Source organism: Aotus nancymaae, unplaced genomic scaffold, assembly GCF_030222135.1.
Source record: "Aotus nancymaae isolate 86718 unplaced genomic scaffold, 86718_ANA_hifiasm-v0.15.2.pri h1tg000064l_1, whole genome shotgun sequence".
NCBI lineage: Eukaryota > Metazoa > Chordata > Mammalia > Primates > Aotidae > Aotus > Aotus nancymaae.
In genome coordinates this window covers 26,746,324-26,890,502 of record NW_026988479.1, presented here as the reverse complement: position 1 = coordinate 26,890,502, position 144,179 = coordinate 26,746,324, and the positions used below count along the sequence as shown (strand labels likewise).

The 144,179-nt window shown below is 40.8% G+C and overlaps 1 protein-coding gene and 1 pseudogene across 3 annotated transcripts; one reads left to right on the top strand and one right to left on the bottom strand.

The window, feature by feature from the left end:
• The first annotated feature begins 32,081 nt into the window (after window positions 1-32,081).
• GLRA1 (glycine receptor alpha 1) lies at window positions 32,082-142,288 on the top strand. 3 transcript variants are annotated; one of them, XM_012463634.2, is made up of 9 exons: window positions 32,082-32,463; window positions 64,105-64,232; window positions 69,730-69,797; window positions 101,376-101,599; window positions 105,769-105,851; window positions 106,922-107,059; window positions 110,567-110,781; window positions 132,574-132,720; window positions 141,838-142,288. In XM_012463634.2, exons 1-9 carry the CDS (start codon window positions 32,408-32,410, stop codon window positions 142,126-142,128), a joined length of 1,350 nt encoding a protein of 449 aa, XP_012319057.1. In that variant the 5' UTR covers window positions 32,082-32,407; the 3' UTR covers window positions 142,129-142,288. The 3 variants fall into 3 exon arrangements, with proteins under 3 accessions (XP_012319057.1, XP_012318320.1, XP_012319713.1); XM_012462897.2 differs by having other exon boundaries at window positions 141,814-142,288; XM_012464290.2 differs by lacking the exon at window positions 64,105-64,232.
• Window positions 111,380-112,813, bottom strand: LOC105725811 (glutamine synthetase-like; annotated as a pseudogene).
• Window positions 142,289-144,179: the final 1,891 nt, after the last annotated feature.

The window sequence follows — 144,179 nt, the reverse complement described above, 5'->3', positions numbered from 1 at the left end:
AATAATATACCCTGTTGCCTCATTTTTCCAATTGAAATCCACTCATGCTCTCTCATTTTCCATTTCCCTTTCTTTTCCCAAGGCTTTTTTAGCAGCAGAGGAATTTGCTACTGGTGAGAAGCATGTCATTTTCCTTCCCCTTAGATTCAAGGTGAATGCTTTGAGCTATACAAATGCTCATTATACTCATTTATTCATTCAATCAGTTAATAGACATTTGCAGGCACCAACTCACTATCATTCCTATGTCAGGTGTGATGATGTAGCAGCAAACAGGAAAGACACAGTCCCTGCCTTCCTCAGGCTCAGAGTCTAGTGGAGGAGGCAGACTACATAACCAACTGCAATATAGTGTCATACATCCTGGAATGGGGGAGCTACATGACACTGGAAGCACAGATAGGAGATCAGGGAAAGCTTCCCAGGTAAAGGCAGCAGTGCCTCATAGGTATATGTTTGCCAGCTCCATATAATCACATGTGGAGACCAGTCTCAGTACTATCACTCTCCTGCTGGGAGATCTTGAGCTAATGACTTCAACCCTCAGCCTCAGTTTCCCAGTCTATTAAGCAGGGATCATTTGATCTCCCTCTTAAAATTATTTTAAAAATTTAATGAGACAATGAGTAGAAAATGTTGTAGCACATTGTCCAACACATAGTAAGTGCTCAGTAAATGCCAAGTAACTTCCTTAATTATCTTTCATCCAAAAACTACCTCTTACACACTTGAAATTGTATGCAAATATCCCTGCCTGACCTGAGCCAATTTTGCTTGAAAAAAAAGCAAAGAGAAGTATGTTCATACAACACACAACAGATCTAGGACAACACTGAATAGAAATACTTTTCTTCTGATCTGACAGCTTGTCCTTAAGTACAATTGGGTCTTCAAGAAAAATCCTGGGGTTGGGGAAGAATTGATTACAGTGGCCAAGATGGGGAAGTTCCAAAGAAAAAGGTTCTGTGGTCAGGTTGGTTGGTTGGTTGGGGGTAGTGGGGGGTGTGGAGTGGAAAGGGAGGGGTAAGGGGAAAAAAAGAATGAATATAGTGAAAAATAGACAATAATTGCTAGAAGCAGAAAAATATAAAGAATAATCTCTCCTTAATTAAAAATAAAAGAGAGTTCTCCAGATTCTAATAGAAAATGTGAAGAGCTATAGCAGGTATGTATGAGTACACAGTGTCTTTTCCAAAACAAAAATTTGAACTATTGAAGGAACTACAAATGTCATACTTTTATGATGCTTTCATGTTTATGAAGTGGATTCCCATGCTCCACATCCTCACAATGGCCCTAGGAGGAAGGTATTGTTATTAGCTCCATTTTATAGATGGAAAACTGAGGCTTGGAGAGAGGATTTGAATTGTTTAAAGTCACCAGTGACTACATAGAAGTGTCAGGCATCAACCTCAGGCCTCCTGACTCCATGCCTGGTGACATAGACTAGAGGGCAGCAAATTTTTCTGTCAAGGGCCAGATAGGAAATACTTTCGGCTTTGTGGGCCATGCAGTCTCTGTCAAAACTTCCCAATCGGCCCATTGTGGCATGAAAGCAGCCACAGATGAATGTAAACAAATGGGCATGACTATGCTCCAATAAAACTTTATTTATGGACACTGAAATTTGAATTTTGTGTTATTTTCATGTGTCACGAAATATTATTCTTTTGATTTTTTTTTTTTTAACCATTTGAGAGTATCCTTAGTTGGTTGGTTACAAAAACAGGCAGTGGAAAAGGAAGATCCAAGATGGCTGGTTAGGAGCAGCTCAGGATTGCAGCTCCCAGTGAAAGCGTAGAGGGTGAGTGCATGCTGCATTTCCAGACAGATTTTTATTGCCCACAGACCAGGAGATTCCCAGGCAGAGTAGCCCCATGGGCGGCCAGCGTGGCTGTTTTGGCCAGCATGGCTGTTTTGCCGGTACCCCGGCGTGGCAGTTCATGGTGCAGAATAAACGGGACTGGGTCCTCTTTTAGCTGGCCAGTGGAGCTCCAGGAAGGCAGAGTTGTCCATTCATCTGATTAAAAAAAAGGAGGACTGAAACAGGGAGCCAGGCCAGGAGATTCCTGGGCAAAAAAGCACCACAAATCTCAGTGCCGCTGTTTCAACCAGCACAGTGGGTCGCCACACAGGAAATCACACAGATCCCAGTGCCTTCTCAACAGGTGACTGGAACACCTGGGAGAGAGTCGACTGTTCAACTAAAAAAAAAAAGGCTCTGAGGCAGGGAGCCAGGTGATCAGGCTTGGCTGGTCCCACCCCCACAAGAAAAAAAACAGCAATTGGAAATGCTCTGGGTTGAGAGTTTCAGAGCAAGCACAGCTAAACCTGGGACAGTCCAATTGTGTGAGGGAGGGGCATCCACCATTACCGAGGCACTCCACCACTACAGAGGTAGTCCGCCATTGCTGAGGCAGCCTGACGTTGTCAAGGCAACCTGCCATTACAGAGAGAGTACGTCATTACAGAGGTGAGCCACCATTGCTGAGGCAGTTCTAACTACACCCATATAAACAGGACTGCAGGGAAGTTCACATGGCAGCTGGGTGGAGCTGACAGAAGCTCAGCAAAGCCTCTGCAGGCAGACAGTGACTAGGCTGCCTCCTTGCTGGGCAGGGCAGCCCTGAAAAAAAAAGGCAGCAGCACAACAGAAACTCATAAATAAAGCCCTGACTCCCTGGGACAGAAGACCTGGGAAAAAAAGGGGTTTATGAGTTCTGCTGCAGCAGACTTAAACATACCTGCCCAGCAGCTCTGAATGAACAACAGAGCTCACAGCTCAGTACTTCAACTCCTATAAAGGACAGACTGTCTCCTCAAGCAGGTCCCTGACCCCCATATACCCAAAGAGTCACCTCATAAAGGAGAGCTCGGACTGACATTTGGTGGGTATCCTTCTTGGACAAAGATAGCAGAAGAAACTGTTAGTAACCCTTACTGTTCGGCAGTTGCTGCAGGTGATCCCCAGGCAAGCAGGGCCTGGAGTGGACCTCAGCAGCCCTACAGCAGAGGGGCCACATTGTTAGAAGGAAAACTAAGAAACAGAAATAACTTCATCATCAATAAACAGGATGTCCACTCAGAGACCCAATCTGAAAGTCAGCAACTACAAAGATGACAGGTGGATAAATCTACAAAGATGAGAAGAAACGAGCACAAAAAAGATAAAAACACATGAAACCAGAACACCACTCCTCCTACAAGGGATCACAACTCCTCACCAACAAGGGAACAAGGCTGGATGGAGAATGAGTGTAACGAAATGACAGAATCAGGCTTCAGAAGGTGGGTAACAAGGAACTTCTGTGAGCTAAAAGAACATGTTCTAACCCAATGCAAAGAAACTAAGAACCTCTAAAAAAGACTTGATGAAATGCTAACGAGAATGGACAACATAGAGAGGAATATAAGTGAATTGATGGAGCTGAAAAACACAACACGAGAACTTCACAAACCATGCACAAGTTTCAACAGCCGAATTGACCAAGCAGAAGAAAGGATATCAGAGGTCGAAGATTAACTCAATGAAATAAAACAAGAAGGCAAGATTAGAGAAGAAAGAGTAAAAAGGAATAAACAAAGTCTCCAAGAAATATGGGACTATGTGAAAAGACCTAATCTACATTTGATAGATGTACCTGAATGTCACGAAGAGAATGAATCCAAGCTGGAAAATACTCTTCAGGATATTATCCAGGAAAACTTCCCCAACCTAGCAAGGCAGACCAATATTCAAGTCCAGGAAATACAGAGAACACCACAAAGATATTCCTCAAGAAGAACAACCCTAAGGCACATAATTGTCAGATTCACCAGGGTTGAAATGAAGGAAAAAATGCTAAAGGCAGCCAGAGAGAAAGGTCAGGTTACCCACAAAGGGAAGCCCATCAGACTCACAGGAGATCTCTCAGCAGAAACCCCACTAGCCAGAAGAGAGTGGGGGCCAATATTCAACATCCTTAAAGAAAAGAACTTTCAACCCAGAATTTCATATCCAGCCAAACTAAACTTCATAAGTGAAGGAAAAATAAAATCCTTTGTGAACAAGCAAGTACTCAGAGATTTCATCACCACCAGGCCTGCTTTACAAGAGCTCCTGAAAGAAGCACTACACATAGAAAGGAACAACCAGTACCAGCCACTCCAAAAACATACCAAATGGTAAAGAGCATCAACACAATGAAGAATCTGCATCAACTAACGAGCAAAACAGCCAGCTAGCATCAAAATGGCAGGATCAAATTCACACATAACAATATAAATCCTAAATGTAAATGGACTAAATGCCCCAAACAAAACACACAGACTGGCAAATTGGATAAAAAGCCAAAACCCATCTGTGTGCTGTATCCAGGAAACCCATCTCACATGCAAGGATACACAAAGGCTCAAAATAAAGGGATGGAGGAAGATTTACAAAGCAAATGGAGAGCAAAAAAAAGCAGGAGTTGGAATTCTCATCTCTGACAAAATAGACTTTAAAGCAACAAAGATCAAAAGAGACAAAGAAGGACATTACATAATGGTAAAAGGATCAATGCAACAAGAACAGCTAATGATCCTAAATATATATGCACCTAATACAGGAGCACCCAGATACATAAGGCAAGTTCTTAATGACTTACAAAGAGACTCAGACTGCCACACAAAAATAGTGGGAGACTTTAACACCCCATTGTGAATATTAGACAGATCAACTAGACAGAAAATTAACAAGGATATCCAGGACTTGAACTCAGACCTGGACCAAGCAAACCTAATAGACATTTACAGAACTCTCCACCCCAAATCCACAGAATATACATTCTTCTGAGCACCATATCACACCTACTCTAAAATTGACCACATAATTGGAAGTAAATCACTCCTCAGCAAATGCAAAAGAATGGAAATCATAACAAACAGTCTCTCAGACCACAGTGCAATCAAGTTAGAACTCAGAATTCAGAAACTAACTCAGAACTGCACAGCTTCATGGAAACTGAACAACTGGCTCTTGAATGTTGACTTGATAAACAATGAAATGAAGGCAGAAATAAAGATGTTCTTCGAAACCAATGAGAATGAAGACACCACATACCAGAATCTCTGGGACACATATAAATCAGTCTCTAGAGGAAAATATATAGCAATAAGTGCCCACAGGAGAAGCAAGGAGAGATCTAAAATTGACACCCTATCATCAAAATTGAAACTGCTAGAGGAGCAAGATTAAAAAAACTCAAAACCTAGCAGAAGACAAGAAATAACTAAGATCAGAGCAGAACTGGAGGAGATAGAGACATAAAAAACCCTTCAAAAAATCAATAAATCCAGGGGCCAGTTTTTCAAAAAAATCAACAAAATAGACAGACCACTAGCCAGATTAATAAAAAAGAAAAGAGAGAATAACCAAATAGATGCAATAAAAAATGATAAAAGGGATATCACCACAGATTCCACAGAAATTCAAACCATCATCAGAGATTATTACAAACAACTCTATGCATGTAAACCAGGAAACCTGGAAGAAATGGATAAATTCCTGGACACTTGCCTCCTCCCAAGGCTAAACCAGGAAGAAGTCGAAACCCTGAATAGAACAATAACAAGGGCTGAAGTTGAGGCAGCAATTAAGAGCCTACCACCCAAAAAAAGCCCAGGTCCAGATGGGTTCACAGCCGAATTCTTCCAGACATACAAAGAGGAGCTGGTACCATTCCTTCAGAAACTATGCTAAATAATCCAAAAAGAGGGAATCCTTCCCAAATAATTTTATGGAACCAACATCATCCTGATACCAAAACCCGGCAGAGACTCAACAAGAAAACAAAACTACAGGCCAATATCCATGATGGACATAGATGCAAAAATCTTCAGTAAAATACTGGCAAGCCGATTGCAACAGCACATCAAAAAACTTATCCACCATGATCAAGCAGGATTCATCCCAGGAATGCAACGTTGGTTCAACATACGCAAGTCTATAAACGTAATTCACCACATAAACGGAACCAAAGACAAAAACCACATGATTATCTCAATAGATGCAGAGCAGGCCTTTGACAAAATTCAACAGCCCTTTATGATAAAAACCCTCAATAAACTAGGTATTGACAGAACATATCTCAAAATAATAAAAGGTATTTATGACAAACCAACAGCCAATATCATACTGAATGGGCAAAAACTGGAAACATTCCCTTTGAAATCTGGCACTAGACAAGGATGCCCTCTATCACCACTCCTATTCAATATAGTACTGGAAGTTCTAGCCAGAGCAATCAGGCAAGAAAAAGAAATAAAACATATTCAAATAGGAAAGCAGGAAGTCAAATTGTCTCTATTTGCAGACGACAGGATTGTATATCTAGAAGACCCCATCGTCTCAGCCCAAAATCTCCTGAAACTGATAAGCAACTTCAGCAAAGTCTCAGGATACAAAATCAATGTGCAAAAATCACAAGCATTCCTATACAACAGTAACAGACTTAAAGAGAGCCAAATCAAGAATGAACTATCATTCACAATTGCTACAAAGAGAATAAAATACCTAGGAATACAACTAACAAGGAATGTAAAGGACCTCTTCAAGAACTACAAACCACTGCTCAATGAAATAAGAGAGGACACAAACAGATGGAGAAACATTCCATGTTCATGGTTAGGAAGAATCAATATAGTGAAAATGGCCATACTGCCCAAAGTAGTTTACAGAGTCAATGCTATCCCCATCAAGCTACCAATGACCTTCTTCACAGAACTGGAAAAAAACACCTTAAACTTCATATGAAACCAAAAGAGAGCCCACATAGCTAAGTCAACTCTAAGCCAAAAGAATGAAGCGGGAGGCATCACACTACGGGGCTTCAAACTATACTACAAGGCTACAGTAATCAAAACAGCATGGTACTGGTACTAAAACAGAGATATAGACCAATGGAACAGAACAGAGGCCTTGGAGGCAACACAACATATCTACAACCATCCGATCTTTGACAAACATGACAAAAACAAGTAATGGGGAAAGGATTCCCTGTTGAATAAATGCTGTTGGGAAAACTGGCTAGCCATATGCAGAAAGCAGAAACTGGACCACTTCCTGACACCTTACACTAAAATTAACTCCAGATGGATTAAAGCTTAAACATAAGACCTAATATCATAAAAACCCTAGAAGAGAATCTAGGCAAAACCATCCAGGACATAGGCGTAGGCAAGGACTTCATGACCAAAACACCAAAAGCATTGGCAACAAAAGCCAAAATAGGCAAATGGGACCTAATCAAGCTCCACAGCTTCTGCATGGCAAAAGAAACAGTCATTAGAGTGATTCAGCAACCAACAGAATGGGAAAAAATTTTTGCACTTTACCCATCTGACAAAGGGCTGATATCCAGAATTTACAAAGAACTAAAAGAGATTTACAAGAAAAAAACAAACAAGGCCATTCAAAAGTGGGCAAAGGATATGAACAGACACTTTACAAAAGGAGACATACATGAGGCCAACAAACATATGAAAAAATTCTCATCATCACTGGTCATTACAGAAATGCAAATCAAAACTACATTGAGATACCATCTCACGCCAGTTAGAATGGCGATCATTAAAACATCTGGAGACAATAGATGCTGGAGAGGATGTGGAGAAATAGGAACACTTTTACACTGTTGGTGGGAGTGTAAATTAGTTCAACCATTGTGGAAGACAGTGTGGCGATTCCTCAAGGACCTAGAAATAGAAATTCCATTTGACCCAGCAATCCCATTACTGGGTATGTATCCAAAGGATTATAAATCGTTCTACTATAAGGACACATGCACATGAATGTTCATTGCAGCACAGTTTCCAATAGCAAAGAGCTGGAACCAACCCAAATGCCCATCAATGATAGACTGGACAGGGAAAATGTGGCACATATACACCATGGAATATTATGCAGCCATCAAAAACGATGAGTTTGCATCCTTTGTAGGGACGTGGATGAACCTGGAAACCATCATTCTCAGCCAACTGACACAAGAACACAAAATCAAACACCACATGTTCTCACTCATAGGTGGGTGTTGAACAATGAGAACACATGGACACAGGGAGGGGAGCACTACACACTGGGGGTCTGTTGGGGGGAAATAGGGAGGGACAGTGGGGGGTGGGGAGTTGAGGAGAGATAGCATGGGGAGAAATTCCAGATATAGTTGAAGGGGAGGAAGGCAGCAAATCACTCTGCCACACGTGCACCTATGCAACAATCTTACATGTTCCTCACATGTACGCCAAAACCTAAAATGCAATTAAAAAATAAAAAAATAAAGACAGGCAGCAGGCCAGATTTGGCCCCTGGGTGATAGATTGCGAGCTCCTGTTCTAGAATATCTCCAAGATGAATGAGGCAAAGTCCTGCACTCACAGACTTGGAGCAAAGGAGGCACAACCTCTAGAGAATTTATTTCAGTTAAATTTCAATCACTGAAGTACAACTGTCACAATACTTATCACACCTGCAGGAAATTTCTCCTATTATTTAACTTTTTTTCATTGACTCACTTTTTGACTTAAGTAAGGTTCTTGTTACATGTTGTAATACTTTTATAAATTAAAAACTCATATTACTTGCCAAAAACAGAAAAGAAACAAAAAAATAAAAATATAATTAGAGGTGTGCTATTAAATTCTAATTACCTATAATCACCTGCCAAAGTGATTAGGCCTGAGGCCTGCTTTGTCTTCCATCTTTATTGAAAAAAACCTGGCAAAAGGCAAAAAGGTGTTCTAAAATCATACTGACACCAACATGACACCTTTCTCTTGATGTAGTAAGAAATACTACAGAGGAAATAACTTTCTCAGCATGTAATCTAATTCTATTCAATACCAGGACTTTACCTATGTGACACCATCTTCCACACCACGAGGCCCATGAAGCCCACACTCTGGAATCTGCTATAATATAAGCAAAGTGCCACAGATTTGTACAAGCAGGAGAGACACATGTGGATGGAGTGCAAAAAATACTTTAAAGAGAAAGTAGCCTTTCAGAATAAATCCTAGGTATTGAATAATACCTAGGATTTCATTAGATATGGGGTGAATGGGCAATGAGACCAAAATGAAATATGGCTTCTAAATCATGAATGGCCTGGAATATCATGCCATGGACTTTGAATCCAAGTATTCTTGTTTTTTTGATTGTTCTCCAACTCAACAGATGCTCTAGGTTTGTTATATTTTTAGACTCTTCTACATGAGGGAGATAAGAAGATGTAGTCCACGGTCTCCAGAAAAGGCCCATGGGGGAGCCAGACACAGTGGATCACACCTGCAATCCCAGAACTTTGGGATGCCAAAGCAGGCAGATCACCTGAGGTCAGGGGTTTGAGACCAACCTGGCCAACATGATGAAATTCTGTCTCTACTAAAAATACAAAAATTAGCCTGATGTAGTGGCACGCATCTGTAATCTCAGCTATTCAGGAGGCTGAGGCAGGAGAATTACTTGAACCCAGGAGGCGGAGGTTGCAGTGAGCCAAGATTGTGCCATTGCACTCCAGCCTGGGTGACAGAGCAAGACTCCATCTCAAAAAAGAAAAGAAAAGGCCCATGGGGACAATGAGAATTATTAGGACTGGTGACTCTTGACTTTTGTAACACTGAAGACCCATTTTGCATTTACTCTTGTGCATTTCTGCCTTTGAAATATTTCAGTCTACTAAACTGCATGATTTAAGTGTTGATGACTGTCTTGACCAATGAAATGCTCCTCCCTAGTCATCATGAGAGACTGGCGCTGACTACACTTGGTTGCTCTGATGTCAGCCAAAAGTTAAGGAAGAGCCTTGACAGGGGAATTAGTGTTCTAGTTTGGGCAACTGTGTCATGAGAAACTCTGACTTCAAATTAAATACTCTCAATGCCAAACCCTATTGTCCTGCTCTAGCTCCCTACACAAGTATGAATTCAGGTCCTGTTCTCCAGGACCACCGACAATTTTATACTACACAGAACTGGTATGGAAATGGAAACAGAGTAGCCCCGATGGTAATTTTTTAAAAGAAAGAAAGAAGAGGACATCATACCCTCAACTGCTTGCTCTCTCCTTCATTTGGAAACCCATACATAAATACAAAGACTGTTCTTCCTTTATAGACTACAATGTAATCACAGAGAAGCAAATGCAGTTTGTGGGAGCTGCTTCTCACCTGCGGTGTTCCCAGAGTGCCCAACAATTCAATAACCTCACAATTGGTTGGTGGAATAACAGTATAAGGCAATGTGGCTGCAATGCAGCTGTAGAAAATGCCCAGCAGGGCCTCTCCAAGGATCTCCAAGGCAGCAGTACTGGCCCCTGGCAAAATCATCCAGGAAACAAGGCCCATCCTCATACTTCCTCAGTTATAGTCACCCCCAATACACACAGAGCTTTGAGGCTTGCAGAGAGCTCCCAATCTACTGAGCAAGAAGTGAAACAAGATACCTGAGTTCCAGTGAACTAAGTGAGATGATCCCAAAACTCTCACTGCCTAAAATAATGTCTTCTAACCCTGCTCACCTCCTGCCTGAAATTCACAGCTTGCTGCCTGGCATAAGATGTTTTATAAAAAAACAAAAGTGCTCCAAATTCATCATGGTCTTGCCATATTACAGCAAATGATTTCTGAGTATGGGAGCTCCCACACATGGAAGCCAGTGTTCATTTCTAATTCTACTTTGCCTACCTTACCTTCAACCTCCTCACACTGCTCTTCAGCACTTGAAGTTTGATCTTCACTATACCCTCCAGCTTTCTTTTTTTTTTAAATATATTTTATTGCACTTTATGTTCAGGGTACATGTGCAGAACATGCAGGATTGATGCATAGGTACATACATGGCAATGTGGTTTGCTGCCTCCATCCCCATCACCTATTTCTGGCATTTCTCCCTATGTTATCCCTAACCAACTCCTTACCCCCACTGTCCCTCCCCTAGTCCCCTGCAACAGACCCCAGTGTGTGATGCTCCCCTCCCTGTGTCCATGTGTTCTCATTGTTCAACACCTGCCTATGAGTGAGAACATGTGGTGTTTGATTTTCTGTCCTTGTATCAGTTCACTGAGAATGATGGTTTCCAGATTCATCCATGTCCCTACAAGGGACATGAACTCATCATTTTTTATGGCTACATAGTATTCCATGGTGTATATGTGCCACATTTTCCCTGTCCAGTCTATCATTGATGGGCATTGGAGTTGGTTCCAGGTCTTTGCTATTGTAAACAGTGCTGCGATGAACATACGTGTGTGCGTGTCTTTATAATAGAATGATTTATGATCCTTTGGCTACATATCCAGTAATGGGATTGCTGGGTCAAATGGAATTTCTATTTCCAGGCCCTTAAGGAATCGCCACACTATCTTCCACAACGATCAAACTAATTTACACTCCCATCAACAGTGTAAAATGGTTTCTATTTGTCCACATCCTCTCCAGCATCTGTTGTCTCCAGATTTTTAGTGATTGCCATTCTAACTGGCATGAGATGGTATCTCAATGTTGTTTTGATTTGCATTTCTCTAATGACCAGTGATGATGAGCATTTTTTCATGTGTTTGTTGGCCTCTATATGTCTTCTTTTAAAAAGTGTCTGTTCATATCCTTTGTCCACTTTTGAATGGGTTTGTTTGTTTGTTTCTTGTAAATCTGTTTTAGTTCTTTGTAGATTCTGGATATTAGCCCTTTGTCAAATGGGTAGATTGCATAAATCTTTTCCCATTCTGTTGGTTGCTGGTTCATGCTAATGATTGTTTCTTTTGCTGTGCAGAAGCTCTGGAGTTTAATTAGATCCCACTTGTCTATTTTGGCATTTGTTGCCAATGCTTTTGGTGTTTTAATCATGAAGTCCTTGCCTATGCCTATGTCCTGAATGGTTTTGCCTAGGTTTTCTTCTAGGGTTTTTATGGTATTAGGTCTTATGTTTAAGTCTGTAACCCATCTGGAGTTAATTTTAGTGTAAGGTGTCAGGAAGGGGTCCAGTTTCTGCTTTCTGCACATGGCTAGCCAGTTTTCCTAACACCATTTATTCAACAGGGAATCCTTTCCCCATTACTTGTTTTTGTGAGGTTTGTCAAAGATCAGATGGTTGTAGATGTGTGGTGTTGCCTCTGAGGCCTCTGTTCTTTTCCATTGGTCTATATCTCTGTTTTGGTACCAGCACCATACTGTTTTGATTACTGTAGTCTTATAGTATAGTTTGAAGTGAGGTAGCGTGGTGCCTCCTGCTTTGTTCTTTTTGCTTAGAATTGACTTGGCTATGTGGGCTCTCTTTTGGTTACATATGAAGTTTAAGGTGGTTTTTTCCAGTTCTGTGAAGAAGGTCATAGCTAGCTTGAATCTATAAATTACTTTGGGCAGTATGGCCATTTTCACAATATTGGTTCTTCCTAACCATGAATATGGAATGTTTCTCCATCTGTTGTGTCCTCTCTTATTTCGTAGAGCAGTGGTTTGTAGTTTTCCTTGAAGAGACCCTTTACATCCTGTGTTAGTTGTATTCCTAGGTATTTTATTCTCTTTGTAGCAATTGTGAATGGCAGTTTGTTCTTGATTTGGCTCTCTTTAAGTCTGTTATTGGTGTATAGGAATGCTTGTGATTTTTGCACATTGATTTTGTATCCTGAGACTTTGCTGAAGTTGCTTATCAGCTTAAGGAGATTTGGGGCTGAGACAACAGGGTCTTCTAGATATACAATCATGTCATCTGCAAATAGAGACAACTTGACTTCCTCCTTCCCTAATCGCATAACCTTTATTTCTTTTTCTTGCCTGATTGGTCTGGCTAGAACTTTCAATACTATATTGAATAGGAGTGATGAGAGAGGGCATCCTTGTCTAGTGCAAGATTTCAAAGGGAATGTTTCCAGTTTTTGCCCATTCAGTATGATATTGGCTGTGGGTTTGTCATTAATAGCTTTTATTATTTTGAGATATTTGAGATACCTAGTTTATTGAGCGTTTTTAGCAAAAAGTCTGTTGAATTTTGTTAAAGGCCTTCTCTGCATCTATTGAGATAATCATGTGGTTTTTGTCTTTGGTTCTGTTTATGTGGTATATTACGTTTATAGACTTACATATGTTGAACCAGCTTTGCATCTCCACGATGAAGCCTGCTTGATCATGATGGATAAGCTTTTGGATACTCTGTTGCACTCAGTTTGCCAGTATTTTCTTGAAGATTTCTGCATCTATGTTCATCATGGATGTTGACCTGAAGTTTTCTTTTCTTGTTGAGTCTCTGCCAGGTTTTGGCATCAGGATGAGTTTGGTCTCATAAAATGACTTGGGAAGGATTCCCTCGTTTTGGATTGTTTGGAATAGTTTCAGAAGGAATGGTACCAGCTCCTCTTTGTATGTCTGGTGGAATTCAGCTGAGAACTCATCTGGACCTGGGCTTCTTTTTGGTGGTAGGCTCTTAATTGCTGCCTCCACTTCAGACCTTGTTATTGGTCTATTCAGGGTTTTGACTTCTTCCTGGTTTAGGCTTGGGAGGATGCAAGTGTCTAGGAATTTATCCATCTCTTCCAGGTTTACTGGTTTATGTGCATGGAGTTGTTTGTAGTAATCTCTGATGGTAGTTTGTATTTCTGTGGAATCTATGGTGATATCCCCTTTATCGTTTTTTATTGCATCATTTGATTCTTCTCTCTTTTCTTTTTTATTAATCTGGCTAGTGGTCTATTTTGTTGATCTTTTCAAAAAAGTCAGCTCCAGGATTCATTGATTTTTGAAGGGTTTTTTGTGTCTCTATGTCCTTCAGTTCTGCTCTGATCTTAGTTATTTCTCGTCTTCTGCTAGGTTTTGAGTTTTCTTGATCTTGCTCCTCTAGCTCTTTCAATTTTAATGATAGGGTGTCAATTTTTGATCTTTCCATGGGCTAAATGCCCCAATCAAAAGACACAGACTGGCAAATTGGATAAAAAGTCAAAACCCATCAGTGTGCTGTATCCAGGAAACCCATCTCACATGCAAGGATACATATAGGCTCAAAATAGAGGGATGGAAGAAGATTTACCAAGCAAATGGAAAGCAAAAAAAGCAGGAGTTGCAATCCTAGTCTCTGATAAAATAGACTTTAAAGCAACAAAGATCAAAAGAGACAAAGAAGGGCATTACATAATGGTAAAGGATCAATGCAACAAGAAGAGCTAACAATCCTAAATATATAAGCACCCAATACAGGAGCACCCAGATACATAAAGCAAGTTCTTAATGACCTACAAAGAGACTTAGACTCCCACACAATAATAGTGGGAGACTTTAACACTCCACTGTCAATATTAGATGGATCAACAAGACAGAAAATTAACAAGGATATCCAGGACTTGAACTCAGATCTGGACCAAGCAAACCTAATACACATCTACAGAACTCTCCACCCCAAATCCACAGAACATACATTCTTAGCACCACATCGCATCTCCTCTAAAATTGACCACATAATTGGAAGTAAATCACTCCTCAGCAAATGCAAAAACACAGAAATCATAAGAAACAGTCTCTCAGACCACAATGCAATCAAATTAGCACTCAGGGTTAAGAAATTCACTCAGAACCACACAACTTCATGGAAACTGAACAACTGTCTCCTGAATGTTGACTGGATAAACAATTAAATGAAGGCAGAAATAAAGATGTTCTTCAAAACCAACGAGAATGAAGACACAATGTACCAGAATCTCTGGGACACATTTAAAGCACTGTCTATAGGAAAATTTATACCCTCCAGCTTTCTTTCCCACTACTCTCCTCTATACTCTCTGGTGAGACCCAAAGACTGTCTCCCAAAGGAGTACTGCCCCAGCCCCTTTACCCTGGCTAAGCTTACCCTGAAGAACACCCTCCTCTCTATGATCCACCTCCCCCAGAAAGTGTTTTCTGAATTCCAGGCCATGGTGACCATAACCCTCATCTTGCATCCTCCCCCTTGGAAACACAGGAGGCAGCAAATCCGGAGGAAGAGTATGCAATGGCCCCTGCACTGCTCCCTTTATGGAATTCATTTCCCTCTGACCCACACAATCCATGTCACATGTGTCTGTTTCCCAGATGCTGAATTTCTTTCTTTTTTTTTTTTTTTTTCCTTTAAGTTCCATGATGCCTGTGCAGGATGTGCAGGTTTGTTCCATAGATAAACATGTGCTATGGTGGTTTGCTGCACCTCTCAACCCATCACCTAGGTATTAAGCCCAGCATGCATTAGCTATTTTTCCTGATGCTCTCCCTCCCTGCACACCTCCCTCTGCCAACAGTCTCCAGCATGTGCTGTTCCACTCCCTCTGTCCCTATGGTCTCTCATTATTCAGCTCTCACTTATAAGTGAGAATATGCAGTGTTTGGTTTTCTGTTCCTGCATTAGTTTGCTGAGGATAATGGCTTCTAGCTCCATCCATGTCCCTGCAAAGGACATAAACAAATGCTGCATTTCTTATGAGCAGGGATTATGCCACCTTCCCTATTGCACACCCAGCACCTGATCCAGTACCTCCCCCAGCGGTGATACTCAAAGAATGTTGCCTGAATGAATAAATCACAAATTGAATATGCAAGTGAATACAGGCTTGCAAGTCAGATATAACTGGTTTCAAATCCTGACTCTACTATTCCATAGCCTGTGACCTTAGGTAAGTCACTTGAACTCTCCAGGCTTCAGCTTCAACTTCATCATCTGCAACATCTGCAAGAGAGTCAGAATACTCCCTGAGGAGTTGTTGGCAGATTAAATCACATAATGCACACTAAACTCTTAGCACATGCCTGGAGCAAGAAAAGCATTCAGTAGATGGTACCCATAGCTGTGGACCTAGGACTTCAACTGTATGCCAGGCACTGAGACAGGCACTGGGGATTCTGCAGTCATTAAAATACAGGGTTTGCTTTGTATTTTAATTATTGTGTTTATGTAAATCTTATTTTCCCAGTTAATGATAGAAGAATACATTCATTTTGTTAAACAGTTTATATTAATGATATCCTGTGATCTTCATGATAACCCTATAAATTAGGCACATTTAACAGATTAGGAAACTAAGGCCAAAGAGTTAACCAATTTGGCTAAAGTCATACAGTTCACAAGGGACCAAACAGACACTTTAACACATACTACCTGCCTCCGTAGATCCTTTAATCTCAATACCAAGAACTCCTCTTGTCTCTAAGAACCTGTCATTTACCTTCTTCCACCAGGGGTACCACTTTATGTTACCATAAGCATCTATAAAACACAATTGGTTTGTGAGTGATGAGGTAGAATGGATACCTATGGGGAGAGAGATTAGGTGTGTAGAGGTGAACAGTAAAGCAGGATGACTGATTTTCAGATAAACTCTCTTCTCTGCAACTGCCATGGTACCTGGCTTATAGCGTGTTGACCAAATGAATGTCTGGAAAGAAGTACTCGATAAATTATCAGATTGTAGATCCTGAGTAGTCAAAAGAAACTTAATGACTGAAGGAATTGGGAAGCTGAGGCAGGACAAACAATGAAATGGAAGAGGACCAAAGCTGAGCTTCATGTGAGAAAAGCTGGTTCTAATCCACTTTGCTCATTTGTCTCACTGTTGGACAATAGGCAAACCCTAGCCTCAAGTGCCTCATTGCTAAAACAGCTTGCCCTTCCAAGCTTGTTAGAACACTAAGAGACTCCAAGATCACTGAAAGTGCTTTTTAAAAAGTTAAAAAAACAAATTTTGAGGATGATATTTTAAATGTATTTCTTATAGAGCTACAACTCTGACATGGCAAAAAGTACACCACCCCTCTGGGTTGGCCTGAGTGCTAAATATGAAGATAGATACATTAGCTCATTCTATGTGTATGTTGTCATATCTGAGATTGTCTATAACTGCGTTTTGTGAATTTTTAAAGTTTCTTATACAGATAATAAGTCCTTCCCTGTAGCTCTCCTAACAGAAGACAGCATGATTTACCATAAATGGTCCAAGCTTTACAATCAGACACAACTCCCTTGGGATCTCAACTCTAATATTTACTAGTTGGGTGCAGGCAAGTTACTGCCCCTCTGTGTTTCTTCATCTTTAAAGCAGAAATAATGACACTACCTCATTTCTCTTTTCCTAAATGGAGATTATATTAAGTAGACAAAACATATCTTTATTAAGAATTGACTTACTAAGGAACTTATAAAAAGAAAGAATTTATATAAGAGTTTTTGAGTAAATTTTGTTCTATTGACATTAAACCTCAAACCTTGTAGGAAAGAGAATTACTCTGGAAACAACTTGGCTCTCCATCAAGGATTGTGCTGGGGACTTGAGATCTTTCCTTGCCATTCTCTAAATGACCGAAAGACAAGAATGGATTTTCTATTCCCAGGAAACATGTTTTGCTGATGCACTAATAACCCAGCCACTGGAAATTCAGGTCAGGGATTTGGGGGAAAACAGAAGCAACTACTGTCAGCCTTTGGGGAACCCAGTGTTAGACTCAAGCTTTTAAAACAGCTTCTGAAATCTAAAAGAAAACTGCCTTTAATGAGCACTGGCAACCAGGATCCCAGAAGAAATTGGAGAAATGATGTTGTGTTTTTATCTTGCATTGTTGCTTTGGAACATGGTCGGAGGCCTCAAAGGCTCAGCTCTCCAGTCTCACAGTCAGCTGTCAACTTTATGCTCAGAGGCGCAAGCTCTAAGTTCCCTGTGGAACCTGCCTGACCTTTTCTGCCTGAAGCCTAAGATGCTACCAAGAAGGAAGGATTGAGGCAGCCCCAAGGAAGTGCAGGACACAGACAGAAGCTAGGGATCCTTGTAGGAGAGAAGGAGCAGAGGTAGAACCTCAGTAGTCAACAACAACTGAGTAGTAAAATAATAACAATTAGTAGTAATAACAATTGAGTACTTCCTCTGTGCCAGGCACCTTGTTAAGTGTTCCTTGTACATGACTTGACAACATCCCAGTAGTGGCACTACTACCATCATTTTACAGATAAGGAAACTAAAGTTTGGAGATGTTAAGTAACTTTGTCAAGGTCATACATTAGCAAGAAATCCAGAATTTGAATTGCAGAGCCCACATTCTTAGTCACTATACACCACTGCCTATGTGTTTATCAAGTGAGTGAGGATTTACCTCTTGAATACAAGCTTTGCTTCCATGAGCAAGCCAAAGCCAATTATACTGAGGGTCTCTTAAATACTACTGTATAAGTAGAAAGGGACCTGGAAGCTCAATCCATCCTAAGATACTTGAATCTCCTCTGAACTCTTCTTGCCAAGTGATCACTCAATACTTGCTTTCATACCTTTAGTGACACAGACCTTAACTATCTTAGATTTTCCCTTCACCTTTCAACGGATTTGGCTATAGGAATTCCTATATTGAGCTGAAATGACTACCCACTGGTCTTATATCTGCCCTTTGGATAGCACATAACAAATTTAACCCTTCTTCCACATAACAACCCTCTAGGTACTCTGGAAACAGTCATTCTAGTCCCTTGAAATATACCACTTCTACCTTCTCCTACCACCACTCCACCCCAAAAAATTAAGGCATTTATTTACATGTTCATGCTCTGAATAAACAATTATGAAGTGCTCATGGTAAGTATATCTGAGTATCTACCTAGTTATTCTAGGAGACAAAATAAAAATACACACAAATGATTATATTAGAAGATAGAAAATTATAAAACCATAAGGATACCTGAAAGAGTGCTATGCAAGTTCAGAAGAGAGTGGTTTTTTTAGATAGTGATATGTGGAGATGATATAAAAGAGGTGCTGTCTGAGCTGGCTCTTAAAGTATGAGATGTAAATATTTTAGAGACGGAGTATTGCTATATTCCCTAGGCTGGTCTCGAACTCCTGGCCTCAAGCAATCCTCAATCCTCTCACCTCAGACTCTCAAAGTGCTAGGATTATAGGCATGAGTCACCATGCCTGACCAAGCATTAGAAATATTACTGATCATCCTGTATACCAGCGAAACTAGTGACATCAGCTGGTCTGAAGGAGCCCACAAGAAGCTGACTCACCAAAGAATTCAGTTTCCATGTCCTGAGGATTTCATCCCCCTTACCCCAACCAATCAACATCTCCAAGTTTCCAGCTCCTCACTCTCCATAATCCCCTTAAAAAAAACTCCAGCCCAGAACTCTTAGAGGAGATGAACTTGACAGTGTCCTCCTATTTCCTTGCTCAGCATCCTTTGAACCATTAAATACTTTCTCTGCTGTATCCTTGCTATCTCAATGTACTGGTCTGTTACTGCATAGCAGGCATATGAACCTATTTGTCCTATAACAATTCTGTCTGGATTACATATTATAATTTATGAAGCGTTCTTCTAGAATCAAAGGAGGCCACTCTAATTTTTCTGATTAGTTAAATAGCTAATTACTGATAAATCTTCTACTTTTAGTAATAATTAGCTACCACCTATATATGTATATGTGTATATATATGTATACGTATATATACATATACACATATTTCAATTATTTCTTCCACTTGTATGAAGTAGGCTAGTAAGAAAGAAGCTGAAGCTTAATGATATCAGAGAGCTTATCTAAGTTCACCCAGCTAGTGACAGCTCAAGGATTCAAGATCCCATGTATTTTACCTCAGAGTCCATGCTTTTAATCATTACATTTTAAATAGATCTATTCCTCGCCTTGACCCTAATTGCTCATGATTTACTAGAGAATTAGGAATGATGGTATTTTATTTAGGATATATTATAGTCATAGAAGTGATTACTTTTTATATCGTATATTTTGGCATTTGGGTGTCAGAATGGTAACTTCATACACTACATTGAAATGATATTCCTCTTTGTCTAGATTCTAAGCCAGTTTATAAAAATAATATTTTTCTATGAAATGTGAAATAATTTAATTTAAAAATATAAAATCAAAAAAAAAGAAATATTACTCATCATGTTCATTGCAGCCCTGTGTACAATAGCAAAGACCTGGAACCAACCCAAATGCCCATCAATGATAGACTGGACAAAGAAAATGTTGTACATATACACTGTGGAATACTATGCAGCCATAAAAAACGATGAGTTCATGCCCTTTGTAGGGACTTGGATGAATCTGGAAACCATCATTCTCAGCAAACTGACACAGGAACAGAAAGCCAAACACTGCATGTTCTCACTCATAGGTGGGTGTTGAACAATGAGAACACGTGGACTCAGGAGCATCACATACTGGGGGCAGTTGGCAGGTGTAGGGGAGAGACAGCAGGGGGTGGGGAGGAATAACATGGGGAGAAATGCCAGATATAGTATGCACCTAAAGTAAAATGAAAAAACAGAAATATTACTGATCATCTCTTGTTGGAAATAACTGGATAATCACAGGGTTATGAGATGCTGTAGTAATATGAGAGCACTGACATTGGAGTGGATCTGCTATTCTGTTGCTATATCTCCCTGCACCTCATTTTTCTCATTGGTAAAATAAAACTTATAACATCTGCCCTGACTATCCCCGAGTTACCATAAAGATGAAGTGCAAGATGACAATGAAAGGGAATTGCTACCAGGTGTGTAGGGAATTGTTAAACCCTGTTTTGCCAGACTTGAAGATTACCCTGACACTTGCACAACTTGGTGAGAGCTGGGGAATCAGAAGACACAGACTTTGGTGAAAGCCTTCCAATCCAGCACAAGCAGAGGAAGAAGAAAAACAAATGCCAGAGACAAGAAACATGGCCTAAGTGTGAGCCAAGACAACCAAATAACAGCCCCAGTTTCTCGGCACCATTTCATTCAGAATAATCCTATAAGACGTGATCAAAGAAAGGATCAACAGCTCAAACATATTACCAGCTACCTAAGCCTTTACAAGAGAAGGCCCACTGAGAAATTAAGACACTTAGGACATGTCTGAGAGGTTTTCCTGCAGTTAGAGCTTCACTAATTGATATCCAAGCATCAGCAACTATTCCATCTGGCTCATTATTACCACCACCTGAGAAATAAGAGATTGACCTCATGCAGAGTTAAGGACCCAAAGCAGAGAGCTGGGGGAGGTGTATGGTGAGGTTTTTTTTAAGGTCATACAAGACACCCTTTCACCTCTCATCATGCTACAGAGATACACTCTTGGGTTTATACAAGTCACATGACCACATAGGCAACCATCAACAGGCATTTATGAAGCACTGTATGTATCATAGCTCTCTTGGGTGTAAGGGAGCGAGAAATTCAACTACAACTGGCTTAAGCCCAAAATAAATTAATTGGGGCATTAAACCAAAAAGGCCAGAAGAGATTGTGGTTTGAGGCTGACTGGATGCAGGTGCTCAAACAATCAAACAATATTATCTAGCATCTATTAATACTTCTCTCCAACTCCCAATTCTGAATGCCTCAGTATCGGCTTTATCCTCTTTATTTTGTTTACAATGGGTGGGGGTGTGGTTTATGAGTAGTGGGCTCTTCTACTTACATCCTCAAAGCATTAAGCCTTAAAAGAAAAATAAATAAAGTGAGCCTTTTTCCAGAAAGACTCAGAATTAACTGCAATTGGATAGATTCAGGTCACATGTTTATTCCTGAGCAAGTCTCTGTTTAGTGGGTGGAGTATATCCATTGACCAATCCTGTGTCAGGCTCTTCCATGCCTGGATCTTCCGCCAATCCTACCAACAGAGGATGAGGGAGGGGTATTCTTCACGGAAAATCCAGATACTGTTATCAGAAGAATGACAAGTGGATGCTAAGTGAAAAAAAAAAAATCCAGATGTCAATTCTCAAAACTCTTGTGGTGGAAACCCAAAAAGGAAATCCACCATAAGATCATATTTTGTTATCAAGAAAATTATTCTTTAATTGAAAGGGTTTGCCCCATGTTAAATTAATAGAAAACCTAATTAATTATAACTAATGATCTAAAATGTACAATACAGATCATAAGTCTAAAAACAATGATGTTAGGGATTGAAAGTCCAGGCTTGAGATTAAGTCTTAATACCACCTGTTACCTGCTGTAACTGAACAAGACCATCTTCTCTGTGCCTTAAGAATCATTCCTCTATAAATTGGGGACAATAATAGACTCTACTCCATAGAGTTATTGTGATAATTTAATGAGAGAGTGTATCAGAAGCATGAAATACGGTGCAAGTCACTGTGTAAATAAATCTTGTAAAATTTCATTCATTCGTCTAATGATTACTATGTACCAAGAACTACTACAGACACTAGCAATAGATTGGGGAAGAAGAAAGTTTCTATTACTGTGCTGTTTATATTCTAAAATGAAAAAGTAAATACATAAATAAACAGGATAATTGCTGTAAAGAAAATTAAACAGAATGAATAATAGTGATGGGGAAAGTACTTCAGGAAAGAAAATAATAGGTTTTATTGAGGTACCATTTTAACTGAAATCTGAATGACAAGAAGAACCAGCTATGTGAATATCTGTGTCTATAGCTTGGAAACAAGAGTGAACAAAAGTCTGTAGCTTGGTGAGAGACGGGAAGAATGGCAGGAAGTACAGTCAGAGTGGGGAGGTCAGCGCTGAACATATAAGTCCTATGAGTAATTGTATTTCACTCTAAGTACAAAGAGAATTCAATGCAAATATTAACTATGTGAAGAATGAACTATGGGTTGGATGTAAAACTAGAAGTGACAGCTAGAGAAAAAAAATGCTTGATGGAAGAGAAAGAATGGAAAAGCAATAGCTGATCCCTGAAGAAAGCATAAGATGAGATAGGCAAAGAGACCAAAAGTGAGCCAGCTGAGGGAAGCCATGGGTATAGTGTAGAGTAATGGGGACCCTCCAGGGTTTCCTCATTGCCTCTTGGATATGAAGGAGCAGTTTGGATCTGACAAACATTGAGAACAACTATAACAACCATATCAAGAACAAAATCAGATGTTTGAAGGCAATGGGGAGCAACCATAACTTGAAGAGCCAAAGAAAAAAAATACATCACAGTGGATCCTAAATTGGTGCTTTCTTCACTTAGGACATTTTCTGATCTCAGTACACAGCAAAAGGGCAAAACAGAAAGCAGTGGCCTAGATCTCACAGCAGGTTCACTGGGATATAAGGACAGAAAAAATTAATTAAATGCACCTGCAAATTGAGGAGCTAATATCCTCTCCCACTCCAAAAAAAAAAGACCACAAAAAAGTGAGCTCTGCATGTGATTTCTCATAGTGCATTTGCCATATTCTCAGCTGCACATACACGTAATCAGAGGATGAGAAGCTATGCAAACATACCTAATAACCTCCTCTAGGAGGTGGAGCTATTTCCCTCTCCTTAAGTGTGAGCTGGACTTAATGGCTCAATCTCCAAAAGAACAGAATATGGGAAGAGAAAAAATGTAACTTTATAGTAGAGAAACCTGGCAGAGATACTGCCTAAACCAAATCATCAAGATTATTATCAACAGTGATAAGTTATGTTGATGCCATGTGTCCCCAAGATATCATTTCATCGCTGTGATAGTCTTCCAAAAACTCATAACCTCAGTCTGGTCAAAAGAAAATCATAAGACAAAACCAAATTCAAAATTGAGTGGCATTTTATGAAATACCTGACCAGCAGTCTTTAAACTCTTAAGGCTATGAAAAACAAGAAAAGACTGAGAATCTGTCACCATTGTAGGAAACTAAAGAGAAAACAATGACTAAACGCAATGTGGTACCCTGCTTTTGCTCTCAAGATGGCAAGAAAAACAAGAAGAAAAAAAACTGTACCAATATTGATTTTTAATTTTGGCAAATGTACCATATTATGTAAGCTGTTAACATTAGGAGAAATTGGGTGAAGGATATATGGGAACTTTTCTGTACATCTAAAAATAAAACAAAATGAATGACAGTGATGGGAGGGATACTTCAGGGAGGAAGGTCAGAGAAGGCTTCATTATAAGATAAAATAAACATATTTTGAAAAAGCAGCTTCTAAGGGTTGGAAAGCTTGGCAATGATTTTGGCAGTCTCGTAGAGTTGAGGGAACAGAAATTGGAGTTCAGGGCCCACCAAAGAGAAAGGCAGAGAATTGGCTTTCAATTAAGACCCTAATAGGGTATGCCAAAGGAATAAGGTAAATCAGAAAGAGACATCCTCACAAAGCCTGAAACATAACTTAAAATCACCTTAATCCATAATTAAATCAAGGTGATCTGTTCATACTCTATCTGCCAACCCAAAGGAAATTTAATCCTTTCCAAAGATAACATGATCCAGTGCCACTATAATTTTTTACATACAATATAAGGCATTCACTCAAAAAGTACCAAGCATGTCAGTAAACAGATACAAATGAACAAAATCTATGATTAAAAAATCAAGTAAGGCCAGGCATTGTGGGTCATGTCTGTAATCCCAGTACTTTGGGAGGCTGAGGTGAGTGGATCACCTGAGGTCAGGAGTTCAAGACCAGCCTGGCCAACATGATGAAACCCCGTCTCTACTAAAAATACAAAAATTAGCCAGGTATGGTGACATGCACTTGTAGTCCCAGCTACTTGGAAGGCTGAGGCATACACCTGTAGTCCCAGCTACTTGGAAGGCTGAGGCAGGGGAATTGCTTGAACCCAGGAGGCAGAGGTTACAGTGAGCTGAGATCGCACCACTGTACTCCAGCCTGGGTGACAGAGTGAGACTCCATCTCAAAAAGATAAAAAAAATCAAGTAACAGAAACATAACAATAGATTACCCATATTTTAGAATTATCAGACAGGAAATTTAATCAGGATTAATGCTTTCCAGAAAATTGGTAAAAAGATGAGGAATGTCACCAGAGAACAAGAATCTATTTTAAAAAGAAAAGAAAAGAAGAAGCAAGTGGTAATAATAGTATTGGAAATTAAAACAATTGAAATTAATATTTAACTAATTTAACAATTAAAATTAATGTAACAAGTATAAAATCAGGTTAAACACAGCAGAAGAGAAGATGAGGAAAAAGAGTAGAGAAAATCCAGAGTGGTGCAGAGAGGAGAAAAGAGAATAGAAAATGCAGAAAAGGGCATTGACAGCATATGAGACACATGGAAAAAGCCTAACATGTGCAGTTGGGGTTCCAGGTGGAGAGGAGAGAATAAAGAAAAAGCAATAATGAAATGCTGGCTACTGATGAAATACATCAAGGTACAAATTCAAAAAGCTCTATAAGCCCCGAGCAAGACATTTGTAAAGAAAATCAAACCTAGGTACAGCACATAAAACTGGTAAAAACCAAAGACATAAAAATTCTTAAAACTGCCAGGGAAAACAAAGGAATAATTACCTTACAAGGATCAAAAATAAGACCTACTGCTGACTTTTCAAAGATATGATGTCAGCCAGAAAACAATGGAATTACATTATTCAACAGTATACTTCTAAATACCTCTCAAATGAAAGAATAAAGCAGAGTGGATACTAGCAAATATTTTGAACTGAATAATATTTAAATTAAATCTTATCACAACTTGTGAAATACAGCTGAAACAAAGCTAAGGAAAAAAATGTATGAAAATAAGAAAGGTTGAAAATTAATTATCTAAACATCCATCTCAAGTAGCCAGAAAAAGATAACCAAATTAAACCCCCAAAAATGCATAAATTGAGAGAAAAATAAAGGGAATAGAAAACAAGTTTATAACCTAGAAAAGAATTTCTAAGTTGGTTACACAAAGTGATCAATACAATGGCTAATGACCTAGAAAAAGATAATTAATTTAAAAAGGAAAAGTACCATTACCAATAAAACAGAAAAGACTACATCACTGCAAATCCTATAGACTAACAACATAGAAGGATTATGAGAATTTTATACAAACAAATGTAAATTTTAAATAAAATCAACAAATGCCTACAAAAATACAATTTATTAAACCAATACAAGAAAAAAATATAATCAGAATATAGTTCTAAATCTATTAAATAAATTAAACCTTAAAATATAAACCTTCCACTAAAACACTTTCAAATGGCTTCACCAATGAACACTCTCAAACATTAAAAGAAGAAATAACACAACTTTGCATGGATGTTTGTAAAGAATAGAAAAGAAAAAACATTCACAACTTGAGGATGCCACCATAATCTTTATACCAAAGCCTGAAAAAGGCATTTTAAAAGAGGAAACTTACAGGTTGATCCCTCTCAAGAACAAAGATGATTTATTTTATTTAATCATAAGCAAGCAAAATGAAAGTAATCAAAATCAGAATAATATTTATAGATACCATTGGCAGATAATGACTGGGAGAAGACAAAAGGCAGGCTTCTAGAGTGCTGTTAATGGTCTATGTGAGTGTTCATTTTGTAAATAATTTATCAAATTTTACGTATTTATGTGTATTTCAATATTAAAGGGTTTTTAAATATATAGCACAGGAATCTCTTTTATCACCTCCTCCCTTCCAATGACATTGATTATGCTTTTCTTATGCTACCATTTTCCACAGTTCCTAGCACAGAGAAAGTACTTAATAAATATTTATTAAAAACTGAATGAACAAATCTTTAGATATGTAAAACCTCACACAGTGTCAGACACACAACGAGTGTTCAAGATATATGTGGTTTTTTTAAACAGATGAACAAATCTTTGCGTGAATGAGCAAACTCAGTAAAGTGTATCCTATGTCAAGCCTTCTTAATCCCAAAAGTCTCTGTGGACACAGTAGTAGATGAGAGACACAATTAGAAAAACTGACACAATGGCTCATGCTTGTAATCCCAGCACTTTGGGAGGCCGAGGCAGCTGGATCACCTGAGGTCAGGAAGTCGAGATCAGCCTGGCCAACAAGGTGAAATCCCATCTCTCCTGGGCAACAAAAGTGAAACTCCATGAAAGAAAGAGAAGAGAAGAGAAAGGAAGGGAGGGGAGGGGAGGAGAGGGGATGGGAGGGGAGGGCAGAGAAAGAGAAGAGAAAAGAGGGGAGGGGAGGGGAGGGGAGGAGAGGGGAGGGAAGGGAAAGGAAGGGAAGGGAAGGGGGAAAGAAAGAAGAAAGAAAGAAAGAGAGAAAGAGAGAAAGAAAGAGAGAGAAAGAAAAAGAAAGAGAGAGAGAAAGAGAGAGAAGAAGAAAGAAGAAAGAGAAAGAAAGAAACAGAGAGAGAGGGAGGGAGGAAGGAAGGAAAGAAAACTGCCTGAATAAATATGAAATAACAGGTAAGGGCAGATGAGAAAAAAGAGGCAGAGGTAGTTTGAGAGAAAGATGGAAATGAAGCACAGGCAGATCACAAAAAGTCTCTTATGAACAGCAAGCTGTTAGAGCACTAATTAGAAGTATAGACTTGGCTACAAAAGAAAACAGGGGAGTCTCTGGTCTCTGGGCAGGTCAGCTTTGATGTGAAGCATTTCTTCATCACAGATCTTACTTCCTCTTATTTTAGGTCTCACAGAAAAAGGGTAGGAAACCATGACCTGAAAGATAGGAGTCATCCGATCTAGATTTGGTCTTGTTGAGATACCTTAATCCAGTCATTCCCCTTTCCTGGACACTGAGTGGCTAGTAAAATGGGAGGAAAGGTCTCTTAGTATTTTATGCATCTATTCTTTACAACTAAAAATTATTCTGGTGTCACTGAGATTTCCCAAGTAGTTCTGGGATCTGTTTTTTCAAGGATGAAGAACAGATAATTGCTTTGCAAAAAAAAAAGAAGAAGAAGAAGAAGTAACAAGAGCATTCTGGATTAGGATTAAAAACAGCTGGGAGAAAGCCGCTAATTCTTTGAAGAAAAGACTCTTCCACAGTCCCATTTTCAAGCCCTTATTCATCATACTACAACACAATTAGGCAAGCTGCTCAGTTGTTCCAAATATCTATCTCTCTTTGCAAAGTATTATTCAAGCCTGTCAAAGCAGTGCTGAAACATACAGCACTGTCCTCTGTGAATGCCATTATGGACAGAGGCTTGGCATTACATTAATTACATTAGCTGGCTCAGGACAACATAATCTCACCTGATTAACAATATTCCTTACACTCTTTCTTCTGTATTCCTGTCCTCTGCCTGAATCTTTTTGTCCTTTTTTTATTCATTCATTCATCCTTGCAATAAATATTTACTGAGCCACTCCTATGTGCCAGACACTATATTACTTAGTATCTGATACTAATATGTGATATGTATCAGTAACAAAAACAGGTAAAGTCTCTTCCCTCATAGATTTTCCTGACTTTCTTTCTGCATGCCCTTTATCTTAGTTGGAACAAAATTAAAAATAGTTGAGACATCCTTTAGCTATAATTAGGGTACTTGTGTTCTTGTCCCAGCTGTGCTACGAGTCTTAGGGGTAAGTTTATTAATCTCTCTGTATATAATTTTCCTCTTCTGTACTTGAAAGTGTTGAGCAAGATTATCTTAAAGAATTTCTCATACGGACTTTTTCAGTAGCACCTAACTAGTCTTCCTGCTTTCATTTTGCTCCTGCTGTCCCTGAAATTTTATTCTAAACATAGTAGCTAAACTAATCTTGCTAAAATGTTGTCAGCTCTTATTATTCTTCTCCTAAAGACCCTCCAATGGCTTCCTGTCTCACTCAAAATAAAACCCAAAATTCTTACAATGTCTTGGAGGTAGTACCTGGTCTAGTCCCCAGTTACCTCTCTAATCTCTTCTTCTATCACTATTCCTTGCACTTACACTGGTCTCCAAGCTGTTTCTTGTACACTCCAAACATACTCCCTTCTCGGGGCTTTTGCCTTTGCTTTTCCCACTGCCTAGAAAGCTTTCCTTCCCTCCCCAGGGTTCACATGACTCATTCCCTCACTTCCTTAAATTAAATAAATGCCTTTTCAAGAGCCATTCTCTGATCTGATCACCTTACATAAAACAGCACCTCCACACCACTCTCTGTCCTTCCTTTTTCTTTTTAATTCTTATCACTGCCTAACTCATCATTTATTTCCTTGTTTATCTTCTGTCTCCCTCCAATAGAAGATGCATACCATTAGAATAGGGCTCTTGATTTGTTTTGTTCCCTGCTATATCCCCAGTGCCAAGAATAGTACCAGATACAGAGTAAATGCTCAATAAATGGTTGTTGAATGAATAAAAGAATGAATCTTTTCTAGTAATAAAATAAGTCTCATTGTGTGTCAAAATTTACTCATACTTTAGTAGGATTCAGATCTGGCTACTAGGACCTATAAGAGACCAGTCAAGTATTAGAACTACACTGGAGTCAGACTACATGGAAAAGTTACCAATAGAAATGAACCATTCACTGAAGCCAATCCATTCCATTCCTTGAAGATTTTTGTTTCATAGCAGCGTGAGTTAAAATAAGATTAGACTTAAATATTTATTCTATGCAGTTATTTGTAGTGACAAAAGTGGAATTACTACCCTCATTTTACTTAGGCCTAGAGAAGTTTAGTCATTTATCCAACATATCCAGTCTTTCTGAGGCAGAGATAATATAAGGACATAAATCCCTGACCACCAAGCCCACAGTTATTTTCAATAGTGACCTACACAAGAACAGAAAGATCTATACAGGCATAAATAAATCATGCATAGGGTAAAAAGTGTAGATTCACTAACAGGGATTCTTCCCACTGAACTTCTGAAGAAACTGCATGTTCCAAAAGTTTATCTTATATACTGTTTATTTTATATGCTATCAGTATATACTGTATTGTTTATCTTATATACTGTCATATCCCCAATACTTGGCAGGTGCTCATTTCATGTATGCTGATTAAATAAAAGTATCAGACTTATAGTAAACAGAAGTCTATTAACAAACAGGTGCCCCTCCACCAGCCCAGGTAATAATTACTCTCACCTCCTGCACAGGTCACTCACACTCACAAACAGCAACACACACACAGCACCCCTTGAAGGAAAAGAAAAACAAATTTCCACATACTGCATCACACCTGACTATGCAGATATTTCCTAGTCAGATGAGGGACCAGGACAAAATTGCCAGCTTACAGCTTGTTTCAGTACATCTAGGAGCACCACAGTGACAAACATAGATAAAGACCCATTTACAAGATCAAATGTACAAATACACATGTGCACATCAAAATCACTTCAGAACTAGGCAGAATACAAATCATAAATAAATTTATATACAGAGTAACTTACATGCCAGTTTTGCCCAAGCATACTCACAAATGTACACAAATACATATACAAAGATAATATTTACCTCAAGGTATGACTGTGAAAAGTAAATAAGATTATGTGAATTCACAATAGTGCCTGACACATAGAAACCATGATAATAAACGTTAGCTCCTGATTACATATATAAAAATACATATATTATATATTATATTTAAATTTGTATCCAACTCATATTAACATGCACCTTCAAAACAAAATTTCCTTTTCAGTCACTATGCAGAATATCATGGAAATTCTAGATTGTGGGAGACAATAAAAGAACCAGTAGTGTGGGGTGTGCTACTGTAGTGCAGGGGGAGGGGAGGGGAACTCCTGCTGGTAGCAGGCTGGCAAACAAGATTTCTTTGCTTGGGAGAAGACCTAAACTTGGAGGGAGCTGAGTTGATGAGTATTCCTGAGAGAACCAGCCTCCAAACACTCCAAAGGAGTTCCTAACATTATTGGGTAAGAAGGAGGGGTTGTCCTTTCTCAGTAGCCTTGGGAGGGAGAGTCCCCAGAGTCTCAGTGAGTTCAAATCAACCAGAAAATCCTTTAGAGTATTTATCCTACAGTCCCATAGCTTGGAGAAAATCTGATTAACTCCACCTCCCCAGATGGGCTTTAGAGTGAAATGTATAGCTGGTTTCTAAGATTCAAATAAGGTGGGAAAACAGATGAAGGAAAAACATGGAATGTGAATCATAGCACAATCCCTGTGTGTACAACTTGGCTCTGCCATCAATTTGGAGCAAGCCACAGTTTTGTGAGGCTCAGTTTCCCCAGCACATAAAAGGCGAATAAAACTGTCTCCTGTCCAGCTGGAAGAAGGTGTTTTTCTCCTCTCCCAAAAGGATGCCAGCCACAGCACTTCCCACTCAACCCCGGAAACTGCTCAAAGAATTTCTCCCGTATTTCCCTCCTGTGGTGACCCTGGAAGGGGTCTTTATCCATCAGACTTCTTTTTCGATATTCCTCCTTTCTTTCTGGGGCCAAATATTATAACTTTAGAGCTTTTAAAAAAAAAAATCAGACATCTGGTTCAACTCTTCCCTTTTAAAATGATCAATTGAGCCCAGAGCATGTCTGAACTAGGAACTATCTGTTTTACTCATATACAACTGCATTCTTTAAAAATCAAGGCAACCCTTTGAGAGACCTCGAGAGATTAATTCCATAACCCCTCTCACCCCACCGCTTACACGGAAAGAAGCCTAGGGGTGGGAAGCGGATTGCGCAGATCTCGTCCAGCACTCTAAGCGTTAAATTCAACCCAGAGTCTAAAAGGCTATTGGCCTAATACTGGGAGAAGATCTGGTTTTCGTAGCCGCGGGCCAATGAATACCTCGAGTGGGAGGGTTTGAAGATACTAAGGAGTTTTCCCCCCCTTTTTTTTCCTCTCAGCCCCCTCCCATCGGCTATCACCCCTCCCATCCCCCACGCTTCCAGTTTGTTAAATTAATGCAGTAAGAAAGTCTGAAGATCTGAAGGAGTCTTGACCAAGGGAAGATGGGCGAGCTCAGAAAACCGAGATGCATCTGAGGCGTTGGGCTCCTGAGCCCCGCGGGGTAGCCATGGACCCCGGTAGCCCCTGAAACTTGCCCTGGGCTCTCTGACGCCTGCGGCCCCGAGCAATGGGACACCTTTTCTGCAGTGATCATAACTTATTCGGCGGGGACCAGGAAATAGGAATCTCAAGGCCACAGCAGACCAGCCCTGAGGCAGGGGAACGAGATTCCGAGACTGGATTGCGATGCGCCAGGCTGGCACACTCTCCGAGATTTAACTGAAGGCAGCGCCGTCAACCGCTTTCCCCTCGCCCCTAACAGCCTCAGGCCGGCCCAGAGCCATAAGCTCTGTTCTCTTTACCCAAGATGCTCGCCCAATCCAACGGTCCGAGACCAGCGCTCTGATCTCCACAGAAAATTTTTTTTCCTCGCATGGAGCTGGCCGTTTAAACAGAAAAACAGGGGTAAAAAAAGGAAATATACCCACCCCTAAACGTGCCTCCCCAGCGCCGCAGGGAGCCAACAGACACGCTGGAGTTTAACAAACAGCAATACTCTTCGCGCTCCTGAAAAGCAGGGCTGGACGCTCTCCGTGGTGCTGAAACGCTTCGCAACCGCCGCTGTCCGTGGTAGCTGCAGCCGCCGCTGTCCGTGGTCTCTACAGCCCCTCGCTCCAATTTCCCCTGGGGCTCTCCCTCCGCGCCCCTGTTCCCTGCCTCCCCTTAACATCTGGATTATTTTTTTCAATAGCGCTTTCTGGTTTTGTAAGTGCCAATTTGAAACATTTTTGCCCCCATAACTCGTGGACTACAAAGCACAAGGACCTGAAAAATGTACAGCTTCAATACTCTTCGACTCTACCTTTGGGAGACCATTGTATTCTTCAGGTATGCAATTTTCTACTGACCACAGCGCTCTGATGGAAATGGGGGGAAGGAGTACGGAGGCTGCCTCTGTCCGTGGTCCCATCATTTTGGGGAAGAGGGGTGCTGTATTCCGCCGCAAGCGGGTCCTTCCATCCCCCGTCTCCTTTCTCCCCCCTCCCGCCCCCCGCCACCCCCCACCCCGCTGGGTGTCTGGCTTGTGCGTGTAGATCTGAGACAGTCGCTGTTCTAGCAGCTGTTTGCCTGTTTCTTGCGGTTTGTTTGTCCTTCTGCCTGCTACACCCCCCACCATTGGTCCCCAGCCCCACTGCATGTTGGCTTTCACTCGACTGAGGACTTTAAGGGGAAGCTTTAGGAGTTACTCAGTTTAATTAGGACTGCATTCTCCCTAACCGCAGTGCCGAAAACCTCAGCTTTCCCGTCTGGGAGCCAAGTGACAACTAGCGGTGACGGGGAAGGTTGCACTCAAACTCGCTGAACACAGAGCATTTCATTTTCTCTCCTTTTTTGCCGTTGTTTTCTTTTTCTGCTAGGAGGGTGGGGGGGTTACTAAGGCTTAGTACTTGGAAACAATAGTATTATAACCTCAGTTTGTAAAGGCTTGAATTTGGGTACGGAGTGGATCTATTTAGGAACATACTGGGAAACATTTCCCTTTTGAAACTTTGACTGCCTCCTTTCCCCCACTCACCTTTCCAAACTCCGTTAGCTGCAGATGCTGAACTGATGAGAAATTCTTGTTTTTTTTTTTTTTTTAATTTATGCTTATACCTGACTCAACAGCTGAGTTTTCCCATTCACTTCTCTCAGGTTAAAATTTTCTGCCTGAAAGATTGGCATTCTTATGTTAGTAGAAGTGAAAAGTGAAAAATCACCTCTTCAAGAAGCATTGAAATAGATAGTCCTTTTGTAAGTGGGTGAATCATACCATCTTCAGAGATGGTTATGATAAATTCCACTTATATGAATTGAAAAAAATTATTATTCTTCCATGACATGCAAGGATCATTAATTTTCCTCATTTTAGATGCCTGTCTCTCATATTTTACTGTGGCATTGGGTTGACAGTCATTTGAAAACCCCACTCCAAATTGTTTTTTAAAATAAGTGATCACCAAATATCATCCTCTCCCAACATAAAACAGCAAATAATTTTTGTTTTATTACACTTCATAGGAATTGCTGGTTTGACTAATCTGTTGGTTGGTTTATTAAATGAATGACACCTCCCTTCAAATTGTAAGTTTCTATAGTTCAGCCTTTTTTCATGCCTTTCTCTTGAGATGAAGAAAAGGCATGCCCCCTTCTCTGAGATGCCCAATGCTAAAGCTTCTAATCTCCAGTTCAAATAATTATTTTGTAGGCAACAGAGTCCTGACCACAGATCAGAATGCAAATAGTCAGAGTCAGATAGAAGGAAAAAGCACAACAACCCAGGGCCTTGTAAAATGTATCAAAACGTGGGTTATAGGGGAAAGGTCAGGAAGTATTGTATTAGTAATATCAGATCCTTTCTCCCCTGAATATTTAATAGAACTACAAAATGTATGGAGGCTGGGCACTTTGTAACATTTGTATGCAAATTGATTCTCTGTTTGGTTTACAGGAGACAGAACTGAACCAGAGAGATTAAAGAGCAAATTAATAGGACCAAGCACATCTTTCTCCCCACACACACTCTTTTTTTCTTGATGAACAGTATGCAATGCTTGATTTGCCCTCCCAGACACTGTCTTTCACAAAAGGGAGACTCAATCTAAAAGGTCCGCATTGTAGTCATTTTGATAAGGTTGTGAATCCACTGTGTTAATTCTTCAACTAAGCTGGTGGTGGCCTATCAGGAAACATCATTCTACATCTCTTTCCCCTATGTGTGTGAACACACACATGAGCTACGATGGATGTAGGATATAATTCCATGTGTTTATAAGGAAAGAAGAGTTATAACTATGGAGAGTTAGAAAGGTGGTGGTACCACTGCACTTTCAAAATATAGGAATGGCTACTTCATTAGGAGAGTAAATGTTCATTTTTAAAACATAATGCAAATAATGATTGAACTCAGGAAATTCAGCAATTTTTCAATAAGATTAAAAAAGATCACACGGAAGTAAAGTGAGTAGATTATATTTGTTCAATTGGTATTTTCATTTCTAACTCACTCATTTTTAAAATTCTAGGTGAAAATACAGAAGCATTAGAATGTAGGGACTTATTAGAATGTATGTGGGGGTAAATGGAGGCTGGCAGCTCTCTAGCAGGTTCCATGTGAATAACCCCTTCTTCCCCAAGGGACAGGCACTATGTTGGAATGGCCAATCCAATCATCTCAGGCACCCAGATACTCCTTAGAATAAATAATAGCAGCTGCTCACCTTGTTGGGGAAATCGGGGACTAGGAAAGGCTCTCAATAACAGACGTGTGCTGCATCAGCACATAACCAGTGAAATGGCAATAACAACAGCAAAACAAACAAACAAAAGCAACAGTCGAGTGAATGAGGCAGAAATCCCATATGGTACCAACGCAGAGGAGGAACTGAGGCCTCAGAAAGGGAGACCCAGGGTCCTGGAAGACAAAAAGTATTGCGTGTTCATCAACTGTGTCTTTATAAAATCGGGTGATTTGGCTGAAGTTCCTGATCCAATATATTAAAAACCTAGGCTTCTAAAATTCTGTAAGTGGCATTCTGAGAGTCAATAACCTGAATGTTTTCCTTTATTTTCAGTTAAGAATGGGGCCTTATATCCAGACTGGTCAAAAATAGTAGGCAACTTTGTTTTTAATGGTAGAAGCATGTTTCTTTCAAATGTCCTTTCAAGCCAAAGGCAACTTGGCTTTGATCCCCAGAGCCCTAACAGAGGCTTATGGCTTAGACTGGCCCAATGTAACCCCAAAATTCTCTTGCCTTCTGGGCAACTCGAACAGACCCATGTTTCTCAAGCTCTGCACTACTGACATTTTGAACTGGGTAATTCTTTGTTATGGAAGTTGTTCTGGGCATTGCGGGATGTTTAGCAGCATCCCTGGTGCTATTAGCACTCCCTTCCTGAGTCATGACCATCAAAAAATGTCTCCAGACATTGCCAGATAGACATCCTTGGCAGAAGGGAGACAAAATTGTCCAAGGTTTCAAAGCACAGTACAGAGTGACCAAATTTTTAATCAGCTGCTCCAATGTGCTAATTATAATGAAGAGTAAAGTCTAGCTTCCTTGAGAAAATGCCCCTCATGAAATACACAAAGCACCCTGATGAAGTAAAAGGGGGCATAACATGTGCTTGAGAAGGGAATAAAAGCAGGGAGATAAACCAGATCTAACCCCTGGGTGGTTTTCCCAAAAGATGATCAACTTTTCTTTAATGTGCTATCTCCATCTTCCATCCCAGTAGATGCTTCCTTGCACTGGGTTTTGTACTGAATATGCCACTCAACTGCTAACAAAGGTCATCAAAACCTTGAAGGGAAGATGTTTCTATCCACATTAGGATCAAAAGGAAAATGACAAATACATTGTTTCATATCCAGTCCAAAAAAAAAAAAAAAAAAAAAAAAAAACACCTACCCAGTTGAAAGGTAAGTGGGCTTTTCCTTGAAGTGGCCCCTGTGGCTTCTCCATCTCCAAGCTTGTCAAGAAGGGCAGATGACTGTCTTGATCTTTTCCTTCTGGAAGGAGAGTTGTACTCTACCTTGAATCTTACCTGCTGCATTTTGGCACTGCAGAACATGTCTAGGGGTTTCTGAAATGGGTCAAGGGTTTTTCCCCAAGAAATGAAGCCCCTTGGGCAAGTTTGTATTAGCATCAAGTTGTCAATCAGTCTACTACCATTTTGGTCCTAGAAACCTTAAGAAAGAGAAAAGAAAACGTCCTGTTTTTGCTCCTGAAGGACAGGTTGGACAGGGAACCTAGGCGGGTAAATGGAGTTATGAATCAGCACATGACTTCTGCATATTTCCCAAATTCATAATGACCTAAGCAGAGGATATTTAGGAAATTGTTTTCTTTAGATTGCCTTAAGAAAGAGGTTATGACCATGTGGTGCAATGGAAAGAGAAACTGGGCTATGATTTGAGAACTCCTGCCTCTAGCGTCCACTCTGCTTCTATCCCATAGCATGGCCATAACAAACTCTCCTCCTCTACTGGGGACTCAATTTTCTTGCCAATCAACTCAAATGACTGAATCGGACACTTCTACGTTGTCTCCAGCCCCTGATGAGATCTTTGTCAAAGGCAGGGGCCCATACCCTCAAAGGTTCAGGATGAATTGGCTTCGGTGGTGACACTGCCTTCATTTATTCACCAGGAACTTGTTTATCGTGTGCTTATGTGTCCAGTCCAAAACTAAGCACTCTGCAGGGACAGATGCCACAGTCCCTGTCCTTGCAGAAAGGGTGGACACTGCTCCCTTTAAAGGTACATTAATATATTTTTTTCCTTCTTCAGAGGACCTACAGAGCTCCCTTCCAGGCAGCCTATGTATGCATCCTGCAACAACATCACATTTATGTGGGCATCATTAACTTTATTTCCTTCATCAGCTGGCAGAAGCCAGCATGATTTTTAAGATGGATGGCACTATCTCCCTGCCTGGCCATCTTGACACTATTCTGCAGGTTTGCTTTAAACAAAGAGGCTTTGGCCTAAAGGACAGGAGGCCTGGGATCTGGAATTTAGCTAGTGGCATCACCTTGAGAGGGCTCTATGACCTTGCTAGCCCTCAGTTTCCTTAGCTGTAAAATGAAGAGATTTGGCCAAACATGCTCTAAAATCCCTTTGAGCTGTGCCAGTTTAGGATATATTCTCCCGATCTCTTCCATGATAGCACAGCTTTGGTTACAGCTATTACAGTAAAGCCACATCAAGCCACAGTACAGCTATTACAGTATAGTCATATCGAGGTATAGTCAAGCTTAAAGGTCTGAAAGAATTGAGGGCCTTACTAAGCAATTCACTTTTTGAAGAGCTATCCTGACCTGGACACAATTATTGACAGATCCTATAAATATGTCAGTTTCTCCAGGAAATGTTTATTATGATGAGAAAACATGATGCCTGATCACTATACTCACATATCTGAGGAATAGTATGAGAAAGAGACCAAACATTTCTATACGTTTTATCAATGATTCTGTTTGGTTCTTTTTTTGCCTCATAAAGCCTATGATTTTTCAAAAAAGAAATTGTTTACCAGATACCATTCATCATTAACATGTTTTTCCCATCTTTATTAATCAAACGTATATGTAACTGCCAGAAATACTAAGTACCATGGGATGATCAATGTCACCACACTGAGCTGACCTAAGAAAAAACAAAAGTAAAGATATGTGATTCTTTTAGTTAATCCAGAGAGCCTTGTCAGAAGTAAATATGCAATTTGTTAGAGCCTTTGAAATGTTTAAAATGCACTCTGAGTCCTCATTACTATTTCAAGAATCTCCTATGTACCCAGGACCCCATATTGGGAAACATTAGATTTGATTTATTCTATATAGCTCCAAGAGAAGAATCGGAGTAAATTCATAGATTTTTTTAATGCACACATACAAATTCTGACTCAATGAAAGTCAGAACTTTCTGGTGGCTCTTTCAAATGGTACTGTGGGCTGCCTTAATGGTAGTGATGGTACCTGTTAGTGGAAGTGTGCAAGCAGAGACTGGACGTCCACCTCCCAGAAAAGACATAGAAGAAATTCAAGCTTCTTTTACAAATTGAGATTTGTAATTTGCAATTCTATATTCCCTCCTTTCCTGATTCCCAAATTGCCATCGAATCTTTGTAAGCTCTTCAAATCATGACATGAAAACCACTAAGTGGTATCTTTTTCTTCTTAAAAATGGATTGGATAATTAATAAATTGGACAATGAACATACAAACACCATGCAACAATGATTTATTAAAAGGAAATCACCTTGGTTATATAAAAGCCTGGCCTCAGAATAAGCCAGAAAAAACTACCAGAAAATGCACTTGTCCACGGACAAGGCCACAGGCACCAATGGTGTTCACAGGACTGACGGTCTCTCAGCCTTGAACTCCAGCTGTCTCCCTGAACCAACTCCCTGTAAAGCCTAACACACAAAATGAAAACACCATACAGCCAGCCAGCAAATTCATTTGGAAAGCACATTAGAAGGAAACAATGTCCAGAGATGCTGGGGAGGGGGCTAATCCACACAGTGCCTATGGTTTGTAATGCAAGCTCTTATGAGAGGTGCTGGTGCTGAGGCCCCCAAAGCTTTTGAAACTCCTGACAAAGGATCCCTTTGTGATTTTCTGAAGTTGATATTGTCCGAGTCTCCTGAGGCTAATTCAGTGCAATTAGATTACCACTCTCTGCCTTTGAATTGGGCTGTTTTTCAGTGTCCGTTGTTAAATTAGTTTACCGTCTTAACAGGGAGCTGCCAACAATCATTAATCCCAGCCGTGAAATGGGCAGCAGCTCTGGGCAGCATGATCTCCTGCCTCACATTCTGGGCAACTCAGAGGCACAAGGAGAACAAGACCCTGCTCCCTTTCTCACAAGTACATTCTCAACTCTTCTACCTGTTCACCCCCAGAGAATCATACTTTCTTTCAGAGTGTCTTGAGTATCAACAGAAACATGGAATCTTGGGGTAGGAAGGATTCTTAGCTCTAGAATTCAATGGCTGTTAAAGTCAGCTGTGAGGGGCTTGCCAAAAAGACAGATTCCCAAAAATCTGTTAAGAAGATAGATCTTATATTAAGTACTCTTACTGTAAATAACAACGATAATAATAAACAAAAGAGCAAGAGGAAACTTTTGGGGGTGATGGATAGGCTTATGGCATAGATTGTGGTGACAGTTTCATGTGTATATACTTGTCTCTAAACTCATCGACTCCTAAATATGTACAGCTTTTTGTATGTCAATCACACCTCAATAAAGTGGTTTTAAGAATTAAATGAAATAAAATACAGATTCTCAAGATTATGTCAAACTACTGAAACAGAATCTCTCAGAATGAGGACCCAGAAACCCATAATATCAACAGGACTCTAATTCCATGCTTCAAACTTCAGTGTGTAGAATTACCTGAGGATCTCCTAAGATGCAGATTCTGACTCAGGAGGTCTGGGTTAGGCCTGAGTGTCTGCATTTCTAGAGCTCCCAGAAGATTGATGCTGTTGCTTCCTTGACCCAAAGGTTTGCACAGCAAGGCTCTAGATCATTCTGACTGAGAACCCCTGACACAGATCAACCCTTTTATTTTGCAGATGTGGAGGGGATAACTTCCTCAAGTTTATAGAGTGGGTGACAGAGCTCCCAAAGCTATACAGAGTCCCCAAACTTACTCCCCTACATGTCATCTATAGAGATGACACATACACCCTAACTCTGCCACCGCACTTTCTTTCCTTCAATCCTCTCACACTCTGTCCTTTCTCATAAACACACTCACCCCTCAAGAGGGTTCCTCAGGAAGCTATCCCTATCCCCAAATGGTGACCTGGTCTCTGAAGTCCTGGTGCACCAAAAGCTCTCATTCGCAGAGCTGTGAATGCTATGTGATGCTAGATAAAGAGAGGGGGCACCCAGGCAATGGGTTTTAAATCATGGCCCTGGGACACAGCAATGAGAGTATCAGAATTCATAAAGGAGATGAATCAAGATGGTCAGAAGGAGAGGGTATGTGGTTTCTTTCTCCAAAAATGATCTCGCTTACCAGTCTTCCTGTGTACATTGTACTGTCAACCTTGGATAGCTAGAGACTTGCTTAGGACCCTCAGATGTTCAGAGACCACAGCCACATTCTACCACCTGTGCGACCTCAGGGCCATGTTCTTCCTTTTTCTCTATCCCTTTAACCTGTCAGCCTTTCCACAAATTACGTTAGTATTTTATACACCAAATAGTGCAACTGCTATGATCTTCAGGCTTTTGAGAGCTGCGTGTTTATTGCTGTGTGCTCAGTTCTGCAACATTCTCCAGCTCCAGAGGAATGCGGCAAGGCTGCTGCAACACTGGCTGCCAGGCAGATTTGCAGTACTGTCCTATAAAAAGCACTTTACAGGTTATAGCATGTTTTATATCCGTGATCCCATATGAGCTGCCCTATCACCTTAAAAATTAGATACAGGACAATGGTTAGTATCCCTATTTTAGAACTGAGAAAACTGAGACTTAAAGAAAAAAGGTGGTTTGCCTTTTGGTAACAGCAGGTGACCATGCTGTTATTCTCAGAGTAAAACTAGGATTCAAATACAGATCTCCTTGCTCCTCGCTCACCATACTGATATTTAGAGATAGACAGATAGAAATATATTCATGAAGCCCCTTTGAGCTGGTACAGCTATCAGTCTAATAACCCTCCCCCTCCACCGAGGATAACAGGGATGAAAAGAAACCTAGAAAAAAAGAGTTGAGAATTTTTCATCAGGCCTTTGGTTTGACACAGCCTTATTCTTCCTACTCTTGGCCAGATAGGCATTTGTTTCTCTGTTCTTGATCATGTTTAATTTTACAATGTAGGCATACATTATCTTTTTCAGAAATTCTAATACCACACCTAAGCCTGAGATCCCCTTTGATAAAGACCTCTAGGTCCCTTTCAACTGTTATCCTTCTTGATAATTTTTTAATTCACATATATATATATATATAAAACATACATTTCATACACACGTGTATATAACTGTTGAAATATACAATTATTCCATGGAATCGTATTTTCTATATAATTTGAAATTTGTTTTGTTCACATATTAACACGTCTCGAGAAGCCTTACTTGTTGAAGCATACAGTTCTACTTCATTCTTTTAACCACTGCAGAGCATTTTATGTTATGGATGTCTCATTGTTTTCTAGCCATCCCCTATTGGTGAACACTTATACTTTTTCTAACGTTCCCACTGCAATGAGTGCTGCAATAATTACAGTGTACCTACGTCTTTATGAACACGTGGTATTTCTCCAGGTAGATAATAAGAACAAGAAACGGAATTGCTGGGGCACAGAGCAAATCCATCTTACATGTTGATAGATACTGCAAACAGATATTCCTTTCTTCCTGAGCCTTCTCTTCTGCCTTCCCTCATGATGCCCCATCTCAGCCCCAACTTCAACAACTTATTAAAAATAATCGTTAGTATTTACTGAGTATTTATTGAATGCTAGACACTATACTAACAACATCACGTACCCCATCTCATAATTCTAAAAAAAAAAAAAAATACCATTATGTTCTATTACAAAAGTACTATTCTTATCTCCACTTTACAGGTGACAAAACTGATACATAAAGAGGCTATGTAACTTGCCCAAGGTAAGACAACTAGTAAAAGGCAGAGCTAGGATTCAAAATTGGGTGTGACTGTAGAAAACACTCCTTTCACCATTACGCTGCCACTATTACTCTAAGAATGAACTAGGAAGGAGGAAGGAGGAGACTCAACTGGGTGAGAGAGACGAAAGATATGAATTTACCTCTTTAGAAAATCAAGAGCTAATCTCTTGCAGGTGGCTCTGGATAGTTGAAAAGTTATTAACATGCATCTATAAGCAGATAAGAGCTCTCAATCTCTATCCTTGATATAAAAGAGAAATTGCACTAGCTCCCACCCCCATCATAAGGTGTGTGGTTAGAGCTCTGTCAAGGGGTAGAGACGGTCAGCTACCGAGGGTTCTTTCTTCTTTGACCCACCTGCCTTGTAACCAAGATCATTTCATGGAGAAAGTCGTCTGGGATTGTGGGAGAGAATTTCTGAAGGGCAGCATAATCTCTGGCCCAGGAACAGAATTTTTTTAAATCTTGGTCCTTATACTCAGACCAAAGACATTTTTAGTTGTGTTCTCTAACCCCCAGAAACACAGGAAAATCCCGTCTCCCTAATCTTCTGTATGTACTCAACCTCAAGCACTGAAGGTCTCACCTCACGCCCCAGATTTGCCACTCCCAAAGAAGGCCTTCAAAGTAGGTTTCTCATAACATCTCTAGGGCAGAAAACCACATCCAGCCCAGACAAGTCAGGGGGAGCAGAAAGGGCCAGCCCTCCTTAATAGCCATCAGCATCACACCTGACGTGGCTGTGGGAAATCCAGACAATGGGGTCTCAGACACCTGTTTCCAATAGCTCTCTGAGTGACAACAGAGACATTTTCCAATGTGTCCCTACCATCCCTATTGCTACTAGGGAAAAAGAATACAATAGAAATAAAGTCTCTTAATATCAACTCTTAAAATAGACCTGCTGGTTTGTCATTTTGTTTTCCTTTATTTTGTTTTAACGTTATAAATATGCATCTGTTGTAAAATATTAAACAGCATAGGGAGATATGCTTGAAACTAAAATATACATAAATCTTTCTTCCTAGGATAAATCACTTAACAATTTGATATTTGTCCTCCTAAATGATTTTAATAACATAATAATAACAAAAACATGAGTGCTTCCTATGAGCCTGACACCTTTCTAAGAGCTGGATAGAACGTAACCCATGTAACCTTGAGAACAATCCTATAAATCATATACTATTATTCATTTCATTGTACAGATGAGGTTAAATTGTTTCCCTAGGATCACCCAGCTTGGAAGTGTCAGTGAAGGATTGGAATCCAGGAAGTGTAGCTTCAGAGAGCCTTTAGCTACTGTGCTACTGTAGAAGCTGCTTCTGTTTTACAAAAATGGGATTATTCTAAACACCATGCTCTGCAAATTCCCTTTTGTCACTCAGCAATACCTCGTCAGTGTGCATACGGATCTACCTCACTTATTTTTGCAGTTGTGCTGCCCTTCTCTTGAAAATGCCAGGCTTTAATATAATACAAAACTCTTAGCTTGCCACACACAGCCCTCACTGCTATTTCCAACCCCTTTACCTCACACAAACTGAATTCCAATCCAAAATGGATTTCCCATTGTCCATAAGCAGTACGTCCATAAGTCTCACCTTTGTATTTTAGCTCACGCTGCCCTCTATACTCTCCATGAATCTGGAAAATCTCCCCCCTCACTCTGCCTTAAAAGACACATCAACCAGTTCTAGGTTCAGATTCATCTCATTTTGAATCCTGCCTATGTTACTTCCTTCCTGTACGGTCTTGGCAGTTGCTCAATCTTTCTGAGCCTCAAGTTCCTCATCTTAAAGACTGAAGATAACAGCTTCACTGATAGATTCATGAAGTCCCACTTCAAACACATTTTCCTAGCAGAGCACAACCCCTTAACAAATGATGATTTTCTCTCCTCTCTGAGTTGCTGTCCATGCCTTAAGACCCATCTCTAGCATCACTTTCTCCGTGAATTGTTGCTAGATTGCCTCTATGCCTAGCCTCAGCTGGGCACTGACTCTCCTTCCTAAATCCTCCTTGGAAATATAGGCATTATCCTTAGCACTCATTTTGTTTAAAGTGACCTTACATACATTTGGATGCCCTTCTAGCTTTCCTGTTGCATTGTAAGCCCCTCAAAGATTAGAGCTTAATGAATTTCTTGATGCATGTGAAAAGCAAACAAGAAAATGGAAACATCTCCTGGTGCTTTCCAGAGTTTTCAGCTTACTCCACTACCCCCTCATAGATAATGTCATCCCAGGGGTTCATGTATATCAGACACTTAGTGTTTGTTAAATCAAATTGCTTTGTCCCCACATGCCTGCTCCCATCCTCCTACTATTGGCTCTGAAGCCCAGGACCTGAAAGATTCCAACCAACCAACCCTAAAGCACTGCTGTATCACACCATGACCCCTTTCTGCTCCAAGAAATGAGTCACAGTGAGAGTGTGAGCTAGATATGGCAGCGCAGCCCTGGCTCTGTAGCTGTTGCAGTGAGTTGCTTGCTTGGCCTTACCCTTGCTGTCTTACAGGGCATGTCCAAACTCTGGGCCCCTTGAAATGTCTGAGCCATTGCAGACAAGGTTGCTCTTTACCATCACCAAGTCCTGCAGAGAAGCCCCTTACATAAGACAAGGCAAACTTTCTAAAATAATTTTAAATGTGAAGAGAGCTTGGACTTTCCTCAGTTAAAGGTAGTTTCCTCAATGTGACCTAAAACATATAGTAGAAAAAAAAAAAAAAAAAAAAAACCAGTCTTCACAGAATCCAAGTAAAAGATTGCATCATGCTCAGAGAGAGGGTGCTTGAATAAGTTTATTGAATACGCCTTGGAATATAAAAAGCTATACCTACTGAAAAAAGAAAGTGATACGGCCCAGCAAAAGATGTAATGCTCCATGCTGCCTCAAAATCTGACAGCCTACATATTAGAGCAAGATGTTTTTCTCCCTGCAAATACTGCTCTAACTTTGTAACTAGTCTCAGCTTTTCCATGCCCAAAATGAGATTGAACTATGTAAAGACTATGGGTCATTCCAGCTGTCATTGTCTAATTCTTAAATTAAGTTGGCTGATTGAAGACCCAGCAGCTAAAAAACTCTGGCTTGGGAATCAATCATACATATCCTGAAATCCTAGTTATACCACTTGTTCTGTGTATGCCTTGGAGCAAGATTGTTTCTAAAATTGCCAAGCCTCAGTTTTCCTCATCTGTTAAACGGGAATGATAATTATCCCTTCCTGACAGATTACCATAGTATTAAAAGGGAGAGGGCATATAGATAGTTGGCATTGTATATAGCACACAGCAATTGTACAAAACAGGAAAACCACTCTTGCTATAATTAAAGTAGGATAGGTGCAAAGTATTGTACAAACATACGACAGAGCCTGATTAACTCTGTCTGGAGGTGGGAGACCGTATAAATTGAAGACACTTCACGGGACTCAGGACAATTGAACTGGGCCATAAAGAATGACTAATTTACCAGGTAGGCAAAGAATATCAGGAGTGAGGCAAACAAAGGAAAAAGGCTTACAGAACAGTGAAGCTGAATGATGTTGCGCTCAAGGCCACTGGGTAGGCTAGGCATCCACCCTGTTAGGTTGACACAGCCCAGTTCTGCTCTGTCCTATTCTCTCCCAGTGGGCTTTCTGTCACTTAGAAGCCCATTTGAGAGTGGATAATATGTTCAGCATCCAAAAAATATTTATTAATTCCTATGATAAGCAGCAGTTGTTCTAAGTTCTGCAGATAGATACATTGATGAACAGAAGAATCACGGTCCCTGCTCTAACACACCTTAACTTCTAATGGGGGGATACAAACAAATAAACAAACTGAGAAACTATAGAATTGCAAGACCTAGTAAGTGCTATAAACCCAATAAAGCAGGAGAGTGTGCCAGAGAACAGTCTACCATCAAGTCCACTGTTAGGGCACCTCCACTTTCATACATGCCCGTTACCTCACTTAAGCCTTACGTGATATAAGATGCGCAGCTTGGAGCGGACTGTTTCTTCTTATAGTTGAAGAAACTGAAACCTTGAGAGGAAAAAATGATTCATTCAAAGTCCCATGGCCAGTTAGCACTATGGGCAGGCAGCCTCATTCCATGCAGAAAAGTCAAAAATGGCCAGGATGAATGACTATAAGGAATGGAGAGAGAAGGGAAGGCAAACAGTAAAACAGTCTGTAGAGTAGGATCCCATTTTTATCTTTTATATGTATTAATGTTCTCATATGGGGAAAAAATTCTGCAGAAATGGACTGAAAACTGTTTACAGTTGTTATTATCTCTTGAGAATGAGACAATGGGGAACTTTTATTTCCTGCATTAAATATTCCTGTAATACTTGAATGTTTTACAATCATATATGCTACTTTTGAAAAGCTGGAAAAAAAAAATTAATAAAGAGGATGCAAGAAAACATGGGCATTCAATCAAACTTAGAGCTCACCTTAATAGAAGACAAGCCGTACCAGGTAGGAAAGAAAGACATTTGGAGACACCCAAACCAGAGCCATGCTACTGTGTTTTCTCTAAGTAAAAACCAGCCTAGAGGCTGAAACTATTTGGTGTATTTAGAAGAATTTTCTGAACAAATGGAAGTTGGTTTTCCCACAGAAGTCCTTGTGCTGGAAGCAAATGCCACTGGAAAATGGAAGGCTAGAGTTATATTACAGAATTGGATGCTCAGAACAATGTGATGGATGGTACATACCTTCATCAGGGTGACTGGAGCCCTACCCAATTCACTGTGCAATTTCATAAAATACTGCTACTCATGACAAAAAATAAGTTAGAGGTGGAAAGAATTATATGTCCCAATTCCTTCAGTTCCCAGGGAGGAACTGTGGCCAGAGGGAAAGAGATTTGTCCAAAGTCGATAGTAAATTAATGTCCAGCCCAGACAAGAACTGAGAATTCCAAGTCTCTTATCACATGATAACTTTCCCTAAAATCAAATCAGAGTTCCACCAGTAGTGTACAGGATACACTATCATGGTACAGAATAATTGTCTCATTTTATTTTACTAGGGACCAGAACTTATCAGTTCCATTATTATACTGATAAATTTTAAGACTAAAAATCAAATTAAAAGTAAATAACAACAGTACATAAATTGGGCATAACTCATGAAATGATATGCAAGTGATTTTGGTTTGGAGAACACGGCACTCTATCATCATTTAGACACTATCTTGGAGAAAATGGAAAATATCAGAAGGACTTCTTAAACTGGATCAGTTCTGAGGAAGGCCTAACTTTACTTTTAAGTTCCAAACAGCTTCTTCTCAGGCTGAGTCACGAACATGGGCTGCAATTTGAATTCAAATAGTTGGAGAAAAGATGGTGCATTTGGGACACATTCAGCAGGTGGAGCACAACTGAGATCAGATCACCCTTTGTGTAATTTGCCAAGTACCTATTTGAGCTATATTCATGATTTTCTTTTCCCTCCTTATGTTAGAATGACATCTGTGACTCTCAACCCTTCTCCTTATGGACAGAAATTTCTCCAAATAATATTTACAATTAACAATACTAGCAAATATGAATAACATATATTTAGAACCTACTATATGCCAGAAACTTTCCTTAGAACTCGATATATATTAGCTATTTCATAGCAACCCTATCAACAAAGTAGTATGATCATTTCCAGTTTGTAAACAATGGGACTAAGACAGTGGTGTTGCCTACCTGGGACCCCTTTAGGGCACCTTGGCAATTCAAGTTCAAAGTCTTCATATGGAGAAAGACAGTGGACAAACCCCTCCAAAGATGTGGTGGAGAAGGAAGGAGAAAGTAGATAGAGATTCTGAGGAGGAAAATCGAGTGGCTCACCCCAAATCACAGCCACAATGGGAAGAGCTTGACAACACACTTCCCCTTCAGTTCTTCTACCCAAAGTCCTGATTTCCTTTCCATTTATCATTAAGAGATTAAGAAGAAACCAAAGAGAAGAAAGAGTATTGAGCAAGAAATAAAATGAACAATTAAAAAAAAACAACAACAAAGCGGGGAGAAATGTGGAGATAAGCAGAGTAATAAACAGGGAGGAGCACTCAACTCAGGTCTACTCTGGGTTCCAGCAAGGACTCACTCTGTGAATCGCTTTCTCTCTCAGAAATGCATTCTTCTCATCTGTAAAATGAATGAGTACGCTGTACTAGAGGACTTCTAAGATCTCTCTCAACCATCATCCTAGGATTCAGAAACAAATGAAGGAAAAAGAAAAAGGTAGAGAAACCAGAAGGGGAAAAGAATGTAGGAGGGAAGAAGCAAAGTTTAAGGAGGAAAGATAACAGGAGGAGAAAACAAGAGGAGAGAGAAAGGAAGACATTTTCCAAAGCAGTTGGAATCTGCTTACCCTGTTGAAAGAAAAGGAAGGATCATCACATCAAGAATTCCAACAATATAAGCTTTCTCTTCACGCAGTTAACTCCATGTTCCTGCTGGTGGGACCCGTGACTGATGTTGGTAGGAGCCTAGGCTGATGTCTACAGAACAGAGGCCTGAATGTATCCCTGGAAGGAGGCAGGATGCTGCCTCGTTCTCATAGCCCAGGAAGGAAGGCTGCCGAGAGAGCCCTCAGAGGTATAGCCATCATCCACCTCTTCCTCCTCCAGGCCAGATAACGGATAAAAATTATTAGCATATTCCCAGGCTCTGGGGAAAGTCCTGACTAGAGAATTTGCCCAAGGGAGCCACAACTGCAACATTACAGCATTGTGCCTGCTGGAAAGTATCCTGGGAATCATCAAAAGGAGAAAATCCCAGGCAAGAAAGAGACCTTCCAAGGTCATCTTCTCCATCCTCTGCCTCTGAGAATCCCTTTCCTGATTACCCAGGGGCTGAAATCCGAACAAAAAGATTAAGCATAGAATGACACTCAGTCCTATCAGCCAATCTTTTCAAAAATATCTGACCCATCCCAGGCCTTGAGACCTCTGTAGACAAAGACAGTGCCTCCAATTGGTTGAACTCTTTAATGCACATGGCACAGTGCTGGGCATATAGTGGGCTCCTTAAACCCATCTGATATTTGATCCATAGGGTGACATGGTTATAACCTTTCTCCCAATAATGTCTCTTCTATTGCTTAACATTTCACTCTAAACATCCTTCCTTTTGTTTATTCCACTGCCCCTGTTTTAAAATCAAACCTGTCATTTGCCTGAGGGGACAGAAATTAGCATGTACCTGCCACTGCAGAAGTGAAGTAAAATACTCACCCAGGTGGTGACCTCTCGAAGTCTAAAATTTTCCCCAATGAAGAAGTGAATAGACACTGTCACCAAATAAATGAGAGCCACAGACACAAACAGAAAGATCATAGATAATTCTTCACTTAACATATAAAGCAACTTCTGTATACCAGCTTCTTGGCTAAACAATTTATCTGTATTTCTTTTGTACATCTTCTAAAATTAGGCCATATTCTCAGTTTACAGATGAAGAAACAGGCTCAGAGAAGTTAATCAACTTTTAAGAATACCCAAATAAGTAATAAAGTCATAGTTCCAGCCCACTCCTCAGCTGTCATTCTTACAGCATGGTACTGAGCAGTAGTTCAGCCTCTCCTTGAATACTCCCAGTGACAAGAAACTCATTACCTACTTAGGCAGCTTATTCCCTTGTTGGGTGGCTCTAATGGTCTAAATATTCTTTCCTCACATCTATCAGGCAGCCACCTTACTCTTTAAAAGTCCTACAGGCCTTCCCTGGTCAGTGGGCTGTAGAAGGTACTCACACTATGGAATTAGAAAGACCTGGCTCCGGCCGGGCGCGGTGGCTCAAGCCTGTAATCCCAGCACTTTGGGAGGCCGAGGCGGGTGGATCACGAGGTCAAGAGATCGAGACCATCCTGGTCAACATGGTGAAACCCCGTCTCTACTAATACAAAAAATTAGCTGGGCACAGTGGCGCGTGCCTGTAATCCCAGCTACTCAGGAGGCTGAGGCAGGAGAATTGCCTGAACCCAGGAAGCGGAGATTGCGGTGAGCCGAGATCGCGCCATTGCGCTCCAGCCTGGGTATCAAGAGCGAAACTCCGTCTCAAAAAAAAAAAAAAAAAAGAAAAGAAAGACCTGGCTCCATTTCTACCCTTCCACCTGTTAACCATGTAACTTTCAACCAAGTCACTTCTGCCTCTGTGCTTGTTGCATCATCTGTACAATACAAACAAAAATACGTACTTCATACAGTTTTTTGGAGAAATAAATAATATTTGCAAAGCTCAGTATCTGGAAAATAAAAATACTCAAGAACATTATTTAATTAAGTTGGGTCCCTCTTTTCTCAACAGCCCAACGGACTGATCCCTTCTGCCTAAGGCTTCTCTGAGCCAAACACCCACAGAGTCTTTAATTATTCCTTACAGGTCAATTTCAAGTTTGTTTACCAGCCCAATTGTTCCCTTTTGGACCTGCTCCAGCCTATTAATGTCCCTCTTAAAATGCAGGACCTACAACTAAATATAATAAATTAGCTAAGATTTGAAGTACAGCGCACATCCGGTATTTCCTGCATTTCTGACTCTTTCAGTCTGTATATTTTTCTGAAGTTCTTAAGAATTATTAGGTTAAACTTAGGCTGGCATAGGATTTTACTGCATATTATTTGAACCTTATTTTTATTTGTAATAATTGCTAACATAGTAGGTGGCTTCTCTGTGCCTGGCACTGCAGTTCTCATTTTCTTACTTTGCCCAACAATTCTAGAAAGCATCCTATTATTACCCTTATTTTACTGATAAGGAAACAGATTTGAAGGTATTAAGTGACTTGCCTAAGATCACACAGCTAATAAATCAGAACCAGCTAACAAACGGCATAATCATATTTGAGTCCACCATGTCGTCCTACCCCTCATTTTCGGTATTTAGTGAATGCTTACAAAATGTAAGTACTTTCAGAGATTTAAAAAAATGAATATGACACAGGCAGAAGACATATGCAGGGCAATTTAACAGAAAAGGAAATGCAAAGCACGAAGCGATGTTGGGCTTCTGAACAATCTGTCACTAAGAGCTCTCCTTCTCCCCTCCAGCATGTTCCAGTGTCTACAATTTCATGGGCAACGTGAGTCAGTGGAGAAAAAGGGAAAAGGTGGAAGCAGTCACCTCTCTCCTTTTCAACTTTTACTTACTCACTGTGGCCTTCAGCCCTTGCCCCTAGCACACTGCCTTATGAAGAATTAATTTTCGGTGAGAGCCAAGTTGCTGGTCCTGGGGGTTGGGAGGGGCTCCTTTACTCTGGTATGGCCTTTCTACCTCAGAAATCTTTCTAGCTTTGACTCAGCAATTTTGCTTCTAGGACATGAACAGAGGTTTATGACCAAGGGGGTTTTTCCAGCATAATTTATAATAGCTAAAAATTGAAAATAATATAAATGCCCATCAATTGTGGGATAGCAAAATGAATACTAATTTTAAATGGCTGCATATGCCAGCCACACACTGCCATATGCAGTCATTTAAAATTGTGTTTCTAAAGGTTTAATAGCAATAGAAAATGCTCGTTTAGAATCTTCAATCAAAAAAAAAAAAGAGGAAACAACACTGATTATAATCTGTAGAGGAAAAAAATACCTAGAAGAAATGTAGCAATATGTTAACAGGTAGATATCTAGATAATGGGACTTCCAGGTGGGTTTTAATTTTTTTCCTTGAACCTCATTGTATTTTTCCAATGTGCATTTTTTGCTTTAATCATCAGAGTAAAATGTTATTTTTTTTAAGGGTTGAAAGAATCTGGTCTGAAGGCAACCAGCCAGCTTGTGAAAAATAGTTTTCGCCACTGGACATTTTCCATCTGTGCAGCAGCAATTACTACTCCGTTACCATCAGATCATCTTAATCCTATTGATTGAAACGCCAGAGTAATGCTATTAATTTACTACTTAACAGATAAAGTGCTAAAAGCATAGTAGAAGAACTACCTGAAATTGCTGAGGTACCCTTCTAGGGTCAGAGTAGGTGGCCTCTGGAAGTTCATATATTCATCCCCCATCACAAAGCCTAGATCCGCCAACTCTTTTTGAATCAATAAAAACTGTACTGAACATTTACACTGTGCCATGCACCAAAGTAAGCATTGTAAAAGAATACTTATTCCTTAGAACAACCTTATGACCAACAACAACTATCGTCCTCATTTTACAGATACAGAAACAAAGATTTAGACAGAATAAGTAACTTGTCCAAGACCGCACAGTTAGTAAAAGGCAGAGCCTTGATTTGATGCCAGAGTTCATGTGCTTAACCCTGGAGCATGCCTTGTTTCAGCCAAAAAAACAAGTTCTTACGCTTTCCTTCTCATGATTTTAAATAGTAATTCAAAGTTAGAGCGGGAGCTATTTACACTCTATGGATGAGGAAGCTGATGCTTACATGTAGTAAAGGACTTGCCCAAGCTCATACAAGGAAGAATTGCAACGGGTAGAAATCAAACCCAGAACCTCTGATTCCACATCCACAGCTTCTTTTTGCCTCTGAGACATGCAACAAGCCTCAGAAAGCAGTCAAACTCAGGCCCCCTTTGGTCCCCCTGTGCGTTAGAAAGTTGCGACCTGCTGGAGGATCTTGAAGGCATAGGGTAAAAAGGACAGAAATCCCAAGAACAGAAGAAAACCTCAGTAAGGACCCTAGAGATCCTTTATCCTGAAAGGGTAAAGGGCATCGGCCACAGAGCCTTGTTGTTTCCTCATAATCCATCACTCTTCCTTCCATCTCATTAAGTCCCACAGGGTGTCACTGATACTCTTCCTGAATTCTCCTAAGTAAATATTCCTTCTAGAAGCTTATACTAAACCACAGCAGAACAGAAACTTAAAACCATGAATATTTGAATTGAGTGAGCTGTTGTAGCAGATTTGAGCAGCTGCTCCAAAACTTATGCCAAAATTTCGCCTCAGTTAGATTTATGTATCAGTTCTGCCGCTAAGTCACCTTGATCAAGTCAGTCAATCTCACCAAGTCTCAGTTTTCTCATCTGAAAAGTAGAAAAGAAAATGCTTGATGTTTCATAAAGTTATTGGGAAGATTAGAAAGCCTGTATGGAACAGTTCTTAACTGTGGATGGCACCTAGGAAGTATTTGGTCATTGGTGGTAGCCTTTGCTATTCTCAGTTAATCTCTGAGTCAGTTTTCTTATCTATAAAATGGAGATGATTGTCTTGCAGGGGTATAATATACATTTATTAATTTATAGCAGGTAATCAATGAATTTTTTATGCACAGGATGACCAAATCTCATAATTCTATGACTCTGCTACTCACTTCTTGCTCAAGTCTTTGGAACCTGCTGAGTGAAACAAAGAAGTTCCACCCCGCTGAGCATAGCTGCAGCTCTGACTCTGTCTTAGAGGATTCTGGGGAATCAACAAAGGCTATTTAGAGAGCATTATTAGAGCCCTGGAGCATCCTTAAAACTCTGCATTTACATGCAAATACCCACTTCAGCTAAACCCTATCAACTCACAGTTAAGTGCGCACTTTCTGAAGACCAGTCACTCAGTTTATTAAAGGCAGCTTCAGGTTTTAATCCAAATTGCCCTTTCTACAATTTAAGATCACTTCTTCCTCAGTGCCTAGTGAGGATTGTTTATTTTCTGAGCATTCTCCTTTGAATCATAGTCTTTGGATGCTTGAAGACCACACACATCCAAGCTCCACTCCTATGAAATCTGTTTTCTCTGGGATAAATACTATAGTTTTGCTGATGTATTTCCTATGGTTTCATTGCAACTTGGCTTTTTTTCACTATGAGTTTGAACTAGTATAGACTTGGAAAGGAAAAGTGATATGTTTTTTCTAATGAGCATGGATATTAAAGCACTTTGTGTTCTAACATAAGTTTTCCTCTACTAGTTTGAGAGCCCCTGGAAAGCAATGGTTATTGCACGTTCATCATCAATATAGTTAAGAGAGAAGTCTATAAGGTCAGGTGAACCTGGATAAATTATTTAATCTCTATGAACCCCACTTTTCTCATCAGAAAAACAGAGGTACTTATACCCCAAGCCAAAGGATTATTTTGGGGATTAAATATTGCAAATGAAACTTTTGGTGTAATGCCTGGTACAGTACTTTATAACCCCTCAATAAGGGCTGGCTGTTATTATTTTATTTGTAGCCTCCTCTAACACCTAGTACAATCTCCAACGTATAATACACACTTCCTAATTATTTTAAGTAAGTAAACAAATGAAATAATAAACTAATGCTATCTAAAATTAGATTATCAGTATCTAAAATTACCTAATGAATAAAAAAAGTTGACCTGAGAAATGAAAGTTTATTTCTTCAGCATCTGTAAAAGTACTGTGACTTTTTCCCATTCAAACACCTGCAGTTGGTAAAGGCAGGTAGTATTTTCAAGATGAGTGAACTGAGAAAAGGGTACAACAAGAGGCAAGTTGACTACAGAGAAAGTGTGATAGAATTGATGAAATAAACAGTCAAGAAGGTTTTGTCCATAACATGATTGGTTCTGGGGAATGGCCAAAGAGTCAAGCAAAAGATAACCCAGACCAGACCGGGAGCCCTCCAGTTAGGTTATGGCTCTACCATCTGAGACTGAGCAGGCCTCCTACCTTTCAGTTGACCCTGAATGTCATCACCTGGACATGGAGATGCTGTCCTGGGGCTGGTATGAGGATCAAATGTAGTGATGGATTTAGAAATGCCATAAAAACTGAAAGTGGTACATGTGTGCAAGTGGTTATCAATTACATTGTTCCTAACCTATACTTTCCAATTCCCAGAGCTCCAAAATTCTCAGTTGTAATTCAAGAGTCATAGAAACATTTATATCATGAACCAGAGAGGCTCCTCAGAGGGACTCTGCAAATCACTATCACTTGGAAGAGTCAATAAATTATAGTAATTAATACTATGGGCTTCAGAGACCAGTTGTCTCATGGGGTTACCACTTGCAAAATGCATAACCTCAGCTAAATTTTCTGAAAATGAAAGTGTCAGCTTCCTCATCTGTAAAGTGGGGATAATGTTGTCATCTTCATGGTATTGAGAAGAGATTAAATACAGCGAAATATATAAAGTATCAGTGAATAGTAGCCATTACTGTCATTAGCTAATATCATGTCTTCATCGTTTTTTATCTGATTGCTATGTCTCTTCAATATCTATATCCCCAGGCCTTTGCAACCTCAAATGACCAATTCCTGCTGATTAATGCAATCTTTTTTCCCAAAACTTTCTGTCCAAAAGCCTGGGCTCCATTCTCTGCAAAGACACATTTCTCCAGTGAGATTTATCTGATTAAAAAGAAAGCTGCATTGAAGGTAATGAGAGCCATGTGTTCTTCTGTCCAACTCGTGGGATGCATGCTGATTACATAGGGCCTGCTAAGAGCGTTCACTCAGGAACAGTAAACCCCATAGGCCTGTTCTTCAACACTCAAGCCTCTGAAGAATCCCCCTGGATTCTTCACACTGTACCTCATCTGAGGGCCACTTGATGCCCCCAGGCTTAAGCCAAGCATTCTTTCACCGTAGGACCAGACTGCAGAATAACACTGAAGGTCAGAGGCACGGAAAAATGTTCCCAAGTGAGATATATAGGCACAGCTGGGGCAAAGTGAGATGATTGTGGTAGGATTATAAGTAGTGACATAAGGAAGCAGGAATGTGGGGTTTATGCACAAATAAACCTAGGTTTGACCTAGGCCAGTGGTCCAAGACATTTCGTGTGAATACTGCTGAAGGAAATGATTTTTTTTCTCTTATTTTTCTGCCTTGTATTTTCCCTGAGGACATTAAATATTTTCCCCAGGGGCTGAGTGTATCAGGGCCAGAGTTTAAGACCCTTTGGACTCCAGTCAAATCATATCACTGATGCCAACTAATGCTGCACAGCTAAATTAAGCTTCTTCTGGAATTTCAGATATCGATCATCCATTTAATAAATATTTATTGAGCTCTGACTATGTGCCAGGCTCTGTACTTCATGAAAACCATGTTTATTAAGAACCTGAAAAGACGTTTGTGAAAATCATGCTTTCAGGGTCTTGTCTATATAACACCTTGATTGCCCCAATTCTGAGAAAAAGGAAGGTTATAGAGCTGAAAGTTGGACTTGAACCAGAAAAGACCAGGGCTGCCATGACTCCAGCCTTCATAGATGCACATAGACTAAGGAGAATAAAGATGAGAAAAAAGAAAACATCCACATAATATAAGCAAATACAGTGTGGAATGCCAGAGTTGGACATATCAAGTCACAAGTCACAAAACTGACTAAGCCTCAATTTTCTCACCTGTGAAATGGGGACAGGCATCCCTATCTCTCTGGCTGTTTGGGGGACAAAATGAGATAAAATATGTAATGTGCAATTCACAGTGCACATTAGGAACAGGAGGTGCTCAATTAATGTTGTTTCTTGCCACCAAACAAGAAAAACAAGAAGGTTTTTGAAAAAAAGCAGGATGCTGTGAGAGGTAAAGACCCCTCATTGGGAGAATACATTTGATAATCTACAGGAAATCCTACCCTGTAGACCAGGCTTGGGGATTTAGGATATGGTAGCAGAGCTAGTACTAGGGTGAAGCAGGTGAGACACAAAATTTAAGGAAGTGCTCACTCTCTGGTCCCTGTAAGTACAGGGTTGGCATTTATGCAACCCTGGGATTGAGTGCCTCCTTCTATTTTGCTAGGTACCTCATTCACCTTTCTCTAGGTGGCCCTGCTTTGTGGGGATACATACAATAAGGCAGGAGAGTTAGTGAATGGAAGATTATCCAGAGGAAAACATGGGAATTGATGCTACAGTGTATATGGGATCCCTAGAGGACCAGACTTCCTTAGGGGCAGAGGCAGAACCAGATGGGATTTTAAGGTTTAGTCCAGCTCTAAGAATCCAGGATTTTACCTTGCTACAAGAAGAAAATCATGTTCAAATATATATGCTTCTTACTCAGATAAAGTTTCCTTATAGGAAGCAGTAATAACTGTGGGAGGTAGGACAGGAAGGCTGAGGGGTGTCTCGTTCCATAAGACTCTGGGGTGAATTGGGCTCAGGGCATGCCAACTGTGACATTCTGTTCCCAGGGGTGCTTAGCAGATCATGAAGTGACAGTAATAAAATGTCAAGCACTCCCTGGTCAGTCTAAGCCCCTTACTGCAATCAAATAAAATCAGAATTGCACAGCTGGCTGGAGGAAGCCAGATGCTGACCTGATGATGCAACCCAGGCAAAGCTGAGGGTGACCAGCAGAGCCCAGGCTGCACAAGCCCCAAGTTCCCTAGGGTCAGAGCCAGGGATGGGAAACTGGCTCAGTCCAGAAAGCCAAGAGTGCCAGCCCAGCTCAGCCCCACCTCTTCCCAGAAGCCCAGGACACCCACCTCTCCTCACCACCCACCATTTCTTTTTCATTTAGAAAAAGACAGCCTACAGGCAATGGGGCAGGAGAAAGCTTTCTCCCCCAAATTCACAAGTTGAAAATGGCAAATGTTGGGTCTTTCTAAAAGCACACAGAGGCTACAATTAATAAAACTCAATTTCTCTGATTAATCCCCACCTTCCCCCCAAATATTGCCTTCCACTGTAGCAGTCCAATTACACCATCCTAAGCAGGGTGGCAGCCTCTTATAATTGCTTAAGTACCTAAACTATTATATCTACTGACCAATAAACAATTAGACAGCAAAGGCTAGTCAAATCAAATTTTTAATTACTACTACATGCCAGGCACTGAACAAGACAGACTCTACCCACAAGTATTTCATCCTCATTTCTCATCATTTCCCATTCTCTTTCTCTCCCTCCCTCCTTCATACACACACTAATCTTTTCTTTCAATTCTCCAAGTTGTGTCTCACTTTTAAACTACACATGCTGTTCCTCCTACCCCAAACACTCTTCCTCCCGTATTTTTCCAGGCCACCTCCATACTTAACCTTCAAGTTTTACTTAAAAAGTCATTTTCTACACAAAGCTTCTTGGAGATTTCTCATCCTCCAATCAAATGTAGTTGGATACCTGTCCACTGTGCTCACTGCATTCCTCAATTATTGTGCTGGCAATGGCCTCAAACTCCTCTGTTTTTGGTGTTCTCTTCCTCTTCAGCTTCCCACCTCTCACCTCCCTGTCCTCAATCTAAGTTCCTCCTCCAGCCATATGGGTCCTTCCCTTGGTTACTTTCAGCCTTTTAGTCCATCTTCTGCCCCCTCCTTTTCTTTCCTTCCCCTTTTCCATCCTGACCCCCTGGACTCCTCTAACCATGGTGAACTGGAGAGATAGAATCTATTGGGGGGATCCCTTCTGCTAACCCAGAGTGGTTCTTGGGGGTGTGGTGCCATGCAAAATGTAGTTGAAATCGTTTTCCTCCAGTCTTACTGCCAACTGTAGCTCATTTGTAATTCAGATTGATAGCTTTATATTGATTCCTTATTTTCAACTGATGTTGCAACTGGAGAATGAGAATCTGAACATTGATCCGGCTTTTCTTCCAAGTAAAACTTGATATTCTCCAAGAGGTTGGCTTGTTGGAGAAAAAAATCTTGAGACTAGGTGAGAAAGAACCAGGACACAAAAGCCCATTCCCCCAAAGAAGTCCAGACAAATCTGGATCCTCAGACCAGATATATGAAAAAAAAAAAAAAAAAAAAAAAAAGAAGGAGGAGTATTATAGACTCATAAAATGATGGCTGAGGGCTGGAAGGGCCCTTAGAGATTATCTTAATCTCCTTGTATAACTGGGAAAACTAAAAGCCAACAAGGAAAGTGATTCACTGAAGGTCATACAGCCCCCACTTCATTACATCAACTTTGCCTCCAATCCCCCTATTGAACTCTACTCCTGGAGCTTTCCATGGCCTCTGTCATTAGGAGTAACATCTGAGGTCCGTTAAGTATCAAAGTCTCTTAGTGTTTCAAATCCCCTGAGCAGAAAGTGGTGGAAAATCTAGTGCATGCTCTAATCCCCACATACATCCATAAACATCCATCTATTTGTATACATAACATACATAATACATCATACCTAGAAACCTACTCACATCACACAAACTCAGCTACATCCATAGACACACACAAAGCAACTAAAATCCATTTGTTCCTCATCCTGTCCATCAAAACTCTTCAGGATGTGAGTAAGGACCTTCAGATTATTAAACAAGAGTGTCTAAATAGTCCTAGAGTACCTTCTGAATCTTCAAAGCAATACCAGATTGCTTTCAATATTTTTCATTTCTGTGTATAATAGTCCAATGCTTTGTATAGTCACTGCATCTATTGTAATAAGCCTTCTCAGTAAGGAAAAGAAAACTCGGTCTCAGAAGACCTCACTTTCTCTCTGAAAATTACCATTAATCAAATTTGTCTAAACTGAGTCTGATTCACCCATTATATTTTAGTAATCTCTGAAAAACAACTGCATCATTTCCAAATACTTTTATAAGTTCATAAAATTTTAACAATTGAGTGTTTCATTTCTCAGATTCATTCCCAGCTCCTCTGCCCAGCAGCTCATGGTCTATAAGCAAATGCTTAAGTTAACTGGGAATTGTGGTACTAAAACAGCTCCCAGATGCATATTTACTCTACACAGATGCACAGCACATCAGATTCACCAGGGTGGAGGGGGAGAGTTTTGAATAATCCTGTGCAAATTGTACTGTCTAAATATAGACAGAAATGTACAAGGATTATCAAGTGGAGGGAGGCATAACTACTTTGGCATTAATATGGAGCCTTTGTATTTGGAAAAGAGTTGGGAACTTTTGGCCTAGGGCATAGTGAGGGAGGAGGATGATTTTAAGTGATTGACACAATAACAATAAATTATTATTGAGCCAATTCTTTTCAAGTCTTTAGAAGTCTTGTTAGGTGCTAATATGCCTCTAACGCCTGTCCAACACTTGCTGGACTTCTTTGTAACTTAGTGCAGGCCTTGGGCTCAGAACATTGGCAAGCAGCAGATCACTAGAACTGTAAACTCTTCTCTTTCTGTCTTGTTGCCATTGTATTTGCTGTTATGATTCTCTCCCATTATGGCTGGTAATATTAGTTTTCTATTTGTGAGTAGTGAAACATAGTTTCCTTTTAAATAAGTCTAAATTTAAAAGAAGCAAGGCAATTTAATGAAAATAATTAAGTGAACAATAGTAGAGGTAGTGAACAAACAGGGCAAAAATTATGAAAGTGATACCAGGAAACAGCTCATAAATAATGTACGGGAGGGGCTGGACTGGAGATCCTCAACATACGCTACTGTGAATCACTTGACAAAACAGAGGATCATTGGGTACTTCACAACCATTTCTTCTCCATTTTTAAGTGTGGTAAATTCAGAGCAGTGTATATACAGATTGCTAGAATTCAGACACATGTTTTGATTTGCTTGGATATAACAAGGTAGAACAAGCTTCAGAAACAAATAGTAATAATAGCATAACCTTCAGGATTTTATACTCCTCACCATTTGCAGAGGACTTCCCCATACATTGTAGCATTTGGATGAGTCAACACTAGAAAATTTAAGTTCTAATCCCTTCTCTCTTTAAAGTGCTGTGTGACCCGAGGCCAGTTACTTAACCCCCCAAAGTCTTCATTCCTTCCACTTCGGCTCAGTGCCAAGGTTTTAAGTGAGCCAGCAGCTGGGTGACCAGACTGCAAATACCTTACTGCAGACATACAGGTTAGAATAACCAGAAGACTCTTCAGCTTTGGGGAGGATTCTGGTATTAAATGGCATGTTATGCTAATAGCAAATGGTATGGGATAATTTGGGGCGAATTCATTCTCCCACTATACTGCCTAATAGGATTCAGGCTTAAGAGAGAGGCCTAAGGGCAAGAGATTGCTTGTGCTCCAGGAACTGCTGGGAGGAAGTACTATGTTCCCAAATCTTATTATCAGAGAGGAAGGGCTGGAGGGAGTATGGGAGCTTATGAAAGTGTCATAACTGCCACTCCTAGAGAGGTTCTAGAAGTGAATTATAACAGCAGAAAAGCCGTAAATCACTAGTTGCATGCCTGTGGTCCCCTCTGCCCACAACAGAGCCACATAGCAGCCATGAGTCTGGTGCTGAATGGAGAAAACTGTGGGCCATAGGAAGCACCTGGGAGGGCTTTCCAGCCATGTGGGGTCCAAGGTTCAGCAGAAAGCCATGTGGGACAAGGAGCAGCCTCAGACCTGCTCTGAACTGCTTCAAACACATACACACACACACACACACACACCCCTCACATACACACGCCACGTCAAAGAGAAAAACAATGTATTGAGTGCTTACTGTGTTCTAAGAACAGTCCTAGGTATTTTTAACTGTGCTACCTCAGGTATTCCTTATGCAAAAAAATTCCTTGACAGGTAAGAAAACTAAAGCTCAGACAGGTTAAGTAACTTCCAAGGTGACACAGCTAATAAATGACTAAGACCGGGTAAATCCCAAATCATCTGTTCTTTTCACTCTTTTACACTATTCTGTATTATATTTCACAGTACATTTCAAAAACAAACACATGCAATATGCACATCACAGACATAAATCTATAGAAGCATTTTACACATTCACATCCTATATCCCATTTATACATATACCTCACATATACACATAAAAATGCCCATACTAAATGTCATTCTTGACATACATACACATAAACACAGAAATTCACATTTTGCACATACAAACCTATATGACTCAATTCTCTATGCATCTGCAAACACCCCCATGCACACTCTAATCCCCACATACATCCATACACAACCATCCATCTGTATGCATAACACATATATACAATCATACCTAGAAACCCACCCACATCACACAAACTCACCTACATCCATAGACACACACAAAGAAACTAGTGCATTTGTTCCTCATCCTGTCCATCAAAATTAGCTCCCCAGGATATGAGTAAGGATCTTCAGATTATTAAGTAAGAGTGTCTAAATACTCCTAGACTACCTTCTGAATCTTCAAAGCAATACCAGATTGCTTTCAGTATTTTCCATTACTGTGTATAATAGTCTAATTATTTTTAAATTGTTAATCCATGTATAAATATTTATGAACACTTTTTACTAGCCAGAATATTTGATTAATTAAAGTAGCACATTATTCATTCATTCATTCATTCACTGTGCAATTACTGAGCACCAATTAAGTATGAAACACCATGGTAGACACAGTGGGGAATGAAAGAACAAACAAACAAACAATAAATAAAACCACCATGATTCCTGCTCTTAAAACACAAACTCAGATAACTACATCAGCACCTAACGAGTGAGCTTGTGGGGGATGAGGGTGTGGGGGAGCAAGGAGACAAGATGACAAGATGGCTCTGAGGCTTCTAATCCTAGAGAGTGGAAGTATATTGACGTCATCTGGAGAAACAGATCTGGAGGAGCAAGTCTGGGAAGGAAGCTGTAGTGTTCAGTTTGGGGGTTATATTTGAGGCACTAGTAGAACATTGAGATAAATGTGTCCCTCAGGTGTTTGCAAATGAGGAAGGGGGTTTTAAGGAAGAGGCCAGTGTGGTGACAGATTTGAGACTCATCCATTATTAACTGGTTGCTTAAACAGTTACAACTGATGAGACCAGAAAAGAAGCTGAGAGGAAGAACAAGACAGGTTGGGTACAAATCCTTGGGGAATATTATGTGCTGCTTGACTAGGTGACAGAAGCTTCCACCTTACACACACACACACACACACACACACACACACATCTCTATGCATTTCCTTCAACATTCCAGCCCCACAAGCACATGTCAATGCTGCTCATGGCTCCTGGATATAATTTCAGTACCAGCAAACCTCAATTGCCCAAAGCAACCCAAATTAGTGTTCTTCAAACCTTGAGCCTCCAACACTGACTCTTATTGAAATCTATATGCTTTAAGAGCTTGGTATGGCAATTCCTCAAGGATCTAGAACCAGAAATACCATTTGGCCCAGCAATCTCATTACTGAGTATATGCCCAAAGGATTATAAATCATTCTACTATAAAGACACGTGCACACGTTTATTTATTGCAGCCCTGTTCACAATAGCAAAGACTTGGAACCAACCCAAATGCCCATTAATGATAGACTGGATAAAGAAAATGTGGTACATATACACTATGGAATACTTATCCAGTCATAAAAAACGATGAGTATGAGTTCGTGTTCTTTGCAGGGAGATGGTTGAAGCTGGAAGCCATCATTCTCAGCAAACTAACACAGGAACAGAAAACCAAACACCATGTGTTCTCACTCATAAGTGGGAGGTGAACAATGAGAACACATGGACACAGAGAGGGGAACATCACACACCAGGGCCTGTTGGGAGTTGGGGAGCAAGCGGAGATAGAACATTAGGACAAATACCTAATGCGAACGGGGCTTAATGCCTAGATAATGGGTTGATAGATGCAGCAAACCACCATGGCACATGTATACCTGTGTAAAACAAACCTGCGTATCCTGTACATGTGTCCCAAAACTTAAAAATAAGTAAATAAATAAATAGCTCAACAGAGAGAGGCTCATGTGCTTAATGCATTAGTAATTCATACTGTGGTGTGAAAGAATCCCTAAAGCCACTTACTTGAATGGGTGTGGGGTGGAGGAGCGGTGACAGAAACAGTGTGAAGCATCCCCACAGTTTGATTTCAAATCACCTAACCCTCGATACAATGAAGTAGGCTACTACTGATTTACTCCGGGTCCTATGTCAGTCCCTTCCGCTAACTGGGCCTCAATTTCCCAAGTGAGATTTTCTGAAGTGTATGATTCTTGAGACAGTGATCCCATAAGTATAAGCATATAAGCTTGTCAAAGCTTCTGAGGAGACTTGAGGTAAAAATGCCTGATAAAATTTGTGTTCCAGAATGCATCTGATTTTAGCAACTTTTGAAAAAATTGGTGACTTTGATTCTGAAGATAAACCTTGAGGAAATGGTAATTTGCTTGATCTATAACATCCCTTCTGTCTGTGTTGCTCCATGGACCTATGAGAGTATGGGTGCCCAACACAGGGTCAGGTCTACCAAAAGACTAACCCTCCAACCTCCTCTCCCAGGGAGACCCAGCTGCCAATTGTGATTACTCAAAATCCCAGAGATGAAGCCTTAAAAATGTCGGTGGCTTCTCAGCATCAATCAGACACTTGGCTGCCTGCCAGGGTCCCAGCCGGCTGATATTTGGGCTGGGTAAACAATTTAACCTGGGCCTTACCTCACTAAAGACCCATATTACCTGTTTCTCCCACTAAGGGCACTCTTGTGTTTCTACAAGGTTGGACAAGGCTGGGATCTGATCACAGCAAGAGAAAGAGCCGTCAGTAACCGTTTGCTTTCCTCTCTTCCTCCTTAGCCTTGCTGCTTCTAAGGAGGCTGAAGCTGCCCGCTCTGCACCCAAGCCTATGTCACCCTCGGATTTCCTGGATAAGCTAATGGGGAGAACCTCCGGATATGATGCCAGGATCAGGCCCAATTTTAAAGGTAGAGAAAACATTCCTTCCAGACCCACAGGGAAATGCTTTCCCAGATTACAGCAGCAAGCGGAATGGTATTACACACAGATGGTAAATACACGATATGAATCCCATGACTCTTTCCTCTACCCAAGGCAGACATTCTTAATCAGTTCAGTCTTCTCTCCTACCAAGCCCAGAAAAAGCCTCAGAGGATTCAATTTAACAGCACCTCTGGTTTCTAGGAGTCCAAAAGTGAATTAAAAACTATCTGCTACCTCTTGTATAATAGGAAGAAGGATAAACATGGAATGTGGAGAAATGGTTCAAGTTTGAGCTCAGGCACAAACTTACTCTTGGAGCTTAGATGATGAGCCTCTCCCTTTCTTTGAGCCTCAGTTTCTTCATCTGTGCAGTGATGGGCTTGGGTACTTCAGCAGCCTTGAGGCATATGCTTCACAGAGCTTTCAGACTTCCAGCAGGTGCCCCCAAAGGAGAAGCAGAGGGCATGATGAGCAAGCCCACCCTGCTTCTCCCCAAGCAGCCCCCCTTTTACTTTCGATAAAGGGCTCCCAACAAAAATGCATCAGCTGAAAGTTTCCCATGGGCTAACAAATAATGTTGAAAATGTTTAGTCTAAATCAGAGTCATCATTGCAAACCCCTCCCAGGGTTGGGTAGATAAATGAGTGAGGCAAACCAAGACTAAGACAATAGGGAGTGGTAGAGACTATGAAGAAATAGAGGTACCGGCTCCTCTACAGGGGCAGCCTCTCCTTAGCCCCAGCCTGCAGCTGCCCTGCAGAAATGTAGGCCCTATGTTGTCAGAGTATCAAGTGTTCCAAGAAAAGCCAGATATCGAGATCTAGGTGAGACCTCCTAATTCCTAAAACATGTAAATTAAAACAAAATGTGTTTGTGACCCACATATGCCCTGTGGGTGGCCAATTTACAAACTCTACTCCAGGTGATCTGAAACGTTTTTTTTAACCTCTCATAATCCTTTGGGAACTTAATCAATGTCTATAACCAAGAGACTAGTTCCCTTTGTTTACTGATGCCTTAGGAGGTTGCAGCTATCTCAAACTGCCGAGCAGAATCCAGCAGGTGCAATCTTAAGGACCTCCTTAGGAGCCTATAAACTCTGACCTTCCTCCCGGCAACCTTGCAAAAATATTCCAAGGACCTGCAGTCAGCCTCCTAGACAAGCCTTGATTTCAGCTGCCCTTCCTCACTGTTCCTTTTGGCTCAAGTCCAAGACCAAACAAGGTTTGTGACAGCTGGTAACAGCTTCCTAATATTTGCTCACTTTGTCCCCTGCTCTCAAGTCCCCTTCTCAGCGTGCTTGCTCCGCACAGCTCTGCAAATAGAAAACGTTCTGGGAGATGCACCCAGGTCTCTGTTTGGGCCCACTCTCCACCCGTTTACCTCGAGGCTGCTTCACTCCCCGCTGGACCTTGCTCCCGAGGCCATAGCTTCCAGTATTGTGAGCATAACCTTGGTTACCCCAAGAATAGGTAAGTCAAGAAAGAGGTTGCTACCCCAGCACACTCAGCTCAGGCCTTCACCAGGGTCACAATCTCAAATACCTAGAGGGGCAAGGCAACTATAGTATGTTAATGAAGCAGGATGGAGAGAAGAAAATAAAACTCGAAAACTCGGGGCTCATTTAAGGGCAGCCACTTCTCAGCTCTTGTTGATGGTTGTCAGGCAGGAATGCAGACCCTGTACAGCCAGGCCTTCCAAGAAAAGACTTAAGTCTAAGGTTTTATCTGAAATCTTGCAAACTGACAACTAAATCACCTCTTTTAAAAACACTGTTGGCCAAATCCAACACTTTCAAGAACCGGTTAGGGCCCTTGGCAACCAAGTTGCATCCTCTGTCCTTCGCTGTTTTTAGGCATCCCTGTCCACCGCGCCTCCTGGTGGGCTCTCTCAGAACTCCATCCTGAGTAGAGGCGGCATGGTCTTGCTTTCCTGAGAAAGGAGGAACTCATTCATGTGTTGAACGTGGGTTAATCCAGGGTTTATATGTTAGTTATTCTTTGTGCATGCTACTGTACTTGACACATAGAAAAGCCTTCATAAATAAATGAGTGAATGAATAAATAAATAAGCCCACAAATATACTAAGGCTTAGAACAGTTAAGTGACTTTTTCAAGTCATGCTGTCAAGACCAGAGATTTTAACCCAGTTATTCTAACTTAATTCTTTGTCTAATAATAACGATTTATTTATTTATTTGCATATTTCTTTATATACTTTACTTATTTACTTACTTAGCAATGGACATTTTTAAGAAATAAAATTTTGCCCTGACCACTGAATCAAGGCCCTTCCAACCTTCCCACTCTGAGAACCTTGGGCCCAATATCCACAGAACTAGATCATCTTTTAGGCCTCTCCTAACACTGCACTAGCCTTAACCCCTCCGACCCTGCACCTGACTGGGAATGAGGTGCAGCTTCCTGGAGCCTCACTGCAGGAGCTGAGAAGTTTTCTCTGCCCTCTTTTGTGCTGAGGCCTGAAAAATTTCCAAGAGGATTTTATGCCCTGAGCCCTTTGATGCCTTTCATGTTTCCACCCAGACACAAATCAGATTCCCCAAAACCCCATTCAAACCATAGAGCTCCTCAAAAGGCCATTGAGGATCAGGCCCCCTGTGACTCCAACCTGATAGAAGAGGGCTGCATTGTTTAAAATCTCTACGAAGGGATCCATCACTCAGTAGCTGCCTTAAGTGCTAGAAATTTTCCCTGCTCCTGCCCCTCGTGAAAACACAGGTAACAAGGAACAACCACAGTCTGCAGAGTGCAATGTCAAAGGAACTGTGACGTGGAAATAAAGGGCACTAAGACAGCATTCCAGTTCTCCCTCTACTTACCTAGCAGGCATGACCCCACTTGAGTCACTTACTGTATCTCGGCCTCTGTTTCTGCATCTGTAAAATGACCCAGCGGAACTAGGCCATTCCAGCTCTGCTAGTGTCTTCCATATGAGTTTGTGTATTATAATGGCTCCTAGGATCAGGGACACAGCCCAATGCAAATACATACACAGTAGCAAAATTAAACTTTAATATTTAATGAAATACATATATTATCCTGCTGCCAAAGGCAGCTGGATTGTAATTTTCTCGAGGATAATTTAATGTCAGATTTATTTCAATGAAGCGCACCTCCCCATAGGATCCTTTTGGCCTGCACCCCCTCACACACATAAATCAGAATCTAATTTATATGGAAGTCACAGTGCCAGGCACTTGCAGGGACTGGGTGAGAACTCTGCGCACGTCATTCCAAGGCATAGGCAGTAACTCCTTGGGGTATCTTAATGGCATGAGGCAAAAAAAAAAAAAAAAAAAACCAGGTCTGAGTCTAAATGAAGGAGAAAAGTTCTGACCATTCAGATTTTTTCCACCTGACCTTTGTTTAGGTGGAAGTGACAAGGAGGCAGACTTCCGCTCAGCACATGGAAAAATATATTTAGCAGACAGAGCTCTCCAACTATGGAAAGGGTTGCTCAAGACAAAATGAGTTTCCCATTGTTGGAAGTATTCAGGCACTCAGCCTTGAATGGATAGTCGGTCTACAGCAGTGGTCCCTAAACCTGGCTGTGCATGAGACTTACCCAGGTAGCTCTCTGAACACTAGACTCTTGGGCTAACCTCCAGAGATTTGGCTTCACTGAGTGTGGGGTTGGGCCAAAGAATCTGGAATTTGACAAGTTCCCAGATGATTCTCCTGCAGATAACCCTGTCTGCACTACAGTTTGGGAAGAAATTGATGAGGTGAGCTTTAAGAAACCTTCCAGCCCTGAAATCTTATAACCCTGAAATGCAAATGGATAGCTTCTATAAAGAATTCCAAACCACTGAAGCTGAGAATGAGTACCTAGAACAAGAGCTACTCTCTCTCCAGATTGATAAGGAAATTGAGACCCAGGATAGACAAAGGGCATTGCCAAGGTCAAACAACCAGTGAGTGTTGGAGTTATGTCTAAAACCCAGAGGTCCTGATAATCCCTTGAAGGAAAAACATAGATTCTCACCCCAAGACTAAGTCCTCTCCTATATGCCAAGACTTCTGATCTTAGCTTAGTTTGAGCAAAATGCCTAGGCTACTCTTTCAAGAGGGACAGAATGCAATGGATGCTAGAGGGCATAAAGACATATCTACTTTCTTCTTTCCACAATCAGAAAACTTTGGTTCAAGTCCTGGCTCTACCACTTGTTAGTTGAATGAGACTGGGTGAGTTACCAAAACTCTTGGTGCTACCTTTGTCAAGTAGGAACAAGCATTCTGCCCTGCCTACCTCAGTACCTCATGGGAATCAAGAAAGTGAATCTGAAAAGAAAATCACAAATTGCAAATTACAATCTTCATGTGAAAGGTTGTGACCTTTTATCCACGTCCTATTCATCTTCAAAGTCACCTCCAGGTCATCGCCTTTCTGAGGTCTTTCCTGCTTCAGTCTCCAGAATCTCTCACTTGGACTCCTGATTTTACCACTCTTACCCATGGTCTTGCATTTCCCTTTGGTTATTTTATGTCAGCCCTTTTTGTCAGCTTATTTGGAAACCCAGTACTGAAAATTCTGGACTCTGCCACTGTCTCTGTGACTATGAGCCTGCCCCTTCCTTCCTCTGAACCTGTTTCCTACAGAATAGCCATTCAGATGAGCACCCTTGGAGTCAGACAAATCTGAACCCAAACTCTGGCTCACCCATTTGCTAGTTATGTAACCATGAACAAATAACCTCTCTGAGCCTCTGTTTTCTCACCTATAAAATGAAGATAATAACCATACCTTCTCCTGGAGTTGTTGAGAGGATGAAATGATGTTAATAATACTCTCAGCACAGCAGTAACCCCTGTAATGTTTAGTAAATGGCAACTGCTATAATCAATAGCATAAAGTGAAGAGATTGGGCTTCAGTGAGACAGCATTTCCTCTAGCAATGAGACAGCAAAGCAGTGAATAATCCTCCATTTCTTTCCTATGCTTTGTAGTAGGATTCAAAAAACTTGCTCAGAAAGTATTTAACAAAGTCTGTAGACTTCCCTGAGGTTCCTTCTGGATTCCTCAGCTGGTAATTCCTGTCAAGGCCTTTCAGACAATCATTCTTGGTTCATAAGTTCAAGGCAAGGAACTCGCTGTTCCTTGCGATTCCCAAGATGGCCTCCAAATGTTGTAGCCATAAATATATTTCAGCCACAAATTAGAAGGCAGGGAAAGGAATTTCAACCATATGGCAGGATGACGAATCATCCTGTGTTAATGAAAGTACATCTCAGCTCAGCCTCTGGTGTTCTGTACCTGGTGCTCACCTGGGGACCAGGAAATCTGGCGTAGAGATGTTAAATGGTGGCTGGGAATTCCAAGTGGGGGTGAGGTAGAGAGCAAGCAAGGATCTCCTCCACCAAGGGCAATCTATTCCAGAAGTCAGTGTTCTAGGAATGGGTCCTATCCTGTGGGTTCTTCCATGGCCATGGGACTAAGCAGGAATCTCTCTTGATTGGCAGGTCCCCCAGTGAATGTGAGCTGCAACATTTTCATCAACAGCTTTGGTTCCATTGCTGAGACAACCATGGTGAGTAAGTCAAAACACAAGCTGTTAGTTCCTGCTGGGGATATCTCTCCATGAAATATTTATCCTCTGCATTGATCTCCACCAAGGAGGTGGGGAATCAGCTGGGTTTTTTTCAAGTCTCCAGTGGTATACCATGAGGCTCAGATGTCTTTACTGTCGCACTAAATGTTTTCAGTAAAGATATAACATCTGAAAATGGTTAAAGAGCTAGCAGGGCAAGAACCTGCCAAACACCCAGGATTACAGAAACAAAATTATCCAACAAGTCAAATTTAAGAGCAAAAGAAAATATGAAGACCTATTTTTAAGTTTAACATTCAACTGCAGAATGGCAGAAGACTGCTGGTTATAGAAGCTGAAATGGGCATATTGGGTTAATTGTATATTTCCTCTACTGTTGAATACATTTAAAACTTTTCACAGTAAAAAAAGTTTAAAATAAATCAATTACACTAGAAGAAATGGCTAAAAAAAGATACCAAAAAATGGAATTGTGATTATCTCTGAATTATAAACTTATGAATAATTTTTACTTTCTTCCCATGGTATTTACATATTTTTCAAATTTCTGCAAGGGATGAATATTACATTAATAATTATAAATAAATATAATGATACTTTAAAGCATTTCTCAGCCTTTTTTTGTTTTCAACAGAAAAACAAATTATACTATGTTAAGGAAGTGATCTAGCTTGTGAAAAAATAATCAGGGCAGCCTACAGTTAACTGTAACCTATCCATTTCTGGACATCCACCTGCCCCTAATCTCGTTCAGGCTTTCATCGTGACTTGCTTACATGACTGCAAAGGGTTCTCATTGGCTTCCAGCTGGCCCCCTTCCAGTCTACTTTTTCCCACACTGGCCTTTCCAAAACACATATCTAACCACAGCACTGCCCTGATTTAAACCCTCCCTATGGCTCCCCATCACCCTCAACGTTAAACCCAAATTCTTTTGCAAAGATGAGGAGGATCCCTGTGATTCATCCTGCTTCATCTCTTCCCTCTCCCACTGCATACTCTAGCTGCACTGATTGCTTACAGCTCTCGATCCAGGTTGTCTCTCACTCCCTGCTTTACAGGTTTCTGGGGACTGCTGCTAGGCCGCTGCCCAGAGCACCCACTCCAGCCTTTTTTCCCTTGCCAATTCCTATTGTCCTTTAAGACTCAGCTTAGAACTTTTCTCATAGAAAGCCTCCCCACTCTAACATGTGTGTACATGTGTGTGAGTTCATGTGTGCACTTTACCCGAGGCTGGGATGAGTCCCTCTGTCCATTCTCTTGACACATTTTACAGTTTCCACAACAGCTCTTGCCACTTACAATTACCACTGTACCAGCCTGCTTATGTGTCCCTCCTGTCACTGTACTGTAAGTTCTTTGCATGCTGGTATCTTGTCTCATTTCCTGCGGGAACCTCAGCAGCTAGCACAGTGATTCAATAAGAGATAGTCAACAGCTTTTTAAATAAATAAACCAAATCAATTATATTGCTTATCAATTAAAACCAGTATTTGGTCCTAAGCATTTATGGAGATTACATCCAACCTTTTAGTCCCAGGCTGGCAAAAATCACTGAGTTCTGTAGGTGAGGTTGCAAATGGTCTAAAAGCTGTCCTTTGCAAACAGGCCTGTCTTGATATGGTCAAGAAGACTGTGCCCACATTCAGAGGACAAATGGTGAAACTCCCTAAAGTAACAGGCCTCTTATCTCCAAATGGAGATGGCCCCACTTGTTAGCTAGGAGCAAACACAGGTGCTTTTCACTGGGTATCCAGGTGAAATAAATAGCCAAGTTCTTTTCACCTTTGAATGGATGTCTTACAAGCAGTCTTAATGAGCCCCTGTGCTTGTCTTCCCCTCCTCCAAGATCAGAAGCAAGTTGACATTTGCATTAATCATAATCTGTACAGTGAGTGTGGACACTACCACTCTTTTTCCTCAATGGTAAATGGTTATCAAGCCAAGTCAGGGAGTGGACTATCTGGTTCTGTAAAGGACCTGGCTATATGAAGATAGGAGCACATATCTGCACTCATTTCCCTATAGTGACCAACAGAAACCTAATTTCTTCATACAGATTCCTAAAAAAAGAAAGTGGTTAAAAGCTCAGCTCTGGAATCACATACACTGAGCTCACTCACTATCTGTGAGGAGCTTATTTGCTTCATGTCTTTAAGCCTCAGTTTCTTCATCTGTAAAATCCCAATGGTAATTAACATACTGATATCATTAAGTTATTATGTGTAGTATGTAGAGAAAATGGTTTTTTGTTTTGTTTTGTTTTAAAACAGAGTTTCACTCTGTAGCCCAGCCTGGAGTGCAGTGGCGTGATCTCCACTCACTGTAAACTCTGCCTCCCAGATTCAAGCGATTCTTATGCCTCAGCCTCCCAAGTAGCTGGGATTACATACATGCACCACCAGGACCAGCTAATTTTTGTATTTTTAGTAGAGACGGGGTTTCGCCATGTCATCCAGGCTGGTCTCGAACTCCCGGCCTCATGTGATCCACCCACCTCACCCTCCCAAAGTGCTGGGATTACAGGCATGAGCCACCAGCCTAGAAAAATGTTTTTCATTGTACCTGCTTTGTAAATGTTCACTAAACATTTTTTATGGTGGCAATGATGATAGAGACTCTGGACACTGAAGCCCCAACATTATCACTGATGATTTGCTGTGCAATCTTGAGCAATCCTTAGACTTCTCTGAGGCTTGGTTTCTTCCTACTCTCCTCTCCACCCCCACCCCCACAACCCTCATCTCCTACTTCCCACCCCACATCTTCTGACTACCTTTTCAGACTTCACTTCTGCTGCATTTTGCTTTCTACAGAAACAGTGTAGCAGAGTAATTAGATACAGTCTTCAATGCCCAGACAAAATTTGAGGCTCAGCTCTGTGATCTTGGCCAAGGTATTTAAGTTGGCTTCCTCATCTGTTGAAAATAGGGATGCCCATAGCATTCACCGTGTGGCCTGCTGTGAGTATTAAGAGATAAAGCATGGAAAGTGCAAAGCGCAGTGCCTGATGCAAAGTACACATGCAATGATGCCAGCTATTGTTACATGCCATTTATAATTTTCAACACATTTTCACATTCACTCTCTCATGTGATTCCTCCACCAAATGTTTAGTCTTACAATGGCTCTGTAAAGTAGGCATACTATGTTCCCCATTGTACAGCTGAGAAAATGGAGATTTGTACAGATCATATCACAAAGCTAGTTAGTGACTGTGCAAGGATTAAGATCCAGTTCTCATATCCCATAGACAAGTGTTTGTTCTGTGCCACACTGCTATAACTCCAAAGAGCACAGACTAAAAAATTTGGAGGACCAGGACCTACAAAGTACACATAAGCAACAGTCTAAGTGCTATCAAAAGTGGAAATCCAACCCAATAGCATGCAATGCCCAGTTCCCCTCAAGAGAAAATAGTAACTAACAATAATGGAGATAATCAACAAGACAACCCCAGAGGAGATGGCCCCCTGGAGAAGAACTGAATAATCTTCAGACAGGAAATGAAGGATCAGCTATGATGTGCTGCCTTGAGAGTAGACCACAAATGACACAGTTTTCTTCTTATTTATTAAAGTTAATCCCAAGTAGGGCAGGAGGTGCTATTTCCAAGCTTGCACACTTCATAACATAGTAAGATCTCATTTAACATCACCAATAGGTTCTTAGAATCTGCAACTTTCAACAAAATGACTATAACACAAACAATTTTATTTCTCATCAACATTATAACAAAACAACATTATTCAATAAACTGCTAAATGTCATTTCACTTAAACTCTGTTCCCAATAACCTATCGATGATGTTAAATGAAGACTTATGTACTGTGATTTTTTTTTCCACTAGCTTCTTAATTATTTGTGTGTTTAACTTACTTTGCAGATGCTATAGGGGGAAAAGTCTCAGATCTAAAAAAAAAAAAAAATTGAGAAATTGCCTAGTTCAGCTGTCTATTTTCTGGAGAGAGATCTGGTGGTTAGAATGGTAAGGTCACTTGAGCAAAGTCACACAGCATGAAATAGGTGTGAAGGAAACACAGATCTGATGCTCTCTGCAGTGGTCAAGGATTCCCCTCCCTTCAGCTTCTTTCTCCTCTAGATTCCAATAACCAAAACTTTCGGGCCACTTTCCCATTCGAGCCTCTTTCCTTATCACTCAGAGTGTCTTTAGGAAACTGGTATTAGTATAATAACAAGCAAAACAACTTGTTCTTGAAGAACTTATTATATGCTACTACATATCAGGCAGAGAACAGACCACTTTGGTATCTGTCACCTAATTCAGGCTTGATAACAACCCCCATACAGTCGGAAGGGTTATCTCCAGTTCACAGATGAGAAAGCTGAGGGTCAGAAAAGTTAGGTTACTTTCCTAAGGACACACAGCTAATAAGTAGCAAGGGTAGAACTTCAACTCAGTGCATGGTCTCCTAAGCCAAATGTAAATATTTAATTCCTGGATGTTTGGGACTACCCACCCCTTGCTTGTCCCCTTTCATCACAGAGAATTAGAGCAAAAGAGAACTTAAGCTTGAACAGACATAGAAACTGGAGGCCTCCTCTGAAATCTAGGTGGAAAGAAAAAATAAAAATAAAAGAAACTGGAGGCCAGAGAAAGGATTGCACTTGCCCATGGACACACACACAGAGCTAATTAGTGGCACAGTCAGCCCAAGCTCCCTGACTTCCAGCCCAGAATCTGCCTCTCCAACCCCACAAAGAGCTGGTTGTGCACCATGGGTCCAAGGTAATATGGACATAGTCCTGGTGTCAGAAACTTTCCAGGCTGTGTTTGTTCTCCAGAAACAGCAGGAGTGCATAGCAGCTCTATAAACAGCTGGAGTCCCCAGGCCTAACTGCCTGCCTCCCAGGACCTGGCTTTATTCACCGAAGCTAACAGACCTGAGAACAGAGAGGCAGCCAGCAAAGCAACAGGGGTCTCTATTCAGTCCTGACAAGGGGAAGGCTGAGACTGCCTGTCCTTTATCTAACCTTTTCCAGGACTCTCTCTGAGTCTGTGCAGCAAGAGGAAGGTAGAAGTTCAAACAGAAATGTACAAGACAGGCCACGCCCGGTGGCTCATACCTATAATCCCAGCACTTTGGGAGGCTGAGGTGGGCAGATTGCTTGAGCCCAGGAGTTCAAGACCAGCCTGGGCAAATGGTGAAACCCTGCCTCAACTAAAAAAAAAATAAAAATAAAAATTAGCCGGGTGTGGTGGCACATGCCTCTAGTCCCAGCTACTCAGGGAGCAGGGGCTAAGGCAGGAGGATCACCTGAGCCTTAGGAGGTCAAGGGTGCAATGAGCTGTGATTGTGCCACTGCACTCCAGCCTGGGCAACAGAGTGAGGCCCTGTCTAAAAAAAAAAAAAAAAGAAGGAAAGAAAAAGTAAAAGAAAGAAATATACAAAGGAAAAGAGGAAAGAGAGTCCTGATCTAGAGCAGCCTCTCTGGTAGTCCACAAAGAGCTAAAACTCAGATGATAAAAGCTAGCTCATCTGGACACATGTGCATAAGTGTGTGCACTGCAGCATCTATGGATCTGTGTAGTATGTATGTGTAGGTGTATATTGTGGGATTGTGCAGTTGTATACATAGGCATGTGTATATGTGATGCTAATTTGAACATACGTAGACATGTAACCTCAAAGAGAATGTGTATGATCATATATAGTTCACATATATAGTTCACATATATAGTTCACATATATATTCACATATAAGTATGTGTATTTCTGTGTTTATATATGTACATGTGTTTATATATGTACATGTACATGATCATATATAAGTTCACATATAGTTCACATATATATTCACATATGAATATAAGTATGTGTATTTCTGTGTTTATATATGTACATGTGGAAATCTGTATGTATGAATACGCATGTATCCGTGAGTTTTCATATATGCAGGAGATGTGAAAATACTTAAGAACTAATGTGCATGAAGTATATTCTTTGGGTATTTGTATGTGGATATTTGTGAATATATAAAGAGATATTTAAGTATGTATCAGCATTTGAGTGAACACATTTACATGTGTGTACATGCATGCACATGTGAATGTGTGTGCATATTAATACATGTGAATAATTAAAAGAGTATTTAAATGTGTATCAGTATGGGAGTATATCTATACATGTGTGCACATTAAGGAACTTGTACATTGCTGGAATTCATGTAGAACTATATATAAATACATGAGAGAGAGAGAAAGAGAAAGAGAGTGTGTGTGTGAGAGTGTGTGTGTGTGTGTGTGTGTGTTGACATCCTTTGGGCATGAATCCCAGTATTTCCATTATTAGAATATGTGTTCTAGCCTCTCTTGCCAAGGGGCAAGCTAGCTTGGCACGGAGACAGGTGCACTGTGGCCAGGACCCCTGTTGATTGATGACAGCCTATGCAACTACAGTCCACAAGTTTGGCTTTATTTGACATTAAAGGACAATGGACAGAGCCCTGAACCAGGAGTCAAGAGACAGGGTTTGTGTTCTCACTCTGCCACCATGTAACACTTTTGAGACTTAGTTCCCCTAGGTACATGGCTCTAAGAATGGTGCAGCGGATCACACAGAGTAATAGGTATGCAAGTCTTTGGTAAATGCTATAGAAATATAAAAGATTATTTACTACTAAACTAGTCAGCCAAAGCAAAGACTTTGCATTCGTCCATTTTCACAGTGCTAATAAAGACATACCCAAGACTGGGCAATTTACAAAAGAAAAAGGTTTAATTGCAGTTCTACATGGCTGGGGAAGCCTTACAATCATGGTGGAAGGCAAGGAAGAGCAAGTCACATCTTACGTGAATGGCAGCAGGCAAAGAGAGTTTGTGAAGAAAAACTCTCCCTTATAATAACCATCAGATCTCGTGAGACTTATACACACTATCACAAGAACAGCTTGGGAAGGCCCTGCCCTAATGATTCAATTACCCGCCACCAGGTCCCTCCCACAACACATGGAAATTCAAGATGAGATTTCGGTGGGGACACAACCAAACCACATCATTCCGTTTCTGGCCCCTCCCAAATCTCATGTTCTCACATTTCAAAACCAATCATGCCTTCCCAACAGTCCCCCAAAGTCTTAACTCATTTCAGCATTAACTCAAAAGTCCATAGTCCAGAGTCTCATTCGAGACAAGGCAAGTTCCTTCCACCTATGAGCCTATAATATCAAAAGCAAGTTAGTTGCACAGGCACAGTGGTTCATGCCTGTAATCCCAGCATTTTGGGAGGCTAAGTTGGATAGATCACTTGAGGTCAGGAGTTCAAGATCAGCCTGGCCAACATGATGAAACCCCATCTCTACTAAAAATACAAAAATTGGCCAGGCATGGTGGTGCAAGCCTGTAATCCCAGCTACTAGGAGGCTGAGGCAGGAGAATTGCTTGAACCCAGGAGGCAGAAGTTGCAGTGAGCAGAGACAGCACCACAGCACTCCAGCCTGGGTGACAGAGTGAGACTCTTTCTAAAATAAATAAATAAATAAAATCTGGAAAAAAAAAAAAGCAAGTTAGTTACTTCCTGGATACAATGGGGGTATAGGCATTGAATAAATACAGCCATTCTAAATGAGAGACGTTGGCCAAAACAAAAGGGCTACAGGCCCCATGCAAGTCTGAAATTCAGCAGGGTAGTCAAATCTTAAAGCTCCAAAATGTTCTCCTTTGACTCCACATCTCACATCCATGTCACGCTGATTCAAGGGAACCCATCCCTTGAATGGGTTCATGGTCTTGGGCAGCTCCTCTCCTGTGGCTCTGCAGGGTACAGCCTCCCTCCTGGCTGCTTTCAAAGACTGGCATTGAGTGTCTGTACCTTTTCCAGGCTCACAGTGCAAGCTGTCAGTGGATCTACCATTCTGGGGTCTGGAGTATGGTGGCCCTCTTCTCACAGCTCCACTAGGTGGTACCCAAGTAGGGACTCTGTGTGGGGGCTTCAACCCCACATTTCCCTTCTGCACTACCCTAGTAGGAATTCTCCATAAGGGCCCCATCCATGCAGCAGACTTTTGCCTGGGCATCCAGGCATTTCCATACATCTTCTGAAATCTAGGTGGAGGTTCCCAAACCTCAATTCCTGACTTCTGTGCACCCACAGGCTCAACGCCATGTGGAAGCCACCAAGGCTGGGTGCTTCCACTCTCTGAAGCAACAACCTGAGCTATACCATGGCACCTTTTAGTCATGGCTAAAGTGGCTGGAACTCAGAACACCAAGTTCCTAGACTGCACACAGCACAGGGACCCTGGGCCTGGCCCACGAAACCATTTTCCCCTAGGCTTTTGGGTTGTGAGGGGAGGGGCTGCTGTGAAGACCTCTGACATGCTCTGGAGACAGTTTCCTGGTCGTATTGGGGATTAACATTTGGCTCCTCATTACTTATGCAAATTTATTCAGCCAGCTTCAATTTCTCCTCAGAAAATGGGTTTTTATTTACAACGTAAGGCTGCAAATTTTCCAAACTTTTATGCTCTGCTTCCCATATAAAACTGAGTGCCTTTAACAGCACCCAGGTAATATCTTGAAGGCTTTGCTGCTTAGAAATTTCTTCCGCCAGATACCCTAAATCATCTCTCTCAAGTTCAAAGTTCCACAAATCTCTAGGGCAGGGGCAAAATGCTGCCAGTCTCTTTGCTAAAACATAAGAAGCGTCACCTTTGCTCCAGTTCCCAACAAGTTCCTCACCTCCATCTGAGACCACCTCAGCCTAGACTTTATTGTCCACGTTACTATCAGCATTTTGGGCAAAGCCATTCAACAAGTCTCTAGGAAGTTCCAAACTTTCCCACATTTTCCTGTCTTCTTCTGAGCCCTCCAAACTGTTCCAACCTCTGCCTGTTGCCCAGTTTCACATTTTTGAGTATCTTTTCCACAGTCCCCAAAGTCAATTCCACATTTTCAAGTATCTTTTCAGCATCGCCCTAACATACTGGTACCAATTTACTGTATTAGTCCATTTTCATGCTGCTGATAAATACATACCTGAGACTAGATATTTACAAAAGAAAGAGTTTTATTGGACTTAAAGTTCCACGTGGCTGGGCAGGCCTCACAATCATGGTGGAAGGTGAAAGGCCCATCTCACATGGCAGCAGACAAAAGAATTTGTGCAGGAATACTCCTCTTTTTAAAACTATCAGATCTTGCGAGACTTATACAGTATCAGGAGAACAACATGGGAAAGGCCCGCCCCTATGATTCAATTGCCTCCCACCAGATCCCTCCCACAACATGTGGGAATTCAAGATGAGATTTGGGTGGGGATATAGCAAAACTATATTAGACTCCAACACTTCAACACACAAACGTAAGGAAATGCCCTTCTGGGTTTCTGAGGTTTTCTGTTTTTCTTTTTCTGCTTCTTTCTGTTTTCACTGGTATCTCTTCATTCATTTGTTCTTTCCACTCCATTTATTAATTAAGGTCTTACATGTGCTAAATTTGGCATTAGGCTCTAGAGATAGACTTCTGTTTTAATCCTATAAGCTAGGCTTTCCTGCAGTAACAAATCCCCAAAATCTCAGCATCTTCAGACAACAATGATTCATTTATCCCTCATCTAAAGTCTGCCGCAAATCTAGGGGATCTCCAGGGCTTCTGTCCCCCATGTAGTAACTCAGCATTGCATTTTCATATCAACACATAATTTCACATTTGCCATGAAAGAGAACAATACACTGAAGGGTTGAACATTGGTGTATTAGTTTGTGCTACTATAACAAAATACCACAGATCAGATGGCTTCAACAACAGAAAATTATGTTGTCACAGTTCTGGAGGCTAAGTGTCCAAGATCAAGGTGGCACCAGAGTTGGTCTCTGGTGAGGGACCGTTTCCTGGCTTGTAGACAGCCTTTCTCTCACTGTGTCCTCATATGGTCTTCTGTGTGCAGAGAAAGAGAAAGATTTGGTACCTCTTTCTCTCCTTTCTTTTTCTTTTTCTTTCTTTTTTTTTTAATTGCATTTTAGGTTTTGGGGTACATGTGAAAAACATGCAAGATTGTTGCATAGGTGCATACGTGGCAGTGTGATTTGCCGCCTTCCTCCCCTTCACCTATATGTGGCATTTCTCCCCATGCTCTCTCTCTCCAACTCCCCACCCCCTGCTGTCCTCCCTACTCCCCCCAACGGACCCCAGTGTATAGTGCTCCCCTCCCCGTGTCCATGTGTTCCCATTGTTCAACACCCGTCTATGAGTGAGAACATGTGATGTCTGATTTTGTGTTCTTGTGTCAGTTTGCTGAGAATGATGGTTTCCAGGTTCATCCATGTCCCTACAAAGGATGCGAACTCATCGTTTTTGAAGGCTGCATAATATTCCATGGTGTATATGTGCCACATTTTCCCTGTCCAGTCTATCATCGATGGGCATTTGGGTTGGTTCCAGGTCTTTGCTATTGTAAACTGTGCTGCAATGAACATTCGTGTGCATGTGTCCTTATAGCAGAACGATTTATAATCCTTTGGATATATACCTAGTAATGGGATTGCTGGGTCAAATGGAATTTCTATTTCTAGGTCCTTGAGGAATCGCCACACTGTCTTTCACAATGGTTGAACCAATTTACACTCCCACCAATAGTGTAAAAGTGTTCCTTTTTCTCCGCATCCTCTCCAGCATCTGTTGTCTCCAGATTTTTTAATGATTGCCATTCTAACTGGCGTGAGATGGTATCTCAATGTAGTTTTGATTTGCATTTCTCTAATGACCAGTGATGATGAGAATTTTTTCATATGCTTGTTGGCCTCATGTATGTCTTCTTTTGTAAAGCATCTGTGCATATCCTTCATCGATTTTTGAATGGGCTTGTTTGTTTTTTTCTTGTAAATCTGTTTTAGTTCGTTGTAAATTCTGGATATCAGCCCTGTGTCAGATGGGTAGGCTGCAAAAATTTTTTCCCATTCTGTTGGTTGCCAATTCGCTGTATTGACTGTTTCTTTTGCCGTGCAGAAGCTGTGGAGTTTGATTAGGTCCCATTTGTCTATTTTGGCTTTTGTTGCCAATGCGTTTGGTGTTTTTGTCATGAAGTCCCTGCCTATGCCTATGTCCTGAATGGTTTTGCCTAGATTTTCTTCTAGGGTTTTTATGGTGTTAGGTCTTATTTTTAAGTCTTTAATCCATCTGGAGTTAATTTTAGTGTAAAGTGTCAGGAAGGGGTCCAGTTTCTGCTTTCTGCATATGGCTAGCCAGTTTTCCCAACACCACTTATTAAACAGGGAATCCTTTCCCCATTGCTTGTTTTTATCAGGTTTGGCAAAGATCGGATGGTTGTAGTTATGTTGTGTTGCCTCCAACGCCTCTGTTCTGTTCCATTGGTCTATACCTCTGTTTTGGTACCAGTACCATGCTGTTTTGATTACTGTAGCCTTGTAGTATAGTTTGAAGTGAGGTAGTGTGATGCCTCCCGCTTTGTTCTTTTTGCTTAGAATTGACTTGGCTATGCGGGCTCTCTTTTGGTTCCATATGAAGTTTAAGGTGGTTTTTTCCAGTTCTGTGAAGAAGGTCATTGGTAGCTTGATGGGGATAGCGTTGAATCTGTGAATTACTTTGGGCAGTATGGCCATTTTCACGATATTGATTCTTCCTAACCATGAATATGGAATGTTTCTCCATCTGTTTGTGTCCTCTCTTATTTCATTGAGCAGTGGTTTGTAGTTCTCCTTGAAGAGGTCCTTTACATTCCTTGTTAGCTGTATTCCTAGGTATTTTATTCTCTTTGTAGCAATTGTGAATGGCAGTTCGTTCTTGATTTGGCTCTCTTTAAGTCTGTTATTGGTGTATAGGAATGCTTGTGATTTTTGCACATTGATTTTGTATCCTGAGACTTTGCTGAAGTTGCTTATCAGTTTCAGGAGATTTTGGGCTGAGATGATGGGGTCTTCTAGATATACAATCATGTCATCTGCAAATAGAGACAATTCGACTTCCTCCTTTCCTATTTGAATATCCTTTATTTCTTTTTCTTGCCCGATTGCTCTGGCTAGAACTTCCAATACTATATTGAATAGGAGTGGTGAGAGAGGGCATCCTTGTCTAGTGCCAGAATTTCAAAGGGAATGTTTCCAGTTTTTGCCCATTCAGTATGATATTGGCTGTTCGTTTGTCATAAATAGCTTTTATTATTAGTGAGATATGTTCCATCAATACCTAGTTTATTGAGAGTTTTTAGCATAAAGCGCTGTTGAATTTTGTTGAAGGCCTTCTCTGCATCAATTGAGATAATCATGTGGTTTTTGTCTTTGGTTCTGTTTATGTGGTGAATTACATTTATAGACTTGCGTATATTGAACCAGCCTTGCATCCCCAGGATGAATCCTACTTGATCATGGTGGATAAGCTTTTTGATGTGCTGTTGTAATCAGCTTGCCAGTATTTTATTGAAGATTTTTGCATCTATGTTCATCATGGATATTGGCCTGTAGTTTTCTTTTCTTGTTGAGTCTCTGCCGGGTATTGGTATCAGGATGATGTTGGTCTCATAATATTATTTGGGAAGGATTCCCTCTTTTTGGATTATTTGGAATAGTTTCAGAAGGAATGGTACCAGTTCCTCTTTGTATGTCTGGTAGAATTCGGCTGTGAACCCATCTGGACCTGGGCTTTTTTTGGGTGGTAGGCTCTTAATTGCTGCCTCGACTTCAGACCTTGTTATTGGTCTATTCAGGGTTTCGAATTCTTCCTGGTTTAGGTTTTGGAGAAGGCAACTGTCCAGGAATTTATCCATTTCTTCCAGGTTTTCTAGTTTATGTGCATAGAGTTGTTTGTAATAATCTCTGATGATGGTTTGAATTTCTGTGGAATCTGTGGTGATATGCCCTTTATCATTTTTTATTGCATCTATTTGGTTATTCTCTCTTTTCTTTTTTATTAATCTGGCTAGTGGTCTGTCTATTTTGTTGATCTTTTCAAAAAACCAGCTCCTGGATTTATTGATTTTTTGAAGGGTTTTTCGTGTCTCTATCTCCTTCAATTCTGCTTTGATCTTAGTTATTTCTTGTCTTCTGCTAGGTTTTGAGTTTTTTTGATCTTGCTCCTCTAGCTCTTTGAATTTTGATGACAGGGTGTCAATTTTAGATCTCTCCTTTCTTCTCATGTGGGCACTTATTGCTATATATTTTCCTCTAGAGACTGCTTTAAATGTGTCCCAGAGATTCTAGTATGTGGTGTCTTCATTCTCATTGGTTTCGAAGAACATCTTTATTTCTGCCTTCATTTCATTGTTTATCCAGTCAACATTTAGGAGAAAGTTGTTCAGTTTCCATGAAGCTGTGAGGTTCTGGGTTGGTTTCTGAATTCTGAGTTCTAACTTGATTGCACTGTGGTCTGAGAGACTGTTTGTTATGATTTCCATTCTTTTGCATTTGCTGAGGAGTGATTTACTTCCAATTATGTGGTCAATTTTAGAGTAGGTGTGATGTGGTGCTGAGAAGAATGTATATTCTGTGGATTTGGGCTGGAGAGTTCTGTAAATGTCTATTAGGTTTGCTCGTTCCAGGACTGAGTTCAAGTCCTGAATATCCTTGTTAATTTTCTGTCTCGTTGATCTGTCTAATATTGACAATGGTGTGTTGAAGTCTCCCACTATTATTGTGTGGGAGTCTAAGTCTCTTTGTAAGTCATTAAGAACTTGCCTTATGTATCTGGGTGCTCCTGTATTAGGTGCATATATATTTAGGATTGTTAGCTCTTCTTGTTGCATTGATTCTTTTACCATTATGTAATGTCCTTCTTTGTCTCTTTTGATCTTTGTTGCTGTAAAGTCTATTTTATCAGAGATGAGAATTGCAACTCCTGCCTTTTTTTGCTCTCCATTTGCTTGGTAAATCTTCCTCCATCCCTTTATTTTGAGCTTTTGTGTATCCTTGCATGTGAGATGGGTTTCCTGGATACAGCACACTGATAGGTTTTGGCTTTTTATCCAATTTGCCAGTCTGTGTCTTTTGATTGGGGCATTTAGTCCATTTACGTTTAGGGTTAATATTGTTATATGTGAATTTGATCCTGTCATTTTGATGCTAGCTGGTTGTTTTGCCCATTGGTTGATGCAGATTCTTCATTGTGTTGATGCTCTTTACCATTTCATGTGCTTTTGGAGTGGCTGGTACTCGTTGTTCTTTTCTCTATGTAGTGCCTCTTTCAGGAGCTCTTGTAAAGCCAGTCTGGTGGTGATGAAATCTCTGAGTACTTGCTTGTTCACAAAGGATTTTATTTTTCCTTCACTTATGAAGCTTAGTTTGGCTGGATATGAAATTCTGGGTTGAAAGTTCTTTTCTTTAAGGATGTTGAATATTGGCCCCCACTCTCTTCTGGCTTGTAGGGTTTCTGCTGAGAGATCTGCTGTGATTCTGATGGGCTTCCCTTTGTGGGTAACCCGACCTTTCTCTCTGGCTGCCCTTAGTATTTTCTCCTTCATTTCAACCCTGGTGAATCTGACGATTATGTTCCTTGGGGTTGCTCTTCTAGAGGAATATCTTTGTGGTGTTCTCTGTATTTCCTGAACTTGAATATTGGTCTGCCTTGCTAGGTTGGGGAAATTTTCCTGGATAATATCCAGAAGAGTATTTTCCAGCTTGGATGCATTCTCTTCATCACATTCAGGTACACCTATCAAACGTAGATTAGGTCTTTTCGCATAGTCCCATATTTCTTGTTGACTTTGTTCATTCCTTTTTACCCTGTTTTCTCTAATCTTGCCTTCTTGTTTTATTTCATTGAGTTGATCTTCGACTTCTGATATCCTTTCTTCTGCTTGATCAATTTGGCTGTTGAAACTTGTGCATGCTTCGTGAAGTTCTCGTGTTGTGTTTTTCAGCTCCATCAATTCACTCATATTCTTCTCTAAGTTGTCCATTCTCGTTAGCATTTTGTCAAGTCTTTTTTCAAGGTTCTTAGTTTCTTTGCATTGGGTTAGAACATGTTATTTTAGCTCATGGAAGTTTCTTATTATCCACTTTCTGAAGGCTGATTCTGTCATTTCATCACACTCATTCTCCATCCAGTCTTGTTCCCTTGCTGGTGAGGAGTTGTGATCCCTTGTAGGAGGAGAGGTGTTCTGGTTTCGGGTGTTTTCATCCTTTTTGCGCTGGTTTCTTCCCATCTTTGTGGATTTATCCACCTGTCGACTTTGTAGTTGTTGACTTTCTGATTTTGGTAAGTTTAAGTCTGCAGCAGCAGAACTCATAAACCCCCTTTTTTTTCCCCCCAGGTGTTCCATCCCAGGGAGTTAGGGCTTTATGAGTTTCCGCTGTGCTGCTGCCATTTTCCCTGCCCACAAGGAGGCAGCCTAGTCACTCTCAGCCTGCAGAGGCTTCGCTGAGCTGCTGTGGGCTCCACCCAGCTTTTTTTTTTTTTTTTTTTTTTTTTGTCTGAGATGGAGTCTCACTCTGTTGCCCAGGCTGGAGTGCAATGGCATGATCTTGGCTCACTTGCAACCTCCGCCTCCCGAGTTCAAGTGATTCTCCTGCCTAAGCCTCCCGAGTAGCTGAGATTACAGATTCACACCACCATGCCCATCTAAATTTTGTATTTTTAGTAGAGATGGGTTTTTGCCATGTTGGCCATGTTGGTCTCGAACTCCTGACCTCAGGTAATCCACCCACCTCGACCTCCCAAAGTGCTGGGATTGCAGGCATAAGCCACTGTGCCCAGCTTCTCTCCTTATTAGGACACAAATCCTGCTGATTTGAGGCCCCACACTTATGACCTCATTTAACTTTTATCACCTCCTTAAAGACTCCATCTTTAAATACAGTCACTCTGAGGGTAAGGGCTTCAACATATAAATTTTGGAGGGACACATTCAGTCCATAACAACTGGCAAGTAAATGTGTACCACCTAGGAGTGACTCCCACTTGCATTTCACTATCCAAGGGAAGTCACATGGCACTGCTCAGAGAGAAGTATCGTCCTCCTATGGTTCCAGAAGTAAACAGAAGCCAGACATCAGTGAGTAGGAGGTCTCTGCTTTCAAGGAATCTATTTCAAGGAAAACAAGATAATACCACAGTAGGATGAGTGAGATTACAGAGCTATGCATGGATGCTATGGAACACAAAGGTTAATAATAATTATCTGTACATTATTAATAATAATTCTCTGAATATGTATGTGCCAGGCACTGTTGTGTGCTTTCGAGTGATTCTTCTTTTTTCTTTTCTTCTAAACTGATCAGCACCAAATTGAATGACTTTTCTAAAGCAGCAATCTGGTCAAGATACTCCCCATGTTCAAACCTTCCAGGAGGGAACAGTTTCAAGGGATGAACCAAAGGATGAAAGGGTTTCAAAAAACTGATATGTGTTCAGTAGTGCCAAAAGAGGAGAGAAAAGTCGAGTTAGAAAAGAAAGTATTGTCTAGCAGTTTTGGCAATGGGGGATAGGGGAAGGGAAGGCGCATATATGGAATTAAGGAATGCAATTTCAGGGGCATGAAGAAACCAAAAGACAAATTGAAACAAAGACAGCATGAAGATAAGTCTTTCAAAAAGTTCTACTGTGGAAAGAATGTGAGGTGTTAGTATTAGTGTTTGTCATTTACTGAGCACTTTTCTGAAAGCCAGGTAATTGCAGTTAGTGAATTATGGAAATTATTTCGTGTACAACAATCACATTTTATAGTTAAGGAAACTGAGGCTTAGAGAAGCTTGATACACTCAAATTTTCCCAGACAATAAATGGCACAGCCAGTTATCATCCCCAGGCTGCCTGACTCCTGAGGCTCTGTTCTTGGCCTACTCCATTTGCTGAGCATAATAGAAGAGGGAAGTGGGAAGTGGCAGAGCCAAGGGCACCAGGACCATGTGAGGGGATGACCTCATCCTGGTCTTCTGCAGCATGGTTTGGTCAATAAGCAGCTCAGTAGGATTGGTGCAGTCCTTGTCTATGGCCATACCACCCTGAACACACCCAATCTCATCTAATCTCAGAAGCTAAGCAGGGTCAGGCCTGGTTAGTACTTGGATAGGAGGATTTGTCCAGTCCTATAAGAGCTTGTGTCACAAGAAAGACAGTGGTCTCCATCATTTTGGGTATTTGCAAATAAGACTTCAAGATACAAGAAAACAGCTACCACACAAGGAGATCAAAAGCCCTTTATAGCCAGGTGTGGTGGTTCATGCCTGTAACTCTAGCACTTTGGAAGGCTGAAGTAAGGGGATCACTTGAAGCTAAGAGTTCAAGACCAGCCTAGGCAACAAAGTGAGACCCCATCTCTACAAAAAATTAAAATATCAGCCAGGCATGGTGGCATGCACTTGTATTTCCAGCTACTTAGGAGTCTGAGGAGAGAGGAGATCACTTGAGCCCAGGAGTTCAAGGATGCAGTGAGCTACGATTGTGCCATTGTGCTCCAACCTGGGCAACAGAGCAAGAACCCATCTTTTTTTTTTTTTTTAAGTCCTTTGTACCCAACCATAAATATTAACACATTGACTAGGAAGCAGTCATTTAGCCAGTCAATGTCAACCTATCCTGGGCTCAGTTGATTGAATGAAGCAGACATTTTGAACCACAGAATAAAACTTAAATCCATCTACTTAGCTACTTTTTCTCCACTTTGCTGCTCTTAGCTCCTAGTTAAAATTGGCATAATCTCTCTCCTACTTGACAAAATGGCTTCCTAACTGGTCTCCTTCCCTCCCCTCCTCGTGCTCCTGACCACTTCCCACTGTTGCTAGAAGGATCATTTTAAACCAAAAATCAGATCACAGAAGTCTCCTACTTCCACTCCTGCAACAATTCTCTATGGTTCTTAGCACATTCTGTTCCCTCTGCCCAGAAAGATCTTTGCACGCATGCCTCCTTACCCTTCAGGTCTCAGCTCAGACACTGCTTCAGGGGGTCCTTCTCCATTTCCCTACCTAAAAATATCCCCCTCTCCCAGTTACTCTCTATCACATCACCATGTTCTATTATCCTCAGAGCAATATCTATTTTATTTTATTTTCTTCTTTTTTCTTTGAACCACAACCTTGCTTTGATATCCCCAGAGCAACATCTAAAATTAAAAGTTCACTTGTTTGTCTGTTGCCCTCCTTTTTCATCCAGAGTGGGGACCTTGTTTCCCTCAATCACCTCTGTATTTCCAGTGCCCACCAAATTGCTTAAATCACAAGAGCTAGTCAGTATGTGTGGAAAGGTTCTCTAAGCACACCCCCATCTGTTGTCAGAGTTCCTGCCACAAATATCATGTCCAAGTACTTTTTGCTTGCACACCTCCAGTGATGGGGAACCTACTGCCTCCCAATTTTAGATTCAGGGGGTCATGTGCAGGTTTGTTACATGGATATATTGCATAATGTTGGTATTTGGGTTTCTATTGAACCCATCACCCAAAGAGTGAACATAATAACCAATAAATATTTCTTGGCCTTTCATCTCAAGATGAAAGTCAATGCACTGAGGAGAGCACCCTGATGGTAAAGGGACTGCCCATTCCATCTTTGGGCAGTTCTGAAATCTCCATTTACCCACAGCTTTAGTCCTGACCCTAGTGCCACACAGAACCAACCAACTCACCTGACAACCCTTCATGTAACTGAGACCAGCTCTCCCTGTCCCTCCCCAAGCCTGGCTTCCTCAACCACTCTCTCTAGTTTTCAGTCCCTTCACCACTGAGGTGCTCTCCTCAAAGTGCATCCAGTGCTTTATTTCCATCTTGAGATGAAAGGTCAAGAAATAAACTACCTATAGGGTACTATGTTCATTATTTGGGTGATGGGTTCAACAGAAGCCCAAGCTCCAGCACTACTCAATCGACCCATGTAACAAGTCTGCACAGGTACCCTGGAATCCAAAACAATAATTTAAAAAAAAAAAAAGAAATAGACCCAGCCCCAGCAAGGAGTGCTCAGAGCAGAGCGAAATGGAGCCATCACCATCCTTATTCTGGGTTAGTGAATTTCAAAGCACTGTTTTTAATAGCAGTCCCACCTTAGTTCATTTCTAAGGTGAATCCCTTTTTTTTTTTAAACATAGTCTCACTCTGTCACCCAGGCTGGAGTGCAGTGGCTCTATCTTGGCTCATTGCAACCTCCACCTCATGGGTTCAAGTGATTCTTGTGCCTCAGCCTCCCCAGTAGCTAGGATTACCGGTGTGCACCACCACACCAGGCTAATTTTTGTATTTTTAGTAGAGATGGGGTTTCATCTTTGGCCAGGCTGGTCTTAAACTTCTGACCTCAAACTCTCCACCCCCGTCAGCGTCCCAAACTGCTGAGATTACAGGCATGAGCCACTGTGCCTAGCTCTAAGGTAAATCTTATGTAGCACTTTAATAAACAGATTTTTTAAATGGGTGGTTCTGGTTGAAGTGAAGAGGGAACCAAGAATCTCATTCTCTTGACCTCTCTCTCAAGGCCCTAAAATCCATTTCTACCCATTCCACCTCAAAGACCTTTTCATTTCGGTAGCCATGTCACAATGTTCACTCACAGTTTGCTTATGGACAGCAACACCCTGGAACTTTTTTAAAAGTGTGTAATACATGAAAACAAGCTTTTGTAATTAGTTCAATAAAAAAGAAAAATGAGAATGAGAAATAAGAATGCCCCCACTTTGCCCTCCCCTCCAATTCCCTTTGTCCTATCCTGAGTTACAAATGAAATTTAGTGTACACCATACTAGTCCCCTTTCCTTGATTGTACATACATTTAGGTGCATATACACATCTTTGTATAAGTAGGATTGTGCAATACAATTTGCTTTTTCCACTCCACTATGGCTTGGCACCTCTCTCTACATGGCTGCATATAGATCTACCTCATTCTTTTTAACTCTCTACACACCCCCAAATTTGGAAACATAGAGGAATAGATATATCATTTATTAATATTAAATTAAATATATGACAAAATTATACTATCTATGTTTCCAGGCTTCATAGCCTCCCTGTAAAATTCCATGGTATGCACACAGCATCATTTCACAGTATTTATCCACTCTTCTCTTGACATGCCTTTAGGTTTATTCAGCTTTACACTATTACAAACAATGCCACAACGAGCATTCTTGTGCATAACTCCATGTATGCATTTCTTTAGGATCTAGTCCAGAAGTAGAATTGCTTTAATGAAAGAATATTCACTTTTTAAAAAACATTTTGCTCAATTCCTTTCCAAAAAAGCTTCAATGATTTACATTCCCTAAAGGATGTGTTTATTTCTCATCATCCTTGCCAACCCAAGATATTATCAAACTTTTTTGTTTTTACCAAATGGGATTTTCAAAATAGTGCCTCATTGTCATTTTCAATTCACATTTCAGATTCCTAGTGAATTTGAGCATCTTTTAATATGTTGACTGGGCATTTTGAATAATATTATAGGTTTCTTTTTTCATATGCATCTCCTAAATCCACTTGGAGTTTACGTATATATGAAGAATTTGGTGGTGGCTTGACTCTATTTTTCTCTGATTGGGTTTCTATTATTCCAACACCATTTTTTTAATAGTCATTATTTTCCTACTGATTTGAAATGCTTTTTCATAAATTAAAACCCCATGTATACATTTCTAGTCTCTAGTCTCAGTTTATTGCTCCATTGCTCTGTTTATCTGCTCCTGTACCAATATCACACTGCTTTAATTACTATGACTTATTGTATCTCTACGTCTGGTACAGAAAGTCCTCTGTTGTTCTTCATTTACAAGGTTTTCTTAACTCTTTCAGCCCTTTTTTTCTTCCATGTGAACTTTAGAATCAGATTATTGTATTGAGGCCTATAAAAATCCCCTCAGGTTTTGATTAGGATCGCATTGAGTTTAAAGATTAATTTGGGAATAAAATGCATCTTTACAATATTTTATAAGCATAGTACATCTCTCCAGTTATATAGGTATTCTTTTATGCCTTTCAGTAAAGTTTTGGAGTTTTTTTTTTTTAATATATACGCCTTACATATTTCGCGTTAGGTTTATTCATAGATACTTTGTGGGGTTGGTTGCTATTACGGATGGGATCTTTTGTTGTTGTTGCTTTTTCCATTACATTGTTGTCTCTCTACACAGCTTATGCTAGGTCCCTTCTTATCTCCTTGGGTCTAGGGGATCCAAGAGAAAGTCTATTAACTGTTATCCAATTAGATATGGTGCCATACTCAACAAAGCTTTGGTAAACAAAAGACTAAGAGAGGGTCAAGGAGAAAGCCCTCAGAAACGCCAGTAGAGTCTATCACGAGCAAAGCTTGAGGTGATGAGCAGTCTTGGTACCATCTGCTGGATGATTCTCTCCCAGTCCACCCGGGAGGCATCACAGCAGTGAATTTATGACTACCCAGAGTGTGGCTCTTCATCAGATCAAATTCCAGAAGGCTGACTCATGACCATCAAACCCACAAAAGACTGAAGTGAGAAAATCAAACTGCCAAATTGTTTTAATTTACAATAAGACTTTCCATTGTAATAATAGGAATGCCGTGTCCACCAGGAGTGTGCTCCCTTGCCACTATCCTAAAACCAGAAAAAACAAGCAAAAGTTGCTTTTAGCGTAACTGGACTTGGAGGAAAGAGAAGTAGACAGTCTTGAGGGAAATTTCATCCAGGCCAGAAAGAGTTCTAAGAAACTATCCTTGCATCACCACACAGAAACCCTCCTTCTAGTGGCAAGAAAGTTGGTGTTCCCACAAACATCATGACAGTATTCCCTGGAGGATGCTAGATTCCCAACTGTCAAATTCCTGCTGCTTGAACTGCCCTTTCTTATGATACAGAATAAATGTCCCATATATGTTTACAAAACAGTCCCTGAAACAAGAGGCAATACAATAAATTAGGATATTTCTCATTACATTACAAGCATATGCCCATCCTAAATCATTGAGATTACACATAGGTCATTGAGATTGATTCTGGGCCTCAGATTTAAACATGCAAATCCCTCCATTGCACATTCATCTCCATTTTTTTTTATTACACTTTAAGTTCTGGGGTATGTGAGTAGATTGTGTAGGATTGCTACATAGGTATATACATGACATGGTGGTTTGCTGCATCCATCCCTCCGTCACCTACATTAGGTATTTCTCCTAATGTTATCCCTCCCCAGTCCCTCCACCCCCTGCTATTCCTCCCCTAGCTCCCCACCCCTCAACAGACCCCAGTGTGTGATGTTCCCCTCCCTGTGTTCAAGTGTTCTCATTGTTCAACACCCACTTATGGGTGAGAATATGCAGTGTTTGCTTTTCTGTTCTTGTGTCAGTTTGCTAAGAATAATGGTTTCCAGCTTCATCCACGTCCCTACAAAGGACATGAACTCACACTTTTTTATGGCTACATAGTATTCCATGGTGTATATGTGCCATATTTACATTTTTTTATTATTATTGTACTTTAGGTTCTGGGGCACATGTGCAGATCATGCAGGATTGTTGCATAGGTACACACATGGCAATGTGGTTTGCTGCCTCCATCCCCCCATCACCTACATCTGGCATTTCTCCCCATGTTATCCCTCCCCAAACTTCCCCACCCCCCACTGTCCCTCCCTTGGCCCCCCCACCAACAGACCCCAATGTGTAATGCTCCCCTCCCTGTGTCCATGTGTTCTCATTGTTCAACACCCACCTATGAGTGAGAACATTCAGTGTTTGATTTTCTGTTCTTGTGTCAGTTTGCTGAGAATGATGGCTTCCAGATTCATCCATGTCCCTACAAAGGACACAAACTCATCATTTTTTACAGCTGTATAGTATTCCATGGTGTATATGTGCCACATTTTCCTTGTCCAGTCTATCATCGATGGGCATTTGAGTTAGTTCCAGGTCATTGCTATTGCAAACAGTGCCGCTATGAACATACGTGTGCATGTGTCTTTATAATAGAATGATTTATAATCCTTTGGGTATATTTCCAGTAATGGGATTGCTGGGTCAAATGGAATTTCTATTTCCAGGTCCTTGAGGAAGTGCCACACTGTCTTCCACAATGGTTGAACTAGTTTACACTCCCACCAACAGTGTAAAAGTGTTCCTATTTCTCCACATTCCATTGTTTTTTTTAACTCTCAGAGGGTGACTTTAATTTTCATATTTCCAAGTTTGTTAGTGGCATGTCTCACCATTGTGCCCTACACTGCCAACTCTACCTGCTTTCTTCTTTCCAGGTTAACATCTACCCTTCCTTCCATTTGCACCCTTTGGCAATTAGTTATAAATCTACTTCACTCTTTCATGTTCCAATCCAAAATTCTCCACCTGATACTGATTATAAGGTTATTTATGCACCAACCTGTCACATGGACTCAATGGGGCCTCAGTATACTAAGTCTACTATATTTCTTTGATCCACCCAATATATAGTCTAAAATATTGTGCTTAATATTTAATAAAAAGTTTAAATATATGTTTAAATTTTTTAATAATTTTAATAATAAACATTTAATTTTAAAATACTTTAAATAGATGGTTTAAAATAAAATAGATTGAACTTGGTTTTAAAAAAATTTTAAAGGGGAAGATACAGCTTATAATTGTCAAAAGAGTGTGAAATTGGGAACCAGAAGTCCTGGATTCATATCTCTGTTCTTAGCACTTACTAGTTATGTGATCTTGGGCAAGAAACTTAATCTCCATTTAATCTCTCTAAATTTCAGTTTCCTCTCCTATGAAATGAGTATAATAATATCCAGTATGCTATGCTGATGAAAAGGGGTTTTTTTTGCTTTTGTTTTTGTTTGTTTTTGTTTTTGTTTTGAGGTGGAGTCTCGCTCTGTCACCCAGGCTGGAGTGCAGTGGCATGATCTCTGCTCACTGCAACCTCCACCTTCCAGGTCCAAGCGATTCTCCCACCTCAGCCTCCCAAGGAGCTGGGATTACAGGCACCTGCCACCATACCCAGCTAATTTTTGTATTTTTAGTAAAGACAGTGTTTTGCCATGTTGGCCAGGCCAGTCTCAAACTCCTGACCTCAGGTGATCTGCCTGCCTCAGCCTCCCAAAGTGCTGGGATTATAGGCATGAACCAGCAGGCCTGGCTGAAAAGTTCAGCAATATGATACATATAAAATTCTATGCAGTCTGTAATCCCAGCACTTTGGGAACCCAAGGTGAGTGGATCACTTGAGGTCAGGAGTTCAAAACCAGCTTGGCCAACATGGTGAAACCCTGTCTCTACTAAAAATATGAAAATTACCTGGGCACGATGGCAGATACCTATAATCCCAGCTATTTGGAAGGCTGAGGCAGGAGAATCGCTTGAATCAGGGAGACGGAAGTTGCAGTGAACAGAGATCACACCACTGCACTCCAGCCTGGGCCACGGAGCGAGATTCCATCTCAAAAAAAAAAAAAAGTTTTAGCAAATGTTAGACACTAAATACACCCAATAAACATAACTGCTATTCACATTTTTATGTAATTATTAAATTCACATTGATCTTTAGTGATCCCCTAAAGACAAAGATGCTAAGCTCCACTGGTCCAAACCATCTACAGTCCTTTACAACAAATGTAGCTCTAATTGTGTGATATCCAAATGAGAATGCACCAGGCAGCATGGTGACTTCTGAGAGGTTCACGGCACAAAGCATCTGGGGCCAACCAGGCAACAGACAGGGATCTGGGCAGTCCACAAGCACTGGACTTGAGTGTAGAGCAGACAGCAGATCAAATCCATGGCTTGAGGCAGAAATAAGGCACTAGTGGACTGCTAAATCTAGAGCAGAAGTTTTCTGTCCTTTGCCCTTTTCAATACTTCCTATTAGTTGTGGGCATCTAAAAACCCACAGGTACATAACAGCAGCCAGAGGAAGTACCTGATGACATTGAGATACTGTCACTCAGTGCAATTCTGAGATATCATGGGTAGTGTAGTCTCCTGGTTAAATGCTTGGGCTCTGGCATTAACAACCTGGGTTCAAATCCCACTTTGTCAATTACCAGTTGTACAATGTCATGAGTGGAACATTAACATCTCTGTACTTTGATTTCCCTGTAAAATGATAATAACAATAGAACCTACATCACAGGGTTATTGTGAAGATAAAATAACACACATAAAGGTCTTTTCACAGTTTCTTGTGTGTGGCAAAGTCTCAATGTATTAGTATTATTTGCATTGTTATTCTCAATTCTGCATATACCAGTAACTAGTGATAGGAACTTGAGCTTTTAGGGCTTTAGTTTTCACATCTGTCCCATAGGATTCCTGCATGCAAGTCCCACCTTAGTCATTGAATTGCTATGTGCCCCTGAGGGGGACTCCCTTTCTGTAAAATAAGAGAGTTGAGACATAAGTCTCAAGGTTCTTTCTAGCTGTAATATTTGATGGTGAAAATGACGATGATAATCAAGAATGATGATTCTCTCATCTAGTTCCAATCTCCATGCCTTCTTTCTTAGTTTAGAGCCTTTATTCCCTCCCAGTTGGACTGTCACAACAGCCTTAAAAGAGGTCTTTCTGTACCTGTTTTTTCTTGCTTCCAATTTTCCACAGTGGTTCCTGCCATACTGATCTTCCTGAAATCAGTGACATTTCTCCACTGCTTAAGTCTTCAGTGGTGCTAAATTGGCTACCAAGTAAAATCCAAACACCTTGGTTTGGCAATTAAGGATAGCCACAGTCTCAAATCTATTCACTTTCAGCCTTATCACAGCAGAGTGGATGAGAGCATGAACTTTATGTAATCAGACAAACCAGGTTTGAACTCCAGCCCCACTATTTCCTAACTGTGTAAATCTGGACAAAACACTTAATCTCCCTGCATCTTCTTCATCTTAAAATTAGGCTGAAAATGCCTATTTCATAGGATTGTCTTAAAGATAAAATAAGCTGACAAGTATAGTATGCTTAAGACATAATGCCTGGTATATGATAGGGCCTCAATAAGGGACAATTGTTATTATTTATGCGCTAATGGTTGATCTAAACTGAATTGTTTGAAAGCACCTGCCTACATACCTCTGCTTGTGCTATTCCTTCTATATGAGGTTCCTTTTACCCCCAATTATACACGTTCTAATTCTAAATACTCTGAGGCTGAAGCCCTAGTCCTCATGTCTTATCCTTATCTCACAGATGTGAGAGGTATAGGCTTAGAGCATGTCACTGGCCTTATTCCAGGTGAAGCCAGATACTGTTCATATCTCAGAACAATACCAGATCTAGAGATGCTAACTTCTGGAGGATGGAACAAACTGAAGGGGGCCACCTCAAATGCTACCTTCTCTTCAAAACCTTGTCCAGACTTGCCCAACTTGGCTGGAAGTCATCCCTAATAGCAATTTGTTAAAACCTTTTTTTTTTTTTTTTTTGAGAAGGGTCTTGCTTTGTCACCCAGGCCAGAGTGCAGTGGCACAATCATGGCTCACTACAGCCTCAATTTCATGGGCTCAATTGATCCTCCCACCTCAGCCTCCCAAGTAGCTGGGACTATAGTCATGCACCACCATGCCCAGCTAATTTTTTTTTCTTTCTTTCTTTCTTTTTTTTTAGAGACAGAGTTTTCCACATTGCCCAGGCTTGTCTCAAACTCCTGGGCTCAACCAATCTGCCTGCCTCGGCCTCCCAAAGTGCTGGGATTACAGACATGAGCCTGTTAGAACTTCTTATGACCTGTCTCACTTTCAAATTTGTGTCCGTGCCTTATCTTGCTTGCTAGATAAATTGAGTTATATGAGTATAGAAACAAAGACCCTGTGCCTCCGCCCTCACTGCACTCCCAATCAGCCTAATACATGTTAATAGAGTTGGATTGAGTTTAGAGATGAGAAATCCCCTTGGGAGCTGGAATAATGAGACTTTAAAAGGTATAAGAATCTGGTTCTTTTGTTTACCTCTTGATGCAATGTCTCTTGGTTCTGACTGCAATGGGCCCACCTCTTGCTCTCCACATCCCCTTCCCACCAACATTCTTGTACAAGCTCTTATCTCTATTCTACTAAAACACTTCATGCTTCCTATTTCACCAGAATACTGAGTTTAGAGGAGTTTATCAGGAGAGGTTAGAATCTGAAATAAGGCACAGTGGGGGTACAGGTAGGGAACAGATCCAACTTCAGGTGATACATAGGAAGCCCTCAATAAATGTCTGTGGAATGAATAAATGAATAAATTAATGAGTTAATGCTCTACCTTGGTTTCATAAACAGGGCAGCTAGTTGCCCAATCACTCAAAATTAGATCATCAGGGAATCGCAGAGGCAGGATGGGTGAGTCGATGCTGAACACTGTTGAACCAGAGCTCCAATCCCTCCTGCTTCCAGTTTGTGGGCTACCCTTGAGGGTTTGAGACCTAGAAACCAGCTCCCAGAGGTGGAACTCAGGTTCTAGGGTGGAGAATTCGATTGCCTCTCCTCTAGTCCCTGAACTTGAACATGGCTCCCAGCATGTTGAACATCAACCAACATACATATAGCTATGGCCAAATAAGCAAAACAGCCTTTAGCTTTCAACCTACTACACCAATTACATTGATCTCTTCTGAACTGCATTTCTCACTGCTGTTTGCCAACTTAGGGGAGGAAATCAATGGCAGCAACTTGTTTGGGTGACAGCTGCTAGGGCAGGCACCGCCAGTGGGAGTCAAGCTGCCTGAGGACACCGAGATACATTCTCCGTCTCTCACTCTGACTTTTCATTAGTCATTTCATAATGAGAGGCTTATTACAAAATATGAAGAGATGGGTTTTATTTTGTTTTTCTTCTTTTAGATGAAAAGAAGAAAATATTGCTTCTGAAATAAGCAATGCAAAATGACAGTAAAAAATATAAACGTGCATCATCTAAAATATTTTTAAATATTAGTAATAAAATGCATATACAATAATCTCCATCTCTACCTAAAATTCTTCAAACCCTCCATATTATGATTAGGAAAAAGTTCAAATTTCTCAGTACAGCTTGCAAGACCCTGCATGCATTCTCCCTCTCCTCTGTTCATTCACTTGCTATTCTTTCCAAAGTGCCACACTCTTGCTTTGCCTCTAGGCTTTCACATATGCACTTCCCACTGCCCAAAATGCCTTTCCTATTTGGCTCAACCATATTTGTTCTCACCTTAAATATCACTTCTACCTGGAGACTTCCCTGGTCACCACCCACAAGTCCAGGTGGGAACCTGTCTTCTATATTCCCTAGCACCCTGCACTTAACCCCTATGAGAGCCCTTATCTCAGTGTGGTGTAGACGTTACACTGGAGGCTCTGGAGCTAAATAAATATATCTTTCTTGTTCTCAGTGGATTCTTCAATGCCTAGAATAGTATCTGGCACTTAAGAGAGCTCAGTTAAATGTTGTTGGAAAAAATAAAACTAACAATTAGCTGTTAAATTTGGCAAAGTTCTTAGAGACCATCTAGCCTAACTTCTTTTAACAGTGAGGCTCAGAGAAGCAGAGCTAAGTTCCAATTCCAGATTCTTGACTGAATTGCTGTGTGACCTTAGGAAATACCTTTCCCCTCTGGGTTTCAGTCTTTCCATATGTAAAATAAGAAAAGCCCATTCTGTTCCAACTTTTTCTGACTTTGCCTCCTCTTCCTTCTCATAGGTACCAGGTAGCTCATAGGTGGACTGACAGGGTGACTAGGTGAGATGGTGCAGTGAAAATATAAGGTCTAGTTCATGTGCTCAAACTGGTGCCAATCAAGCTGAGGAGATAAGACATACACAGTGAAGAAGTGCTCAATTAAACGTTCCAGGTGATTCGATCTTGCTAGGAGATCAAAAAGGAAGAAGTCAGGGAAGCCTGGGGCATCAAGGCTCCTATAGGAGATAAGCCTTAAGCTGAGAAGGTAGAATTTGCCTGAGCAATGAGGCTGACAGAGTGTCCCTGACACAGGATTGCCTGTCCACACCATGTGACATAAATCACGAGTGCTCACTAGAGGCTCAGGCTGATGCTGATTCCAGTCCCAGCTCTGCCACTCACTGGCCCTGTACCTTGGACACATTTCTCAACCTTTCCAAACCTGTTTTCTTACCCTCACTATGGGAATCTGAATGTCTAGCTTGCAGGGGTTTTGTGAGGATTAAATGTATGTGACAGTATCTAGAATGGTGCCTGCTGCCTAACCGACCATTTTAAGAAATGCCACTTTCTTTTCTTCCTGCTAGCCACATGAATGGACTTGACATGTCACTGGCAAGAACATCAAAAGTGCAGCTGGGGTTTGGGGACTGAAGGCTTTTTCTGATCAACCATTCATAGTCTGTTCACTCTGATGTGATTTGCCCAATGCCTCATCATAAACAGACACACACACACACACACACATACACATACACACACACACACACACACACACACTCTCTCTCTCTCTCTCTTCATGAAAAATCCAAGGGAGAAGAAGGTGAGACTATGTCCAATCCCCTGATCAGATGGGGACAGATTGGGAGCTGTCCATTACCATCATCAGGACAAAGAGCTAACACTCAGGCCAGGCCTGAAGTTCTCCCACCACCATGGGACTTATAAGATATGAGATGATGAAGCCAAATGTCACTTTCTATGGGGCTTCAGGGAGAAACTGCAATTAAATTATAGAACAATCCTATAAAATACCTTGGAACATTATATGAACCTATTGATATTTCTATAGGAAAACAGAATGAGTCATGCACTGTAGGAGGAATTGAGCAGGGGTGAGGGTGAGTGGGAAGGAAGGTTGTTTGTTTTAGTTCATCCCTGATGATGACAGATCAAGACTGATGAGAATTTACAAACAGCATTGCAAAAGAAATTATTGCATGACCTCATTTATCCAGCACCCTCAAGGAAAAAAACAATAGCAGGTCCTCATGTGTGGAGATTATTCCTTGGAGGAGAGCATTTAAGGTTGCACTTGAACTGAGGATATTAATCACCTGAGGAACTATAGACCCTTTGGGAGATCCAACACAGAGAGCTATGCCTTAAATATTTCTTAAACACAAATATTTCCTAAACTCTACTTGTAGTGTCATGATATTAATGAACTCCAGGTTTACAATGTCACTGTAATAAAATTTAAAACTTTCTTTTTTTGTTTTCTTTGTTTGATACAGGGTCTCACTTTGTCACCAAGGCTACAGTACGGTGGCATGATCATGGCTCACTGTAGCCTGAACCTCCCTAGATTCAGGTGATCCTTCTACCCCAGCCTTCTGAGTAGCTAGGACTACAGGCTACTGTACAGGCCATCACATGTGCCACTACACCTGGCTACCTTTTGTATTTTCTGGTAGAAACGAGATCTCATCATGTTGGTCAGGCTAGTCTCAAACTCCTGGGCTCAAGCAATCCTCCCACCTTGGCCTCCCAAAGTGCTTAAATTATAGGCATGAGCCATCGCCCCTGACCAAAAACTTTCTTAATGGAAATATTTCTTAACTGCATGACCCAGCTTTCTGATATTGAGAACTACCCATACCATAATAGCTCCTCACGTTGTGAACAGAAACTGAATGGATTTTTTCCATTCCTCTAGGAGGCAATTGAGCAAACTCTCAGCTAGGAGTCAGAACACGTAGGTTCTAGAATCAGCTCTGGCCCTACATTTTCAGAGTGACACTGAGCCAGCCTCAATTCTCCCTTGACTTCAATTTCTTCATCTGAAAAAAAAAAAAAAAAGGTGGGAGATGGGGATGGAGTTTTGACTAGGACAGCTATTTCTAACCTATACTCTATAAAAGATGCTCATCATGCACAAAATAAGAGTTTCACGGCCAAAATAAACCATATTCTACTCCCTTCCTGAGATGCACACAACTCATCAGCATATTAAGGTCTCTGAGAAGTCCTGCAATAAAGAAACCTGTTGTATTTCATCTGGTCTAACATTTCCCTAATTGATTTGACTCATGAATTTTCTTTCAGTAAAATAACTACTTTGCAGTCCTATCAGAGAAACATTAAGCACTGAGTTTAGAAGCTAGTAAGATGTGACTCCATGACATCTATTAAACCTCTCCAAACAAATCAACATATGTCACAGTAAGTTATAGAAGACTGGTATTACAAGAGTGGGATGAACCCTAGGACCAGCAGGAACACTACAGAATTCTTCCACCCATGTTTCCTTCACTGCTTGAGAATTAATTGTTCTATTTAGGCAGAATAGTTTGAATGCTCAGACTTCAGCTTTCTTTCCTTTCATTCCTTCAATCTGTCTAGACCAGTGATTCTCAAATCATAGTGTGCCTAAGAAATCCTGTACTATTGGGGTTGAGGGTAAAAGGGGGACTTCAATTTATCTGCAATGTATTTTTTCTCTTATTTGAAGAAACGAAGTAAACATGACAAAATATTAACAGGATGATGAAAATAAGTGTTTATTACATACATCTTCGAACTTTTCTTTAGATTAATTTTTTTCAAAAGAAAGAATAACATTTATGTAATCTCAGTTCAGGGTTGAATATGCCTCATCGGGCATTTAGAGGATTTTCAGGGAAATTGTGATTCCCATGGTTTTTGTCTGATACACACCTTTTATGTCTCACCCCCATATAAGATGCAACCACACTTAATAACATCCTACAGAAAAGGTTTTACTGGCCAAAAGCACCCAGGTCCTCCAAAAGTTGATATCCTTGGCCCTAACACTGCCTTCACCTTGTTTCCTGGCTATAGGACTATAGGGTCAATATCTTCCTGCGGCAGCAGTGGAACGACCCTCGCCTGGCCTATAATGAATACCCTGACGACTCTCTGGACCTGGACCCATCCATGCTGGACTCCATCTGGAAACCTGACCTGTTCTTTGCCAACGAGAAGGGGGCCCACTTCCATGAGATTACCACAGACAACAAATTGCTAAGGATCTCTCGGAATGGGAATGTCCTCTACAGCATCAGGTGAGTTCTGATCAAGTTCTCCCACTCCCTCCTCAGAACTTGCCTTGCCCCACTATCTTCTGGATGCAGACCCTAAAAGAGGGGCCAAACAGAGGTGAATAAGCCCTGGCAAACCAACCCCTTTGCAGAATAGGCAGACTCAGCTCTGTAATTTATACTCAGCAAGTAAGAATAAAATACCATGGGGTATTTGACTCATGAATTTTCTTTCAGTGGAATAACTACATGGCAGTCCCATCAGAGAAACATTAAATATGCACTGAGTTTAGAAGCTAGTAAAACGTGACCCCATGACATCTATTAAACCTTTCCAAACAAATCAACGTATGTCACAGTAAGTTACAGAAGGCTGGTATTACAACAGAGTAGGATGAACCCTAGGACCGGCAGGAACACTACAGAATTCTTCCACCCATCCTTCCTTCACTGCTGGAGAATTAATTGTTGTCTTTAGGCAGAATAGTTTGAATGCTCAGACATCAGCTTTAGGGTATTTTATCCTAGGAGCCAATGGTTTATTACAACCAAGGAGACCAAGGAAGGCATCCTAGAGAAGCTGGGGTTTAAGTTACCCAACATTTCAATCAAACAAGATAGGAAAGTGTATTCAAGCATGATTACCAATAGCAGAAGCTAAAGCATAAAACCTAGGAAATCACAGCAACTTCAAAGCAAATGAACCTGCCAGGTAGATGGGGTTGTTTGTGGTCAACGTCAGGGCTACTCCATCCCTTCTATAAAATTTTCCTATCCCCCAAACCTTGCATTGGGTCTAGGAGTTTAGATCTTCTTCTCCAGATGTGGAGTATCCTTTTAGATATTGGTTGGGGGCAAAGCCTTCAGAGTCTGTTGCCACCCCTCCACACCAAGTCCCTGATCTTCTCTCCTAAGGCATGAGGAAAATGACCAATATCCAAGAGATGAATAACACCAAGAGGCATTATTATTACCTTACTCTTGTAATAATAACAGCTACCATTTATTGAGAATTCACTAACTATGCTGGGTACTTTTCATGTGTTATATCTAGCCCTCCTAATAACTCCATAAACCAGGTTTTACTATGCCCATTTTGCAGATTAGACAAGTGAAGATCAGAAATTTTAAGTAACTTGCTGAAGTTTCCAGTTTGTTAGTAGAAGAGCCTAGATTCTAATCTGTATTAGTGTGAATCTGATGCCCTCTCAAAGTCCTATAGCAGTGCATGGCATTCAATAGGCACTCAAATATATGATCAATATATGAATATGTTTTTATTTCAAAGAGCTTAAAAGGACACTCGTCCTAAATGTCTTCCCTTCCTGCTCCAGTCCTTCAGAGAAACATACCTCATCATCAAGGGCAGGCTTGGAGGAACCTGAGGCTCACGTGACCTTCCTTACTCAGGAGCCTACCCTCCCATCCCCGCCAAGTAAACATCCAGACTGGAAGAGTGACAGGCTTAGGAAATGACCACTCAGCCCAGCTGGCTGGGGGAATGGTAAGGTCAGCCTGCTTGGATTTTGCTGCTGCCTGGCTAGCTGTCTATCTCTAGGAAGCTAAGTCCTGGTGCAGCATGATAGGACAGATCAGCAGCAAGTGATGTTTCCAAGGTCATTCCACTTCAGGAAATCAACCCAGTGTGACAACTGCCCCACTTTGGAGCTTTTATCTGTAGAAATTCAACTGTATTCACTTTCTCTTCACTTTCTCCCTCCTTCCACTTCCTTCTTTTCCCTCTTCTCCCTCCCCATCTCCCTTTCATTTTCCCCGCTTTGCTTCAACCTTGTGCTTAAAGGGGCCCACATCCAGAGCTGTGGGTGTAAGCTGGAGGAAGGAAGTTCACAAAGGACTGTGTACCTCACCACAGGCAGCCAAAGTGTCAGCTCACTTCCACTAGAATGCCACCAATTAGGTGTCTCAGGATATTAGGGTTGGCTTTTCAGGATAGCAGTGCTGCCAGCAAACACATGAGCAAACCCACGCTGGGACTCAGAAACCAAAGGCCAGGACACATGGTTTTCAATCCTGGCTGATATGTCAGCTTGCTGTGTGACCTTAGATAACTCTCAACCTATCCCTCTCTGCCCCCTGGGTTTCTCACCTGTCACATGAGGTAGTTGGCTTGATGATCTAAGGCTGTTTGGGCTCCGAAAGCCTTTCTTCTCCATCCCCTGCAGCAGGCACTCAGATGTTGGAAAAGCCTTTCAAGTTGGAGTCTTGTATCCTAGCTTGAGCTGCAGGCCTTGAATTCTGTTGAGGGGACTCCCTCTGGTTCTAAGTCTGTGGCCTCTGTAAGGGTTGAACAACCAAAATAAACAGCTAGCCTAGAATCCTGGGGAGTCCACCCCTTTCCAGCCGATCTCAGCATGAGCCATCTCAGTGAGTCAGCTGTGTTTGGACACCCAAAAGGCAGGAGGTCTCTTTGAAATAACTTTTGATGAGCCCTATGCGTGAAGAAGGTGGCCAAGAACCACTTGCAACACCTGCTGCAGGTGCACATGGGCACTGCTCAACTTAAAATCTGAGCTCTGTCCCTACCTGAGGGCTATGCAGAAGAGTAAGGAAGCAGGGCAGCCCCTGGCCTCCAGGCAACTTGCTAAAGACAGGTGTCCAGAGGCCAGATAGACTCCAAAGAAACCCTGAAGTTCACTGACTCTGTGTCACTTTAGGCAACCTACTTTTACCTCTCTACTCCTCCATTTTTCAATCAGGAACTTTGAAATACACATATGTTTATTTAATAAACGTAAGTTGTCCACACCCACCACCACCCAAAGGTGCTGCGTCCCGGCAGCTATCTGGAGCTTTGTCTAGGCTGGGCAAAGTTGGCTGGGAGACCAGATGGCCACCAGGTCACCAAGGTGGGGTGGGAAAAGAGGTTTATTGCTGCTTCAGACCTAGGCCCAGCCAGTAGGAGCCACAGCAAGGGCTCTGGGAGTCTTCAGGATGGAGGCTGTGGCCAGGCCTGGGCCCCCAGCTCATCTGCATGCCCAAGGCCAGAGGGTCTGCAGGTCACCAAAGCAGCTGGCCGCACTCTGCTTCCCACTGCTCTGCTGCAACTCCTTGTGGATTTTTTATCCTTCAGTTTTGCTAAATTCCTTTATTTGATTTAACAGTTTGTACATGTGTGTGTAATTGTCAGGGCTTTCTATATATAAAAATCATGTCGAGGCCGGGCACTGTGACTCACACCTGGGAGGCTGATGTGGGAGAAATGCTTGAGCCTGGGAGTTTGAGACCAACCTGGACCACCCCTGTCTCTACAAAAAAAAAACTGGGGGTAGGGGGAACGGAGCCTTGCTCTGTCACCCAGGCTGAAGTGCAGTGGCATGATCTCAGCTCACTGCAACCTCTGCCTCCCGGATTCAAGTGATTCTCCTGCCTCAGTCTCCAGAGTAGCTGGGACTACAGGCACGTACCACTGTGCCCAGCTAATTTTCTTTTTTTTTTGGCATTTTTAGTAGAGGCGGGGTTTCACCATGTTAGCCAGGCTGGTCTCAATCTCCTAACCTTGTGATCCACCTGCCTTGGCTTCCCAAAGTGCTAGAATTACAGGTGTGAGCCACCGTGCCTGGCTCAAAAATTTTTTAAAAAATTAGCAGGCATGGTGGCATGTGCTTATGGTTGCAGCAACTCTAGAGGCTGAGGCAAGATAATTGCTTGAGTCTGGGAAGTCGAGGCTGCAGTGAGCCATTATTGTGCCATTGCACTCCAGCCTAGGCCACAAAGAGAGATCTTATCTCTCAAAAATAAATAAATAAACAAACACGGGGGCCGGGCGCGGTGGCTCACGCCTGTAATCCCAGCACTTTGGGAGGCCGAGGCGGGTGGATCACGAGGTCAAGAGATCGAGACCATCCTGGTCAACATGGTGAAACCCCGTCTCTACTAAAAATACAAAAAATTAGCTGGGCATAGTGGCGTGTGCCTGTAATCCCAGCTACTCAGGAGGCTGAGGCAGGAGAATTGCCTGAACCCAGGAGACGGAGGTTGCGGTGAGCCGAGATCACGCCATTGCACTCCAGCGTGAGTGCAAACTCCATCTCTAAAAAAAAAAAATAAACAAACACAAGTTCCCTGACCTTCTTTCCCTACCCTGAACAACTGATTTTTTATTATAACTAGAATAGAGGCACAGCCTCCCTGATATGTGGATCCTGCATCATTCAATTCCCTTCTCTTCCCAGAATCACCCTGACACTGGCCTGCCCCATGGACTTGAAGAATTTCCCTATGGATGTCCAGACATGTATCATGCAACTGGAAAGCTGTGAGTGTCTTCCATGAATCCACTAGAAAGAATCAGGCTCCCTTTTACCCATGGGACAGACAGAAATTCCCACATAGCTGCTCCTAACCACTAGACCCCAGGAGATTACTGTAATAACCCAAAATATTTGATGAAGGACTTTGCATTTAGAAAATTAGAAATACAACTTCCCTCACGTGGCCTGACTGAGGTCCATGTTTTGGAGCCAGGATGCTCTCCAATGGATCATTGTTCCACATCTATAGTGAATATGAATGGAAAAGAAATGGCTTGAATAAGCTGTGGTCCTTGAACACACAAGATGTTCACTCCAGCAGGGGAGGTAAACAACTGACTGCACAAACAACTCTAACAAAGGGCAGCAAGTGAGTGGTGTGTTGTTAGAAGTACAAAGCGCTGTGGTTTCATGGCAGAAAGAATGCTTCCTTCTGATGGAGAAGGAGAGAGGGTATTGGAGTAGACTTCATGGAGGACCAGGATTTTAACAGATTGGATAGCTAACTCCTGTGATTGCAAACAGAGAAACCAATCTGACTAACTTAAAAATACAGAAACCAAGGCAGAACACTTAGGCAACAGGAACTAATGGACCATTTCCTTGCAGTACTACCCATGAGGGGAATCAGCACAAACCAATTCTGAAAGTTTTGTTACTTTACTCAAGAGTCGCTGAAGTGCTTGGGCATGGTCTAGCCTAGCTCGAGTCACCATTTCACACCTTTCCCCTCCTACCTCAGCCAGCGGCTAGTCTCACCAAGACAGCATGCAAGAGTTGTTCCGCAGAGGAATATCTGCTGTGAGCAAAAGAGGAGGTTGGCAAGGATAGTGTGCAGGTGAAAACAGCAGATATCAACTGCATTTCACTATGGGAGTGAGAGGGGAACAACAGTACAAGCTAATGCAGAAAATTGAGAAGGGAGGTGGAAGGGCTATGATGTAGATATAAAAATTAACCAGTTTTTATCTCCCTTGAGAGGAAAAGAAAAGCAACATGGTCTCACAAGTACCATCAAGTGTCTGATGTCTCTCAGTCTCTAACCCTAACCAACCTTCTTCTGATCCCATCCCAGTTGGATATACCATGAATGACCTCATCTTTGAGTGGCAGGAACAGGGAGCCGTGCAGGTGGCAGATGGACTAACTCTGCCTCAGTTTATCTTGAAGGAAGAGAAGGACTTGAGATACTGCACCAAGCATTACAACACAGGTAGGTACAAGGACCATCCTCCTCAGATCCCACCCCACAATCAGGACCGGAGGTTGTTTCAAACATATTCAATCGTTGATTCAACAGATCTTATGAAGTACCCATGATGGGAACAGCTCTGTATTTATTACTTAGTGGTTAAGAGAATAGGTTTTGAAAAAAAAAGTGGCTCTGATATTTTCTTCCTGTGAGTCCTGAAGTGAGTAGCTTAAGCTTGGGTTGTACCTAATTACCAGGGAAGCTGGTAAATACATTCATTATTCCAGGTAGTGGAATGGATCCTATTTCTAAGGCAGAAGTGAAGAACTGATATTGGGAAGACAACTAGTAGTCTCTGTCACAGAGGAACTGGCATTTCCAGTAGAGCAAAAGTAGAGAGAATGCTCACAATAGACCTCAGCAACAGGAAGCTTAGAAGTGGCACTGAAGGTTAGTAAATAGCTAGAAAGGGTTCACTAGCCTGTGGGCTATGAGAAGGCAGAGAAGCCACGATGGTGTAGCTCAGCTCTCTATCTCCCATGCCTTTTTGGAAGATTGAATATCTGGATGACTGGGGCCGGACCAAGACTGACTTTGCATGCCCTGTCTCAGGCTGAGAACAAGCTCATAAAAGCATGGAGGAAGAATGTCAGTCAGTTGGTACAGCAGCTGGAAGAATGGGTAGGAAGCTGGGATCTGAACCCAGCTGCATACAGTAGAGAGGCATGGAAGGCCAGCAAGAGGAGAAGGTGAAAGACAGGGATTGAGAGAAACGATTGTAGGCTCTGGTGCAAGTAGAAAGCCCAGTGAAAGTGCAGGCATCCTGGGCTATCGTCTGTCTTGGGCAGCTGCCTCTTTTTGAGTCACCTCAGAGTTGTTTCAGAACCTCCAAAGATACTATCTTCATCCCTTGAGCAATAATAGTATTCCCATAGCAGCAGTGAAAGTAATGACTCCCAAGTCAAATCACCACAACTGACCTTCACATACCAAGTCTTTCACTCTTTAGAGTATTTTCTTTTATTCTTTCTTTTTAGCTTTCTTAAGGTATAACTGACCAATAACGATTGTATATATTGAAGGTACGCAACATGATGTTCTGATATATATATATGCATTGTGAAATAATTACCACACTCAAGCTAAGTAGCATATCCATCACCTTACATACTTCTCAGTGTGTGTATGTGTGTGTGTGTGTGTGTCTTGTATGCCTGATAAGAACGCTTAAGATCTATCTTCTTAAAGACCTAAATTTAAGATTAAGCTAAAATGATAAAACTTGTAGAAGAAGACATGAGGGAAAATCTTCCTAATCTTAGATTTGGCAATAGATTCATAGATATGACATCAAAAACACAAGCAACAATGAAAAAACAACAGATAGATTTGACTTCATAAATATTAAAAGCTTGTGTACATCAAAGGACACATTATGAAGATAAAGAACCCACAGAATGGGAGAAAATATTTGTAAATCATAAATCTGATAGGGGTCAAATATTCAAAATATATTTTAAAACTCTTAAAATGTGGGGGGAAAAAAAAGGCCAGGCATGGTGGCTCATGCCTGAATCCTGGCATTTTGGGAGGCCAAAGCAGTTGGATCACTTGAGGCCAGGAGTTTGAAACCAGTCTGACCAACATGATGAAACCCTGTCTCTACTAAAAATAAAAATAAATAGCTGGGCATGGTGGCACAACCCTGTAATCCCAGCTACTTTGGAGGCTGAGACAGCCTGGGAGATGGAGACTTCAGTGAGCTGAGATGGTGCCAGTGCACTCCAGCCTGGGCTTTTTTTAAAGACTCTATCTCAAAAAAAAAAAAAAAAAAAGTGAAAAGGTGATCTACCTTCTTAGCAAATTTCAAGTATACAGGACAGTACGGTTAATTCTAGTCACATAGCTGTATGTTACATCTCCAGAACGTATTCAACTTGCATAACTGAAACTCTGTACCCTTTGACCAACATCTCCCAATTTCCCCCATCCATCAGCCTCTAGCAACCACCATTCTATTTTCTGCTTCTATAAGTACGACTATTTTAGATTCCACATATAAGTCAGATCATGCAATATATGTCTTTCTGCATCTGGCTTACTTCACTTAATATAAAAATGTCCTCCAGCTTTATCCACAGTGTCACAAATGGCAGAATTTCCTTCTTTTTTAAGGCTGAATAATGTTTCATTTTCTTTATCCATTCATCCATTGAGAAATATCTTATGGTCCAGCAATCCCACTTCTAGATACATATCCAAAGAAAATGAAATCAGTATCTCAAAGACACATCTGCATTCCCATGTTCACTGCAGTAATATTCACAATAGCCAAGATATGGAAACAGCCTAAATGCACATAGCATATTCTCATTCATTTCATTTGCTCTTCACCATGTTCATTTTAGTAAGGGCTGAGCTCTGTGCTAGACCCTATGGATGCAAGGAGAAAAGGCTGACAAGACTCTGCCTATATGGAGCTTAGAGTCCAGGGAGCTTCAGGAAATTCCCTAGTTACTGTGCTTCAGTAGACAGGAACTAAGACCCCATCCTAGGACTAGCTCCATCCCAGTTCCAGGGACACACAGACAGGGAGGAGACAAGCTGCCTAGTCTAGTGCAGAAGACAGAGAGAGAGAGAGAGAGAGAGAGAGAGAGAGAGAGAGAGAGAGAGACTGACTTGCCCACTCACTCACTGTATTATGTCTTAAATGCTCTGATGATCATGTGAACAGGGTTCAAAGAACACAGAAAAAAAAGCAGCATTCTGCCTGGGGGAGAAGGAATGCTGCTCACATTTACACTGCAATGGAGGGGAAGGAAGATTTCTTTGGCTGGTTGTGGGAAGGAACAAGGGCATTCTGGGCAAAGGGATGAGCAAGATCAGAAGCTCAGAAATATGAAAGTTCAGGGCATGCTCAAGGCAAGCGATGGCATGTAGGGAGTCACGATTAGGGTGAAGAGTGATGGGGAAGGGGACAGAAAGACTGGTTAGAGCTTGACTATAAAGGGCAGGCTGAAGAGTTGGAACTTTTTCCTGTAGGTAAGGAGAACTGCCTTGTATGAGGAAAGAAGGATGGGAGCAAAGGTTTTAGAAGAGGAAATAACAGAATCAAGTCATATTTTGGGAAGATAACTGGTAGAACGGTAGAGAAAGTGCCACTTAGGCCCATTCTCAGCAACAAAATGTTGATGCTGTTGATGATGATGATGACAATGGTAATTATGGCAATTGACAATCCAGAACATTTATAATGTTTGAGGACTGTGCTAAGCTTTTCATAAGCATCATCTAATTTTATCCTTACATTAACCATATAAGTAACTATACGAAGGAGGCATTATTATTATTATTATTAATACCCCAGTTTACTATACATGACAAACATATACAGAGCAATTCAAACACTTGTCTAAGGACACAGGGAGTATAAGACTGGACCAGAACTCTAGCCAAGGTTGTTCTAACCCTAAAGCTTTTGGTCTTATTCACCCGGCTACACTGCCTTCTCACTGAAATTTCTTGCAGGTAAATTCACCTGCATTGAGGCCCGGTTCCACCTGGAGCGGCAGATGGGTTACTACCTGATTCAGATGTATATTCCCAGCCTGCTCATCGTCATTCTGTCATGGATCTCCTTCTGGATCAACATGGATGCTGCACCTGCTCGTGTGGGCCTAGGTATCACCACTGTGCTCACCATGACCACCCAGAGCTCTGGTTCTCGAGCATCTCTACCCAAGGTAGGTCCCATTGCCCAAGAGCATAGAACACCTGGACAAATAAGGACAGTATCCACTTCCTTGCCCTGCCTAAAACATGGAAAGCAAAGGAATTATTCACTACTTATTTATGTACTATACTTTGCAGGATCCTGCAGATCTTTGCAGGTTCTACACTTTTCTGATCCATCAAACCTTCCACCAGACTCAACATTATGGTTCAATCAATACGAGTTGCCAGACACTGCATTCTGGTCCACTGTCTACCAACACTAGACACACATTCTGCTTCATTTACTTTTAACACTCAACTTCACATTCTCCTCCATTCACTTTTAGAGCTAAGTACAACATTCTGCTCTTTTCACCATTAATAGTAAATACTGTGTGTCAGGGATCTCCAACACTAACCCCATATCCAGAGATTGAATAGAAAGATTCATAGGACTCAGCATAAAGTTGTATTCATGCTAAGATATTTTTATTTTTTTATTTTTTGAATTAAAAAAGACCTTGATATTCCACCCTTCAAGTTACAATTGGAACAACTAGGAGAGGGGAAAGAGTTGGAGTGGGATAAAGAACTAGGAGGGGTTCGATGGCTGGATGCCTAGTCCACTTAGTTTTTGTACCGGAAGGACTCATCACTGCTTTCATTGAGAAGACACATATGGATGAGGGCTTCTGTCACTGTAAAAGGGCCACAGTTGGTGGGGGACGGGGTGACGGTCTTCAAAGTAACACTTCTTCTCCTGGCCAATGGTCCAGGGAATGCATATGTTGGGGCTACAATTGGTTACACCAGCAGAAAAGTTGTTGATGTTGGACGTTTCATGGAATCCAGTTAGGCATTGGGCATTGTCCAGGCCTCCCTTGGGATGATAGGCGTGGATGTAGTACTGGTGCCACTTGCTTAGTTTCTCAATGGCCTCCTCAGTGTACTCCAGACCATTCTCCTCCCACATGGCCTTGGTGCTAAAGTTGGTATGGCAGCCTGCACCATTCCAGTTCCCAGGAATTGGCTTAGGATTGAAGGTTGCTATCACTGCAAAGTCTTCACATACATGATGCAAAACGAAACAGGCCACCCAGAGATGATCTCCCATGCTGATTCCTTCAGAAAGTCTGATTTGAAATTCCCACTGGGCAGGCATGACCTTGGCATTAGTCTCCTCAATCTTGACTCCAGCATACAAGCAGAACTGTAATGGGCCTCCATGATGTCCCTGCCATAGGCTTTGTCTGCTCCCACACTACAATAATAGGGATGCTGGGGTCCCCGGAAGCCATTGGAAGGCCAACCAAAGGGGTGCCCATCTGTCCCTGTGAGGCTGTATTCCTGCTCCATGCTAAACCAGGGGTGCTGGTTGCTCACCATGTCCATTATCCGTTTACAGGTGTGCCTCAAATTGGTCTCTGCAGGCTTTCAGTTGTACTTGAAAACTTTACAGAACACCAGCTTGTAGGGTCCTTACTGAAAGAGTCCCAAAACATGGCAGCAGGCATGAGATACATGTCACTGTTGGAGCCTTCAGACTGTAAAATACTAGAGCCATCAAAATTCCAGGCCAGGCGTGGTGGCTCACACTTGTAATCCCAGCACGTTGGGAGGCCAAGGCAGGTGGATCACCTGAGGTCAGGAGTTCAAGACCAGCCTGGCCAACATAATGAAACCCCATCTACTAAAAATACAAAAAATAAGCTGGGTGTGGTGGCACACACTTGTAATCCCAGCTACTCAGGAGGCTGAGGCAGGAGAATCACTTGGACCCAGGAGGCGGAGGTTGCAGTGAGCCAAAACCGTGTCATTGCACTCCAGCCTGGGCAACAAGAGTAAAAACTCCGTCTCAAAAGAAAAAGATAGAAAGAAATTCCACTCAGGCAACTCTTCCACACACTTGGGCTCACTGTCCAGGGTCTGGGTCTTGCAGTGCAGTCCTTTTCCAGTACCATGGATTCAGATATACATGGCCTGGACTTTCTCACCCTGATGCAGGCACATGTACACCTGCTTAGCACCTTTCTTTAAGTGGTAACTTGCTGAGGTGGTCATGGTGGAAGGTGTTCTGGGCGCTGAGCAGGTGGGTGGGTAAAGGTAAGCTGAGAGAGCAAGGTGAGGAGAGGAAGCCGCTGTGCTGCTCACATACTCCGCTCTTCTCTCATTCTCAGTTCTCCACAGCTAAGATTTATTACAGCAACATATTCAGAAGATACAGCTGGCTCATCAGAAGAAAAGAACATAGACAGAGACTAGAGGAATCCATGTGCAGGCTTCCTTACTCTCGCCGTCCCACGAGGGGTCACAAAGAATGCACTCTTACTCCAGCAACAACATGCAGACATGTGTGCTATGTTTCTGCCCAAAAAGACAGAAAAACAGAAACTGTTAGCCAGGCATGGTGGTGTGCACCTGTAATCCCAGCTACTCGGGAGGCTGAGGCAGGAGAATCACTTGAACCAGAGAGGTGGAGGTTGCAGTGAGCCGAGATCACGCCACTGCCCTCCAGGCTGGGCAACAAAGTGAGACTCCGTCAAAAAAAAAAAAAAAAAAAAAAAAAGGAAAGACAAAGAAAAACAGAGACTGTTCTATGATTCATTTGAGGCTCAGTGTGCCATGTTTTAACTGGGAGCTGGTCACATCAGCACCCTCTGCCTAGCATGTGCCAAAATTCCAGACACCCAAAAGGAAAGCAGATTGTTCAGCATGAACCAGATTGTTTGTAAAATCTAGGCACAGTGAGCCAGCATTATCAGTTAGGGAAAGTAGGAATATACCCAAAATCTAACTTCCCAGATGCCATCCAAGAGGCAAACTTGCAAGAGTTCCTTTCTAAGAGAGCAGCCTCAGTCCTGTTCTATTAACCCTTTTCTGGACACACTTCAATTTGATTCTTACATTTCTAGTGTTAAACACCACATTTGCTGTTAACTCCTAAACCATACTCTGCTTCATTCACTATCAACACTAGACATAGCATTCTGCTATTAATGTCAGATGCACATTCTGCTCCATTCACCCTTATGCTAGACACAACATTCTGTTCCATTCACCTCTAACACCAGACACAGCATCCCACTTCATTCATTGCTAACACCAGGCACTATTTTTCTTCCAGTCACCCTTACAATCAGTACAACTTTCTGTTCCCTTCACTGTTGACACTAGGCCTTGCATTCTGCTTAATTCACTTTTTATTTTTTTGAGATGAAGTATTACTCTGTTGCCCAGGTTCAAGTGATTCTCCTGCCTCAGCCTCCCGAGTAACTGGGATTACAGGCATGTACCATCATGCCCAGCTCATTTTTGTAATTTTAGTAGAGACGGAGTTACACTATGTTGGCCAGGCTGGTCTTGAGCTCCTGATCTTGTGATCCACCCGCCTCGGCCTCCCAAAGTGCTGGGACTACTTAATTCACTTTTAACACTAAACATAATGTTTCATTTCACTTACTATTAATGCTAGACACCATATACTCCTCCATTTACCCCTAGCTGAGGTTCAACATTCTGTTCCCTTCACTATTAATCATTGATGTTCATTCTACTTCACTCTTTTAATGCTACATGCTGCATTTCTACCACATTCACTATTATTGTTTGAGTCACATTCTGCTCCATTCACTCAACAACAGACACAATGTTCTTCTCTACTGTTAAAGCCAGACACCGTATTCTGCTTCCTTTAGCCTTCTGCTAAAAACAATGTTTTGCACCATTTCCAATTAAAGCTGCTTAACATTCTGTTTTGATATATAAAAGTTGAAAGAATATACAATAAACACTCTTTACCCAGATTCATACTCATACTCATACCCTTTACCCAGATTCACCAGTTATCATTTTGCCATATATACTTTCTCTATATAGGTAGACGGATGGATGAATACATAGATAGATGAGCAGGTAGGCAGGTAGGTAGGTAGGTAGATGCAATTTTTGCTGAATCAACACAGACATGACAATTTACCTCAAAATAAGGAATGAGAATCACAATATTATCACATCTTTAAAACTTAACATTAATTCAATAATTATTACTTAGAAATAATTTGATTTGAAATAATTCAATAATATCATCTAATGCAGAACTTTTATTTAAATTCTCCCACTTTTCAAAAAGTCATCAGAAAATATGATGAGGGATCCAATCAAGACTCGAGTTTATATTGCACATGGTTGCTCTATTTTGTCTCTTTTAACCTAGAACAGTCTCCCAGCTGTTTATTGTTTTTCATGATACTGACTGTTCCATTAACTTTTAATGTGAGACACAACATTCTGTTTCACTTGCCATCAGCAGTAGACACCACGCTCTCCTCTATTCACCCTTACAACAAAACTTGACAATATGCTCTCTGCACCATTCACACTAGACTTCATATTCTGCTACATTCACTACAAATGCTTGAATCCACATTCTCTGATAAGTATTAACATCTGACAACACATTCTGCCATGTGCAATTGTAATGGCAGACATAATGTTCTGCTTTCTTTTCCTTATGCTAGATTCAACATGCTGCTCCACTCACTATTAATAGCTGATGCCACGTTCTCCTCTACTTATGGTTTACCCTAGATGCAACATTCTGCTGCACTCGTGGTTAACACTAGACTCAATATTTGGTTCCATGTGTTATTAATATTCAACTCCATCTTCCCCTTCATTCATATTTTTTATTCATTTGCCTTTTTATAAGCATTAGATTTAGTTCCTTTTAATATATTTGCAAAGTTGTACAATCCTATCTATACAACTACCTACAGACAGTATCTAATTCCAGAACATTTTCTTTTTTTTTTTTGAGATGGGAGTTTTCACTCTTGTTACCCAGGCTGGAGTGCAATGGCGCGATCTCGGCTCACCGCAACCTCCACCTCCAGGGTTCAGGCAATTCTCCTGCCTCAGCCTCCTGAGTAGTTGGGATTACAGGCACGCGCCACTATGCCCAACTAATTTTTTATATCTTTAGTAGAGACGGGGTTTCACCATGTTGACCAGGATGGTCTCAATCTCTTGACCTCGTGATCCACCCGCCTCAGCCTCCCAAAGTGCTGGGATTATAGGCGTGAGCCACTGCGCCCGGCCCTTCAGAACATCTTCATCACCCAAAAAGAAAATCCATACTCTCCAGCAGTCACTCCTCGTTCCCCACTCTCAGGAGTCTTTGATAGCCATAAATACTTAATACCTGTATAAATTTGCCTATTCTGGACATCTCATATAAATGGAATCATACAATATGTGGTCTTTTATGATTGGCTTCTTTCACTTAGTGCAATCTTTTTAAGGTTCACCCATGCTGTAGAATGCATCAGTACTTCATTCCTTTTTGGGACTGAGTAATATTCCATGGTAGAGATATGTCACATTTTGTTTATCTATTCAGCAATTAGGCATATGGTTTATTTTCACTTTATTATAAATAATGCTGCTGTGAACATCTATGTACAAGTTTTTGTGTGGACATGTTTTCAGTTCTCTAAGGTATATACCTAGAAGTGAAATTGTTGTGTCACATGTTAGCTACATGCTTAACATTTTGAGGAACTCCTAAACTGTTTTCCAAAGCAGCTACACCATTTTATGATCCCACCAGAGTTCCAATGTCTCCACACCTTCACAAACATATATTATTATCTGGTTTTTTTTAACTTTAGCCATCTTAGTTGGTGTAAAATAGTATCGCATTGTGGTTTTGATTTGCATTTTGCTAATGAATAATAATGCTTAGCATTGTTTCATGTGCTCATTGATCATTTCTATATCTTCTTTAGTGAAATGTCTCTTAAAATCTTTTACTCACTTTTGATATTATTATTATTGAGTTGTAATAGTTCTCTATTTATTCTGGATTTTAGAACTTTATCAGATATATAATTTCTCTCATTCTATGTGCTGTGATTTGGATTCTTGTCCCTTACAAACCTCATATTAAAATTTAATCTCCAACATTGGAGGTGGGTCCTAATAGAGGTGTTTGGATCATAGGATTCCTCATGAATAGATTAATGCCCTCTCTCAGGGGTGAGTTCTCACTCTATTCATTGTTCAAAAGAGCCTGGCCACAGGTAATACACCTATGTAACAAACCTGTATGTCCTGCACATGTATCCCAAAATTTATTTAAGAATAAATAAAATTTTAAAAAATAATTTTACAAAAACAGCCTGGCATCTCCCACCACTTCCTCTCTCACCATGTGATCTCTGCACATGCTGGCTCCCCTTCACTTTCTACCAAGAGTAGAAGCAGCCTGAGGCCCTCACCAGATGCCCAATCTTGAACTTCTCCAGACATCAGAATTGTGAGCCAAATAAATCGTTTTTTCTTTATAAGTTACCCCATCTTAGATATTCTTTTGAATTAACACAAAATGGACTAAGATGCTATGGGTTTTCTTTTCACTTGATTGATAGTATCATTTATGTACAAAAGCTTTTAATTTTGATAAAGTCTAATTTATCTATATTTTTCTTTTGTTGGTTATGTTTTTGGTCTTTTTTTTTTTTTTTTTTTTTAGATGCAGTATTGTTCTGTTGCCCAGGCTGGTGCAGTGGCATGATCTTGGCTTACTACAACCTCTCCCTCCTGGGTGCAAGCAATTCTCCAGCCTCAGCCTCCTGAGTAGCTGGGATTATAGGTGTATACCACCAGGCCTGGCTAATTTTTGTATTTTTAGTAGAGGCGGGGTTTCACCATGTTGGCCAGCCTGGTCTCCAACTCCTGACCTCTAGCAATCTGTCTTGGCCTCCCAAAGTGCTGGGATTACAGGCGTGAGCCACTGTGCCTGGTCTTGATGTCACTTTTTAGAAAATATTGCCTAATCCAAGGTCATGAAGATTCATACCTATATTTTCTTCTAAGAATTTCATAGTTTAGTTCTTATGTTTAGGTCTTTGGCACATTTAGATTTATTTCTGTATGTGATGTGAGGGAAGAGGTCAAACTTCATCTTTTTTTTTTTTTTTTTTGATTGTCTCACTCTGTTGCTCAGACTATAGTGCAGTGGCACACTCTCAACTCACTGCAACCTCCACCTCCTGGGTTCAAGTGATTCTCCTGCCTCAGCCTCCTGAGTAGCTGGGATTACAGGCATGCACCACCACGCCAGGCTAATTTTTGTATTTTTAGTAGAGACGGGGTTTCACCATGTTTGCCAGGCTGGTCTCGAACTCCTAACCCTCCCAAAGTGCTAGAGTTACAGGTGTGAGCCACTGCACCTAGCCCAACTTCATTCTTTCACATGTGAATATCCCAGCACCATTTGTTGAGAAGAGTATTCTTTCCCCTGTTGAATTGACACCCATGTCAAAAAAATCAGTTGACCCATAAATGGATTGGCTTATTTCTGGACTCTCGATTCTACTCCATTGAATCTATATGTTGATCCTTTTGTCAGTACCACACTGTTTTGGTTACTGTAGCTTTGGAGTAAGTTTTAAAATCTGGAAGTGTGAGTCCTCCAACTATTTCAAGATTGTTTTGGCTACTCTCTGTCTTTTGCATTTGCATATGAACACACACATAAATTTTAGAATCAGCTTGTCAATTTTTGAAACAAAAATAATAGCTGGGTTTTAATAAAGAATGCATTGAATCCATAGATGAATTAGGGTAGTACTGCCATCTTAACAATATTATGTATTCCAATCCATCAACATGGGATTTCTTCCCATTTATTTAGGTCATCTTTAATTTTTTTCAACAAAGATTTCTAGTTTTTGTGTACAAGTCTTGTACTTACAACAGGTATTGTACAGGTATTATATTCTTTTATGCTATATAAGTTGAATTTTTTTAAGTTTAACTTTTAAATTATTCATTCTAGCCTATAGAAATACAATTGATTTTTGTATGTTCATCTTGTATCCAATAACTTTGCTGAACTCATTTATTAACCCTAAGTCTTTTATACAGCCTTAGGAATTTCTTCGTACAAGACCATGTGATCTACAAATAGAAATGGCTTTACTTTTTCCTTTCTCACCAAGATGCCATTTACTTCTTTTTCTCACCTAATTTCCCTGGCTAGATCTTCCAATATAATGAAGAATAAGAACAGATATTCCTGTCTTGTTCCTGATCTTAACAGAGAAAGCTTTCAGTTTTTCACTATTAAACATGAAGTTAGCCGTGGGTTTTACATAGATGCCCTTTACAGTTTGAGGAAGTTTTCAATTCTTAATTTGCTGAGTATTTTTACCATGAAAGGTGTCGAATTTTGTCAAATCCTGTTTCTGCATCTATTTCGAGGATTGTGTGATATTTTTCCTTTATTTTATTCATATGGTGACTGATTGATTTGTGTGTACTCAACTAACATTGCATTCCTGAGATACATCCCACTTATTCATGATGTATAATTCTTTTCTATATATCACTAGATTTGGTTTGCTAGTGTTTTCTTGAGAATTTTTTTGTCTGTATTCATAAGAGATATTGATATGTAGTTTTCTTTATCATGATGTCTTTGGTTTTGTTATTAGGGTAATACTGGCTTCTTAGAATGAGTTGGGAAATGTTCTATCCACTTCCACTTCTCTGAGAGAGTATAAGAAGGATTTGTCTTAATTTTTTAAATGTTTGGTAGAATTCATGAAGGAAGCCATCTGAACTTTTTTATTTTATTTTGGATTACTAATTCAATCTCCTTACATGTTATGTATGTATTCAAGATTTTGGTTTAGTGTTTTTTTTTTGTTGTTTTTTTTTTTTTTTTTTTTTTTTTTGAAGTGGAGTTTCACTCGACTGGAGTGCAGTGGCACGATCTCAGCTCACTGCAACCTCTGCCTCCTGGGTTCAAGTGATTCTCCTGCCTCAGCTGCCCAAGTACCTAGGATTACAGGTGCACACCACCACACCCAGCTAATTTTTGTATTTTTAGTAGAGACGGGGTTTCACCATGTTGGCCAGGCTGTTCTTGAACTGCTGACCTCAAGTGATCCACCCGCCTCTGCCTCCCAAAGTACTGGGATTACAGGTGTAAGCCACCATGCTCAGCCTTCATTTCTTTTTGAGTTAGTATCTTTTTAGGAATTTGTCCACTTCATTTAGGTTATCTAATTTATTGGCATACAGTTGTTCAAACTATTCCCTAATAACCCATTTTATTTCTGTAAAGTCAATGGAAATGCCCCCTTTCACTCTTTACTTTAGTAATTTGATTCTTCCCTCATTTTTTCTTGAACAGTATAGTTAGCAGTTATTCAATTTTGCTGATCTTTTCAAAGAATTACCTTTTGGTTTCATTGGTTTTCTCTATTATTTTTCCACGATTTTACTTACTACTATTCTAATGTTTATTATTTTCTTCCTTCTGCTTACTTTGACTTTAGTTTTCCCTCCTAGTTTCTTAAGGTGCAAAGTTAGGTTATTAATTTGGGAGCTTTCTTCTTTTTAATACAGGTGTTTACAGCTATACACTTCCCTCTAAAAAATTATTTTAGCTCATCTCATTAGTTTTAGTGTGTTGTGTTTTTGTAATTCAACTCAGAGTATTCCTTAATCCTTTATTTATTCTTTGATGCATTATTTTTGTGAGTTTTCCAACTTTTTTGATTATTGATTTTTAATATTCCATTGAAATCAGAAAACATATTTTTGTATGATTTCAACTATTTTAAGTTTGTCGAGACTTGTTTTATGTAATATATGGTTTATTCTGAAGAATACTCCATGTGCACTTCAGAAGAATGTATATTCTTCTGTTATTGAGTGGAGTGTTCTATAGGTATTTTTTAGGTCTAGTTGGTTTACAGTGTCATTCAAAGTTTTCGTTTCCTTGGCAATCTTCTAATTGTTCTATTCATTATTGAAAGCAGGGTTTTGAAGACTCCAAGTATTAATGTTGAATTATCTATCACTTCAATTCAGGCAGTTTTGCTTCATGTATTTTGGGGCCCTGTTGTTAGGTATGTAGATGTTTATGATTGTTATATTTCTGATGGATTGACTCTTTTATTATAAAATGCTCTTCATCTTTTAATAACAATTTTTTTTCTTAAATACTGGGTTTGTGTGTGTGTGTGTTTGATATAATCACCTACAAGTCTCTTTTGGTTACTGTTTACATGGTATGTCTTTTTCCATTCTTCTACTTTTATCCTAGTTGTGTCTTTGAATCAAAAGTGTGTCTTTCATAGACAGTATGTAGTTGCATGTTATTTTTTAATCCAGTCTGACAATCTCTAACTTTCAATTAGTTTGTTTAGTCTATTTCCACTTAATTTAATTAATGTGATAAAAATTGCAATTGGTATAATTTATATCTGCCATTGTGTTGCTATATATATATATATATATATGTCTTCTTTTTTGTCTTTGTTCCTCCATTACTGCCTTTTTTGCATTAAATATGTATTTTTGTCAGTGCAGTTGTTCATGCCTATAACTCCAGCACTTTAAGAGGCTGAAGCAGGTAGGTTGCTTGAGCTCAGGAGTTCAAGACCAGCTTGGACAACATGGTGAAAACCCATCTTTACAAAAAATAATTTTTAAAAATTAGCTGGGTAGGATGGCACACAGCTGTAGTCATAGCTACTTGGGAGGCTGAAGTGGGAGGATAGCTTGAACCTTGGAGATTGAGGCTACACTAAGCCATGCTTGAACACTGCACTCCAGCCTGGGTGACAAAGTGAGACCCTGTCTCAAAAAAAAAAAAAAAAAAAAAGTATTTTCTAGTGTGTCATCTTAATTCCCTGATCATTTCTTTTACTATTTTTTTTTAGTTTTTTTTTTTTTTCATGATTGCCCTGGGGATTACAATTTCATCTTATTTTAGAAACATCTAATTCAGATTATTAATACTAACTTAATTACAACAGTGTCTTAGCTTACTTGGACTGCTAAAACAAATGCCACAAATTTGGTGGTTTAAACAATAAAAATTTATTTTTCATAGTTCTGAAATCTGGGAAGTCCAAGATCAAGGTGGCAGCCAATTCAGTTGCTAGTGAGGGTTCTCTTTCTGGCTTCCAGACGACTACTTCCTTGCTTTGTCCTAATATGGTGGAGAAAGAGTTTTGGTATCTCTTCCTCCCTAATTTCTATTTAATTAAGGCCCCACCTCTAAGATCTCATTTAACCTTTATCACTTCCTCACAGGCCCTATCTCCAAATACAGTCATATTGGGGGTTAGAACTTCAACATATGAATTTTAGGGGCACATAAACATAAAATCGTTGCTTATATATAGCCAATTACTTCCCCCTTCCCTTGCACTGCTATTATCATACAAATTACATCTTCGTTATGTATTCATTAACACAGGCTTATAATCATTGCTTTACTCAGTTGTCTTTTAAATTGGATAGGAGAAAAAAGTTATAAACAAAACTACATATATTATATTGTCTTGTATATTTACTTATGCAGTAATCTTTACTGATACTCCTTATTTCTTCATATGAATTTGAGATATTGTCTAGCATCCTTTCATTTTAGCCTGAAGGACTTCCTTTAGTATTTCTTGTAGGACAGATCTGCTAGTGGAAAAGTCTCTCAGCTTTTGTTTACCTAAATATTACTTTTTCATTTTTGAGGGATACAGAATTCTTGACAAAAATTGAACATCTTTTCCTTTCAGCACTTTGAAAATGTCATCCCACTGTCTTCTGTACCCCATGGTGTGAATGAGAATACAACTGTTAATCTTATCAAGAATCCCTTGTACAAGAAGAGTTGCTTCTCTTTTGCTGTTTTAAGATTCTGCCTTTGCAGGAGAATTGCTTAAACTGGGAGGTGGAGATTGCAGTGAGCAAAGATCTAGCCATTGCACTCTAGCCTGGGTGACAGAGTGAGACTCCAAATTTAAAAAAAAAAAAAAAAAAAAAAAAGATTCTGCCTTTGTCTTCTGACAGTTTGATTAAGATGTATCTAGGTGTGGATCCCTTTAAGTTTATCTTACTTGGAGTTCCCTGAGGTTCTTAGATGTATAGATTGCTGTTTTTCTTCAAATTTGATAAGATTTCAGGCATTATCTTTTCAAATATTCTTTGTCTTTCTGTCTCCACTGGAGATTCCTATTAAACATTAGGTTGATGCATTTCATGGTTCCCCACAGGTTTCTGAGGCTGTTTACTTTTCTTCATTCTGTTCCTCAGATCATATAATCTCTGATAATATGATCTGATTATATGATAATTTACTGATTTTTCTTCAACTTTCCTGATTCTTCTGTCTTCTTAAATACTGTTGATTCCATCTAGTAAAGTTTTCATTTCAGCTATTTTACTTTTCAACTCCAGAATTTCTATTTGGTTTTTATTTGTCATTTCTTTCTTTGAGATGGAGTCTTGCTCCGTTGCCCAGGCTGGAGTACAGCAGTCCATATCAGGTCACTGCAACCTCTGCCTCCTGTCTTCAAGTGATTCTTCAATCTCAGCCTTCTGAGTAGCTGGGATTACAGGCATGCACCACCACATCCAGCTAATTTTTGTACTTTTAGTAGAGACGGGGTTTCACCATGTTGGCCAGATTGGTCTCAAACTCCTGACCTCAGGTGATCTACCCACCTCAGTCTCCCAAAATGCAGGGATTACAGGCTATTATTTCTTTTTATTAATATGCTATATTTGATGAGACACTGCTCTCATATTTTCCTTTAGTTGTTTAGACATAGTTTCCTTTAGTTTTTTGAACATACTTAAAATTACTGATTAAAGTCTTTCTCTATTAATTTCAGCATCTGGGCTTCCTCAGGGGAAGCCGCTTTTGACTGCTTTTCTCCCTATGTATGTATGAGCCATTCTTTTCTCTCTTTGCATGTCTTAGATTTTTATGTTAAAATTGGACATTTTAAGTTCTGAGATACATGTACAGAACGTGCAGGTTTGTTACATAGGTATACATGTGCCATGGGGGTTTGCTGCACCCATCAACCCGACATCTACATTAGGTATTTCTCCTAATGCTATCCCTCCCCTAGTTACCCACCCTTCAACAGGCCCCAGTGTCTGATGTTCACCTCCCTGTATCCATGGGCTCTCATTGTTCAACTCCCACTTATGAGTGAGAACAGGCAGTGTTTGGTTTTCTGTTCTTGTGTTAGTTTGCCGAGAATGATGGTTTCCAGCTTCATCCATGTCCCTGCAAAGGACGTGAAATCATCCTTTTTTATGGCTACATAGTATTCCATGGTGTATATGTGCCACATCTTCTTTATCCAGTCTATCATTGATGGGCATTTGGGTTGGTTCCAAGTCTTTGCTATTACTAACACTTCTGCAATAAATATATGTGTGCATGTGTCTTTACAGCAGAATGATTTATACTCCTTTGGGTATATACTCAGTAATGGAATTGTTGGGTCAAATGGAATATCTGGTTCTAGATCCTTGAGGAATCGCCACATTGTCTTCCACAATGGTTAAACTAATTTATACTACCACCAACAGTGTAAAAGCATTTCTATTTCTCCACATTCTCTCCAGCATCTGTTGTTTCCTGACTTTTTAATGATCACCATGGCATGAGATAGTATCTCATTGTGGTTTGGATTTGCATTTCTCTAATGACCAGTGATGATGAGATTTCTTTCATATATTTGTTGGCCACATAAATGTCTTCTTTTGATAAGTGTCTGTACATATCCTTCACCAGGTTTTGACGGTGTTGTGGGGTATTTAAGTTCTTTGTAGATTCTGGATATTAGCCCTTTGTTAGATGGATAAACTGCAAAAAATTTCTCCTATTCTGTAGGTTGCCTGTTCACTGATGGTAATTTATTTTGCTGTGCAGAAGCTCTTTAGTTTAATTAGATCCCATTTGTCAATTTTGGCTTTTGTTGCCATTGCTTTTGGTGTTTTTGTCATGAAGTCTTTGCCCATGCCTACGTCCTGAATGGTATTGACTAGGTTTTCTTCTTTGGTTTTTATGGTTTTAGGTCCTACATTTAAGTCTTTTTTTTTTTTTTTCTTTTGGAGACAGAGTCTTGCTGTGTCACCAGGCGCCAGGCTGGAGTGCAGTGGCATGATCTCGGCTCACTGCAACCTCTGCCTCCCAGGTTCAAGCAATTATCCTGCCTCAGCCTCCCGAGTAGCTGGGACTATAGGTGCACACCACCATGCCCAGATTGTTTTTGTATTTTTAGTAGAGACGGGGTTTCACCATGTTGGCCAGGATGGTCTCAATCTCTTGACCTTGTGATCCACCCGCCTTGGCCTCCCAAAGTGCTGGGATTACAGGTGTGAGCCACATTTAAGTCTTTAATCCACCTTGAGTTAATTTTTGTATAAGCTGTAAGGAAGGGGTCCAGTTTCAGTTTTCTGAATATGGCTAGCCAGTTTTCCCAACACTATTTATTAAATAGAGGATTCTTTCCCCATTGCTTGTTTTTGTCAGGTTTGTCAAAGATGGCTGTAGATGTGTGGTGTTATTTCTGAAGTCTCTGTTCTGTTCCATTGGTCTACATATCTGTTTTGGTACCAACACCATGCTATTTAGGTTACTGTAGCCGTGTAGTACAGTTTGAAGTCAGGTAGCATGATGACTCCAGCTTTGTTCTTTTTGCTTAAAATTGTCTTGGCTATGCAGACTCCTTTTTGGTTTCATATGAAATTTAAGGTAGTTTTTTCTAATTCTGTGAAGAAAGTCAATGGTAGCTTGATGTAGATAGCAATGAATCTATAAATTCCTTTGGGCAGTATGGCCATTTTCACAATATCGATTCTTCTTATCCATGAGCATGTAATGTTTTTCCATCTGTTTGTGTCCTCTCTTATTTCCTTAAGCAGCATTTTGTAGTTCTCCTTGAAGAGGTCCTTCACATCCCTTGTAAGTTGTATTCCTAGGTATTTTATTCTCTTTGTAGTGATTGTGAATGGGAGTTCACTCGTGACTTGGCTGTTTGTCTATTATTGGCATATAAGAATGCTTGTGATTTTTGCACATTGATTTTGTATCCTGAGACTTTGCTGAAGTTGCTTATCATCTTAAGGATATTTTGGGCATAGACGATGGGGTTGTCTAAATATACAATCATGTCATCTGCAAACAGAGACAAGTTGGCTTCGTCTCTTCCTATTTGAATACGCTTTATTTCTTTCTCTTGCCTGATTTCCCTGGCTAAAACTTCCAATACTATGTTGAATAGGAGTGGTGAGAGAGGGCATCCTTGTCTTTTGCTGGTTTTCAAAGGGAATGCTTCCAGCTTTTGCCCATTCATTATGATATTGGCTGTGGGTTTGTCATAAACAGCTCTTATTATTTTGAGATACATTCCATCAATACCAAGCATGAATAGGGCGTTTAATTTTATTGAAGACCTTTTCTACATCTATTGAGATAATCATGTGGTTTTTGTCATTGGCTCTGTTTATGTGATAGATTACGTTTACTGATTTATATATATTGAACTAGCCTTGCATCCCAGGGAGGAAACCAACTTGATCATGGTGGATAAGCTTTTTGATGTGCTGTTGGATTTGTTTGCCGGCATTTTATTAAGGATTTTCACATCAATATTCATCAGGGATATTGACCTGAAATTCTCTTTTTTTGTTGTGTCTCTGCCAGGATTTGGTATCAGGATGATGCTGGCCTCATAAAATGAGTTAGGGCAGAGTCCCTCTTTTTCTATTGTTTGGAATAGTTTCAGAAGGAATGGTACCAGCTCTTCTTTGTAGCTCTGGTAGAATTCAGCGGTGAATCTATCTGGTCCTGGGATATTTTTGGTTGGTAGGCTATTAATTAGTGCCTCAATTTCAGAACTTGTTATTGGTCTATTCAGGGATTTCAGAGATTCAACTTCATCCTGTTTTAGTCTTGGGAGGGTGTATATGTCCAGGAATTTATCTATTTCTTCTAGATTTCCTAGTTTATTTGCATAGAGGTGTTTATAGTATTCTCTAATGGTAGTTTGTATTCCTCTGGGATCAGTGGTGATGTTCCCTTTATGATTTTTTATTGTGTCTATTTCATTCATCTCTCTTTTCTTGTTGATTAGCCTGGCTAGAAGTCTATTTTGTTCTTTCTTTCTTTCTTTTTTTTTTTTTTTTTTTTTTTTGTGACGGAGTTTTGCTCTTGTTGCCCAGGCTGGAGTGCAATGGCACAATCTTGGCTCACTGCAACCTCTGCCTCCTGGGTTCAAGTGATTCTCCTGTCTCAACCTCCTGAGCAGCCGAGATTACAGATGCCTGCGGCCAGTTAATTTCTTGTATTTTTAGTAGAGACAGCGTTTCACTATGTTGGCCAGACTGGTCTCAAATCCCTGATCTCAGGCGATCCACCTGCCTCAGCCTCTCAAAGTGCTGGGATTACAGGCATGAGTCACCGTGCCCAGCCCTAATCTTTTCAAAAAATCAGCTCCTGGATTCATTAATTTTTTTGAAGGGTTTTTCGTGTTTCTATCTCCTTCAGTTCTGCTCTGATCTTAGTTATTTCTTGTCATCTGCTAGCTTTTAGATTTGTTTGTTCTTGCTTCTCTAGTTCTTTTAATTGTGATGTTAGAGTGTCGACTTTATCTCTTTCCTGCTTTCTCCTGTGGTCATTTAGTGCTATAAATTTCCCTCTAAACACTGCTTTCACTGTGTCCCAGAGATTCTGGTGCATTGTGTCATTGTTCTTATTTGTTTCAAATAACTTATTTATTTCTGCCTTAATTTCATTATTTACCCAGTAGTCATTCCAATGCAGGTTGTTCAGTTTCCATGTAGTTGTGTGGTTTTGAGTGAGTTTCTTAATTCTGAGTTCCAGTTTGATTGCACTGTGAGCTGAGAGACTGTTAGGATTTCCATTCTTTTGCATTTGCTGAGGAGTGTTTTACTTCCAGTTATGTGGTCAGTGTGGTGCTGAGAAGAATGTATATTCTGCTGATTTAGGATGGAGAGTTCTGTAGATGTTTATTAGGTCTGCATGGTCCAGAGTTAAGTTCGAGTCCTGAATATCTTATTAATCTTCTGTCTCATTGATCTGTCTAATATTGACAGTAGGGTGTTAAAGTCTCCCACTATTAACTTTGTGGGAGTCTAAGTTTCTTTGTAGGTCTCTAAGAACTTGCTCTGTGAATTTGGGTGCTCCTGTATTGGGTGCATATATATTTAGGATAGTAAGCTCTTCTTGTTGCATTGATCCGTTTACCATTATGTAATGCCCTTCTTTGTCTTTTTTGATCTTTGTTGGTTTAAAATCTCCTTTACCAGAGATTAAGATTGCAACCCTGCTTTTCTTTGCTTTTCATTTGCTTGGTAAATATTCCTTCATCTCTTTATTTTGATTCAATGTGTGCCTTTGGACGTTACATGGGTCTCCGGAATATATCACACCAATGGGTCTTGACTCCTTATCCAATTTGCCAGTCTGTGTCTTTTAATTGGGGCATTTAGCTCATTTACATTTAAGATTAATTTTGTTATGTGTGAATCTGATCCTGTCATTATGATACTATCTGGTTATTTTGCCCGTTAGTTGATGCAGTTTCTTCATATTGCTAATGGTCTTTACAATTTGGTATGATTCTGCAGTGGCTGGTACTGGTTTTTCCTTTCCATGTTTAGTGCTTCCTTCAAGAGCTCTTATAAGGCAGACCTGGTGGTGACAAAATCACTCAGCATTTGCTTGTCTGTAAAGGATTTTATTTCTCCTTTGCTTATAAAGCTTAGTTTGGCTGGATATGAAATTCTGGGTTGAAAATTCTTTTCTTTAAGGATGTTGAATATTGGCCCCACTTTCTTCTGGCTTGTAGGGTTTCTGCAGAGAAATCCGCTGTGAGTCTGATGGGCTTCCCTTTGGGGTAACCCAACCTTTCTATCTGGCTGCCCTTAACATTTTTTTTCCTTCATTTCAACCTTGGTGAATCTGACGATTATGCATCTTGGGATTGCTCTTCTCGAGGAATATCTTTGTGGTGTTCTCTGTATTTCCTGAATTTGAATGTTGGCCTGTCTTGCCAGGTTGGGGAAGTTCTCGATAATAGTCTGAAGAGTGTTTTCCAACTTGGTTCTATTATCCCCATCACTTTCAGGTACATCAATCAAATGTAGTCATATATTCACATAATCCCATATTTCTTGGAAGCTTTGTTCATTCCTTTTCATTCTTTTTTCTCTAATCTTGTCTTTATGCTTTATTAAGTTGATCTTCAATCTCTGATATCCCTTCTTCCACTTGATAGATTCGGCTACTGATACTTGTGTATGCTTCACAAAGTTCTTGTGTTGTCTTCAGCTCCATCAGGTCATTTATGTTCTTTTCTAAACTGGATATTCTAGTTAGTAATTCCTCCAACCTTTTTTCAAGGTTCTTAGGTTCCTTGCCTTGGATTAGAACATGCTCCTTTGGCTTGAAGGAGTTTGTTATTACCCACCTTCTGGCCTATTTCTGTCAATCTCTCAAACTCATTCTCTGTCCAGTTTTGTTCCCTTGCTGGCAGGAAGCTGTGATCCTTTGAAGGAGAAGCAGCATTCTGGTTTTTGGAATTTTCAGCCTTTTAGCGCTCGTTTTTCTTCATCTTCATGGATTTATCCACCTTCAGTCTTGGATGCTAGTGACCTTCGGATGGGGTTTCTGTGTGGATGTCCTTTTTGTTGATGTTGATGCTATTCCTTTCTGTTTGTTAGTTTTCCTTCTAACAGGCCCCTCTGCTGCAGGTCTGCTGGAGTTTGCTCATCCACTCCAGACCCTGTTTGCCTGGTTATCACCAGCAGAGGCTGCATAACAGCAAAGATTGCTGCCTGTTTCTTCCTCTGAAAGCTTCGTCCCAAAGGAGCACCCGCCAGATGCCAGCCAGAGCTCTCCTCTATGAGGTGTCTTTCAACCCCTGCTGGGAAGTGTCTCCCAGTCAAGAGGTACAGGGGTCATGGATCCACTTGAGAAGGCAGTTAGTCCCTTAGCAGAGCTCAAGTGCTATGTTGGGAAATCCGCTGCTCTCTTCAGAGGTGGCAGGCAGGAATGTTTAAGTCTGCTGAAGCTGTGCCCACAGCCGCCCCTTTCCCCAGGTGCTCTGTCCCAGGGAGATGGGAGTTTTATCTATAAGCCCCTGACTGGGGCTGCTGCCTTTCTTTCAGAGCTGCCCTGAAAGAATAGGAATCTAGAAAGGCCATCTGGCTACAGCGGCTTTGCAGAGCTGCAATGGACTCCACCCTGTTTGAACTTCCCATTGGCTTTGTTTACACTGTAAGGAGAAACCCACCTACTCAAGCCTCAGTGATGGTAGACACCCCTCCCCCTACCAAGCTTGAGCATCCCACGTCAACTTCGGATTGCTGTGCTGGCAATGAGAATTTCAATCCAGTGGAACCTAGCTTACTGGGCTCTGTGGGGTGGGATCTGCTGAGCTAGACCACTGGGATCCCTAGCTTCAGCCCCCTTTCCAAGGGAGTGGACAGTTCTGTCTCACTGGTGTTCCAGGCGCTACTGGGGTATGAAAAAAAAACTCCTGCAGCTAGCTGGGTGTCTGCCCAAACGGCCTCCCAGTTTTGTGCTTGAAACCCAGGGCTCTCGTGACCTAGGCACCTGAGGGAATCCCCTGGTCTGCGGGTTGTGAAGACTGAAAAAAAGCATAGTATCTGGGCCAGAGTGCACCATCCCTCACGCAGTCCTTCAAGGCTTCCCTTGGCTAGGAGAGGGAGTTCCCCAACCCCTTGCACTTCCTGGGTGAGGCAACATCCCACCCTCTTCAGCTCACCCTCTGTGGGCTGCACCCACTGTCTAACCAGTCCCAATGAGATGAGCTGGGTATGTCAGTTGGAAATGCAGAAATCATCTGCCATCTGTGTTGATGTTGCTGGGAGCTGCAGACCAAAGCTATTCCTATTCAGCCATCTTGCCAGCCAAGTTTGGACATTTCTATAATGTGATGACTTTGAAAATCAAATTGTCCCCCCTCTTCAAGATTTGTTGCTGTTGCTATTCAGCAACTTTTCTGAACTAATTCTGTAAAGTCTGTATTATTTGTTTTGTGGGACCACTGAAATCTCTGCTCAGTTAGGTTGGTAGTCAGCTAAACATCAGACAAAGGTTTCTTAAATTCCTGGAAGCTATAAGTCTCCTAGCCTTTCCCAAGGGGCTCTGTGTGTATGTTAAGACCTACCTTCAACATTCTGCCAGACAGTTTACAACTTTGACTTAGGCTCAGGCTTCCCTTCCTGCTTGCTCAGACTATCAAGGTTAGCCAAAGGTAAGAGCTTAGGGCCATCTCAGGTATTTCCAGGAATGCACACAGCTCTAAGCTTGCACACAGTTTCCCAAGAATATGTCAGAGCTTTCCAAAGTCTGGAAAAAACAAACATCTCTTTACCCAGCTTTTCCTTTTCAGCTTTTTGATTAACCTATTATTTTGCCCCAAGTGCCTCAGGTAGTAATCACTATTGATTGCTTTTGATTAATGCCCTCAAAGAAAAAGTTGTTCACACAGGGCCAGCTCCAAATCAGGTCAAATAAAGATAGCCTTGTGAGTTGCATCTTTGTGTGAAACATGAGATATGTCAAATGATGATAACTCTCTGGGTATGGGGCTTTGAAGAAGCTCCAGCTCTGTTGTGCTCCATCCAATGGCTGCCAGACAGCTGGTTTTCATATGCATACAGGCTGTTGGTTTTCAAGGCTACCATGGAGCTGAGTAGATTAGGATAGGAATAGGGCAACACACCACAATGCTCCAAGGGAAATGAAAATACATGTCCATGCAGAAACTTGTACATGGATGTTTATAGCAGCATTACTCACAGTAGCTAAAAGGTAGAAAACTTAAATATCCATTAACTGATTCATGTATAAACAATATGTTGTATATCCATAAAACAGAGTATTATTCAGCCATAAAAAGGAATGAAGTACTGACACATGTTACAATGAATGAACCTTGAAAATATTATGCTAAGTGTCGGGTGCTGTGGCTCACGCCACTAATCCTAGCACTTTGGGAGACCGAAGTGGGTGGATCACCTCAGGTCAGGAGTTCAAGATCAGCCTGGCCATCATGGTGAAACCCCATCTTATTAAAAAGAAAAAAAAAATCAGAGAGAAAATATTATGCTAAGTGAAAGAAGCCAATCATAAAAGGCCACATATTATATTACTTCATTCATATAAAATATAGATTAGTGGTTGTTTATGGCTGGGGGAATAGAGAGGTGATGGCTAAAAGGTAACAGATTTCTTTTTGAGGTAATGAAAACGTTCTAAAATTGACTGATGATGATGGTTGCACATATGTGTGAATATTCTAAAAATCATTAAACTCTTTTGTTTAATGATTTAAACACTTTAAATGTGTGAATTATATATGTTAAATGTGTGAATTGCATGGTATGTGAATTATATCTCAATAACACTTCTAAACAATGCCACAAAGCTTGCTGTTCTTATTAAGATTCAGCTTATTTTCTCGAATAAATGTTCACAGGACTGCTATAAGCCTTTGGTAATTAGCAGAGTTCTGAAAAGTTGGCACTGACAATTTTTTTCCAGTGTTCCCATTAATTTTATGGAGGAATTTTCAGAGGTCCTTATGGTGTCATTTTTGCTGACATCCTCCATTCACTTTTAATGCTTAGTACAACAGTTTGCTCCTATTACCCTTAAACAAAACACAATATTCTGTTCTAAGTGATAATGCTAAATATACCATTGTCCTCTCTTTAGTACTCTCGTAGGTACCATAATCTATTTACTCCAAATATTCTTTCCAGACTGTTTGATGCATCTCTCTTCTGTTTTCCTCTGTACCTCTACCCTAATATCCCAGCTGAGAAGCAGAGAGCAGTGGGTGATGGGGGGGAATTACTGAAGAGCAGAAAACATCCCACCATGCTCAATATTTTATACTCCTCTGCTCTCACTTCCCTGTGTTTCTCCTCCACCCCCACTCTAGGTGTCCTATGTGAAAGCCATTGACATTTGGATGGCAGTTTGCCTGCTCTTTGTGTTCTCAGCCCTACTAGAATATGCTGCCGTTAACTTTGTGTCTCGCCAACATAAAGAGCTGCTCCGATTCAGGAGGAAGCGGAGACATCACAAGGTAGGCCTTTGGGTCACTGCCTAAGGAGGGACAGCTGGTAGTAAACAAAAGAGTTCTAAGCAGTCTTGTCTTGTGTTATTTGTTTCAATGGTCCATCTTTCTCAGTGTAAAAGGCAGGTTAGAAATAGGAACTAAAGACCTAGAGGTCTCAGTTTTCCTCCCATAAATAATGCCCTAGTTGGGTCTATAGGCAGTCACTCTTCCAATTGCAACAGTAACACTACAGAAATTATCAAGTTATACCTAAAGGCAGAATTAATGGACTAAATGCTGATGGGGTCAAGAAAATAACTAACTATAAACCTAAAAGATTGGGAGATGTCCATTGGCTTTTTTCTGTAAGCCTGCATGGTTTTAATAGGCTTGATTCCAGAAGACAATTGCACACAAAAGGTGAGATCTTAAAGTATAGAATGCCCAGGCTCAGACTTTTGCTTCCTGCCTCCAGGATAGAGGCAACAAGCAAGATCACCAGAGTGGGTTCTCTCACCATATGAGGGATTGAATAAAGGAATATTTGAAAGGGAATCTCTGAAAAGTAACCAACTTCTGTTTACTCAGAGCTCGTGCACTGACCAAAGAATACCATTGGGGAGTGTGTAGCCTGCTGGAGCAAACTGCTCCATACCCTGGGTCCCTAACCAGTTCCCCAGAAGACCACTGTCCTGGGGATCAGAGAGTCTGCTTTCCTCTGCAGTCTCATTTTCACATCAATTTCCTTTTTGTTCTCTGAACACAAACCACCCTGGCTTTTTTCTTAGTTCTTCAAATATACACACAGGACTTTAGATATCTTGTTCTCTTTCCCTGTCCTGCTCTTCCAGTGCACTGTGTGTGCTATGTTCTAATTGAACTTAATTTCTAACCTTCTAAAAATGTATCCTGATTTCAGCCGGGTGTGGTGGCTCACGCTTGTAATCCCAGCACTTTGGGAGGCCAAGGTGAATGGATTGCCTGAGGTCAGGAGTTTCAGACCAGCCTGGCCAACCTAGTAAAGCCCCATCTCTACTAAAAATACAAAAATTAGCAAGGCATAGTTGTGGGCACCTGTGATCCCAGCTACCAGGGAGGCTGAGGCAGGAGAATCACTTGAACCCTGGAGGCGGAGGTTGCAGTAAGCCAAGATCACACACTACTGCACTCCACACTCAGCAACAGAGTGAGACTCTGTCTCAAAAAAAAAAAAAGTATCCTGATTTAAAAGCATAAATTCAATGATGTGATTTTTTAAAAGTCTATGTCTTCTACCAAATTGCAAGCTCCATAAAGGCAGAGACCATGTTTATTTTTGCTCAGTGCTAGATCCCTGGTGCCTAATACAAGGCCTAACATATAGTGAGCATGCAATAAGTATTTGTTAAACAGATGAACAAAGGGATAAACAAATGATTAGCTTGGTGCAAAAATAATTGCAGTTTTTGCCATTAAAAGTAATAAATAAAGAAGCAGCGTCCAGACGGAGTCTGAAGTTCTTCTAGTGACAGATTAGGGCAACGAGGGACCCACACACTAGGACCTGTCATAGTGTTGCAGGCCACAGCACATACCTGCAATGTACCAGATCCTACAAGCTTTAGACTGATCTATTTAAAATAATTGTCTATTAATCACTAAATTACAAAAACAAAACAAAATAGTTGTCTGCCAAGCTGCAATGTGCTGTGACAAAAGACCCTGCCTCTTTAGTCCTCTTTACTATAAGACTTCAAGACAGTCTATTCTTGGGTCCAGGTTCTTCATGTGCAAACTGTGTATAAAGGGAAACTGGTGAGAATTAAATCAGTGGATGCCAAAGCAGCTTTTTGTTCCTGCCATACAAATGCCAAGTATTAAAATGATTACATATATACAAATTTCTATCAGTATGTTTCTTAAACATCAGCAATCTGATTCAATTAACTTCTGGCAGTTTACCATAGGGAGGAGGCAGACATGCCAAGACAGAAGATATCAATGGGAATTAAAATATCACCATCCTTCTAAATCTGCATTGAAGGAGGAAATTGTCTTGGGTTCAGCAAGCCAGATAGAATTTTTTAAATGACCCCTAGTTTTAGCTACTCTATATTGTCCATTGAATACCTAGCCTCTGATTCTTAAAAAGAAAAAAAAAAAGTCTAATTAAGAAACTGGAACGATGGCTTTTGCCTGTAATCCCAACTACTAGGAAGGCTGAGGTGAGAGGATTGCTTTAGCCCAGGAGTTCCAGACCAATATGGGCAACATAGTGAGACTTTGTCTCAAAAAAAAAAAAAAGAAAGAAACTGAAAATGACCAAACATAACTATATCTAGGATGTTTTTATTTTTCCTTTTTTCCCCCATAGACTAGCTGCTTTTTGTAATTTTGTTTGCTAGAGACATTTGTTAAAAACGCTAATTTGAAAAGACCATGTCCAAGATATTTTACTGACCAGGCCTTTTGATTGGACACTGCACAGCTCCACTAGACGCTGTTTGCATAGACTAAAATGGGAATGGAGCCTCCTGAAGATACGTAGTATGGTGGCCTATGGTACTTTCAAAGGCTGCTTCTACCCTCCCCAAATACCTACCAGTTTGACACACCAGAAGAAAACAAACACTTTGTCTCTGGCCAGATAAAGTTAATGAGGCCACTATCTAGATTTGATCAGATTCTCCCACTGAGTTCCCTCCTGGAAGATACTCAGCAATCACCCCATCCACTCCTGATGAGGGAGACCCACAATAGCAAGGCCAAGTCACTGGCATCACGAGACACTGATGGCAAAGGCAAGGGAGGCGTTCAAAGACCCGAGGTTCTTCTCCAAACATTAACTATACCATCATGAGTTTTTATCTGTTCATCAGTGTGTCCATCCTGAAGCAGATAAAAAATGTCCTGCATTTAATAGATCTTAAATAAAGACTAAGCCTTATTCCAAGGTGGAGATCAAAAACTAGTAGCCAAAAGGTGAAATTTGGTACACAAACATCTTTACTTTGGCCAGGAGTGTTTTTAAAATCTGGACTAAGGGGTCAGCATTTAAAAACCACACTTCTGGCTTCATTAGAAAAAAATTACAGCATTCAGCCATACTGGATGTGCTTCCCATAAGGTATTGGTGCACTGAAACTGCCTTTAGATAGGGAATGCATTCTCCAGTTAATATCATCTCTTCTAACCAGATATTTTTCAGCCCCAACTTACTTTACCACTCACATTTCTCCTGCCTACCTCCTTGTATGCATTTGATTTAACGTGATCTCATTCATAAGGGCTCTTAAGTTGGCCCAAATATTAGAAATTACAATGATGGAAAATTGAGCTCACCATAAAAAATAGTTCCCTGTGGAGTAAGCCGCTCTGGAAGTGATTTGTACACTAGCGGTGTACAAGCTTCTGCTCCAGAAACCTCTCTTTAACAGGTAGTTTGCAGAGAGAATTTTAAATCCCAGATGGTGAATGGAGAGGAACTAGCTACATGCCTGAATTTCTCAGAGCCTGTGATCTTGGCCAGGCTTCCCAACTCCCACCATCTTCCCACGTTGCCTCATTTGTTGTGCAGAAAGCATCTGGTTTTCGAATTCTCTGGCTGGCCTCCTTACGCAAATTATTAGGAAACCATATCTGCGAGCACCAGACTCAGCAGGCATACTGCTAGCAACCTCCTGGGTTCCAGAGTACACTACCAGATTTCCCCTCCTCCAGCTCTAAGCAGCTCTAGATACAGTTGGGCATGCATTTCCTGCCACCTGCTGGTTCCAATAAGAATAGCAAGCCTTTTACCAGTCATTCCTAGGGAATTTCCTTTCTCCCAGACACAATGTGAGATATTGTGTCTAGCTATAGATAGGGCCTTCAATCCAAACCTCTACTCTTCCCATTCCCATGTTTAACAGATGAGAAAGGCAAAGAATAATGTCCAAAGCAGCATAAAAAGTTAATTTGGTGCTTCCCCCTACCTAACTAGGTCCTAGTTTAAAATTAAAACAACGGAGGAGAGAGATCCAAGATGGCTGATGATTAGCAGCTCGGGCACGTACCTCCCAGTGAAAGCGCGAAGAACGAGAGGACGCCACACTTTCAGACGAATATTAGTTGCTCACGGACCAGGAGATTCCCAGTGGAAGAGCTCCACGGGTCGCCAGGGCGACTCTTGTGGCCGGCGTGGCGGTTTTGCTGGTGCCTTAGCACGCCAGTTCTTGGTGCAGAGTCCGGAGATTCCCGGGCAGAAAAGCATCATCAATCTTAACACCGCTGTTTTGGCCGGCTCAGTGGATTGCTCAGATTTCGGCGCAGGGAATCAACAAGTTGGACGTCAGAGACTCAGTTAGAAAGTCGGTAATCATAAAGACGACAGACAGACAAATATATAATGAAGGGAAGAAACCAGCGTAAAAAGGTAGAGAATACTCAAAATCAGAATGCCTCTCCCTCTACAGGGGATTGCAATTCCTCATCAGTAACGGAACAAGGCTTAATAGATTACACGTGTGTTCCAATAACAGAAGCAGGTTTCAAAACGTGGGTGATAAGAAACTTCTATGAATTAAAAGAACTTGTTCTAACCCAATGCAAAGAAACTAAGAACCTTGAAAAAAGGTTTGACGAAATGTTAACGAGAATGGACAATTTAGAGAAGAATATAAGTGAATTGATGGAGCTGAAAAACACAACACGAGAACTTCGCGAAGCATGCACAAGTTTAAACAGTCGAATTGATCAAGCAGAAGGAAAGATATCAGAAGTCGAGGACCAGCTCAGTGAAATGAAACGAGAAGACAAGAATGCAGAAAAAAGGATGAAAAGGAATGAGCAAAGTCTCCAGGAAATATGGGACTATGTGAAAAGACCTAATTTACGTTTGATAGGTGTACCTGAATGTGATGAAGAGAATGAATCCAAGTTGGAAAATACTCTTCAGGATATCATTCAGGAAAATTTTCCCAACCTGGCAAGGCAGGGTAATATTCAACTCCAGGTAATACAGAGAACACCACAAAGATATTCTTCAAGAAGACCAACCCCAAGGCACATAATCGCCAGATTTATTAGGGTTGAAATGAAGGAGAAAATACTAAGGGCAGCCAGAGAGAAAGGTCAGGTTACCCATAAAGGGAAACCTATCAGACTTACAGCAAATCTCTCAGCAGAAACCCTACAAGCCAGAAAAGAGTGGGGACCAATATTTAACATCCTTAAAGAAAAGAACTTTCAACCCAGAATTTCCTATCCAGCCAAACTAAGCTTTATGAGTGAAGGAAAAATTAAATCTTTTGCGAACAAACAAGTACTTAGAGAGTTCACCACCACCAGGCCTGCTCTACAAGAGCTTCTGAAAGAAGCACTATACATATAAAGGAACAACCAATATCAGCCTTTCCAAAAATATATCAAAAAGCAAAGAACTTTAACACAATAAAAAATTTACATCAACTAATGGGCAAAACAGCCAGCTAGCATCAAACGCCGGTATTAAACTTATATATATTTTAATTGGATAAAAAGCCAAAACCCATCGATATGCTACATCCGGGCCCATTTTACATGCAACAATACACAAAGACTCAGAGAGAAGGAGGAAGATTTACCAATCAAACAGAGAGTAAAAATAAACGAATAAACAAAAAGCAGGAGATGCAATTCTCGCCTCTGATAAAGTAGACTTTAAAGCAACACAGGTCAAAAGAGGCGAGGAATGACATTACATAATGGCAAAAGGATCAATGCAACAAGAAGAGCTAACGATTCTATAGATCAACGAGATAGAAAATTAACAAGGATATTCAGAACTTGAACTCAGACCCGGAACAAGTAAACTTAATAAACATTTATAGATCTCTCCACTTCAAATACACAAAACATACATTACCACCTCACACCTATTCCAAAGGTGACTATATAATTGGAAGTAAATCACTCCTCAGTAATCGCATAGCATTTCATAGGTTTAAATTAAATATTGGTTGGCTGTTTGTTTGTTATCTTCTTCCCTTATTCCTTCCTGACTACATCATTAAGTATAATTATCAGTATAAAAGAGGTTTTCAATACCCATTACTAAATTGCATTCTAGCCTGGACAAGAAAGCAATACTCCCATTCTCTCTCCCTCTTTCTTTTCCTTCTCCCTCCTCCCCATTCTCTCTCTCTCTTTCTCTTCCTTTTTCCTCCTTCCTATTTTCCTCTCTTTCTCTTTAAAATAAAAAAAATAAAATAAATAAAAATAAAAAAATAAATAAAAATAAAAAATAAAAAAATAAAATAAAATAAATAAAATAAAATAAAAATAAATTAAAAAAAATAAAATAAAATAAATTGTAATTTAAATTTTAAAAGTATTTTAAACTGAATAAAAATAAAATCGCACCGTATCAAAATTTGTGAGATGGCACTAAAGTAGTACTGAGGAATAAATTAAAAAAAAAAAAAAAAAAAAAAAATTAAAACAACGAAAAAAAAACCCAACATCCCCAGCCCAAGCAAGGGGAGATTTTCATTGAAATGTAATAGAGTTCAGACTCAGACCCCCTTCTAAGTACTAGGTACAGCTATTTGGCTGGCTCCCCGCAACTCCTCTCCTTGGCCCTGGCATTGATTCTTCTACTGTTGCCCTATGCATAGACAAGTACTTACTAAGCACCTATTTGCCAGTCATTGCATATATGTAGCACATCCTCTTCCTCCCCACTTTTGCAATGAAGGTGTTGAACAAGATTCATTCATTTTCCAAGGATCTCGAGCATTTAGCGTATGTCTCAAACACTTCTGGTGCTAAAAATACAACCCCATCTAAACAAACCAAAAAATAAATGAATAAAGGAAGATAAAGCTGGTGAAGATATACAAGTAAACATTTACTCAACAAATATGTACCAAGTTTTGAGCTTATAAACCAAGGACTATGTTCATATGTTCAGTGTTAAGAGTGCAGTGAACATGACAGATTTTGCCTCTACTTTCAGGGAGCTTATAATCTAATAAAAGACAGATGCTAGTCAAGAAATTACAATACAATGTTACAAGAGCTTTAAGAAAAGAGGGAGATTACCAGGCGTGGTGGCTCATGCCTGTAATCCCAACATTTTGGGAGGCTGAGGCGGGCAGATCACGGGGTCAGGAGATCGAGACCATCCTGGCTAATGTGGTGAAACCTTGTCTCTACTAAAAAAAAAAAAAAAAAAAAAAATACAAAAAATTAGCCAGGTGTAGTGGCACACAGCTGTGGTCCCAGGTACTCAGGAGGCTGAAACAGGAGAATCACTTAAACCTGGGAGACAGAGGTTGCAGTGAGCCAAGACTGCGCCGCTGCACTCCAGCCTGGATGACAGAGCCAGACTCTGTCTCAAAAAAACAAAAAAGAAGAGGGAAATATGTATAAAGAGCTTATGGAGCACACAGCAGGGTTGGCTAGCCTACACTTGGGAGCTCAGAGAAGGCTTCTGAGGAAGAATTAGGTGAAAGAGGAGTTGGAGGCAAGAGATGGGATTGAGATTGTGTTCTAGGCAGGGAGAACAACTTGCATAAAGGCCCAGAGTTCAAAATAAGGAGCATGACATTTTCAAATATAGGAAATATTTCAGAGTGACTGAAGCATAGAACACCAGATAGAAATGGCATAAGATGAGGCTGGAAAAGCAGGCAACATCCACGTTCTAAAGCCTTGTTTATCATGTTAAGGATTTTAATTAACCAGAAGTCAATGGCAGCCTATTAAAAGATTCTAAGCAAAAGATGACCAAGAACTGTGTTACAACAACTCAAATGGTTTGGGTGGTGGGGGCAGACTGGAGGCTATTGCAGTGGTGGGCTGGACACAGTAGCTCATACCTGTAATCCCAGAACTTTGGGAAGCCAAAGGAGGAGGTTCTCTTGAGGCCGGGAGTTCAAGACCAGACTAGGCAACAGAGCGAGACACCCCATCTTTACAAACAAAACAAAACAAAACAAAAACCAGAAGGTAACCTATCCTACAGTAGAGAGGGAGGGCCACCAGCAGATCCTATACTGAGTTTCTTGTTCTCTGTTGGCCCTGTCCTACACAGGAACAAGCAGAAGATAGTGTTCCTTTGCTAAAAGCATTATCTAGGTGGGCAATGTAAGCTGATAAACCTTCTCCATGCCGACACTGAGTTAACAGCTCAGTTGAAACCAAAACATTAGACTCTCAACTCCATTTCTCAGCTCACATGCAAAGATAACAAACCTGGACGTGAGGAGAGCAGACAATAATGCCTCCATGATTCAGACCAGAGCAAGACCACCATGACCTGGGAAAGGGATGAACTAGAAGGATCAGGGCAGGAGGCATTTTGGTAGTAAGCATAAGGCAGGGACATGAGAACACATAAGAGAAAATATACAACAAAGCTGGAGGGGTGCAAAGTATCTGGTCGAGGAGAAGGGAAGTCTGGAAAGGTAAGTTGGAGCCAAATGATGAAGGGCCTTGTACAAAAAGTTAGTAAAAATCCAGAGGTCTGTCTGAAGTTACAACTGCCAGGGATGTGGGAACATGGAGGCAGGAAGAAGCTGTGGCTTCCCTGGCTTGTGGAATGTAAGTGAGGCCCAGAGCTCCGGCTCCAGCCTGAGCCATAGCCAACCCCCTTATCACCCATTCCTGGGAGCTATTAACTGGGGAATGGGATGGGGAAGAGGGCAAGGAAGCAACAGAGGCAAAGCAGGGGATCTCTCCAAATTGTCCTCTGAATTTCTAACTAAAATCCAGTACAACCTTGAATATGTTCTCAAGTATAACCTCTGATGGTCAAAAGAAACTTGTGGAGTAGTGGGGTGAATCTTATCCCCCAGGTAGAGGAAAAAATGAAATAAAACTTCCTGAGACTCACAGAAGGAAATTACTTGCCTACGGTCATACAACCAGCAACTGATACAGCTGGGACTTGAGCACAGGTCTCCAAACTCTAAACCACATTCCTATCCCCTGGTTTGCATCTGTTTCAGCAGGCAAGTGGCGCCCCTCTATAAGGCAGAACTCCCCAGCCAGCCAAAAAGCCTCCAGAAACCTAGAGCGGTGTAGTATGAAAAGCAGGGAGAACCAGATGGGCATGACCTGGCCCTCGGGGGAGTGCCTTGCAGGGAGGGTGCCTAGTCCCTGTCTTATTTTAAGTAGAGCCCCATGTTGAATCTATTCCAGGAGGATGAAGCTGGAGAAGGCCGCTTTAACTTCTCTGCCTATGGGATGGGCCCAGCATGTCTGCAGGCCAAGGATGGCATCTCAGTCAAGGGCGCCAACAACAATAACACCACCAATCCCCCTCCTGCACCATCTAAGTCCCCAGAGGAGATGCGAAAACTCTTCATCCAGAGGGCCAAGAAGATTGACAAAATATCCCGCATTGGCTTCCCCATGGCCTTCCTCATTTTCAACATGTTCTATTGGATCATCTACAAGATTGTCCGTAGAGAGGACGTCCACAACCAGTGAAGGGTCTGGAAGGTTGGGGGAGGCTGGGAGAGGGGAACGTGGGAATAGCACAGGAATCTGAGAGACTAACGAAGAGAAGGGGAATAGAGGGAGGGGGCAAACTTACACAACTCTCTCTAAAATATGTGCAATAGCAAAATGCAGTGATGCATGAATTTTAGAATATGGCACTATTTAACCTCGGGTGGGCTGTGGGTGGGGGGTCAGGAGGGACTTTTCTAATATAGTAACTGAGGGCTGGAAGGGTTGGGGAATGAGGAAATAACAGCTTTCAAAAATCTCAGATCACAGGCTGTGCAGTTTTCCTGTTTGGAAAGAGAGTGCAGTCTGCCCCAGAGCAGAAAGAAAGCAATGTAATATATGATATATATTCATGCTTAATATTAATGCAAAACCACAAGAACAAAAGATTTGTTTCTTAACCTATCAGCCTAGTAACTGCTTAAATTTTTAAAGTCACAGAAGTAATGGAAAATTTTTCCCAGAGTGGAAACAGTCACAAATAAGCTTGCTCTGGTGTATATCATACCTCTCCAAAGGCCATACCTGACATCAAACTGGCCCAGGCAGACACATGCCAAAAAGCCATTTTGCCTCTGCTTCCAGAGGGCTGTGTGGTATGGGAATGGGTAGTGGAAATGGGGAAAAGTGGAGAGAGGAGAAGGGAGTGACTAAATAGAAGAACTTTTCAGAGGCCAGGAATTGAGAACATAGGTGACCCCAGCTCAGTCCTCACATCTCAAGGCTGAGGACCACAACTGCCCCTCTCTGAGCCCTCTTGCTTCTGTGCTTCAGTACCGCCCCACTCACCTTCCACCACCATCCCAAAATGGCCAATGTGGTTTTCTCATTATATTGCCAATATGCAATCTTTTTTATGGTTAAAAAAGTAATAATCTTGAAAAATAATATGCAGATAGACTGAGTATAAACAGGTACTTTTTTCAAATGTCTATTTTTTTGGAGAGTCTCTTTGGAATTGCCAGCGAGGGCATGTTTGGGAAGGTGGGGTCAGTGGTGTGAAACACATTTGTTACCTCGTGGTTCTACAAAGTTTTAAGAGGTGAAAGGGCAGTGTTGAGTCTGCTGCAGATTAGGTATAAGGGCGGGGAGAGATGGTAATGTTTAGAAAATGTTATATTTTGACATATCATATATCATAATGTGCAAAGTTTGGGGGGATGACCCCGTTATATTTTTGTAAGTCTGTTTTTTTTTTCCTTTTAGGTGCTTTGTTTAACATTTAGGAAAGTTAGACAAATATTTCTCTATCCTTTTAATTCTGAAGTGCCAGAACTGTCCTGGGACAGCTAGGGCACTCCAGAAAAACAGAAGGATCAGGAGATGAATTTAGTCTGAGGGGTGGGGTGGGTGCAGTCCTGCTGATAGAAATGGGTATCACAAATGGGACGTCTGCAAGGTGGAAGCAGCAGGCCTCTGTCCACTGTCAACAGCACTATGCCTGAAATAATGGCACCGCTGTCTGCAGCATTTTCCCTGCTTTAGCCCATGGCTAGAGTACTGGGGTTCCATTTATTTCTTTGTTCTTTAGTGTCTGCACTTTGGATCAAAGGTGTGGGTAGAATGTCGAGAGACAGCTGACAATCACTGTGTACTGAGGCCTGGGGTTTCACGTGTCTTTTAACAAATCTCCAACTTTAGGCAGGATGGGGGAGGAGTGGTAAGCAGAGAAGGGACACTGGAAGCCTAACTTTTCCCTAAAGCACCTTCTCCTAGGGGATTTTCCCCCATTCCAGCAGCACAATAACTAATACAGGCCTAAAATACCAGGTCAAGACAAAGATTCTAGAGATATTTACATAAAGAAAATGCACTATGCAGTTGAAAAAAGGATTTGGCTTTGAGGCTTGAATGGGTAAAGGTGTTTAATTCCAGATCCAAGGAAAATAAATTATTCCCTTCCCTTCTTTTAGCCTGTGTAGACCCAAAAACCTAAACTGGATTACAGCTTTGAACAATATGGGATAGAACCTGCAATCCTTTTTTCTAAGAAATCTTGGGAGATGGGAGCCAAGTGGGTAGGAGTCTCT

Bases quoted from the DNA above. Each gene is read 5' to 3' on its own strand.
- GLRA1 (XM_012462897.2), top strand. From the start codon at position 32,408: ATGTACAGCTTCAATACTCTTCGACTCTACCTTTGGGAGACCATTGTA. The intron at 101,600-105,768 runs GTGAGTTCTGAT...TTCTCTTCCCAG, and splicing joins AATGTCCTCTACAGCATCAG to AATCACCCTGACACTGGCCT. The intron at 110,782-132,573 runs GTAGGTCCCATT...CCCCCACTCTAG, and splicing joins CTCGAGCATCTCTACCCAAG to GTGTCCTATGTGAAAGCCAT.